The 144,179-nt window shown below is 45.2% G+C and overlaps 3 protein-coding genes across 3 annotated transcripts in view; 1 reads left to right on the top strand and 2 right to left on the bottom strand.

Annotated features, from left to right (window-relative positions):
- The first annotated feature begins 7,646 nt into the window (after positions 1-7,646).
- Positions 7,647-20,149, top strand: LOC137524262 (interferon-induced very large GTPase 1-like). The gene is made up of 2 exons (XM_068243931.1): positions 7,647-7,950; positions 13,521-20,149. The coding sequence occupies exons 1-2, from the start codon at positions 7,653-7,655 to the stop codon at positions 18,254-18,256; spliced, it is 5,034 nt and encodes a 1,677-aa protein (XP_068100032.1). The 5' UTR covers positions 7,647-7,652; the 3' UTR covers positions 18,257-20,149.
- A 24,277-nt stretch (positions 20,150-44,426) lies between these two features.
- LOC137525481 (up-regulator of cell proliferation-like) lies at positions 44,427-102,134 on the bottom strand. Its single transcript, XM_068246591.1, has 3 exons — positions 102,057-102,134; positions 72,508-72,821; positions 44,427-49,123 (listed from the first exon to the last, which is right to left on the bottom strand). The coding sequence occupies exons 2-3, from the start codon at positions 72,800-72,802 to the stop codon at positions 44,427-44,429; spliced, it is 4,992 nt and encodes a 1,663-aa protein (XP_068102692.1). The 5' UTR covers positions 72,803-72,821; positions 102,057-102,134.
- Positions 102,135-142,618: 40,484 nt separating this feature from the next.
- The window catches only part of LOC137525983 (uncharacterized), a 20,887-nt gene continuing 19,326 nt past the window's right edge, over positions 142,619-144,179 (bottom strand). Inside the window, exon 4 of the mRNA XM_068247193.1 lies at positions 142,619-143,199. Within this exon, the coding sequence (XP_068103294.1) occupies positions 142,619-143,199 (581 nt within the window). The remainder of the gene's footprint in view (positions 143,200-144,179) is intronic.

Below are 144,179 nucleotides of genomic sequence, written 5' to 3'. Positions count from 1 at the left end.
GTGACCCTAGGCTATGACCTCTTCGGCCTAGGGGCCCGAAACTCCCCAGTCATGTTCCCCCTAAGGGTCCCTACAATGCTAGAAAATTTGGTACTGCTGAGCCATTGCCCTTTGAAAAGATGTGAGATTTTGGAAAGTGAAATAGGGAGGCAATGAAATCCTATGGCGGATTTTACCAATTTTGGACCCCTGTAACTCTGGTTTGCAGAGATGTAGGGACCCCATCTTTGGAATCCAAGTCTAACAATATGTCTTCTACCTGCATGCAACATTTCGTGAGATTCAGACTTTGCTAACGGCCATTGCTGCGATTTATGTACGTCACCATCACTACCATTGAAATAGCCCAAATAAACAGGTTTTTGTGACCCTAGGCTATGACCTCTTTGGCCTAGGGGCCCGAAACTCACCAGTCATGTTCCCCCTAAGGGTCCCTACAATGCTAGAAAATTTGCCACTGCTGAGTAATTGCCCTTTGAAAAGATGTGAGATTTTGGAACTGTAAATAGGAGGCCCAATGAAAGCCTATAGGGGATTTTACCAAATTTGGAGCCCTGTAACTCTGGTTTGCAGAGATGTAGGGAACCCATCTTTGGAGCCCAAGTCTAACAATATGTCTTCTACCTGCATGAGACATTTCGTGAGATTCAGACGTTGCTAACGGCCATTGCTGCGATTTATGTACGTCAGACTCGCCACCATTGAAATTGCCCAAATAAACAGGTTTTGTGACCCTAGGCTATGACCTCTTCGGCCTAGGACTGCATTGAACGCGACCCACGCATTGTGCGCATTCTGGACAACACCAATTACTGCGTTTATACCCTTCTGGATCCACGGTACAAACACAATGTTCCAAAACTGCTTGAAGAAAGAGCCAGACAGGTCAAAATGGAAGAATACCAGCAGGCCCTTGTGGAGACTTTAGAGAGGAGATTGACATCCTCCCCCTCCTCTAGCCAGTTGTACGCCGACAGACTGACTTCCGCAAACCCAGGACGACCAGGAGGGCAGCAAACAACACAAGCCGCAGCTAGTGCCCAAAAGGGAATGGTATCGGCAGTGTCCTTGGAGTGGGAAAATTTTCTGACACCCATGCAGCAGCACACAGAACAGCAAGCGTGCAGATCCACCTCCAACACCGATCGCCTGGAGAAGATGGTCAAGGACTACATGTCAGATGGCGTAGCTGTGTTGAACAATCCATCTGCACCCTTCAACTATTGGGTATCGAAGCTAGACACCTGGCACAAACTGGCAATGTACGCAATAGAGGTGCTGGCTTGCCCGGCAGCCAGCGTTATGTCGGAACGCTGTTTCAGTGCTGCCGGAGGCATCGTCACAGATCGGCGGCGTATCCGCCTCTCCACAGAAAATGCAGACCGTCTGACTCAAATTAAAATTTATCAATCCTGGATTGGAAACGACTACGCAACACTCCCGGACCCCAACCAAGTAACATGAACAATGAACATCTGTGATGGGTTAGCGTTTTCGGTCCCTGTTTATTGAACCTCTCATCTGTATTACATTTATGACTGCATGGCGACAAAATGCAAATTGCTATCCGCAAGCTTCTTGTCCTCATGCAAGGCCTGGGTTGTTGTGTCTCAAAGCGTGGCCTTCTCCTCCTGCGCCACCCTCCTCCTGTTCCATCACGTGTGCTGCTGCTGGGTTAGCGTTACCGGTCCCTTTTCCTGGAACCTCTTATATGTATTACATTTATGACTGCATGCCGACAAAAAGCATGTTACCTGTGCAAAGAAAACAGACATTTCCCGCATTTAAAAGACAGTTTTCCCTTTGAAACTTTAAAATCGATTTTCTCAAAAACTATAAGCTCTTTTTGCTAATTTTTTTTCCTCTTGTACCCACTCCCAAGGTGCACATACCCTGTAAATTTGGGGTATGTAGCATGTAAGGAGGCTTTACAAAGCACAAAAGTTCGGGTCCCCATTGACTTCCATTATGTTCGGAGTTCGGGTCGAACACCCGAACATCGCGGCCATGTTCGGCCTGTTCGGCCCGAACCCGAACATCTAGATGTTCGCCCAACACTACGCCCATCCACCTACCAGTGGGTGCAAAGTTCACGCTTGTGATTTTGAAATATAAGGTGCAAATAGGAGATCCTAAAACGTTTTTGAGGGCACTTTGCAATATATCTTCATTTAGACCATCTTGCAGAAAGATATTTAAAAAATATTTGGTAAAAAATTAAAATAAAAAATAAAAAATATACACAATGATACTACTTTCAAATTCATTCAGATGCAACATACATCCACGTACGTGTATCTTAAAATTTATGTATATACCAATACGCAAGCCCACAATGCTGGGTCTTGGATGATCCATATTCCAGATAGTTTCTCCTCCCTGTATCCACAACATCCTGCCTATCCAATCACTACTCCACTTTAAAAGAATGCAAAAAGCTCCATTTCACTATTGGGATTAAAGTGTCCAATTGGAAGATCCACTTGGATTCATTCCTTGACATTTTGTGGATATAATTGCCCCCTCTCCAATCAGGCTCTACTATCTCCACACCAAAGAATATAGTCCCCCTCAGACTACCATTATGCTGTTCCTTATAATGTTTAGATAACGGGTGCCCCTCATTCTTCTTTTCAATGTTATTAAAATGTCCCCCCACCCGTCTCTGAAGCGATCTTTTGGTCCTCCCAATGTACCTCTTGTGACAGGGGCACTGGACACAATAAATCACCCCAGCAGTAGTGCATGTGATAAAATCTCTGATCTTATATTTCACTGTGTCCTGTGCCTCAATTTCTACTATTCTTCCCGGATTGGTTGTTCTTCTGCAATTCAGACATATACCACATCTCACAAAGCCCCCCCTGTCCCTGGTTGCACCCCCCTTTAAGGATGGTCCCTCATTAGCCGCTGTGGCTATAGATAGCCCTAAATTTGGCGCTTTTTTAAAAATCACCTTAGGTCTATCTGGTAATTTCTCACCCAATAGTTTATCTTCTTTTAGAACGTCCCAGTGTTTCTGGAATATATTCACAACCTTTTTGGATTGGGCAGTGTACTGTAGCACTACATTGAACTCATTTGAATCCCTACTTTTCCAATCTTGTACATTCCTTGGACCCAATAACTGGTTACGTTCCTTCTGTCTGATTTCTTCTTGTGACCTGTATACCTGTTCACTGGGATATCCCTTTTCAAGGAAGCAGTCCACAAGTTTCTCAGCTTCTGCGTCATAATCCTCCATGTTTGTGCACTTACGCCTGAGTCTCGTGAACTGTCCCTTGGGGACATTATTTAGCCAGATAGGGCTATCTATAGCCACAGCGGCTAATGAGGGACCATCCTTAAAGGGGGTTGCAACCAGGGACAGGGGGGGCTTTGTGAGATGTGGTATATGTCTGAATTGCAGAAGAACAAATAGTAGAAATTGAGGCACAGGACACAGTGAAATATAAGATCAGAGATTTTATCACATGCACTACTGCTGGGGTGATTTATTGTGTCCAGTGCCCCTGTCACAAGAGGTACATTGGGAGGACCAAAAGATCGCTTCAGAGACGGGTGGGGGAACATTTTAATAACATTGAAAAGAAGAATGAGGGGCACCCGTTATCTAAACATTATAAGGAACAGCATAATGGTAGTCTGAGGGAGACTATATTCTTTGGTGTGGAGATAATAGAGCCTGATTGGAGAGGGGGCAATTATATCCACAAAATGTCAAGGAATGAATCCAAGTGGATCTTCCAATTGGACACTTTAATCCCAAAGGGATTAAATAGTGAAATGGAGCTTTTTGCATTCTTTTAAAATGGAGTTGTGATTGGATAGGCAGGATGTTGTGGATACAGGGAGGAGAAACTATCTGGAATATGGATCATCCAAGACCCAGCATTGTGGGCTTGCGTATTGGTATATACATAAATTTTAAGATACACGTACGTGGATGTATGTTGCATCTGAATGAATTTGAAAGTAGTATCATTGTGTATATTTTTTTATTTTTTATTTTAATTTTTTACCAAATATTTTTTAAATATCTTTCTGCAAGATGGTCTAAATGAAGATATATTGCAAAGTGCCCTCAAAAACGTTTTAGGATCTCCTATTTGCACCTTATATTTCAAAATCACAAGCGTGAACTTTGCACCCACTGGTAGGTGGATGGGCGGACCCATGTAGGGTATATATAGAATGAACATGGCGGACTGCTCCATAAATTAAAACCCTCCTGATGAAGGCCATCGTTTAGTGGCTGAAACGCGTAGAGGTGGTGAGATATCGTTGAAATCTGTGGGCAACCCAGTTACAGGACTGGAACTGGGCTTGCAGTTAAAGCGCGCAGCTGCTGCCCGCATGCGAAGTTCCAAGATCTTGTGGTGACGTCACCGTATGTAGCTAAGCCCAGTGTAGCCCAGCCGGGCGGAAGTACTGAGAGCGGCCCGCTAAATCTTACTGGCGGAAGTGACGCTCCTTGTACGAGTCCGCTGGCGTGGAGCAGGAATCTGGAGTTGCCGTTATTATCATTACGACTCATGAGGAGTGCGGAGGAGTACTATCTTCACTGACAACCTATGTGGACGTATATGTACAGGAACACGTGAGTTCTATATATTCTGCTTAAGCACTAACAGCATTGAAAGCAGTGTGCTTACAACCAATATTTTTTCAAGGAACAGTCTGTGCATCTTTGCTATCGAGTTGGTGCATTTATTGTTCATACAGGTGCTGGATGGAAATCGGTCTTTTTGCAAGGAAACTGCTATTGACACCGTGAGCACGGCATAAGGGACATTTCTGCAATTGAGATAGGCCTTTTTTCTACACATTGTGTGCTGTTAAATTTTATGGCCAGGTTTTTTCATCTTTTATGGAAGGGCCCTTCTTAGTATGTGTGGTGTGAAGGAGTGATTGTTCCATGAGGGATTGCTGATGTTTCATGTTTATTGCTGATGACTGATGCTCAATGCGGACTGTTTTAGGTTGCTAAAAATAAACAAATTTGGGGATCATCTAGCGCGTGTTAATTGTGTTAAAGCGTTCAAATCCATCTCTGCTCACTTTTACTGTCTATTTTAACGTGCAGCATCAAAACAGCATATATAAATGGCAGTACATATTATCCATCTAGGATAAAAACTTATAATCACTTATAGAGTGAGGAACTACATTAAAGTGGTCTAACACCCAGCATTTCAACTTTGCTTTAAAAGATTGCTTACAGCTTAGAAACGATTATGCCAGATTTTTTTTTTAGCAGAAATTCACTGAATGGATTAAACATGACATTTTAGTGTTGCATTTAGCTAGAAATCCTCCTCCGTGCTTAGGTTTAGTTACAAATGTATCTATTTACAAAGTAATAAACAAACACTGCTCTGAGAGAACAAAGAGGGCTTCCTTGGCAGGCTTTTCAGAGGTCTAATTGCATTCCAAACAAAGATACATTTGTAACTAAAGATAAGAACCGATGCGGATTCCTAGTTAAATCCAACACTAAAATGTCATGTTTAACCCATTCAGTGAATTTCTGCTTAAAAAAAATCTGGCATAATAATTTCTAAGCTGTAAGCAATCTTTTAAAGCAAAGTTGTAATGCTGGGTGTTAAACCACTTTAAATGGGAAACATAAAAAAACCCCTCCAGAGTGACACTGCTCAGAGGGCCCATCCACAGCACACCAATCAAATTCGTATACCTGCAAGAAGCAAATAGAAGGGCCGTCCAAGCAGCGACACTCCCCCCAGTTAAAAAGACCCCACCAAGGGGCCATCTCATTAGCAACGTCAATACATTCAGATATGGAAATGCCTCATGAATTATTTAAAAAACAGTTAAGATCTATGTCAATGTTAAGGCCTGCGGGCTCAAGAGTGTCCATTTCATAAATATTTTTAGTTTCAAGTTTAGACAGTTCACGGATCTTGTTAGATCCTCACCATGAAGGCTGCAATTTTTCCAGACCAGCCATTCTCATGTTTCTGAGTTTACACAGGTGGTTGCCAACAAAGTGTCTGGACACACTGTGGTTAGTGTGCCCCTTTTCACTCTTGTAGTAATGTTCACCTAGCCTTTCTTTAAGCTCCCTACTCGTCCTCCCTATGTACTGCTTGCCACACTCACATGTCAGGCAGTACACTACAAACTTTGTGGTGCAGGTTATGAACCCCCTGACCTTAAAATCTTGACCATTTGCAGTAAATGTAATACTGGATACCTTTTTAGTTAATCCTGCCTGACATATCCTACATGTTCTACAAGGATAGAAACCATCCTGTTGCCATGGGTTCTTTTTCTTCTCAGGTGGATTCACACAGCTAGGTGCTAGGATAGATTTTAAATTGTTAGCTTTTCTATAAATGAATTGCGGACGATCTGGCAAGGCAGAACCCAGTTGGGCGTCGGCTTTAAGTATACTCCAGTGTCGTTTTATGATTCTTTCAAATTCACGGTATTGCTGGTTAAAGCCAGTCACAAATGGTACAGTCTCCATGTCTCTCTCTCGATTTTTTCTAGTAAAGGTTTGTGCCCTATCAGTCATAGCAACTTTATTCCTTTGCTCATCAATGAAGGCTGCACTGTATCCCTTTTGTAGAAAACGATCTTTCACCATTTCAGACTGCTGCAGAAAGTCATTGAAGTATGAGCAGTTCCTTCTTAATCTGAGGAACTGCCCTTTGGGTACAGCCTTCACCCAACTGGGATGGTGACACAAGTATGTAGAGCTCGGATAACGGGAAGATTACACACCTTGCATTCAAAAACAGGTACAGTAAAAGGAGGACATTAGCTTCAACATAAGTTGTGCACAAATTATCCCTAATATGCCTTATGCTGAAGCTAACGCCCTCCTTTTACTGTACCTGTTTTGAATGCAAGGTGTGTAATCTGCCCATTATCCGAGCTCTGCATACTTGTGCAGGTAGTCAAATCAGGTGCAGCGTCTGTTTGGAAGCGCTGCCATTTCCTTCTGCTGTACAAAATCTTAAGTATACTTTAGGCTAGCTGGCTCCATGGGCGACAGCTTGCATTCAAATTTTAGAATTTAGATTAGTGTTCAGCACATAATTTGCATTTGATTTGTATTCAAGGTGTGTACTTAGCCTTAGAGGGGCTGTGCACATCTCTGGAACTATCACTTCACTTGCAGCCTGTGAGCGCTGCCGATTGCTTGCTGGCTTCTGATGAGAAGCCATCGGTCTTTCTACCGGGGACTTAGATAAATGAATGGGAATTATGTTCACATTCATTGATCTCCGGGCTAACGGGGGGGGGGGGGGCAACACGGGAGCATGAGGGCACGTGCGTGATCGCGCACAGGAGCGCGCAGCAGTGCAACAGCAGCCGCCTGGACGTGACAATCACGTCCAGGTGGCTTAAATGGTTAATATTAGTTAAAAGATTAAAAAAACACTCACGAGCACTGGAGATCATTGAGCATTGTACAAGTGGTGATAGGTGGGTCCCAGGTTACCGCTCACACATGCAGCCTCGTATCCCCGCGTCCTGTGTTTAATTCCCTCAGCCGGTCATATGAGATGTAGCTCCTCCCTACGCGTTTCGTCAGATCATCAGGGGTACACAAAGTATTTATTGCTTTTTATAGATGTGTTCCTGTGCCTTTACTTTACAGATAGTAATATCCAGGCAACATGGCTTCAGTTGAAGAAGCATCACAGATCATAAGACGAGCGAGAAAGAAATTAGTGGAAATATTTGAACATGACGTGGAAGGTTTGTGTGATGAGCTGAACTCCCTCCATCTCCTGTCCTTTAATGACTACATTTATCTCCAGTATGATGAAGATCCCTTTGTAAGAGTGGAATACATGATAAACATAATACTGCAGAGTGGAGAGCCCGCATCTGAGAAGTTCCTAGATCATCTGGAGAACATGGTTCTTCGGTTTCCTGCATTGTCCACATTGCCTCCTTGCCTTGTCCTGGATGGTGAGTAAACTAAGTCTGTTTACGGAAAATATATTATAAAAGAGAGATATCCCAGGTAGTCAGAACACAAAAAAGGGTGTAAAGAGAAGAATGACTAGTCCTCAAAAACAATTGCTGAGTAGTGAAGTAGCAAATATCACATTTTCGGTTTGCGAACATGAACCTGAATTTTCTCCAAAAGTTTGCGAAGTGGCCTTTTGTGTCGGGCTCCATAGACTGTAATGGGCAGGCTTACATTAAAGAGAACCCGAGGTGTGTTTGAAGAATGTGATCTGAATACAGAGGCTGGATCTGCCTATACAGCCCAGCCTCTGTTGCTATCCCAAACCCCACTAAGGTCCCCCTGCACTCTTCAATCCCCCATAAATCACAGCCATGCTGTGAGGCTGTGTTTACATCTGTAGTGTCAGTCTCAGCTGCTCCCCCGCCTCCTGCATAGCTCTGGTCCCTGCCCCCGTCCCTTCCCTCCAATCAGCAGGGAGGGAAGGGATGCAGGCGGGGACTGGAGTTCTGCAGGAGGCGGGGAGAGCAGCAGACTGACACTATAGAGATAAACACAGCCAGCTCTGACAAGCTGTTTGTCAGCAGTGTGGCTGTGATTTATGAGGGATTGTAGAGTGCAGGGGGACCTTAGGGGGGTTTGGGATAGCAACAGAGGCTGGGCTGTATAGGCAGATCCAGCCTCTGTAGGCAGATAATATTCTTCAAACCCACCTCGGGTTCTCTTTAAAACTTTCAAGGCATTTCCGCAGCCACAATTTCTTTAAAAAAAAGGTGTAGAAAGTGTGCTTAAACCTGGACAGTGGCATGGAAAAAGAGGATCAACTGTGAAATAGTCACCAAAAAAATACGTATTTTGTGCAAACGCTTTTTTAATGGTTATTTTTAAAGTTTAATGGCTGCTAACTTTAGTAGTTAATAGCAAAGCCCCTGAACATGGTAGAAACACCAAATTTGCAGCGTATGTTAACGAGGACAGTGGGAACAAGAGGATTTTTTTTCAAACAGACGATGTTAAATTTAAAGGAAAAAAGTCGAAATTTAAACGCGGTAAAATGACAGATAATGTATTAATATGTATATAAATGTATTTTTTTTAATATGTTCAGAGTGTGGAAAATATAAAAAAAATGATGTGGGGTCCCCCTACCGAGGCTCTTTAACCCCTTGTCCCCCATGCAGGCTGAGGATAGCCAGAATCCTCCCCCAGCCACTTGGGGCTTCGCACCCTGAGCTATAACAGCCCACATGGTCCATGGTATTGGGGGGGCTCTGGGGGAGAGGGGCTGCCAAGCCTTCCCCTCCCCCTTGGAACCCTTGTCCAATCCATGGACGAGGGGCTCTTCCCCACCTCTGGTGCACTAGGAGGTGGTGGGGACCGACGACACTTGGGGGGGTGGGGTATGGATATATGGATATGGCTTAATTATAGTTACCAAGGTTTTCTTTTAAGGATATCAGCTAGAAGGGGTGAATATTATAACAACCTAAGAGCCATATCCATAAATATTGGGACATCAACACACTTCTAACATTTTTGGCTCTATACACAACCATAATGGATTTGAAATGAAGCAAACACAATGTGCTTTAACTGTAGACTGTCAGCATAATTTGAGGGTATTTACATCCAAATCGGGTGAACGGTGTAGGAATTACAACAGTTTGCAGCATTTTAATGAAGGGCCCATAAGCAATGAACTTTTTCTCCTGAGATTCTCCTTGACTTGACAATAAAATGCCTTATAAACCCCAGCAAGCAAGAAAATACTCAAAATAATTTTGATAGTACCTTTTCATCTACTTTTGGTACTTTTTCAAATGCATCATGCTGAAAAAATCTATTTAAATACAAAAAAAAAATTATCTTGAGGGAGAAAACTCAGTAGGAGAAGTGAATTGCATATGGCCCAAGGAGTTGAACTTCAGGTTTTGGCCCATGTGTCCATGTGTCCATTAAGTAGCTTGCTACATAACCATGACAATGCTCTCATTTCTAACTAAACTCAGAAGCTTGATCACTGTTAAAGGGACTCCGAGCAGTGCAGAAACTATGGAAAGATGTATCTTATTTTAAAGCTCTCTTTCTCCACTTTCCAATGATATATAAACCGCCGCCCTACGCCTTTTAGTTTTCGCTATTTTCACGATCAAATTTGCAGCGGCCACGACTTCGATCGCGAAAATAGAGAAAAGGTGTCGTCAGAAAGAGGAGAAAGAGATCTTTAAAATGATATCCATCTTTCCATAGTTACATTGTATTACACAGGGCGACTTTTTCCTAAAGTCTGCAGATGAATGGAGCTGCTGACTTTGAGAAAAAGTCTCCCTGTGTAATACAATATAACTATGGAAAGATGGATATCATTTTAAAGCTCTCTTTCTCCTCTTTCTGATGACACCTAAATCGTAACCCTATGCCTTTTAGTTTTCTCTATTTTCGCGATCGAATTCGCGGCCGCGGCAATTTCGATCGCGAAAATAGAGAAAACTAAAAGGCGTAGGGTGACGATTTAGGTGTCATCAGAAAGAGGAGAAAGAGAGCTTTAAAATGATATGCATCTTTCCATAGTTTCTGCACTTTAATTTGTGTGTGTTGGGGGAGAGAGGGTAAAGATTCCAGCACCTGTGATCAATTTAAAAATGTAAATCATGGGTGAGGAGCAACTAAACTATTATTTTTACATATGTTTTTTTTCCGGAATATAAGATGCTCTGGACTATAAGACATACCTAGGTTTAGAAGACAAAAACAGGAAATAAAATATATACTAAACCTGGTGTGTCTATAGTGCAGGGGCGTCTTGTAGACATTTTCCCCCCAAGCTGTCTCTGTCTAAGCTACACTGCCCAGTGCCCAGCTACACTAACCCCTGCTGCTTCCCTAGCTAGACTAAGTACCCTACACTAACATTGTGCTACATTACACTACATTACACTAACCCCTGATGCCCCCACCAGTATCTATACTACACAGTACACTAACCCTTGCTTTCCCCACCAGTAACACTACACTACATTAAACTAACCACCGCTTCCCCACCAGTATCACTACACTACACAGCATTAAACTAACCCCTGCTTCCCCCACCAGTATCACTACACTACACTGACAGCCCCTGTCTTGAATGTCCACAGAATCTGTTTATTGGCTTTTGTATAATGATAACATATATAGTACACAGAAAAAAAACAACAACAACTCAACACAGATCCTGTCCATAATGCATCCAATCATCCCCTCTTCCACCTGGTCCACTTTCACTCTCAAGACCCAACTCCATATCATGACTTACATCAATTGACTACTCAGGTAGAGGGAAGCATTATACCACTTTCTTCAAGATATGTAAACTAGGGGTTCCACAATTTATCAAAGTTCTTTTTTCAGTTCCAAATAAGCTTTCCAAATAAGCTTTGTACATTTGTAAGGTGTCATTAACAGACTTCATCTAGGTTGCTACAGTAGGTGGCTGTGAATCAATCCACTGTAAAATGAATGTTTTCCTTGCATAGAAACATAATATATATCCACAGAAGTATTTTATAAGTGGTAGAAAGAATGTCACCAACAGTTCTTAACAGATTGGTCTTAAGGTGGCCATTAAGAGTACAATCCCATGGCTGATTAATCATTTTTAGTAATCAATCAGAAATGATCTGCTATGCCCATTAACTGACAAATTCGAGCAACCGAGTTTAATCAGATTAATGGAATTGATCCATTTTTTGGATTGATCCCATCGATCTAATTGGATTGGTTAGCGGGAATTCAGCAATTAATGGGTACAACAGATTGGCCTCAATTCACTAAGCAGTTTAGACTAGTCTTCTGATGGTTTGGTCAGTTGCATCAAAGGGGAATTCACTATTACCAAATGTTTTAGACCTGATTTTAAACCTGGTCTAAACCATTTGGTAATTAGGTGGGTAAAGCAGGGGAAATATTCAAAAGATGCAATTCACAAATGAGTAGCTATGACTGACATCCTTCTCCTTTGAGGAGCTCTACTGTGGATACAATTAAACTCCTGCATAATTCATTCAAAGGTTCCATCCTCACGTCTAAAATACCTCACAGAATTCCTTTACCTACAGAAATCAGCTTGTCTAATCTCTGTCAGAAAAAGTGGGCGTGGTTACTCCTTGTTTGCCTTTGTGAATTGTGTAATTACTGAATGTTAGACCAGGTCTAAAAACAAGTCTAAAACATTACACCAAACCTTCAGTAGACTAAAAACAATCTGTAGACTAGTCTAAACTGCTTAGTGAATTGAGGCCAGTGTTTCCAATGGATTACTGATTGTTCAGATTGTACCATTAATTACCCCCTTTAAGGGATAAGTCAATTGATCAGTGAAATGCCTTGCTCAGAACCTCACCCAACTGAGTCCAATAACGGTTCCATTTGTGACATGTCCAAAAATGGAATATAGTTACCCACAATAGCTGGACAACTTACTCTAAGGGAGGTATAGCAGACCCTGAATATAAAGTTTAACAATAACAGCCTATCTTTAGCTGGAATCAGTATTTCTCTGGTATCTTACAATTTGGTAGAACATCCTTCCTCCTCCAAATTAGGGATATCAAACTTCCATGAGTTATAGGTTTTGTTGACTTGGTCAGTAAATACTGTATATCCATCAGAGTAGTATAAATCTGGGAAAGGATGCTACTCACTGACTCTTGTATGAGAAGGGCTTCTAGAGGGTTTTATTCATAATCATATTTGAGAGTTTCGCAATCACTTTAGAAATATGACACCATAATCTTCACTGCAAACTCCTCAAAATTGTTAAAACTCATAAGTTATTTCCAAATTCCTAATTTTAACTTGGAAAAGCTGCAATCTGAGTAGAAACTTAAAGGGACCCTGAAGCTACAAAAAGTGCCCCTAGCCCTAGGTGGTACTCACCTTGGGAGGGGGAAGACTCTGGATCCTAAAAAGGCTTCCCTCGTCCTCCTCAGCCCATTCCAGCACTGGGACTCCCAAAAGAGAGCTTGTTGATACAAGCACAGTACCATGGACCTGCTTTGGCTTTCTTAGGAAAAAAAAAGTCTTGTCTGCAACTGTGACGTAGAACCGACCCAATTGGGCTTGGCTATTTTCACTGGAACCCGAGCGGGACAGTGCTAGTGCGCATGGACAGTAAAGCCACTCTTCGAGGATGAGGGAAGCCTCTTTAAAGGGAACCTGAACTGATGTTAAAATTTCTGTACTTTCTGTATTTCTGAACTTACCTGGAGTTCGTGAGGTCCCTTGACATTCTCTGGGTCCTCTCCATTCTCCCGCTGGCAGCTCTGATACCTGTGCTGGAGTCATACATGACTGTGGATGCATGGCCCATCCACGTGCCCCTCCTTGATTGCGCTCCCATTGCCAGGAGGATTCTGTGCATGCGTGGTTCATTCATTTGAGAACCATGTATGCACAGTACTCGAGACAGGCGCATTGATGGGCCACGCATGCTCACACGTGCACAACATCTCATCTCTACTTTGTATTATATGCTTTGTGTATTAATAGTAATTTTATATATGAATATATCTTTATTTTCTGTTCATAGATAAAGAAAAGAATTTTCAAGAACTTTTAGAACAGATGGACATGAAAAATCATTTGGCTTCAAAAGTGACCTTGAGTGACCTCCTATGTATCGGGTCAGAAAACATGAAAGATGTGGAGCTTAACAATTTCAAAGATATTCCTTGGCACTTCTTGAGAAACTTAATGGCTTTGAACAGGACTGCACTAAATACTCAACTCACGAAACCTCCCATTACTCAAGAATCAAATGTTGATGATATTCTTGCAATGTTCAAACCTGAACAAGACACACCAACTGCCTTTCACCCCCTGGATGTCCTGTGTGTCCTCCTGCATTGTTCAGACAGTTTCCTACAGCAAGAGATTGTAACAAAAATGGCCATGTGTCAGTTTGCTATCCCTCTGCTGCTGCCTGCTGGAGACAGGTCAAAATGCACCTTCATGCTGTGGGCAATGAGGGACATTGTGAAGAAGTGGAGACCTCAGTCATTAGTGGACAGTAAAGGATTCAGAGAAGATAATGTGGTAAATATTCCCATGCCAATCTTCTCGTTTGTCAGATTAGGGAAAACTAAATTATCCAAATCTAAAATCCTGAACCAGATTCTTAATCCAGCTCAGCAATACCACAACTTCTTTATTCATCATGACATGGAGGGAGGAAACATCAGTAGGAAAATATCTGACGGACTTGTAGAAATTTCCTGGTATTTTCCCTCTGGTAGTTCTGATGTTTTCCCAGAACCCATCACAGTGGCCAACCTACGTGGAGACCTGGAGACCAACTGGGAGCAGTTCATGTTTCTGACTCGAGTATCATCAGCCGTGTTTATATTTCTTGACAGCATTTCTGAGAAGGAATTCACAATGCTATCAACTTGCAGTAACACTGATACCCAGTTTTATTTCATAGTTACTCTAGAACCAGGCAAAAACATTAACACAGAGACACAGACCTTTCTAAAGCAGCTAGTGGAAACACTGACAATTGATATAAAACACATCGTGATCAAAGGAACATTGAATGATGCTGAATTTGTGAAACGGTTACAGGACATCCTCAAATGTTTTATAAGCAAAAAATCTCAACAATCATCATTGCAAATGGCGAAAAATCAAACACATGGGCTCCCGATTGATGTAGATGAGAACTTCCCCGAATGCCAGAAAGCAAGAGCATGTGCTTGTAACATTACCGCCGCAATAACTGACGTGGAAGAATATAAGAAAGGAGTGATGAAACTGCAGGGGGACCTATGGAAGCAACTAGCTAAAGTAGAAAAAGAACTCTGTAGAATGACAAAACAAGGAGACAAAGATGCACAGCAATATCAGGATGAGTTGAAGCGACAGCGTATTTCATTACATAAGGCACAGCACGAACATGAATTGCCAGAGGCTATAATGTTGTTTATTAATGGTATCACTCATTTGTCACCAGTGGAGAAGCAATATTTTCTTAAATGGATGAAACTAGAACTTGATGTCACTGCTAGGAAGAATCTTTCTGATTTACAAATTAAATATAAAGAGAAATATAAAAGCAGTTCAAATAATCCTGGGGAACTCAAGGAGGTAGACCAAAAAATCTCTGACAGCTCTTTGGGAATTGAACATTTTCTACGAGAATTGGGACAGTTTTACGAGGCTGAATGTTCTATGGTTAAAGAAAACATTATCACATCAGAGAGAGCACAGTTTATAGAACTTCCAGGGATTGCTGCTGACCTTCTACTGGATGGGTTTCCTCTTGAGCTAATTGATGGAGATGCCTCCAACATTCCTCTCAAATGGATAACCGATGTTCTCACTCAGCTGAACATGAAGACTGGATGTGTTCTCACTCAGCTGAACATGAAGGCTGGATGTGGAGGTATAACAGGAAGCAAAATTAGAGTAATAACGGTGCTGGGAGTGCAGAGTACAGGGAAATCCACCCTTCTGAACACCATGTTTGGTTTACAGTTCCCAGTGGCCAGTGGAAGATGCACAAGAGGTGCTTTTATGACTCTTCTTAAAGTGAAACATAATTTACAAGAGGAGATGGGCTGTGAGTTCGTTCTGGTGATTGACACAGAGGGGTTGAAAGCTCCTGAGTTGGCTTCCTTGGAAGACAGTTATGAACATGACAATGAGTTGGCTACATTGGTGGTTGGGCTGAGTGACATCACCATAGTCAATATTTCAATGGAAAACACAACAGAAATGAAGGATATCCTACAGATTGTGGTCCATGCTTTTCTTCGGATGAAAGAAATAGGGAAGAGGCCAAACTGCCAGTTTGTACATCAGAATGTGAGCGATGTTTCTGCTCATGAAAAGAACATGAGAGACAGGAAGAAGCTTCTGGAACAGCTGGATGAAATGACCAAAGTGGCTGCAGAAATGGAGAAGAAAGGTGGAGTCATATCCTTTAATGACATTATGGATTATGATCTGGAGAAACACAGTTGGTACATTCCTGGCCTATGGCAGGGAGTCCCACCAATGGCACCAGTAAGCTCTGGTTACAGTGAAAGTGTCCATAAGCTAAAACAGTATTTATTTGAATTTCTGAAAACAAAGAGCAATCCAGGCACGATTGTTGACTTTATCAAATGGATAGAAAGCTTGTGGAGAGCCGTGAAACATGAAAAATTCATTTTTAGCTTTCGAAACAGTCTTGTAGCTGATGCTTACAATAAGCTATCAATGCAGTTTTCTTTGTGGGAATGGGAATTCTCCAAAAAAGTCTACAACTATGTTATTAGCACAGAAACTAACATCAAGAATCAGCCAGTAGAGAGTCTGGATACAGAAACTACTGAACAATACACCATAGGCGTTCAACGGCTGATGTCTGAGGAGGAAAAAAAAATGTTGGATTTGTTAGAAAAATATTATGACAGCAAGTCTGATAATGTTCATCTTGTAGAAAAATATAGAGAAGATTTCAGAAGGAGCATACACTTCTTAAGAAAAGAACTTGAGAGAAACGCACTATACAAATGTAGCAAAGCAATTTCCATCCAGAGAGGGAAGATGGAGATCAAAAGCATCCAGAATCAATATCAAGAGCTGATAGAGGGAAAGATTAGCGATCTTCTGAAAACAAGAAAGAAGAGATCTAAACTGAATGTCAAGAAATTACAGGAGGAATTTGAAGCCATGTGGGAGAAGACACTACAAAATTTTAAGATAAAGAAGCTTGATAGACGAGATATCAATCAAGCAATTTTACAACAACTGAGTAATGATCTGACCAGTAGGGGACCTAATGTACATGAAACATTTATGGATGTACGCAATCTAGGGAGCCATGCACAATTAGCTTTTAAGATGCATGAAAAGTATATTGATGGCAGTTGGTGGAAGCGTTTCTTCGGCAGTCTAGGAATGCGTAATGAAGCATTTCTATCAGTAGAAAGTCTTGCTGTTTCACTGATAAATGAATGTGATAAGTATATTAAAGAAAAAGTTGATTCTGGAGAGGATTATGATAATAACTTCTGCCAAGAACTTCTGTTTTCGATCAATAGGAGACTTGAAAGTGCCACCAAGCATCACATTTCAAGAGAATTTGAGCTTGATATTAAACTTATCATTCTTGGAAAGGCGACACAAATGTTCCAGAAAATGCATGATGCTTTCATCAAAAATAATGATCCAACAGCTTGTTTGGAAAGACTAAAACCTCAATATTTAGCAATATTTCTCAACATATTTCAAGAGAAAGATGAAAGTCGGAACAGAGCCAGACAATTCTGTCAACAATGTCTCACACCAGCAATTACCGATTATGTCTTCAAACATCTTGGGGAGAAGATTGTGGATGACATTTTAAATGGTTCTGAGAGTATCCTATTCAGTAGTCGCAGCTTTTTCCAGTGTCACATACTTGAACATTTACTGGAGAAAATGTCATTCCAAGACTATGTAAAATATATTGGTTCACATAGAACATTTTCAGAAACATGGATACTAGGCTACATCTCTAAAAAGTATGACGGTTCAGCATCTTTCGAAAAATTATGGAAGGATATTTTCTCCTCCATAAAAAAAGAAATTGAAGCTGTACTTAAAGATAAAACCTGTTTAAAAAGTCCTGATATATCATTATTTTTAGAAAAAATCTGTGAAATGTTGCAAACAAAATTAGTGATTTCCCAGAATGAAATGAAAGTGATCACTTTCCAAAACACGGCTGCAGTTGAGCAGTTTTCATCTGACATTCAGCACTCCCTTACACAGGTTGAACAACAAATACTAACAAATATGAGATCTTTAAAAATTGACTCCTTTCTTTCTAAAGTGACACTGAAGCCTCAGGATGAGCTGCTCAGGAAGGTTGTCGGATGTGGGAAGCAGTGTCCATTCTGCAAAGTTCCTTGTGAAGCTGGAGGTGGTGACCACAAAGAGCACTTTTCATCAATCCATAGATCCCAGGGATTGGGAAGATGTAGATGGGAAGGTGACGGAACTTTGACTGTGGATATATGTTCCACTCTTGTTGTTTCCAACAGCAGTTTCAAAAACTCACATACTAAAGGAAACTGGCACCCTCACAAAGACTATCGCACATATTATCCAGACTGGGCTATTCAGCCCGACCCCAGCATCGAGTCCTCCGACTACTGGAAATACATATTTGTACAGTTCAATCAACAGTTTGCACAAGAATATAATGCAAAACCAGCTAAACTTTCAGAAGAATGGAAAAAGATCACCAAAGATCAAGCTCGAGACAGCTTAAAGAAAGTGTTCAACATGAACTAGAACTGTTAGAAATTTTCTTTGTAAGATAAACCAGCATTTGATGAAAGTAGGGAAAAATCATCTTTATTTTCTCTATACTAAAGCTGGTCCTTCAAAATGATGTGATCTGTAGGCCCATCAGAATATATTCTAGATACTGTATATACTCATGTATAAGCTGACTCGTGTATAAGCCAACTGCACTAAACATTTACCTAGAAACCAGTAAAAAATAATTGACTCGCGTATCAGCTGATGGTAGGAAACGCAGACCTCTGTGTGTCCCCCCACCCATGTGCAGAGTACTGTTGGCAGATTTTGGTAGAAGATTTTGATGGATGTTGCATATTTTGATGGATGTGCCACCCCCACCAGTACAGAGAATGTGAATCTGTTGTACTGGTCAGTTGTTTGTAGGAGTCGATTTGACATAAAGTGGTGCAAATAGTCCTGAGGGAGGTCTATCCTTTAAGAAACTGTCTGGACAACAATAATAAGCTGAGGACACTGCTTAAGTGCTTCTGATTAGGGCCCGGTGAAACCCATTAATCTACAGCAGCATGGGATAGTGTAATTAAAAACATTATGCAATTGATTGAACATGTGTTTATGCAGACCTTTGTGTCCTTCCCCCACCCCGAGCAGAATGTAAAGGCAGACCTGTGTCCCCTTAGTGTCCCAGCATATTTACAGCACTGTGTGGGTCTTTTGATTCTGACCCCCGCCTCCATCCCCACCCCGAGCATTCCTCTGTAGCCAAGTCAGTCACAGTAGCATTGCAAAGACACCCTCTAGTGGTGTCATAGAAATGCGAAATTGACTGAATTGGCTACAGAATAATCCTTGTGGTGCGGATGGCGGCAGGGATTGGAATCAAAAGACCACACAGTGCTGTAAATATGATGGGATACTCGCAGGAAAAACTAGTTTAAATCACAGGCCAGACACAGACAGCTTGCTGTACATGGTGGGGAGGGGGGGCTTACAGTAAATCCAGCCCATTCCTGCACACGGCGGTGGTAGACAAAACCATCACCGCTCAGCTCCGTTAACCATATTGCGCTGGAGGGTGCACTTGGGGGCTTACTATTTCTTCATGACTCATGTTTAAGCCAAAACCTCCACTTTTGAACCACTGTTTTGGGCTAAAAAACTCAGCTTATACACAAATATATACAGTACTTTTTATGTTCAAAAAGTCTCTTTTATGATAATCCCCACTGCCAACAATTATTATTCATGATCAATAGACAACTTGAAAGTTCCACCTATCTTTACAGTTAAAGAGAATTTGAGCTTGATGTTAAACTAATCATTCTTGGAAAGGTGACTAACATGAACCAGAAGATGCATGATGCTTTCATCAAAAACAATGATCCAACAGCTTGTTTTTTACAGAGTACTTAGCAAGCTCACGGTGAACCAGAACTCCTAGGAGTGTGTAAGGGGCTACAATGGACCAAAAAGCTCTCTTACTACAATGCTATGGAAAACATATGTTTGCCTTCTTAAAACAGAAAGTATTTGTAATTATTCAGGTTGGAGTGGGCTCCGAGATGTCTCCCAGTGCATCACTGCTGAAACAGCTTGTTTGGAAATATTAAAACCTCAGTATTTAGCATTATTTCTTAATGTATTTACAAAGAAAGATAATCGTTGGAACAGAGTCAGACAATTCTGTGAACAATTTCTCACACCTGCAGTTACGGATTATATCTTCAGACAATCTTCTCTGACTGTAATACTGGGACTGGAATCTCTTCAGAATGATAGAAAGCAGGAATATACCTTCAAATATTTGTAAATAACTCATCAGCTGCAGCTCTGTATGTTCCTGCATGTCTCTCTCTTTGCCTCCCAGTCTAAAGTAAACAGTTTACACCCAGGAACAGCCCATTCTGAATGGGGGGGGGGGGGGGTAGTCGGGCATCCAAGAACAGGAAAAAGTACAGGTTCTTCTCTTCAGATCCTTTTCTGTAGCTAATGAATGCCTCAGCTGTTCTCACATGACCTGTGAAAAAGCAGTGTGTGGGCAGTGCTGAAACAAACAGTAAATCATTCCTCTGTGAATAGTGACAGAGAAGTGGAACCTATCTACATGGTACAGCTCTAGTCCTGATGCTGACACAAACTATTACAAACAAAGCATTTTTTTCACACAGGCTGTGATGAGAGACCTCTGAAAAGCTTTCTAGTATTGCTGGCTAAAAGCTCTACAGGTATGTTGGGTTTTCAGAAGGACAATTTCTTTGATAGTTCCTCTAGAATTAGAATTTAGAATTTATTCTAAATACTTTTTCATTGTTCAAAAAATATACCTACTACCAAGAACCTACTACCATGATCAATAAACAACTTGAAAGTGCCACCAAATTTTGCATTTCAAGAGAATTTGTGCTTAGTATTAAACTTCGTTCTTGGTAAGGCGGCTCAAATGGTCCAGAAGATGCATGGTGCTTTCATCAAACATAATGATCCAACAGCTTATTTGGAAAGACTATATAACATTAATATTTAGACATATTTCATAATAGATTTCAAAAGTGAGATAAAAAACACAAATCACAATTCTGGGAATAATTTCACACCAGTAATTATCTATTAGACTATTATCAATAAAATGGAAAAAGATCACCAAAGATCAAGCTCATGACAGCATATAGAAAATGTTCAGCACAAACTAGAATTGCTCTTTATATCATAAACCAAAGTTTGTAACATACAGCAGGGAAAAAGTAAACTAAAGAAAAATAAATCTGGCTCTTTAAAATGATGTAATTTTTCAGTCCTTTAGAGCCTACTCTATTGACTCGTTTAAAGTTCACACAGTCTCAAACAGCCAATGTGAGTCCCTACACCATTGTGCCTTAGCAGCTTATTTCATTCTCAGATGGTGGCTGCCATTTTCCAACTCAACTGAACTGTCAGATTCCTTGTTCTGAACACAATGAAACCCTGTCTTCTATATTCTTTTTAGTTAACTATAATGTTTAAATATGCTTTGCAAAAGATATGTATACATTTTAAGATTTTGTGTTAGTTAAATGCTAGGGAGTTATTCCTTGAACATGTGTAAATAGTTAAATATTTCGAATATATTTGAAATGAAAATTAGAAGGAGAAGCTGGAAAATCAATTATTTTATTAAAAGGTTGTGTTCTCGCCAGATATACTGTAGAAAATATTCTCACCAGATATTTTCCCCACCAGAGCTAGAGGTGTTTTGTTATGTCTTGTAAGATTAAGTCACACATCATTGACTGGCAGCATATTATGAGAAATCAGTACAGAGTTTAATAGAGGATAGTACAACTGCAACAAACACTTTGTATCCACCGCAGGAGATTTGGGCGCAGTTGGTGCCACCCTAGACTGTAATAGGAATTACAGCGATAGCGGCGCTCAGTGAGTAACTTCGGTGCCGTCAGAAGACGGAGCTGAAGTTACTTATAAAACACTGTAATATGGCCACCAGCAATAGCTGGAAGCCAAATTACATAATTCTCACCACCCACGTAAACCTTGAGGGGAAATAGTAATTAACGCAGATGGGACTTGTGCAGGACCAGGATAAGCCTTATATCAGCTGTATCCTGCACCCATGTCTCCTGGCAGTGATTTCATACGTACTCCAACTGCACCACCTGTCATTTTTAAATCACATGCTCTTATTTTGTTGGTAAAATATATGCAGTAAATTCTAATATAAAAACTATTAAATAATGCATTAGAAAATGGTTCTAAATTATTGAATTCATTTTCGGCATATTATACAGTATTTAGTTATATAGGCATAGCTATAATGCTTAAATAAGTATTAAATTGCTGTAAAGTTGAAGATTGTTGATACCGGTGACATATTAGAATGAGACAGGCATATCTTAAGCCAATTAAAAAAACAGTTAATATCATAAGCAAGTGAAGTGTGGTCCAGTGTTAGCTGAGGAGCAGAAATGCAGACATCAATCCAACAAACGTTGATTCCGGTGATGCCTTTAATGACTAAATGTACGTGGTTTATTGCAAGCTTTCCAAACGTTACGTTTCTTCTTCAGGCATTATACAGATTGTACCGTTCTGATTCCGTTCTGTATAATGCCTGAAGAAGAGAAGAAACTCAAGGTTTGGAAAGCTTACAATAAACCATGTACAGTTAGACCCAGTCCACACTAGCTCCGGAAACGTATCCGTGGCTGCGTTTTTCAAACCTGATGAAAAACGGAGTCCCGGATACTAATGTTCAAAATAGCAGCCAGCCTCACCCAAGTAAAAAACGGATCCGTCTGCGTTTGCGGGGATCCGTTTTCAAAACCTGAACGGAAGGTCCGGATCTGCTGCATTTTCACGCAACGGATCAGGACCACGGATACACGCAGGGGTAGTGAAAAGCAATGAGAAAACGCATCTCCAGCTCCACAGGCAAAAAACTGATGTGAAAACGGATAGCCTGAGCTTTATGATTGGCCCAAAAAAATCCTCCCACTCCTGGAGACGTTTTCTGTCAGGGAAAAACTGAACGGAAACTGATGCAAAACTGATGCACTTTCATCAGTTTGCAGTACGGTGGGTACTTCCCCTAATCTTCCCCTGATCCGGACTGCAGTGTCCGTCCTGCAACTGTGTCTAGTGTGGACCTAGCCTAAGTCATTAAAAGTATCACCAGAATCAACGTTTGTCGGTTTGATGTCTGCATTATTATCATAAACAACTCATTATGTAACTTAGATTGAGTGAAATGTTTTTATAATCGAGAAGTCATAATATCAGCATATGTTATTATATTACGTGTGACTTCCGATCGCCGCCGCTCGCCACCGATCCGCCGCTACCTGCCGTGCCGCGCAGCCCCCTGACCCCTTGCGCAGCCTGGCCAATCAGTGCCAGGCAGCGCTGAGGGGTGGATCGGGACTCCCGCTGACGAGAGGGAGTCCCCATGGCGACGGGGGAAGCCTAGCAGGAGATCCCGTTCAGAACGGGATCTCCTGCTTGCGCTAGTCGCCGGAGGCGATTGGAGGGGGTCGGGGGATGCCGCTGCACAGCGGCTATCATGTAGCTAGCGCTAGGCTAGCTGCATGATTAAAAAAATAAATAAATAAAAAATAAATTTTCTTGGGCGATGCAATTGTATCGCCCAGAGGGTTAAGATGTCAAGACACAATGGGCCATATGCAATTCACTTTTTCTCCTGAGTTTTCTCCTAGGAGCTATTTATTGAATTGTCAATAAAATGCCTTTTAAACCACCAGCAAGCAAACAAATAATCAAAATAATTTTGATAGTACTTTTTCACCTAGTTTTTGATACCTTTTCAATTGAAAAGTGCTGAATAGTAATTTTAGAATAGAAAAGTAGTTCAGAGAAAAAGTTAATTGCATATGGCCCAATGGCCCTTTTTAAATTCAGTTTTCTCCTAGGAGATCATTTTTCATCTTATGTTTAAAAACCACTTTTCAGTATTCTGCAACTGAAAACGTACAAAAAAGTAGGTCAAAAATTACTGTCAAAATGTTTTCTGTTTTCTTAATTACTGGGGCATTCAAATCATTTTATTGTTAAAACGTGAAAATATCATCTAGGAGAAAAAGTGAATTGCCGCACAGAAAATTCCAAGAAATAGAGAATAAGTGATTGGGAAACAAACCTTCAAATCGTCCGTTAAAAAAAAAATGGCATAAAAAGAGCAACTGCCTTGAGGTGAGACCTTCTACATAATTAAAGAGAGGTTTGCCTTTTTTATATTATACTCTGGTAATTTTTAGCATTCTTAGCATCAAGTATCTAGCTTTGCCTTTTAAGCATTGAACAATAGCATTTTTTATTAGCATTATTTTAGAAAATGTACTCTCAGCAACTGCTAGAAATAATCAGAAATATTTCCAGTTAACCAATTCTTGATCTACAATTTAACATCTGCAAGAAAAAGTTATTTCATGGAATTGTGAACTTTGAACATCTTGAAGATTCATATTTTTCTGCTGTAAATATATTGCTTATTAAAAATACACTTTTATTTAAAAATCCAAAATCGAGTGCTTTAAGATCATTTTATGGAGAAAGCATCTTCTATAATATTCAGTGGTGTAGTGGAAAGGGACTCCACTATACCCTATGTTTTGATCACACTTTAGAGGTCAGTCCTTCATTCACACTAAGCGTGTTTTTGCCCTTTTCCACGCTTGTGCAATGGAGCTTCTATGCAGTCGGCAAGGCAGTGCCTGTACCATTTTTGAGGTGATTCCGGAAGGTATAGGAAGAACGTTCACAAAATTGCTTTGTGGGGCGACTGCGTTCACGCTTTAAACAATAAATACATTGTATTTATTCTTTTCTGGGTCAAAGAGTTCACTTCCTGACTTGCGTCAGGGAGTGAATGAAAAAACCGCCCGCGAAAAGCACTTTAAAAAAAACGCAGCGCACAGTGGAGTGCTGGAAGGGAAGGAAATAGTGCACAAAAATGCAAACCGCTCGTGTTTTCATTTTTAGATGTGAATGAGGCCTCACTGAGTTAGTGATCCCACAAAGGTAGATACCACTATATTTTCTAACAGAGCCAGTTAAACTTACCAGTTAGAGATGTCACCACCTCCAAGGTTGTCTTTATTATTAATGACTAACTGATGACGCGGCATTGCCCGAGTATGTATTTGGCTGCTGTTGGATCTGCCCAGTTTTTATAACCCTAACACGCAAACACTCAATGATCAAGTTTTGTGAGCTTTGGGGTCCTTGGCGTCAATAATTTGTATTTTCTCATTGAAATGAAACAATTCAGATTGGCGGTTTGTGGCTCCACCCCATTTTGAACCACAGTCACCCAATGAACAACTGTACCAGGTTTGAGGCTTGTGCCATTAACAGTGCAAGAATGGCAGCAATTTAAATATTCCCCTTGAAAATCAACAGGTCAATTTTGATTGTGTAAAGAAGAAAGCAGAACCCAGCTGCAAGCCAAAGCACTCAATGAGTCATGTGGTAGGAAAATACAAAATCATTTATTAATACAAATGCTCCTAGTGTATCATAAAAACAAGATAATCAATACAGTAAAAATAGGCATGATGGTTAAGAATGGACGGTCTGTAAGCCTGCTCAGATTGTAGCTAATATCAGCCTGGATAATACACTGTTCCTTCAACAACTATGTGGGTAATCCCAATTCTGGATTCAGTATCCACTATAAAGAGAACATGACTCCATATCACAAATGGTTCCAGATAGGCATTAGTTCCAGGAATATGAAAAAGCTGCTTCCATATGAAAACATGTCACAATGGCTGACTCTGGTGCAGACCAGATACTTTCCGCTGCCAGTAGTAACCAGAGATCAAGGTAGGGGACTTCAAATGTCCAATCGCAACATCCAGATCCCAATATTATGAAATGCATGAGTAGAAAGCCATTTTGAACATGAAGCAGCAAGATCCAGCAAAGCGGATAAACCAGCAGTATAGCTACCAATTCTGTAGTGATGTAGATCTCCGTTTGTCCGCATAACCACGGAAAGAATCCATGCGGTGTAAGGAAAGCGGAATTGACCAAAGTGTAAGTTGAGAAGGAGCCAGGCTGTATAGCTTAACGGCTGTAGCAGGTTAAAGTCAACCGGTTTCGCCGGTAATCCGGCTCTTCAGGACTCCAGGCCGCATAGGTAATGCCTAGCATGGTTGCAGACGTGCACCACACCATAAATGGCGTTATTCCCGGAAGTGCGTCGGCCGCGCGTCATGAGAGGCGCGGCTTCTGCGTTCCAGGCAGCCCGGGCTGGTCAGAAATCCCCCGGAGCGCGCATGCCCAATGCACGCATCCGGGTATCTAACCGAGCGTGCGCAGACAACAAAGTGTAGGCAATCCACTGGGTGAGCGGCCTCGCCACCCAGTGGAGCCAAATTGTCTGCACACAGGTGACAGTATCCGCCCCAGGGCGGAACTCCACCGCGTCCACTCACCACTAACAATTAGATGGGGAAAAAAGGGAGAAGTAAAGATAAGATGATAAAAGAAGATAGTGACAAGGAGATGGGTTGAAAAAGAATAGGATGAGCAGGAGGAAAATAAGAGAAAGAATTAAAATATTAGTGTGTGATAGGCACATAGTGGCCCCACCTCAAGAGGAACAGCACCACCGGGCTAAAGGGGAACTCTGCAAAGATGAAAATTAATTATATTCATTAAATTCATGTGCAAGAAAAACCCAAATATAAGTAAATAGCAATACATTATTAAGTATCTCAAAGATAACTACATTTTGCAAAGCATTATCCATATATTTAAAGAAGAATTTTTTAAAAAAAATATATTGGTTCTTCCAACATGCACTAAGTGCATGTAAGGAAGAGGGGGGAGTCCCCGTAAGGGGAAGGGGTGTGTGTCTTCTGTCCCGGACGGGGGTAGTCAGCCACCCGCCCAACAATCCCCCAAGGGGGGAGGGGCGACAGCAAAGGCGCAGACGGGGTCAAACAACAGCCATATCCCAAGGGGAAACAGGTCAATAGGAGGATGCACCACAGTACCTCCTAATAAAAGACACATACACATGAAGGATATAGAAAAACCCCCACATGTGCATGTGTGACACAAAGAGGAAAAATGTGTCTATTATAGGAAAGGGGAGTATTTCAGTTCATCAATAAGATCCGGGGGAGTCGTGGCTTTCAGATCATATATCCAGCGACATTCGCGCTGTAATACTAGTTTCTCAAAATCTCCACCTCTCAAGGGTTGATGTACGCAATCGACTGCACTAAACATGATGCGATTAGATGGATTAGACTTACATGCAATTACATGTCTAGCCACAGGGGAACGTAAATTATGTCCCACAATATCCTGCGTGTGTTCGTAGATCCGTCGACGAAAGTTGCGTGTTGTCATGCCTATATAGAAGGCGTCACATGTGCATTTAAGCACATATATGACACCCTCCGTTGAGCAGTTTATAAAATGCTTAACATGTACAGTTCTCTTAACATGTGGGAAGATATTAGATCAACCCACTATTATAAAAGGGCATTGGTTGCATGATCCGCATCGAAACACTCCCCTTTCCCTGCACGGGTCAGCACGAGTGCCTCCCGTGTAGTGGCTCCTAACTAGTCTGTTAGCAATGGTGGGGGCTCTGCGAAAAATAACATTAGGTCTATCTGTCACACATTGTCTAATTTTGACATCATCTGTCAACAGGTGCCAATGTCTCGAGAGGATTCTCTGAAATTGTTCCTGTTGTTTGTTATAGGTTGTAATAATCAGTACAGTTTCCATGAAGGAATTTGTTCTCTTTCGGTATCCCAGAAGGGCACCACGATCTGAATTAAGGGCCCTACGATAGGCCTTGTCAATATTTGACCTAGAGTAACCTCTGGCCTCAAATCTATGTTTTAGTTCTACAGCTTCAGTCTTAAAAGTTTCAAGTGAGGAGCAGTTCCGTCTGGCCCTCAAAAATTGGCCAGTCGGGATGCTCCTGACCAAATGCTGAGGATGAAAGCTAGTAGCATGCAAGACGGTATTGGACGATGTAGGTTTTCTAAAGAGTCTAGTGCTCAGATCACCCCTCTCCCCTATCTCTATCCAGAGATCAAGGAAAGGGAGAGACCTGGCATTGTACTCGCATGTTAGCTTAAGATTAAGAGAATTTGAATTGAGTTTTTCAACAAACTCCAATAATAATGACTCACCTCCCGTCCACAGGAGTAAAATGTCGTCAATGTACCTGTGCCACGCCTCCACGTGGCACAGGTACTCGACCAAATCATCGTTAGAAAAAATCTCTGCCTCCCACGCCCCCAGGTACAGATTGGCATACGACGGGGCACAAGTTGTCCCCATCGCAGTGCCCTGCACCTGGAGGTAGTGGGAGGAACCGAATACAAAATGGTTATGTGTCAGAAGAAATTCCAACAGCTCCAATAGAAAAATTGAGTGATCGGTTTCCACACAGGGCAAAGTATCCAAATACTTAGCCACTGCTCGGATTCCTCCTTTATGTGGTATACTTGAGTATAAGGCCTCTACGTCCAGCGCCACCAAGAGGGTACCCGGGCGCACATGAAGGCCATCAAGGATGCGCAGCACATGCATGGTATCCTGTACAAAAGAAGGTAAAGATTGCACATGCTTCTTTAAGTGATAATCAATGTATTTACTAACATTTTCAGTTAGTGACCCACAGGCCGATATTATTGGCCTGCCTGGGGGATTAATCATGGATTTGTGAATTTTTGGTAATGCGTAAAATGTTGGTATCTGTGGGTGAGGTATCTTCAAATAAGATGACACCTCCTTTGATATGATACCATTGCTGGCTGCCCAATCGATGATGCCAAAAAGTACGCCCTGGTCCCTCAGGACGCCAGACGCAGAGGCCCTCTGATACCAGTCCTTGGTTTCTCAAAATACGGTAACACATATTCTCATATTGGTCATTGTCCATTATCACGATGTTGCCCCCCTTATCGGAGGGCTTCACCATGAGCATGGACATCTGTGCCAATTCGGAGAGAGCCCGTCTTTGTGCTCCTGAGAGATTGTCGGCAGTATGTCCCATATGCAAGGTATCAAGGTCCTTCAACACCATCTCCACAAAGACACTGACCCTTGGATTTGTAGACAGAGATGGAAAATAGCGAGACTTGTTTTTAAATTGTGCGTTATCAGTACTGGTGACCTCCTCAATAACTGTCAACTGTTCGTCTGGTATGTATCCCTCTTCCCATAGGGCAGTCAGGTCCCAAAGGGCCCTATAGTCCTTTTTAATAAAGTCTGACCAATCTTGTATGGCTTCTCCTAGCGGAGCCTCCTCCCTTCGTTTATGCTGAAGTTTAAGGATAACTTTTCGTGCAAAAAGGTTTAAGTCCTTAGCACAATTGAATTTGTCAATATTCTGTGCCAAGGAAAAGCCCAAAACTAAGGACAGGACTGAAATTTGGTCACGTGTTAGTGGAGTGTGACTGAGATTGACTACTGTCTTTTCATCAATATCTATTTTTTCGGATGCAGATATTGCTCCATGTTCATTTTGATTGCTTTTGTAGGATTCACTCACTTTTCTGAATATTTATCCCAGTCACCCATTGACCAACTGTGCAAAGTTTGAGAACCCTGCCATTAAAGGTGTAAGAATGGCTGCAGTTTACATTTTCCCAGTGAAATTTATATTTGGCCCCACCCACTTTTTGAAACCTGGACACATACTCACTCAATGACCCAGTTTGTGAGCTTGAATGGAAGCAGTTTATCCAGAAAAGAAATCTGATTGGCTGTTTGTGGCTTCACCCCTTTAGTGAATTTGAACCCCAGTTACTCAATGACCGATTGCAGCAGGTTTGAGGCCTCTGCCATTAACAGTGTAAGAATAGCAGCAGTTTAAATATTCCCCTTGTAAAGCAATAGGTGAATTTTGATTGGCTGTTGTAAGCTCCACACACTTTTCTGAATATTAATTCCAGTCCCCCAGTTACCAACTGTGTGAAGTTTGAGAACCCTGCCATTAGCAGTGTAACAATGGTTGCATGTTTATATTTTCCCATATAAATATAAAAAATGTAGTAGTTGGCTCCGACCACTTTTTCAAACCTTGACACACAGTCATTCAATAACCAAGTTTGTGAGCTTTATGGTCCTTGGCAACAATAATTAAAATTTTCCCACTGAAATAAAGCAAATCTGATTGGTGGTTTGTGGCTCCTCCCCCACTTTCCTGAATATTATATATAAATATATAAGTCACCTAGTGACCAACTGTGTGAAATTTGAGAACCCTGCCATAAACAGCGTAAGAATGGCTGCAGTTTATATCTTCCCATTTAAAAAAAGAAATCTTGGCTCCACCCACTTTTTCTGACCTTGCCATACAGTCACTCAATGACCAAATTTATGAGCTGTAAGGTCCTTGGTATCAATAATTTGTATATTTCCATAGAAATTAAACAAATCAGATTGGCTGATTTTCGTTAATATTTCCTGTGTTTTTACAATGGTATTTATTGTTAACCAAGTTATCAGATTTTGTTATCCACCGGCGCAGGCAGTTTAAGTCTTACTAGGAATACCTTTACATATTGTAACAAGTATGGGAGCTTTGGTATAATACATTTGAATTTTATATTTTCTTGATTAATCACTAATAAATGGAAAATTTATTTTGTGTGCTGACAGCTTTCACATTCTATTACTAATATACTATACAATAAAATTAATTTTAGTTTATTTAGTTTGTGTATGTGTTATGTACAAAATAAATAGTAAACATGTACACCAGGGGCGTAACTGGGTCCCACCGGGCCCCCCCCCGCAGCAATTCTGAGAGCGCCCCCCCCATGGGGCCTGCTCGGGGCCGTTTTGGGGGGCTGGAGGGGTATAAACAGGAAGTCACGTCAGACACTAGAGAGAGGAACATCCATGCTGGAGCGCATGGAAGGTATGTATCGGCCGCTGCCCGCCGCTGCACTCACAAACGTATTGATGCTGGAGAGGAGCGCAGAGAGGAGAGCCCGAGGTGAGGGAGGGGGGGAACGTCCCCCCTCCCCGTCAAAGTGCAGCATTGCTTTCCCCTCATGCTGTGACCCCTGCAGCCCCCCAAAACGGCCTGAACAGGCCCCAGGGGCTGCAGGCCCTATTGTTATGCCAGTGATGTACACTTAGGGCTGGGTGCTCGGGCATGTTGCATGTTCGCCTGTGCTAAACTCTTCTCTGCAACTGATCAGAGAAGCATTTGGCATTGGTTCTCACCACTCAATAAATGTCTTGCCACCCCCAAAGGGGAACACAGAAGAGCTGCGATTAGCCGATCCTGGATACTACTTGTAGCTTCCAGGGAAAAAAAAATGTACACAATGGGAAATGACGTGATTGAGCACGCCATTTGCATGAACGCCGCTGATCGATCATGTCGGCAGTTGTCCATTCACTTGATTGAACATTCATTAAATGACGAACGTCACAGCCAGCATTTACCACAGTGATAACGTCCATGTGAACAGGCCCTTACATAATGGGAGTATACATATATGCATGGAAGCAAATTCCATAATCAGTCGATAACAACACACAACAGACTTAGCAATTTTAAAGGGAGTCTGAAGCAGTTTTAAAAACAAAAAACAGATACTTACCTAAGGAGAGGGAAGGCTCTGGGTCCTATTGAGCCTTCCTGTTCTCATGGTTCCCACGTTCTCCTGCAGGCTCCCTTGTTAGCAGTCTATGACAAATTGGTCGTAGACTGCTCTCTTCCACTTTGACTGGGCTTCAGAAGACTTTGGAGCACTCAGGCTCCGTGCTATGCACGCACGAGCACCCTCTCTCGCCCACTTGCGCGTGCGCAGTACAGAGCTGCCTGTTTCCAGCAGGACTTGGGCTCCCAAAGACTTCCGTAGTCTCCTGCAGTGGGAGATTTTAATGGAGAAGCCGGTGGGGGAACGAGGGGACCGTGAGAGGAACGGGAAGGTTCTATAGGACCCAGAGCCTTCCCCCTACTTAGGTAGGTATCTGTTTTTTTTGTTTTTTTTTTAAACTGGAACATATTTACTTTAAGGTAATTTATTATGCATTTACAAAGTCAAGTCACATTATAGCTGCATGCAAATATCCAGAATAACCTCTGGAAGCATGAATGACAGCCAGATGTCATGGGAATTGTTCTAAAAGATGCTGCATGGATGTCAGAGGTATCTGGAGCTATGCAGACCAGTGTGTCTAACAGTTGCTGATGGGTGCATGCTGGTGGATCCAGTCATCTGACAGATTGATTGAGGTGGTCCCAAATGTGCTAGATTGGGTTGAGGTCTAAGAAATTAAGAATCCAGGACCTGAGAAGAAGAGAACTGTCTACCGGTAGTGACATGTTCAATGTCAGTAATCTGTTGCGAATTGCATTTTTTTCTGCTTTGGGGCACCATACAAAACGTGGATTACTTCAGTCATTTTTAACATCTGGAAGGACCTTGGTTTATTTGGATGGTAAATTGCTCCATGGAAGTGTGACACTGGCCTATATCAACCTGTGCAGCTGATATTGACCTGTTTCAGTGCTGGCTTGTGCCGCCCAACAGTTATCATGCTGGGTTGTTGAGAAGGTTTCATTCATTACCTCATGTTACACTTTACCACTGCAGCCAATGCACAGTTAACAAATACTGCCATTCTCATAATACTACTGCCCTTTGCCCAGTAGATGATGGTCTTACCTTTTTTAAGGTCTGTCTCTACTGATTCATTCTTCTTCCGTAAGACAGCCATATTTGAGAGGAAATGTTTCCCGGCATCTTCAATTACAAGGAGCAACCGGGAAACAAAAAGAAGACCAAGAGCCAACTGGTGCAACATGTCTGAGCAAGTGGACTTTAAAGAGACACTGAAGCGAAAAAAAAATTATGATATTATGATTTGTATGTGTAGTACAGCTAAGAAATTAAACATTAAGATCAGATACATCAGTCTAATTGTTTCCAGTACAGGAAGAGTTGAGAAACTCCAGTTGTTATCTCTATGCAAAAAAGCTATTAAGCTCTCCGACTAAGTTAGTCGTGGAGAGGGCTGTTATCTGACTTTTATTATCTCAACTGTAATTGAAATGTTTACTTTTCCTCTGCCAGAGGAGAGTTCATTATGTCACAGACTGCTCTGAAAGACTCATTTTGAATGCTGAGTGTTGTGTAATCTGCGCATATTATAGAATCATGCAATGTTAGAAAAAACACTATATACCTGAAAATAAAAGTATGAGAATATTTTCTTTGCTGCTAATCTTCTAGTAATTATTCATAGTACACAACCAATTCATTATATCATATTTATTTTTCCGCTTCAGTGTCTCTTTAAGCAATGGTTTGATTGGTATACACACAAAGGTGGGTTTCAAAAACTGCAACCACCAACAGAGCCTGTCCCCACTTGGGTTTATCAGGTACTGTGGTGCAGGAGCTGGATGGTTACACTCCTAATGGGTTCCTTAGGGCCAAAACTAAAAAAGCACTTCCCCCGACTGAGGTGAAGCACAATAAAGAAAAAATTATTTCAGGAGCGGCCAATGTAAGAAAACATTTTGGTGCTCAAGTTTATTGGTCCAAACTGATAGACACTGTTGTTATACAGACCTGATGAGGCGGGCAAAGTCCTGAGAAACACGTTGCCTATTATAATGCTTAATAATATATATAATACCAGTCTTACTGCGTACGAGAGGTATCGGTGCTGGGAGACTTGGGCGCAGGATACAGCTGGTACATGGCTGATCCTGCAGCTGCACAAGTTCCCGGCCATGTTAAATACTATTCCCCCTCTAGGCCACCATGGATGGTGGGGAATGAAATAATTCGGCTTCCAGCAATTTCTGGAAGCGGAATTATTGTGTTTTAAAAGTAACTTCAGCCGAAGTTATTCCCTGTGCGCCCAAGTCTCTTGCGCTGGATTCACTGTGTTCGGTCTTACTACCCATTTTCTTCAGGATAGGTAAGACCAACACAACCTCTCCTTTTAAGTGTTTTATTATATCAGTTGCCTCTGAAATATTTTTTTTTTTATTTACATGACAGTCATGGTTGCTATATTGGTATCTTGCTGACATCCCATCTTATCTACGCTTGAAGTCTCCTTGTGACACATGCATTCGATCATTGTTTTTGCATTCCTGAAATCAAAGGTAGGAGGTGACTTAGTTGTGTACAATTAACAGACATGTTTTCTACAGTGCTTGCTGCAGAATACTAAATAATGCATCATGTCGCTGACTATAGCTTAGATGAGCTCACAATCTAATGTTCCTACCACTCCTACCACCGTCACAGAATTATCTTCCTAAGGGTAATTTTAGGGGAAAGCCAATCAACCTACTTGCATATTTTTTGGTGATGTGTGAGGAAAATTGGGGTGCTTGCACCAAACCCAAATAAATCCCTTACCTTTTTTTGCTAGTGTTTTCTACAGTTTTTGTACAGTTTTTCTTTTTTAAAGCAACTTCCAGTGTTTTTTTTTTTTTTTTTTTATAGCTATTTTATTTGTCATTGGGATTTTTTTTGGGTGATTCAGTTAAATCCCTGCAAAACCTTTATGCAGTGATTTCAAAATGATTTTGCAGTGCCCTTATCTTATCTACACAATTGCCCCAAAAATGCTGCAGGACCCATGATTTTCCTAATCCCAATGGCTCCTGTGGGTTTGCCTCCATTTTCTTTCATTAGCATAGCGCTTTGGAATTGCCAGAGATTGTCAGGGATTCCAAAATGCTACTAAAATCACTCTAGTGGGCCATAGTCCATACAGGGACAACATAAAATTTCCCTGGAGATACTGTTCTGGTCAAGAGTCGGGTCTGGAGCCCCAGTGCTATAAGACAAAAATACAGGTGAACAATGAAAAATGCAAAAGTCCATTTATTTCAGTAATTCAACTTAATATATGAAATAAACACATACACTACATGCAAAGCCTTAATTTGTTATAATTTTGATGATTATGGCTTACAGCTTATATGGTGAGAACCCCAAAATCAAAATCTCAGTCTGTTAGAATATTGTGAAAAGATTCAATATTTTGGGCTCAACGTATGAGACTCCAATCAGCTAATTCATCCAAAACACCTGCAAAGGGTTCCTATTTCATATATTAGTTTCACCTTTCAAGTTGATTACTGAAATAAATGGGCTTTTGCACAATATTCTAATTTCTATCTAAAGTTTCACCTGTACTGTTTAAATACTGTTTTCTAACACCCAAAATCATAACTAATGAAAACTGGAAGAGACATAAGCTGCACTTCTCTGTGGGGGCTTGCAAATTCCCATTCAAAACTTTATATTAAGGATTTGTCTGATGTAGATGGTAGGACAGAAAAAACACTGAAATGATTCTAAAAAAGTAGTCAGTATCGAGGTGCTTCCATGGTTGAAACAGTCTACTTTTAAATCCTTCACCACATTCCATTTATGGCCTTTCAAGTTCCTGATCAAGGTCACATAGTGCTCATCCAAGGACCATAAGGTCCGTGAACACTCAAAAAATGGTGATCCAACAGCAAGATGGTGGCGTAAGATGAGATTTCTTTGTTTGGAAAGTGACTAAACATACTTTTAGGCTACTTACACACTAAGACGTTGTGTTAGGTGCTACGTTAAGTTCGCATAACGTGCACCTAATGCAACGCATGGTGGTGGTGGCAGAGGACGTTAGCAAAGAACTGCGTTAAGCGGCTCTTTGATGCGTCTGTGATGCGTACTATAGTACGCATGTGCTGGTGGAGACCACATGAGCAGAACACTCCGCATCACGTGGTCCCGCCAGTGACGTCAGCACAGTGCAGTGAATATTAATTAGCCATGTGGCTAATCACTGCGCCTGTGCAAGCAGGCTAACGCGGCAAAGCTGCTCTAACGCTATAGCATGCTGCACACTAAGATTGACGTGCAGCGTTACAATGTAACGCAACGTGGGCACTGTGAAAAGCCCATTGCAGTTACATTGCTGTGTGTTGGGGAGCGTTACAGGCTGCACTAACGTGCACCTGTAACGTCTTACTGTGAAAGCAGCCTTATAGAGAAAGAGATAAATAGGTGCGGTGCTGGGGGAGTTGGAGATATGGGAAATAACCTTCACAACTGTGGAGATTGGGGGAAGCAGGTTGACTCATACTGGAATGTGGGAGAATCCAGATTCTCCCCCCCCCCCCTCCCATCTCTGGGAAAGGAGTAAATCAGCAGTCCTCACTCATCCCTTCAAAAACAATATAAAAAAAACAAACAAAAATAAAACAAATTAAAGTACCATAAGCTTTTTTTTTGTCTCACATCAAAATCCACAAATCCAATTTGAGCTGGTCTCTATTCTATTATCTGCCCTGCACTCTGACTGGTGTGGGATAGAGTACAGACCGACTCTAATGAAGGAATATTGACGTTGGTGAGTTGGCTTAATGCAAAAAATACTGCACTTTTTTTGGTGTGAGAACACCTTTAGTTTTTGTCATCTCAAAGTGAAACTGAGATGGTTCACTATCACTAACTTATACTTAGCAGCACCCTCGCCATCCTCTTAGGGTCCCCCTTTCAGCGGCTACGACTCCCGGTAATCTAGACAGCTGCTGGCTTATGCGCATGCGCTGCTTGGCCGTGCACACACCCCTCATTGTGCTCCCATTCCCCAAGAGCATTTTGCACATGTGCACAAGCCCTCAACTGGTGGCGACTGACTGGTTTATCGTAGTGGTACCAGAGTGGTACCGCCAGAACGGAGGGGCTGAAGAGAATGGCGAGGGTCTCAGTGCTGCTAATGGGGCTGGAGGAAGCCCCGGGTAAGTATAAATTAGCAATAGCGTACCATGTCTGGTACACTTTAAAGGTTTTTATTGCTATCCGTTGTAAGGTTGCTGTTTGTATGACTTCTGACAAGGGATGAGCACTGGTTTGTATTCAGATCATTTGACTCAGAAAACAGATATTCTGTCTAACATTTTACTTCTGTCCATTGTTCATATTTTATCATTTTATATATATATATATATATATATATATATATATATATATATATATATATATATATAGCCACCTGAACTGGAATATGGAGGATCCCATATTTATTTCCTTTTAAACAATACTAGTTGCCTGGCTATCCTGCTGATCCTGTGTCTCTAATACTTTAAGCCGTAGACCCTGAAAAAGCATGCAGCAGATCAGGTTTTTTCTTGACTGGATTAGCCACATGCGTGTTTCAGGTGAGTGATTCAGATATGACTGCAGCCAAAGAGATCAGCAGGAATAATAATAATGATATCAATTTTTAAAGGCAAAGATATACATAAACTCCAAAAAAGGCACAAACGTTTTCTTTTCTATCCAAAATCTTTTTATTTGTCTTGGAAAATGGTTTAAGATGTTTCAATCTACAACGATTACGTTTTAAATCATTCAAAAGTTTTCTTTTCAATCATATTTTGTTTTTAAAGAATAGAAAGTTAGATCAACAAACATTGTAGGTACATACAATTCCTACAGTGCATAAGTATCGTATTTAAACAAAGGACAGTTCAGGTGCCCATACACATATTGATTTTCCCATTAGATTCCCTGCAGATTCGATCACTCAGAATCAGATGGACATTGATTCCTTTAAATGTTTGATAGATTGAATTTCAGGTATTGATCGGACAGGATGGAAAATCTAGCATGATCGCGGTTGGGGCAGGTGTAGTGGTAGACCGATAGCCCATAGAGTTGCTCTGCACCGAACAGTTCTGTGGGTGGATCGATTTTCAATGGATTACCTGCTGAAATCTATTCAAAATCAATCTGCTGTGTGTGGTAGGAATTGATTCCTTCTGAATCGATTCCTTTCATAAAGAAATCGATTGTTTTGGAACATTGGGTTGAAATCCACATGTGTAAGGCCAACTTTACACTTTGTTATATACAAATCTTCTCATAACCTCTGACAACAGATAACAGCAAAGATTTAATACCGTGGCTGACATAAGACCTTAGATAACGATGGGCCCGATCCACTTCAATTTTCCTCCAAGTTTTCTCTTAGGTGATAAGTTCACATCTCGTCAACAAAATGTCTTTTAAACTGAAATGACTACATTTTCCCACCGCCAGCTACTTCTGGTACTGTTGTAGCGTCGACTTGTAAGTTGACGGCAAGCCACGCAAATCTATTTTCGCTCGCAATAGTGTCCTGCACTATCAGCGCAAGACGCTATTGTGTAGAAAGATACGTGTTGCCCGGGGCATGCAGGGGCAGTTGCCGAGTTGACGGAACCAAAAGTAGCTGGCGGCGGGGGAACGGAGGATTGTGGAGGACTGGCATGAGACAGCAAGGCTGCAAGGAGCTGGCAGAAACCCCAGGTAAGTGAAAAGCTTTGTTATTTAGTCATTTCGGTTCCGCTTTAAAGTGTAACTGTCGGGCATAAAATCAAAAATCAATTCTTTATTTTTTTCTGGTAAACAAGTAATACGGATGCTAACCAGGCAATCCAAAAGTTAAAATCACTATTACTTTTCTTGTTTATAAATGATCATTCCCCAGTTTACCTGACTCTTATTTGGTACGTTGCCACACAAAGGAAGTTGCAGGGCATGCTGGGTTGTCCTTTTTTGCTTCTGTACACTAGTTTAGTCTGAGGGGAAATAAAGAAGCAAAAAAAGACAACCCACCATGCCCTGCAACTTCCTTTTTGCAGCAACGTACCAAATAAGAGTCAGGTAAACTGGGGAATAATCAACTGGGGAATAATCATTTATAAACAAGAAAAGTAACAGAGAGTTTAACTTTTGGATTGCCCGATTAGCATGCTTATTACTTGTTTACCAGATAAAAATAAAGAATTGATTTTTGATTTTATGCCAGACAGTTACACTTTAAGCTACCAGCAAGCAAGAAAATACTAATCATTTTGGTAGCACCTTTTCATCTGCTTTTTGGTACCTTTTCAATTGTAGAATGCTGAAAAGCTAGCTATTTTAAACAAAATGAAAAATATCTCATAGGAGAAAACTTAGGAGAAAAATGTAACTGGACCAAGCCTTTTTTCTTATACAGAATTTTCCCATGGCATAGGATCTCTTACTTATGATATAACTCTTAGGGCCTGTTTCCACTACACGCAGATAGGATGCAGAATGGATACAGAAAAACGGACTCCAATGAATGCCCATGGGAAAATCTGCATGAGAAAAATCACGTTTGTGGAAACAGGCCCATAGGCATTCATTGGAGTCAGTTTTTCTGCATCCATTCTGCATCCAATCTGCATGTAGTGGGAACAGGCCCTAAGGGCCTGAGCCCACTAACACAGTTGTGTCTGCTTCTGTCTGCTTTCCAGCATCTGTAACACTGATGTGTAACTGAAAAGTGGACACAACTGCGTTAGTGGGCTCAGGCCCTTAGTGATGACCGTAATCTGCTAATTACGATCATGATTTGTAATTATGCCCATAGGAATTTACGATTTGGACATTCAATTGATTTGGTGGTAATCTGTTTTTTAATTTTGCATAATTACATGAAATTTTGCGTAAATAAGCGCTGAGTTAAGCAGTTAAAGCGGACCCAAACCAAACATTTTTTTAATTAAAAATATTTAGTTGCACCACTCTGACACATACAAAGATAAATAAACACTCCTTCAAGCCTATGATCATTTCATTGCATGCTTTTCACCCTTCTCTTTTCATAGCTAGGGTTATACTGGGGGCAGCCATTAGCAATTTCTTCATTGCCGGACACCACCTACTCCACCAGTTTGCCGGAAAAATCCCGGCAATTTGAAAGGAAGGGAGGGGTTCCTCCAATAAATGTAAAATATTTTATATTTGTCATCATGCAGCTGAAAAAAGGCAGCTATTTATTATTATAATTTAGAAAATAGATTTTATTTCTGAAATCTTGTATTTTTAATTTGGGTCCACTTTAATAGCACAGCCACTATACATGCTATCGTCACCAACAATACCATGTACGTTTGTTAAGAAGTATGGTGGGAACAAGTAAAAAAACAACAACTTTTCAACAACACCTTGTAGTTTTTGAGAACATTGATTTTAAATATGTCAGCTTTTTTAAAAGTCAGAAAACTGACAGTTTACAAACCATTTTTCCTTTGCATTTTCAAAATCAAATATCCTGAAAACTACAAGGTCTTTTTGAACAATGTCTTTTTGTCTTATTCCCACTATTCCCCTTAAAGGGAACCTAAACGGAGAAGGATATGGCTTTTTCCTTTTAAAATAATACCAGTTGCCTGACTCTCCTGCTGATCCTGTGTCTCTAATACTTTTAGCCTCAGCCCCTCAACAAGCATGCAGATCAGGTGCTCTGACTGAAGTCAGACTGGATTAGCTGCATGCTTGTTTCAGGTCTGTGATTCAGCCACTACTGCAGCCAATGAGATCAGCAGGACTGCCAGGTAACTGGTATTGTTTATAGGGAAACATCCAGATCCCTCTCAGTTTAGGTCCCCTTTAACATAGGTAGCAGTTTTAGTGACTATAGCATGTATGGCGGCTTTGCTATTAACCGCTATAGTTGGAATGAAATTACATAAGAATTACTCAAAATTACTGTTCCTGATTACGTTTACATACAAAATACATATGATTGCAAATTGCGAAATTGTGATTATTCAAAATTTGTGGTCATCTCTAATAACTGTATAACCTTGAAATTACTACAAGCATTAACACAACTCAGTGAATAAACCGTATCCTATTAAAGACCACGTTTTCCTACATTTTCTCTTAGATGATATTTTTACACCTTATTAAAAATATTGGCACCAGCAAGTAAGAAAATACTTTTTTTAAACAAAAGAAGAAAAATTATCTCCTTGAGCCCTTTCACACTGGCGTGGTGCATTGCAGCAAATAGCCAAACTGCTATCACAGCCTAATGAAAGTCTATGAGGAAGTTCATACTTCCTACTTTGCGGTATGCTGCACCATAAGTGCCTGATTTAACGCTAGCGCATACCTACGTTACCGTGCGGTGACCTGCGTCGATCAGCGTCGGCTTGGAAGTTATGTTAGTCTATGGCAACGCAGGGTTTTTTAAGCACTTTCGAATTGCGATGTCACGGTACACATGTGCAGAAGCATATTTTTACAATACGCTTCCATGCACTTCTACATATGTGAAACAGGAAGTGACCGAAAGCATGCATCACTTCCTGTTTGCATGGATGCATGACAGGGAACACCGTGTACTAATGCGGTGTTCCCTGAAGGACTGTTTTTGGCGGTGCGATGCGGTGTGGTGAGCGCGTTGCACCGCAATGGTAATGCCAATTCGTAGTGTGACACCAGCCTGAGGAGAACAAGTGAATTGAATAAGGCTCTGTATCTCCATACCTTAAAGTGCTGTCTCCCTTCACACCAGGGCCAGGTACAGTATATCCAAAATAATGATTGGGGGGAGAACAAACAGGGAAGAAACATGCATCTATTAGCAAGTTGAAAGTCATAAGACCCGGTTTATAGGAGCATAGAAATTAAAATTAGGACAGAGAGAGTAAGTTAAAGCGGAACAAAGGCATGAGGGGAGAATGCTGAGGTCATATCTGTATTTAAAGGGACTCCGAGCTCAGAAAAAAAAGGAAAGTTGTACTCACCAGGGGCTTTTTTCAGCCCAGTGCTGGTCGGGAGGTCCCACGCCGGCGTCCTGGCTCCTCTTCTTCACCCCGCTCCGGAATGGCTGGCAGGCCGCAGCCCGGGCGACACTCTCCCGAGTGTCGGGCTGCTTCTTCCGCATATGACGCAGATTACGTCACACGCCGGCCGCCTCGCGTCATCACAGCGGCCGGCGTGAAAGTACTGTGCATGCGCGCTTTGTTGGCGCATGCGCAGTACTTTCACGCCGGCCGCCGTGATGACGCGAGGCGGCCGGCGTGTGACGTAATCCGCGTCATATGCGGAAGAAGCAGCCCGACACTCGGGAGAGTGTCGCCCGGGCTGCGGCCTGCCAGCCATTCCGGAGCGGGGTGAAGAAGAGGAGCCAGGACGCCGGCGTGGGACCTCCCGACCAGCACTGGGCTGGAAAAAGCCCCTGGTGAGTACAACTTTCCTTTTTTTTCTGAGCTCGGAGTCCCTTTAAAAAGGAATGTTTGGAAATGCCAAATTCCAAATCCGATGGAATTGAGAGTTCCACCTGTTAATTCCGCTTTCCAAGCAGTATTCCGCAGAATTTAGAGGGAAGTTTATTACATTAGAGTCAATACTGTTGTCTTCCACCGTTAATTGCAAAGCCCTGTAAATACAATCTAAACCAAATTTTCCAGGTATCTTTGGGAGACTAGTGGGACCAGTGCAAGAATATTTTCCAAAAACACCTTGTAGTTTGAGAAAATTGATTTTTAATACTTCAAAGAAAAATTAGGGCGTGGCTTGCTGGGAGATGTGCTGGCAGCCGTGTCAGGGCTTGCTATACTTAAGTCCCTCCAGGGCTCCCCATTGGTCCTTTAACAGACCAATAGGAATCCTCCCTGAGAAGTTAGATTCCTATTGGTTTGTTAAGGGACCAATAGGGAGTTTTGGAGGAACTTTCAATGCTCTGCTGGGGCTCACTATAGTTAGTATAGCAAGTGCCAGTACAATGATCGATGTGCATGGCTGCTCTTTGTCGTTCATCGAGTATTCGAGGATAATGCCGTGGGACATTTTTGAGGATTTTAGTATAGGATTATCCAAAGGCACATATTTATGGTTAATCAAGTATTTTACAATACTTTTTTCATTGTTACATTTTTATTTCATTTTAACTCTTTGTTGGAATAGACGGCGGACATCTGGAGCTCCCCTGTTAAAAGGGACCTCCAGATGCCACCATGAACCCTCCTGGGTGTTGATGCAGCCACCTCCTCCTGAAAATCCGGAGTGGGAAGTGCCTCTTGTCCATGGATTGAAGGGGTAGGCTTTGCCAGAGCCCCCCTCCCCCAATACCATGGGCCATGGGGTGTTGGTATAGCTCAGGCTGCAGAACCCCACACGGTCCGGGCTCCAAAATCTGGCTATCCCAGTCTGCATGGGTGACAAGGGGTTAAAGAGGCTGGAGAAGTGAAATGATGTCCATTTTCTTAAAATGTGTATACAGAGTTTGGAACTAATATATATTAAAGTATATGCAGCAAAATGTCATTTTATCCAGTTTGAAAATCATTTTTTCTTTGTAGTATTCATAATTATTTTTTTTTCTTAATTACTGGGTCTTTTGGAAAAGTTTTTATCACGTGTTCCCACTATTCTGCCAATGGTACCTGGGAAATTTGGTGACGATTGCATTTTTGGGGGGCTTTTACTCTAATGTAAATAGCTGAATTCCGCAGCAGAATGTCATTGTACTGACTTTAAAAAACATTTTTTTCTTTGAAGTTTCAAAAACAACTTTTTACTCACTTGTTCCCAACATTCTCCTAAAGATACCTGGGAAATTTGGTGAATATTGCATTTATGGGGGCTTTGCAAATAAACCGTGGAAGTCGGTGGCATTTACTATAATGTCATGTCAGAAATTCTTTTGGAAATCCACGGAATTTCACTCGGTATTCCAAATTCCGCAACGGAATGCTGATTTCTGCAGAATTCAGAAGATTATCCCTAGGTTTAAATGGTGCTCAAGCACAAGACATACTTAAAGGGAACCTAAACTGAGAGGGATATGGATGTTTCCTTTTAAACAATACCAGTTGCCTGGCAGTCCTGTTGATCTCTTTGGCTGCAGTAGTGGCTGAATCACACACCTGAAACAAGCATGCAGCTAATCCAGTCTGACTTCAGTCAGAGCACTTGATTTGCATGCTTGTTGAGGGGCTGTGGCTAAATATATTAGAAACACAGGATCAGAAGGAGAGTCAGGCAACTGGTATTATTTTAAAAGAAAAAATCCATATCCTTCTTAGTTTAGGTTCCCTTTAAAGGACAACTGTAGAGAGATGAATATGGAGGCTGCCATATTTAATTCCTTTTAAACAATACCAGTTGCCTGTCCTGCTGTTCTATTTGGCTGCAGATGTGTCTGAATAACACCAGAAACAAGCATGCAGCTAATCTTGTTAGATCTGACAGTAATGTCAGAAACACCTGATCAGCTGCATGCTTGTTCAGGGTCTATGGCTGAAAGTATTAGAGGCAGAATATCAGCAGGTTACCCAGGGAACTGGTATTGCTTAAATGGAAATAAATATGGCAGCCTCCATATCCCTTTCATTACAGTTGTTCTGTAAAAAAACATACCTGCCAAAGAAGAGGAAAGCCTCTGAATCCTATAGATACTGCCCACACCATCTTCCAGTCTTCCATTGGCCAGAACCCACAAAGAACTCTGACAAGTGCTTGTCAGATTGAAGATTGTTCCTCTTAAAGCAGTAGTGAGGCCATACTGAGCCTGTGTAAGTATGGCTGTGCCTTCGCAGTAAGCTGGACCCACTCAAGCACAAGAAGCTCCATGCTACTGTGCAGGTGGGGCGGTGCTTCCATGGCCACGCTGGTGTCTAAAGGTGTGCATGGCCCAGAACTTCCAGAGTTCTGCCGAGCAGCAGCAGCAACAAGGAGGACACAAGAAGTATCTACAGGATCAAGAAGCTTCCCTCTTCTTTAGCAAGTATGTGTCTTTTTAGGTATGTCTTTGGCTTGAGTTCACTTTAAGTAATAACTATAGTAAATTTTTAAAGCATATAATTTTACATTATGAGTCTATGATGGCATCTTACACAGCCATACTGTTATCATTTGGTATTGAATGACTCTTTCAAACTTTCAAGAGCATTCTCTTGTGTGATTGTCTTCCAATCTTTTGGAAGCTTGGCTGGTTCTGCTTTATAATCTTCTGCAAATTCATCATTGAAATGCACAAAAATGTATTTCCAGTAATCTGAGGACTTGAGGCTGGCATCAGGTTGTATGGCCCAATCTGGATAGTACTTCCGGTACTCCTTGTATGGGTGATATTTTCCATCTGTCTCTGAATTTCTAAATCTAGCGTTAGAAACCACAGAGGTGGAACAGATTTCTGTGACCAAAGTCTTATCCATTTCCCATCTGTATCTTCCCAATCCCTCAGGTCTATGTAGAGAAGCGCAGTGCTCCTGGTGGTCACCTCCGACATTTTCACAGGGGACTTTACAGAATGGACATTGCTTCCCACAACCAATCACCTTCTTGAATAATTCCTCCTGTGGTTTCAGTGTCACACTTTTAAGAACAGATGAAATGTCCTTTAATTTCTCATCTGATAGAATCTGATCCTTTATTGTCGGGAGATAGAAAAGGATATCCTCTGAGAATTGCCCAACATTTGCTGTATTACAGAAAGAGATCACTTGCATTTCATTCTGTGCAATGACTATTTCTGTATTCAGCAACTCACAGAACTGATCCAGGAATGTTGCAATGGTTTCTGTTTCCATACATCTCTCATTCCGCAAGACTTCCTGGACTTTCTCAATTAGAGACGATAAGAGTTTTTCTTCTAGGCATGTATGAGTTGGCGAGCTCTTGTATTTTTTAATAATATGCCTATATATCCAATTGTTCACAAATGTCTCATAATGATTTATATAACATAAATATTCTTTAAAGCTGTCTTTCTTTAGCAAATTTTTCAATACTGTCTGCTGGAAAGCACTTCTGCTGCTAAATATATCAGAACTTTTCATAATCTCATCAATGATCTCCTTGCCTAGATGCCTCAGAATATAATCAGTAAGGGCTGGCTTTAGGCACTGCTCACAGAATTTCTTGGCTCTGATTTGACACTCATCCTTCTCATGGAATATGCTCTCAAAAGTTGCCAGGTATTGAGGTTTTAGTTTCTCCAGACAAATTATTGGATCGTTTTCTTGTATGAAGTTATCGTGCATCTTCTGAAATTCCACAGTTGCTTTTCCAAAGATGTGCAGTTTAATATCTAGAATGAAATTTTTTGTAAAATGGATTTTTTTGCTAGCTTTTTCATCAAGCGTATTATTGATCATGTGGAGCAGCTCTTGGCAGTAGGTATCATTATAGTCCGCTGTGGTACCTGCCTTCTCTCTGATGTATTTATCACACATATCTATCAAACTAGTGGCAAGATCTTTTATTTTGTCTTCTTGTTTGCTTAATGGCCAGTGCTTCCAACAAGAGTCAATGTAACTGTTATCTACCACAAATTGCTTGTATCCATAACCTTCCAAGCACCTCACATTGTTTAGTTTTTGGTTAATTCCTGCTCCCTCTGTACCCATTTCCTTTTGCAGATGCTGAAAGACTGCTTGGCCAACGTTCCGCTTTGTTAGCATCTCCACCTGTAAACCAGAAAGTGTTTTCTTCCACATTTCTTCAAATTCTTTCTTTGGTTCCACATTTCCAAGGTCACAATTCCTCTTTCTGCAGCTTTCTAGGAGTTCAGTTATTTCTTTCTCAATAAGCTGTTGTGATGTTTTCTGGATATTCAGAATATGAAATTTTCCTTTCTGAATAGAAATTGTCTCATTGAGCTTATTAATTGAATTCCTTTCCAGTTCCTTTCTTAGGAATGTTGCACTCAAGAAGAAATCTTTTTTGTAGCGTTCGATTAAATGAACATTTTCACATTTGCTCTCAAAATATTTTCCTAGTAGATGTAAGATCGTGTTTTCTTCTTCTGACAGTAACTGTTGAAGTTTAGCTTTTAATTCTGCACAAATCTCTGTGTTCAGGTTGTCTGCAGATTCATTTCTGATATAGGTCTCTGTACTGATCATCCAGCTATGGACCTTTTTAGTGAATTCCCATTCCCAAAGGGAGGATTGCACAGACAGTTTGTTATAAGCCTCAGCCACCAGACTGTTTCTGAAACTGAAAATGAATTTCTCATGTTTCACTGCACTCCACAAACTTTTTACCCATGTAATAAAATCTGGGATTTTGCAATTAACGTTTTCAGACTTTTGTGATCTCAAAAAATCCAGCAAATAAATTTTCAGCTCATGAACATTTTCACTATAACCAAAGTTTACTGGAGCCATTGGAGGGATTCCCTGCCAGAGCCCAGGAATGTACCAGTTGTGTTTCTCTAGATCATAGTCCATTACATGACTGAACATTGTGATTCCACTTTTCTTTTCCATGTTTGCTGCCACTTTGGTCATTTCATCCAATTGTTCCAGAAGTTTTTGCCTGTCTCTCGTGTTCTTCTGATGAGCAGATACATCACTCACATTCTGGTGTACAAACTGACAGTTGGGTTTCTTTCCAACTTCTTTCATTCTTAGGAATGCATGAACCACAATCTGTAGAATATCTTTCATTTCTGCTGTGTTTTCCATGGCCATGTTGACGATCGTGATATCACTTAATCCAACTACCAGTGTAGCCAACTCATTGTCATGTTCATAACTGCCTTCCAAAGAGGCCAACTCTGGAGCTTTCAGACCCTCAGTGTCTATCACCAGGATGAACTCACATCCCAGCTCCATCTGAAAGTCCTCTTTGACACTGAGAAGAGTCATAAAGGCTCCCCGTGTGCATCTTCCACTGGCCACCGGGAACTGCAGACCAAACATGGTGTTCAAAAGAGTGGATTTCCCCGTACTTTGTACTCCCAGCACAGTTATTACTCTCATCCTGCATTGTCCTCCAGTATTTGTGTCCAGTTCATTCAAGACATCAGTTATCCACTGCAAGGGTATGTTGGATGCATCTCCATCCATAAGCTCCAATGGGAACCCTTCTATTAAGAGCTTAGCAGCAATTCCCGGAAGTCTACTGAATTGACGTATAGTTTTATTATTCACTTTTTTGCCCCCAGTAGAATATTCAGCTTCATAAAATTGCCCCAACTCCCTTAAGAAGTGCTCGATTCCTAGAGAACTGTCAGAGATTTTCTGATCCAGCTGTTTGAGTTCTAAAGTATCTGATTTACTATTGCATTTCTCTTTGTATTCTGACTGCAGCAAATAAATATTATTCCTGGCAATAGAATCCAACTCAAATTTCATCCATTTTAAGAAATAATGTTTTTCAGTGTCTGATTTGTCAGTTATTGCATCAATAAAATCCACTATGCCTACAGGAATTTCATGCTCGTATTGTTTTTGGTGCAGTGATTTACTCTGCTCTATAAGCTCGGACCGATATTCTTCTGCGCTCTTTTCCCCTTGTTTTGTCATTCTGCACAGTTCCTTCTCTATTTCTGATAACTTTTTCCACATCTCTCCCTGTAGTTTCAGAGTTTCCTTCTTATATGCTTCCACATCTTTTATTACAGAGGTAATTTTACTTGCACACTGTTTTGCTTTCTGGCATTTAGGGGAATTCTCATCAACAGAGATATGAAGCGCTTGGATTTTATTTTTGATGAGATACAGCTTTTTATCATGTTCCTGATAATTTTTTAAGAAACCCTCAATAGAATTTTGAATTTTCTTCACTAGAGCTGCATCATTGGCTGTGCTGGTTTTTGCAAGAACATCGTTTGCTATATTCATGTTTAAAATTGGCATTAGTTCTTTTATGTGTTTTGTGGTTTCGGTGGTAATTTTTTTACCTCTGTCTGGAGTAACTATGAAATAATATTTGGCCTCACTATTAATGTAGCCTGATAGCAGCCTGAATTGACTCACAGAAATGTTCTCAATGAATATAAACATAGCCGATGAGATTCGAGTCAAGAATGTAAACTGTTCTAAGTTGGACTCCAGTTCTCCTCGTAGGTTGGTCACTGCGATTGGTTCTGGGAACACATCAGATTTACCACAAGGAAAATACCAGGAAATCTCCACAAGTCCATCAGATATTTCTCTTTCAACGTTTCCTCCTTCCATATCCTCATGTATGAAGAAGTTATGATGCTGCTGGGCTGGGTTAAGAACCTGGTTCAGGATTTTAGATTTGGATAGTTTGCTTTTTCCTAGTCTGACAAAAGAAAAAATTGGCATAGAAATATTTACCATGTTTTCTTCTCTGAACCCTTTACTATCAGCTAATGACTGAGGTCTCCATCTTTTCACAATTTCCCTCATTGCCCACAACATGAGGGTGCAGTGCGACCCCTCACCAGCAGGGAGCAGCAGAGGGACAGCAAACTGACACATGGCCATTTTGGTTACAATCTCTTGCTGTAGAAAACAGTCTGAACAATGGAGAAGGACACACAGGACATCTAGAGGGTTTACAGAATCAGTTGAGCTGCTTTCACCTTCATTTATTAGTGAATCCAAAACACTAATTTCAGTTAGTTCCTCTTCTGGTATATCTTTTTCATACTGAGTGTTAAGAGCAGTTCTGTTTAAGGCCATGAGCTTTCTCATGAAGTGTCCTGGGATTTCTTGAATGTTTTGTGGACAAGCATCTTTTAATGTCTCTGGTCCAATATCCAGAATATGCTTTAATGTCAATTTTGTATCAATTAAATCCTTCATATGTAGATTGTCCAGAAGTTTATGGTACACCTTGCATTTATCTGTGAAAAGAAAAGAATAGAGAGCAACTTAGAAAAATAGTCAAAAGAAATACAGTAGAGTAGAAAAAAAAAAACAATGTCAACCTTACATCTGTAGTGGTTACTTATCTTATCATAATCAGCACCACCACCACCACCATCATCATCATATCTTTAACTATCTAGAACAGGGGTGCCTATTGGGTACATCGCAAATTATCTATTATTAAATCGCAAGGGACTTTTGGGTAGAGATGGCCCGAACGGTTTGCCGGCGAATGGTTCCAGGCGAACATGGGGTGGTTCGCCTTCGCCGGGGAAGGCGAACTTTCCCGGAAGTTCGATTCGCCCCATAATGCTCTATTAGGGTCAGCTTTGACCCTCTACATCACAGTCAGCAGGCACATTGTAGCCAATCAGGCTACACTCAGTCCTGGAGCCACTCCCCCCTTATATAAAGCAGGCTCCGCCGGCCATTACACTCACTCGTGTGCATGCAATAGTGAGAGTAGGGCGAGCTGCTTCAGACTGTTTCTCCTAGGGAAAGATTAGTTAGGCTCTTGGCTTATTAGCTTGCTCCTGGCTGATTCTTATTGCTATAATAGCACCCAGCAACAGCTCTTTTCAGAGCTAATCCTGTTCTTGTGATTTTTTTTTCTGTGTGTGTGTCACTGACTGACACTTGTGTTGTATAGACAGCTTTTGTAATTCATACTGTGTGCCAGTGCCAGTGCCAGCCCAGGCCAATCACAATCACACACCTGTGTCAGCTGCACATTGTGCAATACCCAATATTACTGCAGTTGTGTTGTATAGACAGCTTTTGAAATAAGTATATACAGTATATACCTACATAGCTGTTGTGTTCAGTGAAACCACCTCATCACAGCATATACCTGACTGTTGTGTTCTGTGTAACCACCATCAAAGCATATACCTAGCTGTTGTGTTCAGTGAAACCACCTCATCACAGCATATACCTAGCTGTTGTGTTCAGTGAAACCACCTCATCACAGCATATACCTGACTGTTGTGTTCAGTGAAACCACCTCATCACAGCATATACCTAGCTGTTGTGTTCAGTGAAACCACCTCATCACAGCATATACCTGACTGTTGTGTTCAGTAGAGATGTCGCGAACCTCCGATTCGCGGAAGGTTCGGTTCGCGCAAACTTTCACGAACCGCAATAGACTTGAATGGGGAGGCGAACTTAAAATTTTAGAAAAATTTTTACCGGCTGGAAAAATGATAGAAAACATGTTTCAAGGGTTCTAATACCTCGAGGAAGACATGACTGAGTGAAATACACATCAAAAGTCCCAGGCAAAAATCTAAATTTCACATAAACCCCTATTTTAAGGTCATAAATCTCATTCAATGTTCAATTACAGGCCTACACTGCTTTACAACATCAGGCAGTGTATCCCTCTCTCGCTCCTCCCGGAGGGAGGAGGGTCTCATCTTCCAGGGAATTGTAGAATTTCAAGAGCCAGCTTATATACCTTGGCCAGGAATTGAACCCAGGTCTGAGTGCTTGGTAGATAGCTCTCTTAACCGCTATACCACCACCAACACTACATGCTGAAGGCAGCCTAGCATGTGCCATTATGATATATCTAAAAGAAAAATGAGCTTGGGTAAAGATTTGTAGGCTTTCAAAAGCCAGCTTACATACCTTGGTCGGGAATTGAACCCAGGTCTGAGTGCATGGTAGATAGCTCTCTTAACCGCTATACCACCACCAACACTACATTCTGAAACCAGCCTAGCATGTACCATTATGATATATCCTAGAGAAAAATGAGCTTGCTTAAAGATTTGTAGGCTTTCAAAAGCCAGGTCTGAGTGCATGGTAGATAGCTCTCTTAACCGTTATACCACCACCAACACTACATGCTGAAGCCAGCCTAGCATGTACCATTGTGATATACCCAAGAGAAAAATGAGCTTGCTCTCTCTCTCTCTAGGACTTGATGGTTTTAAGCTGAAAATTCACTTCAATGGCATCAACGGATGCCAGCAGAATTTCACAGGCAATTTCAGAATTCTACCGGATTGAAAAAGCAATTCCGTTCCGACCAAACGGAATGGAATGACCAATTTCTGCCCAATATTGTGGAAAATACAATTCCGCGGAAAGCGGTGACCATCCCTACTAGAGAGAGAGAGAGAGAGAGAGAGAGAGAGAGAGAGAGAGAGAGAGAGAGAGAGAGAGAGATGAATCTACATGGCTATCTGGGGTTCTCTTCGGACAACTGTTGAACACAAAAGGCAAGGCCATGCCTGGGTGGGGTTGAACCACCAACCTTTTAGTTAACACTCAAACACGCTAACCAATTGTGCCACAGAGACTGTGTACCACAAAGACTGTGCACGCAGTTGCTGTTGAATGATTTTATGGGGATGTATGTGTGTCTTTTGGAGGGAGGAAGTAAGTCTGCTCCAAGAAGTTTCAGCATGTAGTGTTGGTGGTATAATGCTTAGGATAGCAGCCTACAGAGCGGTACGCCTGGGTTCTATTCCTGGCCAATGTGAGTTGGCTTTTGACATACATCCTTAAGCAAGCTAATTTTTCTCTTGGATATATCCTAATGGTACATGCTAGGCTGGTTTCAGAATGTAGTGTTGGTGGTGGTATAGCGGTTAAGAGAGCTATCTACCACGCACTCAGACCTGGGTTCAATTCCCTGCCAAGACCTGGGGTCAATTCCCGGCCAAGGTATATAAGCTGGCTTTTGAAATTCTACAATTCCCTGGAAGATGAGACTCTCCTCCCTCCAGGAGGAGGGAGGAGGGAGGGAGGAAGTAATATAAGGAACAACAATTAGCTAGGAACAAGCCTATATGAGCCTAACTAAACTCTCCCTAGCAGAGTCTGTCAGCAGCTGTCCCTTAACTAATTAGTGAAGGCAGACTAGTGAGTAAAATGGCAGGAGAACCTTGCCTTTTATAAGGGGGTGTGGGGCTCTAGGAGTGAGTGAAGTATGATTGGCAACAATGTGCCTGCTGACTGTGATGTAGAGGGTCAAAGTTCTGCTCAATAGAGCATTATGGGGCAAATCGAACTTCCGGGAAAGTTCGCCTTCGCAGGCGAACGCGAACCACCCGAAGTTCGCCTGGAACCGTTCGCCGGCGAACCGTTTGGGACATCTCTAGTGTTCAGTGAAACCACCTCATCACGGCATATACCTAGCTGTTGTGTTCAGTGAAACCACCCCATCACAGCATATACCTGACTGTTGTGTTCAGTGAAACCACCTCATCACAGCATATACCTGACTGTTGTGATCGATGAAACCACCATCACAGCATATACCTAGCTGTTGTGTTCAGTGAAACCACCTCATAACAGCATATACTTGACTGTTGTGTTCAGTGAAACCACCTCATCACAGCATATACCTGACTGTTGTGTTCAGTGAAACCACCTCATCACAGCATATACCTAGCTGTTGTGTTCAGTGAACCCACCTACCTACGTAAGTGCACGCAGTGTGATATACCACTCTGTGCATACCTGTTAACTGCTGCACCTGTGTGACTGCACATTGTATTAGTCAAATCAGTGCATACCTTTCACTTCATTCACTTCATCCCCCGCCCCCCCCCCCCCCTGATATGGACAAAACAGGTAGTGGAAGAGGTAGAGCCAGACCCAGAGGAAGGCCACCTGGCAGGTGTGTGCAAGGTCGTGTTGATGTGATTTCCTGCAGCCCTGGCCCAAAGTACAGTGTTCAGAAGAAGGCACATCCCATCACTTCCCAAGATTGTCAGGACGTGGTTGACTAATTAACAAAGAACACCACATCTTCCGCAGCCACCAGCGCAACTACAAGCACCACATTTGCTGCATTTGACACTTCGCAGGAGTTATTTGGTGTGGAAATCACTGATTCACAGCCAATACTGCTACAACAAGATGAAGGCGCTATGCAAATTACACCACCTCATACGTCTGAGTTAGATGGCGATACTATGGACGTAACGTGTGAGGAGGGGGATGATGAAGTACCTGGTGTTGGTGCAGTTTTGGAGGTGTCTGAGGAAAGCGAAGCTGGGCAGAATGATTATGATGACGATTATACGGATGCCACATATGTTCCCAATAGAGGAGATGACCAGGGGACAGTTCAGAGGGGGAGTCAGAGAGGAGTAGGAGGAGACGAGTCCCTGAAAGAAGCAGAGGGAGCTCGTCCTCAGAAACAGCTGGTGGCAGTATCCGGCGCCATGTATTGCCAGCTATGGACAGCCAGCCGACATGCCCTTCAACGTCAGCTGCTGATGCCACCATAGTGCCATAACCCCAGGGGGGCTCAGCGGTTTGGAAATGTTTTAATGTGTGTGCCTCAGATCAGAGCAATGCCATCTGTTGTCTCTGCCTCCAAAAATTGAGCCGTGGAAAGGCCAACACTCACGTAGGGACAAGTGCCTTACGAAATCACCTGGAGAAAAGGCACAAACAGCAATGGGAAGAACACCTGAGGAAAAGCAGCACACAAAAGACAAGCCACCCTCCGCCTCCTCTTTCTCCTTCAGGTGCAGCATCTTCAGCCGCTTTCTCCCTTGCCCCTTCACAGCCACCCTCCTCCACTCTGCCTCTGCCCTTGAGCGGTTCCTGCTCCTCTGCCCACAGCAGCCAGGTGTCCGTGAAGGAAGTCTTTGAGCGGAGGAAGCCAATTTCTGCCAGTCACCCTCTTGCCCGGGGTCTAACAGCTGGCGTGGTGGAACTATTAGCTTGCCAGCTATTACCATAAAAGCTGTGGACACTGAGGCTTTCCGTAAATTTGTGGCCATTGGGACACCGCAGTGGAAGATACCAGGCCGCAATTATTTTTCTAAAAAGGCCATACCCAAACTGTACAGTGAAGTTGAGAGGCAAGTGGTGTCATCTCTGGCGACCCTGCTCATAGTGTTGCTCAAATACCCCTTTTCAAAATTCGAGTTAGGTCGAATTCGAATAGTAAATTATTCGAGATCAGTCGAATATTCGAGTCGAATAATTTTTACTATTCGATTCGACCTCGGAATTCGAGCTCACTATTCGAGTCGGTATTCGAGCTCATTATTCGAGCTGACTATTCGAAATGGCCTTAAATAGCTTCCAACACTTGTTTTGAGGGTGAATGATGCAAGAAACCTCTTTTTTTCCAAGTAACAACAGCAAGTGATTATGTGGGGATGTTCCTTTAAAAAAAAAAAGTTGAAAAGAGAAGTTGTGTCCAGAAATTTGTTCAGTACTGTATATACTTCTTCTTCTTCTTCTTTATCTTCTATATCTTCTTCTTCTTCTTCTTCTATATCTTCTTCTTCTATATCTTCTTCTTCTATATATTCTTCTATATCTTCTTCTTCTTTTATATTGTCTTCTTCTTCTTCTTCTTCATCTTCTTCATCATCATCTTCTTCTTCTTCATCTTCTTTTTCTTCATCTTCTTCATCTTCTTCTTCATCTTCTTCTTCATCTTCTTCATCTTCTTTTTCATCTTCTTCATCTTCTTCATCTTCTTCTTCTTCTTCTTCTTCTTCATCTTCTTCATCTTCAACTTCTTCATCTTCTTCTTCTTCTTCATCTTCTTCATCTTCTTCTTCTTCTTCTTCTTCATCTTCTTCATCTTCAACTTCTTCATCATCTTCTTCTTCTTCATCTTCTTCATCTTCTTCATCTTCTTCTTCATCTTCTTCTTCTTCTTCTTCATCATCTTCTTCTTCTTCATCTTCTTCATCTTCATCTTCTTCATCTTCTTCATCTTCTTCTTCTTCTTCTTCATCTTCTTCTTCTTCTTCATCATCTTCTTCTTCTTCATCTTCTTCATCTTCTTCATCTTCATCTTCTTCATCTTCTTCTTCTTCATCATCTTCATCTTCTTCTTCATCTTCTTCTTCTTCATCATCTTCATCTTCTTCTTCTTCATCTTCTTCTTCTTCATCTTCATCTTCTTCATCTTCTTCATCTTCATCTTCTTCATCTTCTTCATCTTCTTCTTCTTCATCTTCTTCTCCTTCTTCTTCTTCTTCATCTTCTTCTTCTTCTTCTTCATCTTCTTCTTCTTCATCTTCTTCATCTTCTTCTATATCGTCTTCTTCTTCACTTATTTCTCTTTTCAATTTTTTTTTTTTAAAGAAATGCAGCTATTTTTGAGCGTAACAAATAGCTGGTGGCGCACGCATGTTGGAAGCGCCATTGTATGTGCTCCCTGGCAGTGGAAACACACAGACAGCAGGAGGTAAATTCAGCAGCAGGAGGAGGAGGATGAGTGTGTGGCAGCAGGCAGTCAATGAGGCAGGCAGCGTGACATAATAGCCCTGGTACCTAGCGGTGATACCAGGGCTGTAAATAAACACAGCAGGCAGGAGGTCCCAGACAGCGGTCGTGTAGCCCACATTGTGTCCAATACACAACTGGGACAACACAGTTTTCAACCCGGGCACCTCAGAAAAATTAAACCTTTTTTTTTTTTTTATGGTTTTGTAGTTTTGTTTTTACAACAAATTACACAGACAGATATAGCTATTTTTTGACGTAATAGCTGGTGGCAGAGTGGCAGCAGAAGGTAAATCTGTGTACCCTGGCGTTGGGAAACACAGACAGACAGACAGCAGCAGCAGCAGCAGGAGGAATGGAGGAGTAATGTGAGCAGCTATTGTTTGACGTAATAGCTGGTGGCAGAGTGGCAGCAGAAGGTAAATCTGTGTACCCTGGCGTTGGGAAACACAGACAGACAGCAGCATCAGCAGGAGGAATGGAGGAGTAGTGTGAGTGTGGCAGCAGGCAGGCAGCGTGACATAATAGCCCTGGTACCTAGCGGTGATACCAGGGCTGTAAATAAACACAGCAGGCAGGAGGTCCCAGACAGCGGTCGTGTAGCCCACATTGTGTCCAATACACAACTGGGACAACACAGTTTTCAACCCGGGCACCTCAGAAAAATTAAACCTTTTTTTTTTTTTTATGGTTTTGTAGTTTTGGTTTTACAACCAATTACACAGATATAGCTATTTTTTGACGTAATAGCTGGTGGCAGAGTGGCAGCAGAAGGTAAATCTGTGTACCCTGGCGTTGGGAAACACAGACAGACAGACAGCAGCAGCAGGAGGAATGGAGGAGTAATGTGAGCAGCTATTGTTTGACGTAATAGCTGGTGGCAGAGTGGCAGCAGAAGGTAAATCTGTGTACCCTGGCGTTGGGAAACACAGACAGACAGCAGCATCAGCAGGAGGAATGGAGGAGTAGTGTGAGTGTGGCAGCAGGCAGGCAGCGTGACATAATAGCCCTGGTATCTAGCGGTGATACCAGGCCGTAAATGAACACAACAGGAGGTCCCAGACAGCGGTCGTGCAGCCCACATCGTGTCCAATACACAACTGGGACAACACAGTTTTCAACCCGGGCACCTCAGAAAAATTAAACCTTTTTTTTTTTTTTATGGTTTTTTGGTTTTGTTTGTAAAACAAATTACACAGATATATAGCTATTGTTTGACGTAATAGCTGGTGGCAGAGTGGCAGCAGAAGGTAAATCTGTGTACCCTGGCAGTGGGAAACACAGACAGACAGCAGAAGGGCAGTACACAGCAGCCCACTGTAGGTGTAAAATGTGTGGCTGCAGGCGATGTAATAGTCAAAGTGAACCAGGCTGGCTTAGTGAGCAGGAGCCAGGAGGTGGTAAAGGGTGGTAAGGCACATTAACGATGGTTCTTAGCCAGTTCATGTCCCCCTCTCGCCGACAACAGGGGCCAGGAACTCGCCTTCCACCCACGCCTGGTTCATCTTGAGAAACGTCAGTCTGTCCACAGACTTGTGAGACAGACGTGAGCGTTTCTCGGTGACCACACCACCAGCTGCACTGAAGCAGCGCTCGGACAGCACGCTGGAAGGGGGGCAGGACAGCACTTCCAGGGCGTACTGCGCCAGCTCGCTCCAGATCTCCAGGCGCTTGACCCAATACTCCATGGGATCAACAGGGGCATCGCTGTCAAGCCCGCTGTAGGACCCCATGTAGTCAGCCACCATGCGGGTCAGGCGCTGGCTGTGACCGGTGGAGGATGCTGCTGCATGCACCTCCTCTCTAGTCACTGCTGCCGGAGCCTCTACAGTCCTGTAGAGCTCGTGGCTGAGAGACAGCAGGTCTGTGGGGCGCTTGCTGCTGGATGCAGGCACCTGCTGCTGCCTCTGTGCTGGCTGCTGGACAGTGGGGGTGGAAGGCTGGGGGAAGGCTTCCTCCAAGCGCTCAACAAGGGCCTGCTGCAAGCTCCTTATTTGTTGCGCTGGGTCTCCTCCTGCAGGCGGCAGGAACTGGCTCAACTTCCCCTTGAGGCGTGGGTCCAACATCATGCTGATCCAGATGTCCTCCCTCTGCTTCATCTGGATCACCCTGGGGTCCTTGCGCAGGCACGCCAGCATGTGCGCTGCCATTGGGAAGAGGCGGGCCACGTGTGCTGGCACATCGACGGCAGTGCTGTCCTCCTCATCCTCCTCCTCTGCCGCCTCATCCTCTCTCCACCCCCGCACCAACTCAGCTGCACTGTGCTGCTCCCCCTCATCAGCAGCAAGGTCAGGGACCTCCACCAAGTCCTCCTCCTCCTCCCCCTCAGAGGTGGACTGTGCAGCTGCTTGCCGCTCCTGCTGGTCCAAGGCTGCCGCTCCCTGTTCCAGCAAAGCATCGAGGGCCCTGTTCAGCAGACAAACCAGGGGCACCCACTCGCAGACCATAGCATGGTCCCTGCTCACCATGTTAGTGGCCTGCAGAAAGGGAGCCAGCACTAAGCACACCTGCTGCATGTGCCTCCAGTCATCATCGGGGACGATGGACGGGATGTTGCTGGTCTTGTCCCTTCTCTGAGCGGCGGAAACAGTGGCCAGGGCAAGGTACTGGTTGACAGCGTGCTTCTGTTCAACCAGACGCTCCAACATCGCCAGGGTGGAGTTCCAGCGAGTCGGAACGTCAAGGATCAGCCGATGGCGTGGCAGATCCAGCTCCTTTTGCACGTCTTACAGGCTCGCACAGGCTGCAGCTGAGCGCCGGAAGTGACGCACAACGTTCCTTGCCGTTTCCAGCAGTTCGCCCATCCCCTGGTAGGTGCGCAAGAACTTCTGCACTACCAGGTTCAGCACGTGGGCAAGACAGGGGATGTGGGTCAGGTTTCCCCTGTCTATTGCGGCAACCAGATTGGCCCCATTGTCGGCCACCACCTCTCCGACTCTGAGGCCTCTGGGGGTCAGCCAAATCCTCTCCTGCTCCTGGAGTTTGGCCAACACATGGGTTGCCGTCAGCTTGGTCTTCCCAAGGCTGACCAAGTGCAGCAGCGCTTGGCAGTGGCGGGCCTTCATGCTGCTGCTGAGGCGGGGGGTTTGGCCAGGTGTGCCGGAGGATGGCAGAGGATCGGAGGAACCTGCTGCAGTTCCCCTGACCCTGCGGGGTGGCACCACCCACTGTGTTGCTGCTGCTGCTGTGCCCGCTGCTGCTCTCCCATCCTCACCCCCTTCCACCAAGCTGACCCAGTGGACAGTGAAGGACAGGTAGCGGCCTGTCCCGAAGCGGCTGCTCCAGGAGTCCATGGTGACGTGGACCCTTTCACCAACCGCGTGCTCCAGCCCTCGCTCCACATTGGCCATCACAAAGCGGTGCAGTGCAGGAATGGCCTTGCGGGAGAAAAAGTGTCTGCTGGGGAGCTGCCAGTCTGGGGCTGCGCAAGCAAGCAGCGCACGAATGTCGCTCCCCTCCTGCACGAGCGTGTACGGCAGGAGTTGGGAGCACATGGCCCGTGCCAGCAAGCCGTTCAGCTGCCGCACGCGACGGCTGCTGGGAGGCAGAGCCCTAACCACCCCCTGGAAGGACTCGCTCAAAAGGCTCTGGCGTGGCCTTTTGCTGGCACGGGAATCAGCAGACACAGCGGAGGAGGCCACTGAGGACTGGCTGCCAGAACAGGCCTCAGTGTCGGCGGCAGGAGTTGCAGAGGGGGGAGGAGCAGTGCGTTTCCGCACTCCTGCTGGTGCTGCTGGAGGAGCAGGAGGGCGGGTGGCTGCTGTTGCTGCTGCTGCTGAAGGCTGTGCAGTGATGGGTGTGGTGCCACTGCCAGCACCAGATGCCTTCAGCCTCTGGAACTCCTGATGCTGGTGGAAATGTTTCGCAGCAAGGTGGTTGATGAGCGAGCTGGTGCAGAACTTTAAGGGGTCTGCACCTCTGCTCAACTTCCGCTGACAGTGGTTGCAAGTGGCGTACTTGCTGTACACTGTGGGCATGGTGAAAAAGCGCCAGATTGGTGACAGAAACATCCCCCTACGGCATGGAAGCGCTGCTGCCTGTCTCCCTGTGGTGGTTGGGGGGGGGGCTTGGGGGGCTTGGGTGCGGCTGGTGGTGGTACTGGCAGATGCTGCTGCTACTGCTGCTGAGCCTGAGACACCAGCAGGCTGTGGGACCTGCCTACTGCTGCTGCCAATGCTTGCAATGATGCGCCTCCTTGCAAGGCCCACAAGAGCATTCTCCTCCTCCTCCTCAGAGCTGCTGAGGACGACATCCCCTGGAGGTGGTGGCACCCAGTCTCTGTCTGTCACCGGGTCATCAACATCCTCCCCCTCCTGAAACATGTCCTGCTGGGATGAGGACCCCCCAAACTCCTCTCCTGATGCATGGATGGGCTGCTTGACTGTCGCCACAGTCTTGCTGTCCAATCCCTCATCCCCCAAAGTGCCCATCAGCATCTCCTCCTCAAGATCGCCAACAACAGCAGACAATTTACTCATGATGCCTGGGGTCAAAAGACTGCTGAATGACAGGTCGGCGAGTGACGGTGAACTGGCCTCCTCCCCAGACCCTGCTGGGCGGCTGCTGCGAACAGGGGTGGTGGTGGTGGTGGTGAGGGTGGAGGCCTCAGATGCAGAGCTGATGGCGGGCTGCTCATCCTCCGTCATGAGTTGCACCACAGTGTCTGCATGCTTTTCCTCAATGGGACGTTTCCGACCCGGCTGGAGGAAAATCGGAGCAGGTGCTACACGCTGCTGCTGCTGTGTCTCTGCAGCGTGAGTTGCAGATGCTCCTGCTGGGCGGCGCCCAAGGCGTCCACGGCCAGTGGCTATGGGAGGAATGTTAGCCACTGACGCTGCTGCTGCTGCTGCGGAACTGTGCATGGTGGCGCGCCCGCGGCTTGCCACAATGCTGCTCCCTCTCCTCCTGATTCCCTTGCTGCCCTTCCCCTTGCCCAAACCGCGCTGGCTGCCACTTCCAGACATCTTCGATGTTTTGGGCGTATAGACAAAAGTTTTTTAAAAGGGCGGGTGAAAAGTGGGGAACTTTAATGGAGTGGGTTGGTGGGTGAGGTGACTGAGTGAGTGTCCCTAGTACAGTAAGTAAGTAGTAACAGTCAGGAAGTACAACTAGCAGTTACAATAATCAGTAGTAATCACAAGTAAATTTAGTGTGTGTACACTACAGACAGTGAGTGCACGCACGCGCAAACACGCGCAGGAGCTAGCCTATGAACAGTGACTGAGTGAGTGTCCCTAGTACAGTAAGTAAGTAAGTAGTAACAGTCAGTAAGCACAACTAACTAATTACAATAATCAATCAGTTATCAGAAGGAAATAGAGTGTGTGTAGTGTGTACACAGACAGTGAGTGCACACACGCAGGAGCTAGTAGCCTATGAACAGTGACTGAGTGTCCTAGACTCCTAGTACAGTAAGAGTAAGTAGTAACAGTAAGTACAACTAACTAATTACAATAATCAATCAGTTATCAGAAGGAAATAGAGTGTGTGTAGTGTGTGTACACAGACAGTGAGTGCACACACGCAGGAGCTAGTAGCCTATGAACAGTGACTGAGTGTCCTAGACTCCTAGTACAGTAAGAGTAAGTAGTAACAGTAAGTACAACTAACTAATTACAATAAGCAATCAGTTATCAGAAGGAAATAGAGTGTGTGTAGTGTGTGTACACAGACAGTGAGTGCACACACGCAGGAGCTAGTAGCCTATGAACAGTGACTGAGTGTCCTAGACTCCTAGTACAGTAAGTAGTAACAGTAAGTACAACTAACTAATTACAATAATCAATCAGTTATCAGAAGGAAATAGAGTGTGTGTAGTGTGTACACAGACAGTGAGTGCACACACGCAGGAGCTAGTAGCCTATGAACAGTGACTGAGTGTCCTAGACTCCTAGTACAGTAAGTAGTAACAGTAAGTACAACTAACTAATTACAATAATCAATCAGTTATCAGAAGGAAATAGAGTGTGTGTAGTGTGTACACAGACAGTGAGTGCACACACGCAGGAGCTAGTAGCCTATGAACAGTGACTGAGTGTCCTAGACTCCTAGTACAGTAAGTAGTAACAGTGAGTACAACTAACTAATTACAATATTCAATTACAATAATCAATCAGTTATCAGAACTTGGAAATAGAGTGTGTGTAGTGTGTACACAGACAGTGAGTGCACACACGCAGGAGCAGCTAGTAGCCTATGAACAGTGACAGTGAGTGTCCTAGTACAGTTACAGTATATAACTACAATACTAATACAATCAGTAGTAAAGGACAGCAGAAATACTGGTATAGAATAGAGAGAAATAAACAGAGGACAGGAGGACAGCTGCCCAGTGCCCACACAGGCAGGCCCTGAGGCCTAAAGCTGTAAGCCTGCAGCAGCTGGCCTGTCTCTATGTAACACAAAAGCTACTAACTAAAATACAATGTCTAACTAACTAACAACAATATAGGTGTGTATAGGAGGTGTATGTGAGCAAAAACGCTAGGTAAATGACCACAATAAAGCTCTTGCTAAGCCAAAGCACAAAGGAGCAACTCTCTCTCTATGCAAGTCTCAGGCAAGGACGGAGAAACGTAACATGGCGGCCGCTATTTATAGGGTAGGGGCTGGCCAGGGTCCCCCTCTGTGATTGGCTGCCGTCAGAGGGCCTGGGAGCCCTCTGATTGGCTCTAAGGACATCAATCTGGGCTATGACGCTATTCGAGCTCGGTACCGAGCTCGAATAGCGCCGTTTGCTCGAATAGCTCGAATAGTGAATGGGCTATTCGAGTGTACGCGAATAGCCCATTCGAATAGCTACAGCTATTCGGAGCTCGAATACCGAGCTCGAATAGCTGGAAAAGAGCTCGAATATTCGAGCTACTCGAATATTCGAGCTCTGCTGAGCACCACTGCCTGCTCATGTTCTCTTGCCTGCTAGAACAGGAGAAAGCCGTCACCCAGTACCTGTACAATTACAGTAGAAGGACGCAATCTGGGGAGATGGGGATGTTGTGGCCCAACAACTGGACACTGATTCGAAATGCATGCAGGCTCATGCGGCCGTTTGAGGAGGTGACCAACCTGGTGAGTCGCAGTGAAGGCACCATCAGTGACTTGATCCCCTACGCTTACTTCCTGGAGCGTGCCGTGCGTAGAGTGGTGGATCAAGCTGTGGAGGAGCGTGAAGAGGAACAGTTATGGCAGGAAGATTCATGGGAGCAATTTTCATCGGACCCATATGTTTCCTCAACACCTGCGGCAGCACAGAGGGGGGAAGAGGAGGAGGAAGAAGAGTCGTGTAGGGAAGAAGAGGAGTCAGATTCGGAGGATGACGAGAAGGGTGTTTATGTGGAGGAGGAAGAGACGGCGGCAGAATAACAACCGCAGCAGCCGTTGCAGGGGGCTTGTGCTGCTCCACGTTCCCGTGGTATTGTTCGTGGCTGGGGGAGGAAGAGGACTTACGTGACATCACTGAGGAAGAGCAAGAGGAGATGGATAGTACGTCTGCATCCGAATTTGTACAGATGGCCTCTTTCATGCTGTCCAGCCTGTTGAGGGACCCCCGTATAAAAAAACTCAAGGGGAATGACCTGTACTGGGTGGCCATGCTACTAGACCCTCGGTACAGGCACAAAGTGGCGTACCTGTTACCAACTCACCTGAAGGCGGAAAGGATGCAGCACATGCAGAACAAGCTGGCAATTATGCTTTACAATGCGTTTAAGGGTGATGTGACAGCACAACGCAATAAAGGTACCACTGGCAGTAATCCTCCTCCCATGTCCACACAGGCAAGGACAGGACGCTCCAGTGATCTCATAGTGATGTCGGATATGCGGACATTCTTTAGTCCAACGCCTCGCCATAGCCCTTCGGGATCCACCCTCCATCAACGCCTGGACCGGCAGGTAGCCGACTACATAGGGCATAAGTGTGGATGTAGACACTGTGAGCAGCGACGATGAACCCTTGGACTACTGGGTGCGCAAGCTTGACCTGTGGCCAGAGCTGTCCCAATTTGCCATCCAACTTCTCTCTTGCCCTGCCGCAAGCGTCCTGTCAGAAAGGACCTTCAGTGCAGCTGGAGGCATTGCCACTGAGAAGAGAAGTCACCTAAGTCACAAAAGTGTTCAGTATCTCACCTTTATCAAAATGAATGAGGCATGGATCCCGGATGTCTACTGCCCGCCCAAAGACTAAGTCAGTCCCCACACACAGCATCTCTGCCTGCACGCCGTGTGACTGCTGGCTGCCTGCCTGCCCCAAGACTAAGTCGCTCCCCACACAGCACCTCTGCCCGCCAGCCGCTTGACTGCCTTCTCCGCCACCACCAACAGGGTCCAGGAATCCAGGTGGATTCCTGATTTTTTTAGGCCGCTGCTAGCAGCAGCCGCTATAATATTTTTTCTGGGGTGTGTACATGCTTGCCTAATTTTTCTGGCTGCACTGTGGGTGGCTGCAACAACAAAACAAAAGGCATGTACATGTGCCCATCCCCCTTCGTGATCATTACCTTGCCGCGGTGAAGGGGCTTGCGTATCACAATGAAGCAATGACCGCCGGCTTTATGAGTGTCTCGGGGGTTGGCACACCAAATATAATAAGGTCGTTGCTTCATTGTGGTCAGACCAAATTTGATCAGCTGGACAGTCACTGTTCTGTCATTAAGCTACATCAGCCGGGAGACCATATGGGCTGTAAAGCCACCATCACCTGCACTCTCGTCATGGTGCGCACCAGTCCAGCATGGCTGTCACTATACAAACGGCTGTTTGCAGTCACTGCATACCTTTCACTGCATCTGTGACTGCACATTGTATTATACCTGGCAGTCAGTGCATACCTTTCACTTGAATGGACGGCAGACTTGCCCTCCAGAACAGATTCTCCTGAAAGGCAAGTGGTGTTGTCATTGTCCGCCATAACAGATTGTCGTTACAGGATTTAAAATTGATTCATTTAATATACAGTAGGGCCTCGAAAGTCCTCCTCCTGTATTGTTATTTTTAGCCCAAACAAGTCTCTTCTGCTTGTTGCCTGTCCTTAGCAGTGGTTTCCTAGCAGATATTCTACCATGAAGGCCTGATTCACAGTCTCCTCTTAACGGAATTGAACCCTCATTCCCCGGCCATTACCCGTGGTCACTCACAAATGGCAGACTTGCCCTCCAGAGGATTCTTGTAGAAGAATCATGGTGCAAAAATTGGCCGCCATAGGTTAAAGGATTTAAAGTTGATTCATTACATCAGGGCCTCGAAAGTCCTCCTGTATTGTTATTTTTGGTCACTACCTCGGGGCGGGCATGCCATGCCTGCTGCCCTCCTTGCCTGGATGTGTGGTGGTAGCTGTTTCTTAGGCTACAACTCCAGACCGGAATCAGACCAGGAAGGATTCCCTGGCCATTACCCATGGTCAGTGGTCACAATGGCAGACTTGACCTCCATAACAGATTCTCGCCGGAGACCAACCTGGTGAATCGCAGTGAAGGCACCATCAGACTTGCCTTCCATAACAGATTCTCGTTAAAGGATTTAAAGTTGATTCATTACATCAGAGCCTCGAAAGTCCTCCTGTATTGTTATTTTTGGTCACTACCTCGGGGCGGGCATGCCATGCCTGCTGCCCTCCTTGCCTGGATGTGTGGTGGTAGCTGTTTCTTAGGCTACAACTCCAGACCGGAATCAGACCAGGAAGGATTCCCTGGCCATTACCCATGGTCAGTGGTCACAATGGCAGACTTGACCTCCATAACAGATTCTCACCGGAGACCAACCTGGTGAATCGCAGTGAAGGCACCATCAGACTTGCCTTCCATAACAGATTCTCGTTAAAGGATTTAAAGTTGATTCATTACATCAGAGCCTCGAAAGTCCTCCTGTATTGTTATTTTTGGTCACTACCTCGGGGCGGGCATGCCATGCCTGCTGTCCTCCTTGCATGGATGTGTGGTGGTAGCCGTTTCTTAGGCTACAACTCCAGACCGGAATCAGACCAGGAAGGATTCCCCGGCCATTACCCATGGTCAGTGGTCACAATGGCAGACTTGACCTCCATAACAGATTCTCGTTAAAGGATTTAAAGTTGATTCATTACAGCAGAGCCTTGAAAAAGTCGGTTCTTTCTTTTTCTTTTACAGTCAGGACCAGTGTATCCCCTGCCGTGCCTGCTGCCTTCCTTGTGGTAGCCGTTTCTTAGGTTCCAACTCCGGAATCGAATCGAAGCAGGATTCCCCGGCCTGTTTGTTACCCGCCGTGGACACCATGGTACTGAGAAAGTACCAAAGAAAGTTTCACACAGTTGAATGAATGGCAGACTTGCCCTCCATAACGCATTCTTGGCAAATGCTTTCGACTTGGTTTGTCTTACGCTGGGTCAAGGGTCCATCTGACCACAGATGCCTGGTCTGCATTACGCTGGGTCAAGGGTCCATCTGACCACAGATGCCTGGTCTGCAAAGCGTGGTCAGGGCAGGTACAGGACTTATACAGCATGGGTCTCAGGCTCCCACTTCGGACCGGAATCGAACCCTGATTCCCCAACCATTACCCTTGGTCACAACGGCAGACTTGCCCTCCATAGGATTCTCATTGAAGGTACTGAACCGCAAGCAGAAAATGTAATTTAAAAAAAAAATTTGATGTAAGCTTTAACAATGGTAGAGAAAGAACCATGGAAAGTTGATAAGGCAGTCAGACATTACCTAACCTGACATCATTGAGTGAGGAAGAGCAATCTCGCCATGGTGCACAGTAGTCCAGCACGGCCGTCACTACACAAACAGCTGTTTGCGGTGCGTTACACAGTGAGTTTGGTCTGTCAGTGTGAAGCAGTACACTAATTACACTCTAATTACACTCACTGATTGATGTATACACATGCAAAAAGTTTTAAAGCACTTTAGGCCTGTAATTTAGCATTCAATGTGATTTCTGCCCTAAAAAAGGCTGCTTTGCGTCAAATCCAGATTTTTCCCCGGGACTTTTGGCATGTATCCCACTCCGCCATGCCCCCCTCCAGGTGTTAGATCCTTTGAAACATCTTTTCCATCACTTTTCTGGCCAGCATAAGTGTTTCTACTTTTCCAAGTTCGCCTCCCCATTTAAGTCTATTGCGGTTCGTGAAGGTTTGTGCGAACCGAACCTTCCGCGGAAGTTCACGAACGGGGTTAGCAAACCGAAAATCGGAGGTTTGGGCCATCTCTACTTTTGGGTAGATCCCACATGCCTAAAGCCTGGTACACCTTAATTTATGATTGGCCAATCACAGACCAATTTTACCCCCACTATGTAGTATGAGAGTTAACCTACACAATCTGTTCATAGTATTTAAAATCTGTCGACCATCATACTACATGGCAGTGGTAAAATTGGCCAATTGAAAGTGTGTGCCAGGCTTAAGTAATGGATGCGCCACACACCGTCTGCCTAGCTAGGACGAGCTTAGTGCTTATGATATTGCAAGGTGGGGAGCAATAGAAGCATTACGTGTTATTGCTGATTAAAGTTTTTCAGGACACTGAGCATGATATTATAAGCATGATATTATGAATCTGTTTGGTTAAGCACTATTCTATTTGGTTTACTGAGGAGTACCAAGTAAGCTTTTATAGGTATAAGGGAAAACACCTTAAAAAACAAACACAGAGACATTGGGAACCTGGACGGTGTAGTGAGTTCAAAATAAAAAGGAGTATCAATCAGTAGACTGGAGTACTCACACAATTGGTTTGCAGGGAGTGAAACTTACCAACGTAGCTTTTGGAGACTAACCGTGTTCTCACGGGTATAGTGCTTTCACTGTACGTGGGTCACTTTCTCTGGTGCAAATCAAATATAAATAGTGTAAGGCCGCTTTCACACTACATGTGATTCCAATTTTTTTATACGATCCAATTTTTATATTGCATGCTGCTATGTTTTTTAATCTGAACTGGATCATATGAAAAATCGTAATCGCATGGAGTGTCCAAGAGGTCTCAAGAGGAGTTATGGCTAAAGCAGCGCTTTCAGACAGTAATTTGGGCGCCGTAAAAAGACAGAGCCCAAATTACCATAAAAACAGTGTATTTCGGCTGCCAGCAATAGCTGAAAGCCAAATTATGTATTTCCCCACTGTCCACGGTAACCTGGAGGGGGAATAGTAATTAATGCCGCTGGTACTTTTGCAGGTGCAGGATGAGCTATTTTCCGGCATTACTCTGTGCCCAAATTTGCCGCCGGCTTAAAGCAAATGGGAACCAAATGCTAAAAAGAAAACCCAGATACTTACCTAAGGAGAGAGAAGGCTCTGGGTCCTATTGAGCCTACCCTCTCCACTCCCAGTGCACTCCGTGCAGCGCTTCCTTCGCCATTTGAATCCCCCACCGCGGTGGACTTCGGAAGTTTTCGGGAGCCTAGTCCTCAGAAACACAGGTGGCTCCATACTGCGCACATGCGATTACGTGATAGAGGGTGCTCGCAGGAGCATAACTAGTGTGGATCACCCTTCCTGGCCTGCTTAGGGCCATTTTTTGGGGGGGCAGGAGGGGTCGCAGCATGAGGGGAAAGCTGGCCACACATTGGTGGGGAGGGGGGCAGTCGCCCCCTCCCTCACCTTTGGCTCTCCCCTCTGCGCTCCCCTCATGCATTAATAATCAGTGGCTGGCATCGGGCAGTGGCAGATACACATACCTCCATCCACCGCGGAGGTCCATCTCTAAGTGCCTCATGCTACTTCCTGTTTAAACAGCAAGTAGTTCCAGACACTTAGACATCGGAACCTCCAGCGCGTGGATGGAGGTATGTGTATCTGCCGCTGCCCACTGCCAGCCGCTGATTATTGATGCAGGAGGGGAGCGCAGAGCCCAAGGTGAGGGAGGGAGGGACTGCCCCCCTCCCCGCCGATGTGTGGCCAGCTTTCCCCTCATGCTGTGACCCCTCCTGGCCCCCTATTGTTACACCCCTGGGTGCTTGCACGTGCGCAGTATGGAGCGGCTCGTCTTTGGGAGCACTCGGGCTCCTGAAGAGTTCCTGAAGTCTCTCTTCGGTGGCAGAGAAAATTGCATTTGGCCGAATTAGTCAAATGCTGCTATGGTGGATTCTGAGCTGGAACGGACACCAGGAGAGGAGAGGAAAGGCCCTATAGGACCCAGAGCCTTCCCTCTCCTTATGTAAGTATCTGCCTTTTTTTTTTTAAGCGATGGTTCCCATTTACTTTAATTATATGTACGCCTCTAGCAAGTACCTCCAATGAAGGCTAGGAACACAACACTGGATAAGAGGCCCCCAGTAATGATTCAAAAAAAAAACAAAAAAACCCAAAAAACTTTAAAACCAAAAAAGAATTCGAGGTGGCTTACCTCAGTGATTACACAATACAGGTGAAACTCAAAAAATTAGAATACTGTATGTCCATTGAACAAGCAAGAAAAATAAGATTAAAAAAAAAGAGAAAGAAAGAAAAAATGTTTACCTGTTACATTATTGGCATAACCCAATTAAGAGCAATGTCTAAGACAAGGATAACTTATTAGTTTCACCTTTTAAGATGAATTACTGATATGAATGGACTTTTGCACGATAATCTAATTTTTCGAGTTTTACCTGTATTAGAAAAAGGAAGACATTATTTTGCACTAGGCAACGCGTTTCGTGAATTCCTATGTGTCACATTATCAGACCATGGGCCATATGCAATTCACTTTTTCACCTGTGTTTTCTCCTAGGTGATATTTTTAAACTTGTCAATAAAATGCCTTTTAACCACCCTGGCGTTCTGATTAAATCGCCAGGGTGGCTGCGGGAGGGTTTTTTTTAAATAAAAAAAAAACTATTTCATGCAGCCAACTGAAAGTTGGCTGCATGAAAGCCCACTAGAGGGCGCTCCGGAGGCGATCTTCCGATCGCCTCCGGCGCCCAGAATAAACAAGGAAGGCCGCAATGAGCGGCCTTCCTTGTTTTGCTTATATCGTCGCCATAGCGACGAGCGGAGTGACGTCATCGACGTCAGCCGACGTCCTGACGTCAGCCGCCTCCGATCCAGCCCTTAGCGCTGGCCGGAACTTTTTGTTCCGGCTACGCTGGGCTCAGGCGGCTGGGGGACCCTCTTTCGCCGCTGCTCGCGGCGAATCGCCGCAGAGCGGCGGCGATCAGGCAGCACACGCGGCTGGCAAAGTGCCGGCTGCGTGTGCTGCTTTTTATTTCATTAAAATCGGCCCAGCAGGGCCTGAGCGGCAGCCGCTGGCGGTGTTGGACGAGCTGAGCTCGTCCAGACCGCTCAGCTGGTTAAGCCCCCAGAAGGCAAGAAAATGATTAAAATAATTTTGATAGTACTTTTTCACCAACTTTTTGGTACTTTTTTAGTTGAAAAGTACTGAAAAGTTATTTAAAATCAAAGATGAAAAATTATCTCCTAGGTGAAAACTCAGGTGAAAAAGAGAATTGCATATGGCCCTGTGTCTCAGTGTATACAAATCAATGCAGAGCATACTCAATAATAGACACACAAACAAACGCTCAATATGAAAATGCATAAAACTTTGCTTTAAAACACACATACCGGGTTGTGCAAAATACTATAGCATATATATAAATATAAATCATTAATACAATATAAACAACTAGTTATTATCATACAGCCATAGTCACACATGATATGATCTAGGATAGAAAAGAACAGTTCGATAAAACATCAACGTGTATTTATATATACACCTATGTATACACACGTTGATGTTTAATCGAAATGTTCTTTTATATATGCACCTGGGTAGGGCAGACCTACCAAAAGAGGATTGGATCTCGTATACCGTATGTCTTTACAATTTGGACCAAATTATAATTAAGGGGATTATTCTATGAGTAGCTGTTAAGAATAGAAAGTGCACATTGCTTAGAAGTCAGCACTAAAAGTTATATGATAAAGTGCACTACAGAATAATGTGCTTGTACCAGGCCCTATGCTGTGCACATTTATCTGTGAAAGGGCCAGTGGGAGCAATAATGACTACTGCAAGTTCTATTTGCTCTGTCAATGGGCTGGAAGACAGAAAGCAGTGGCCGGTATAGAAAGAAGAGGGAGAGTCCTCTATAGTACATTGTGGGTAACAGTACAAACCAGGTATGTGTAAGTAGCCAAAGCATTGAGCGCCTTTGACGCTCACCCGTAGTCTACATAGATTCATCCCTGTGGCTTGGACTTCTGGGTGTGCAGGATAGCATGAGTCACCTGTGATGTCATTACGTTTGTGTGGCAACGGGCTAGCAGGCTACAGATTGGGAGTCCGTCCACCATATTAGATGTGGCTGAAATGGGCTAGAAGTCTTCCCTGTAGTAAATGCCATGGCTCAAAGATAGGGAGGGGAGAATGGAATGTACAAGGGGGAAACAGAAGCGCTCCAATAGTGCATTTAAAGATTTTTATTTATTTAAAAAAAGCAACAAATATTGCACTTACATGGTGGTTTCTTTAAAAATTGTGTGTATGTGGCCTGCCACCGATCAATCCTCCAAGCTGCGGTCTGGCCAGGATAAGGGCCGCTCTGTACAACTCTGCAATGTTCCTGCTGGGAGCGAGAGGAGAAGGGGGCGTGGCCGCACCATGTATGTGCCGCTACGTCACTACCGGTTTCGGCGTTTGCCACGCCTTCATCAGCCTTCATGACCTGATGAAGGCCTGGCAAACGCAGAAACCAGTAGTGACACATACGTGGAGCAGTCACGCCCCCTTCTCTTGCTTCCAGTAGGAACATGGCGGAGTTGTACAGAGCGGCCCCAGGTCCTGGCCAGACTGCAGCTTTGAGGATTGATCGGTGGCAGGCCACATACACACAATTTTTAAAGAAACCACCATGTAAGTGCAATATTTATTGCTTTTTTAAATAAAAAAATCTTTTAATGCACTATTGGAGCGCTTCTGTTTCCCCCTTTCACTTTCTTCAGTTTCTGGAACCACCCAGCGAAGAGCAGCTCTGCAGTGTATTAACAAAGGGACACCCCCTTTAATATTGTCAACAAAATAAGCCCTTTTTTTAGATAGACAGCACAGGATAAAAATGTTTTATCTTCTGAGAATGGAATGTGCAGCTGTGATAGTTTACTTCATCCTAGATAAAGTATGCACTGTCTAATAAATTATGTCTGTATATGTCCAGCTATACTGGAATTACGACAGGCTCTTATTTACAGAAAATAACTTAAGTTAACTAATAAGCTAACCTACCTAAGTATTTATGTATTCAGAAATGTATTAAATGTATTACTGCATAACCCAATAGTTAATTATTTAAAAAAAGAGTTCTGCAAAAGCCCTGATTAGTGGCTATATTGATAATTTTGGTGCATTGATAAAATAGCCACTTATAGCTGCTGTTTGGCAGTTAATAGCCACCAATCACAGCTTTTAACATTTCCATCTACAGCGATGAAAATATCGGGGGGGGGGTTAGGGCTAGGAGGCAGGGGTCTTTAACATTAGGAGTGTGTGGGTGGTCCTTAGGGGTTAAGATTAGGCAACACGGGAGGTGTGAAGTTAAGGTTGGGCATGGGGGGGGGGTGGGGGTGGGGGGCATTGTGTGTGTGTGTGTGTGTGTGTGTGTGTGTGTGTGTGTGTGTGTGTGTTAAGGTTAGTAACCGAGGGGCACCATTTTTTACTAGTTGACTTTTTTACATGTACATTAGACATAGAGCTGTAATTCAGTGTATGCCTCCTGAGTAGATAGCATTTAAAAACAGTGGTCAGTTAAATTTGGTTGTGATCTACATAGAAGTGATCGTGTTAGCAAGATAGGAGTTTGGAAGAGGAAAAGCAGTAAAGAGAGAAAAACACTGAGCCTTGGGAAACACTGAAAAAGAGGGGTGTAGAAGAGGACAAGATACCTGCGAAAAGGTTTTGAAATGAGCAGTCAGATAAATAAGAAGCTAGAGATAATGCTGATAATGTGCGCAGTCTGGAGTAGGAAAGGAAATATCAACAGTGCAAAGACAGAGGAAAGTACCATGAAAGGGAAAAGAGAAAGGTTGCCTTGTGACTTGGCTCTGAGGAGCTCATCGCCATCCTCCATAAGAACCATTTCAGTTATGTGTGGGTGTCAAAAACCAGACTGAAGAGGTAGTGAAGAAGTGAAATGTACAAAACCATCCCTGAAATATTCTTAAGTTACAATGAGAAGTTACCCACTTTCTGGAAAGAGCTTGGACACATCAATCAGATCTGGAAATCTGGTGACCATGTTCTCGAGATGGCAGAGGAATTTATGGCAGGGTTCTTCTCCATTCTGCAATAGGATATTTATCATCTTTTCAGATCTCACCACTGGATTTTCTTCTTTTTGGAGCTCAATAATATCAAGCAGATTTATAAGACCTGTTGACCCCACCTCATCAAGCAAACCATCCACGTCCTTCTCAAACACGTCCAATAATTTCCATTGAAGACGTTTTATAACCTCTGGTGCTTTCTCACCAGAAGCCATGATTGCTTTATTTCATGACCTGTAAATACATTTATAACACAGTTACTTTGCCAATCTGCAATAAGTGTTCTTTAATAATTCTGTTGAGGGGCTACACATGATAAGGATAGAAAACTTATGAGCTAATCAGATAAAGGGATGCATTAACTGAACGTCGGTAAAATGTATGTGCACAGAGAATGGTTGTTACGCAAAACCAGTGCTGGGCCGAAATTACCCATGAGCGTAATTACGCATCGTAATTCAATGCAAAATTACGTGTAACTTACGGTCTTACGCGTAATTATTTAGCCATAAAGCGGTATCGTAATTACACCGTCTACCGTAATTGCTAGGTATGCGTAATTTTACGATGACTTACGCGTAATTTTACGCATAATTACTAACGTACAACTCCCCTTTTCTAAGAGTAGCCAATCAGTCAACATCCTAAGCAACCAATAGTATCTTCTCCCGCCCTTCAGTATATAAGTGTACGTTTTGACGCATACGAATAATGTGTACGCAATAGCTGTCACATTGACGGCTATTGCGTACACATCGTCCGTATGCGTCAAAAAGTACGCATTAATGGGTATTACGGCACTATACGTAACATCGTAGCGTAAGTGCCTACATTACGGTATCCTTACGCGTAACTGCGTAAGTTAACGCGTAATTACAGTGATGAACCGTAGATAATTTCCTACGCCGTAACCGTAATTGCGTAATGCGTACTATCGTAAAATTATGCGTAATGATCAGTAAGCGTACATTTTTCCATTACGACCAGCACTACGCAAAACACAGAACATAAATTATGCAGTTTGTGTTACCTGTGTTATACACACAACGCATATGTTACCTGAATAACACACACTATGCAAATAGTATAATGAACCTTAACCCATTCGCGTTCCGTCGTTTTCACTTGAGCAATGTTCACCTCCCATTGATTAGCCTATAACTTTATCACTACTCATCACAATGAACTGATCTATATCTTGTTTTTTCGCCACCAATTAGGCTTTCTTTGGAGGGTACATTTTGCTAAGAGCCACTTTACTGTAAATGCATTTTAACAGGAAGAATAAGAAAAAGTTTTCAGCCATTATAGTTTTAAAATAATACATGCCTCCATAATTAAAACTCACGTATTGTATTTGCCCATATGTCCCGGTTATTACACCGTTAAAATTATGTCCCTATCACAATGTATGGCGACAATATTTTATTTGGAAATAAAGGTGCATTTTTTCCGTTTTGCATCTATCCCGATTTACAAGTTTAAAATAAAAAAAATATAGAAATATTTCATCTTTACATTGATATTTAAAAAGTTTAGACCCTTAGGTAAATATTTACATTTTTTTTTTTTTTATTGTAATGTTTTTTTTTTTTATATTAAACATTTTATTTGGGTATTTTTGGGAGGGTGGGATGTAAACCATAGATTTATAATGTAATTGTGTGTTCATTTTAATTTTTTTTACTTTTAGTTGTAGTTTTACTTTTTGGCCACAAGATGGCGGCCATGAGTTTGTTTGCATGACGTCACTCTAAGCGTAACACACGCTTAGAGTGGCGCATGGGGGAGGCAACAGCCAGAAAAGGCGCAGCTTCTGAGAGAAGCTGTCGCTTTTTCAGCTGGGAAGAGGAATCAGTGATCGGGCACCATAGCCCGATTCACTGATTGCCTGGCTAACGAACCGCGGGCCGGGAGCGCGCGTGCACGCGCGCGAACGGCCGCGGGAGCGCGCATGGTTCCTGGACGTAGTTTCTACGTCCAGGAACCAAAATAGGTTAAACAAGCAGTGCATACGTTGTGTGTACAACATAAGTTATGTGAATTGTGTACCTTATGCTGCAGCTTGGTGTTTGGAACGTGGTTGTTGTGATACAACCAAAACTATATTTGCATGAAGTCATATGCTTGACCCTATTGAACGACTATGAAGCGATAACCCGCCAACCCACCAAATCTTTGTGGGCTGTATTTATCATAGCTCTTTTAAGGCTTTTTTTTTTTTACAAAGTTAATTGAGAAAATTTTTAACCTACAACGAGTGAGCGCTGGTCCATTCAGTACAGTGGAGATACCATGGACTCAAATCACAGCAATACTCTAAAGGTGGCCACTAACGGTCCAATTTCTAGCGAAAAATCGTTTGAGCGATCAGAAATTCTGATCGGATTGGTTGTAAATAATCTCCATAGATGGGCACAGTCAATTACAAACGATTATAAAAATAGTCGTCCAATTGGATTTTCGGCAAATCAAAATTTGGATTTTCTTGTTGGTTGTGATAGATAGGAAGCAAAGATTGGTTCTTTGATGGTGTAGTGATCAGAATTTTTTGATCGCTCAAACGATTTTTTACTAGAAATTGAATCGTTAGTGGCCACCTTTAGGTTGAAACTTGACACAAGAGAGACAAGTCTAGCAGAGTCTAATAAAACAGTTACACATTTACCATTCACAGCACATTTGTTTTACAATAGGCATAAATGGACATGCAAATGTAGCAAACAGTGATTGATGTCTGTCCCTTTAAAGCGGACCTGAACTCAGAACTTGATCGCAGCTCTAAAAGATAAGCAACAGCATAATAACTAGTGTTGGGCGAACAGTGTTCGCCACTGTTCGGGTTCTGCAGAACATCACCCTGTTCGGGTGATGTTCGAGTTCGGCCGAACACCTGACGGTGCTCGGCCAAACCGTTCGGCCACATGGCCGAACTAAGAGCGCATGGCCGAACGTTCCCCGAACGTTCGGCTAGCGCTGTGATTGGCCGAACGGGTCACGTGGTTCGGGCCCGAACGCGCTCTGATTGGCCGAACGGTCACGTGGTTCGGGTAAATAAATACCCGAACCACGTCATATCTCTGCCATTTGTCTGTGGGTTTAGCTTTGGGTAGGCAGGTAGGGTAGTTCGCTCTCCAGCCACGCTAGCCAGGGTCCCCCCCAGTCATTGTGTGTCGCTGCTGGGAACAGTAGTACACCGCTCGCTCAGCCACACTATATATAGCATTGTTTACTGCCACTGTGTACCTCGCTCAGCCACGCTATATATATAGCATTGTGTTTTCTGACACTCTGTGTACACGGCTTAGCCTGACTAATATAGCATTGTGTGTACTGCCACTGTGCACCTCGCTCAGCCACGCTATATATAGCATTGTGTGTACTGCCACTGTGCACCTCGCTCAGCCACGCTATATATAGCATTGTGTGTACTGCCACTGTGCACCTCGCTTAGCCACGCTATATATATAGCATTGTGTTTTCTGACACTCTGTGTACACGGCTTAGCCTGACTAATATAGCATTGTGTGTACTGCCACTGTGCACCTCGCTCAGCCACGCTATATATAGCATTGTGTGTACTGCCACTGTGCACCTCGCTCAGCCACGCTATATATAGCATTGTGTGTACTGCCACTGTGCACCTCGCTCAGCCACGCTATATATAGCATTGTGTGTACTGCCACTGTGCACCTCGCTCAGCCACGCTATATATATAGCATTGTGTTTTCTGACACTCTGTGTACACGGCTTAGCCTGACTAATATAGCATTGTGTGTACTGCCACTGTGCACCTCGCTCAGCCACGCTATATATAGCATTGTGTGTACTGCCACTGTGCACCTCGCTCAGCCACGCTATATATAGCATTGTGTGTACTGCCACTGTGCACCTCGCTCAGCCACGCTATATATAGCATTGTGTGTACTGCCACTGTGCACCTCGCTCAGCCACGCTATATATAGCATTGTGTGTACTGCCACTGTGCACCTCGCTCAGCCACGCTATATATATAGCATTGTGTTTTCTGACACTCTGTGTACACGGCTTAGCCTGACTAATATAGCATTGTGTGTACTGCCACTGTGCACCTCGCTCAGCCACGCTATATATAGCATTGTGTGTACTGCCACTGTGCACCTCGCTCAGCCACGCTATATATAGCATTGTGTGTACTGCCACTGTGCACCTCGCTCAGCCACGCTATATATAGCATTGTGTGTACTGCCACTGTGCACCTCGCTCAGCCACGCTATATATATAGCATTGTGTTTTCTGACACTCTGTGTACACGGCTTAGCCTGACTAATATAGCATTGTGTGTACTGCCACTGTGCACCTCGCTCAGCCACGCTATATATAGCATTGTGTGTACTGCCACTGTGCACCTCGCTCAGCCACGCTATATATAGCATTGTGTGTACTGCCACTGTGCACCTCGCTCAGCCACGCTATATATATAGCATTGTGTGTACTGCCACTGTGCACCTCGCTCAGCCACGCTATATATATAGCATTGTGTTTTCTGACACTCTGTGTACACGGCTTAGCCTGACTAATATAGCATTGTGTGTACTGCCACTGTGCACCTCGCTCAGCCACGCTATATATAGCATTGTGTGTACTGCCACTGTGCACCTCGCTCAGCCACGCTGTATATAGCATTGTGTGTACTGCCACTGTGCACCTCGCTCAGCCACGCTATATATAGCATTGTGTTTTCTGACACTCTGTGTACACGGCTTAGCCAGACTATATAGCATTGTGTGTACTGCCACTCTGTGTACACCGCTCAGCCAGACTATATAGCATTGTGTTTACTTCCACTCTGTGTCTGCTGGGCCTGGGAACAGTAGTACACCGCTCACCCGCCACTGTATAGCATTGTGCTCTGTGTCGCTGCTGGGAATAGTGGTACTGTATAGCATTTCTGTACTGCCACTGTACTGCTGCCAGTCAGTGTGTACTGTAAGGATAAGTGAAATGAGGAAGAAATCCGGTGAAAGAGGAAGGGGCAAGGTAAGAGGTGTTTCCCCTGACGGTTCACGTACAGGCCACAGGGGAGCACCCAAGAAAACCCACTCAATACCGCCCATGTTGTCCAGGACAACAACCCTCACAAATCCAAAAGAACAGGACCAGATAATTACTTGGATGACCTCTCAAGCGTCCAGCAGTGGGTTAAGCAGCACCAGCACATCACGCACGAGGTCCGAGTCCTCAGCCAGTTACAAGGAGCCAGTGGGCACAAAGCTGACACAACCGGCAGCGACACCACGCACACAACTGCCAGATAACCAGTCCTATGAATTACCTCAGGACACAATGGGGTATTCGCAGGAGCTATTCCCAGCCCAACAAACTTCCACCTATGAAAGGTCAATGGAGGAACAGCCAGAAATGTTGTGCCCGGATTCACAACCATTAACTGTGGGAAATGCACCGCGCACTGAAATACAAGGCGAGTCCGAGGAGGACTCGGAAACCCAAATCCCAGAGCAAGTTGGGCAGGAGGGGTTGCAATTGCAGGAGGTCGGCCGACAAGATCTGGAAGACGACGTTGGAGTGAGCTGCGCAGAGGTTGTTCTGGGGAGCTCTACTCCACGGCGGCGGCCCCCCACAATGACATATGACGAGTTTGAGGAGATGGAAGAGGAGGGTATGGACAATGTGGACAGAGACCCAGATTTTATTTGTGAACGAGAACATCGCCGTCGTAGCAGCAGCACAGATGAGTCTGTTGAAGAACCCACTGCTGCACGAGTTCGCCTTGTGCCACAAGGTAGGCGGCGCGCAATTTCAGGCACCACAAGCGTGGAAGTTAGAGTGAGAGGCAAAAGAGGAGGAAACAGAAATCGCCAGCAAGGAGGCAGGTGCTCCAAAGTCTGGGCTTTCTTTGAAGACTGCACTGAGGATGTTACCATGGCGATTTGCAAGGTGTGCAAGACTCGCCTGAGCAGGGGGAAAAGTATTAACAACCTCTCCACCACCAGCATGAGCCGCCACATGCTATCCAAACATCCCACTCTGTGGGCAAACGCGGCAGGACAGGGTACCAGCAACACTGCCTCCCTTGGGTTCACCAGACTCACCACCAGACCCGCCTCAGCAGCAGCAGTAGCCCAGCCATTGCGTGGTTCACAACATTCACAAACATCAGACGACGCTGACACTGTCACTTTCCGGAGTAGTGCTCTTGAGGTCTCCCAGTGTTCATCAAACACAACAACCAACAGCCCTTCCGTGTGCAGTGCTACGGTTCAGTTGTCTGTGTCAGAGATGTTTGAGCGCAAGAGGAAATTGCCAGCAAATGACCCCCGGGCTGTGGCAGTAACAGCCAGCATAGCCAAGCTTCTGGCCTGCGAAATGCTGCCATATCGAGTGGTGGAGACAAACAGCTTCAAGGGCATGATGTCAGTGGCCATCCCACGTTACGTGGTTCCCAGCCGCTACCACTTTGCGCGCTCTGCAGTGCCTGAGTTGCATGAGCACGTGGTCAGCAAAATAACCCGAAGCTTGAAGAATGCCGTTGCCTGCAAGGTTCACCTCACCACTGACACTTGGACGAGTGCGTTCGGCCAGGGTCGATACATCTCCCTTACCGCGCACTGGGTGAACCTTGTGGAGCCTGGCAGCGATTCCTCACCTGCTACGGCGCGGGTGTTGCCCACGCCGCAAACAGCTGCACCGCCGTCCCTCCCACTGGATAACAACAGCAGCACCTACCTCTCTGACTCCTTCTCCTCCAACGCATCTCAAAGCTGTACCTCATCCGGAAACGCTAACCCAGCAGCAGTAGGATCGTGGAAGCAGTGCAGCACAGCTGTTGGCATGCGTCAGCAAGCGTTGCTGAAGCTGATCTGCCTTGGGGATAAGCAGCACACAGGGGAGGAAATTTGGAAGGGAATAAAGGAACAGACGGATTTGTGGCTGGCACCGCTGGACTTGAAACCGGGCATGGTTGTGTGTGATAATGGGAGTAATCTCATTCGCGCTTTAAGGTTGGCTAAGCTGACACACATCCCTTGCCTGGCGCACGTGATGAACCTAGTAGTTCAGCGGTTCCTGAGGACATACCCAGGCGTGGCCGATCTTCTGTTGAAGGTGCGTCGAGTGGCTAAACATTGTAGAAATTCCAGTACTGCTTCGGGGGCACTCGCCAAGATGCAGGAGCGCTTCAATCTCCCCCACCATCGCTTGCTGTGTGATGTCCCTACGCGCTGGAATTCTACGCTGCACATGCTAGCCCGCTTTTGCGAGCAGAAGAGTGCAGTGGTCCAGTACATGACGGCGCAGTACCGAGGCGCATCCGGACAGCTGCCAAGCTTCTGTGGATCCGATTGGGCCAACATGTTGGACCTCTGCCAAGTCCTCCAAAATTTTGAGCAATCCACGTTGCTTGTGAGCAGTGACAACTCTTCAGTCAGCATTACCATACCACTGCTGTGTTTACTGAAGAGGTCGATGTTAAAAATCAAGGAAACAGCTGTCATGATGCAACTGGGGGAATCTGAAGGAGAAAACGATCAGCGTGATGGTACCAACATCAGGCCATCCGCCTCAGGGAACGCTGGCCCCAGCAGCTATGACGAAGAAGAGGAGGAGGAACAGCTGGAGTTGGAGCAGGAATTTCATGCCACCACTGACGAGGGCCAGAGCGGTGCACGTTGGACTTCCACAATTCAACGCGAATGGTCAGCAGAAGCAGACCAGGAGGAAGGTGGCGACTATGATGCATCACAACAACTATCAAAACGCTCACAAGAGGATGATGAGGATTCTGCTAGGACTCTGGCACACATGGCTCAATTCATGCTAGACTGCATTGAACGTGACCCACGCATTGTGCGCATTCTGGACAACACCAATTACTGGGTTTATACCCTTCTGGATCCACGGTACAAACACAATGTTCCAAAACTGCTTGAAGAAAGAGTCAGACAGGTCAAAATGGAAGAATACCAGCAGGCCCTTGTGGAGACTTTAGAGAGGAGATTGACATCCTCCCCCTCCTCTAGCCAGTTGTACGCAGACAGACTGACTTCCGCAAACCCAGGACGACCAGGAGGGCAGCAAACAATGCAAGCCGCAGCTAGTACCCAAAAGGGAACGGTATCGGCAGTGTCCTTGGAGTGGGAAAATTTTCTGACACCCATGCAGCAGCAGCCCACTGAACAGCAAGCGTGCAGATCCACCTCCAACACCGATCGCCTGGAGAAGATGGTCAAGGACTACATGTCAGATGACGTAGCTGTGTCGAACAATCCATCTGCACCCTTCAACTATTGGGTATCGAAGCTAGACACCTGGCACGAACTGGCAATGTACGCAATAGAGGTGCTGGCTTGCCCGGCAGCCAGCGTTATGTCGGAACGCTGTTTCAGTGCTGCCGGAGGCATCGTCACAGATCGGCGGATCCGCCTCTCTACAGAAAATGCAGACCGTCTGACTCAAATTAAAATGAATCAATCCTGGATTGGAAATGACTACGCAACACTCCAGGACCCCAACCAAGTAACATGACCAATGAACATCTGGGATGGTGTAGCGTTTCCGGTCCCTGTTTATTGAACCTCTCATCTGTATTACATTTATGACTGCATGGCGGCAAAAAGCATTGCTGCTATATCCGCACGCTTTTTGTCCTCATGCAAGGCCTGGGTTGTTGTGTCTCAAAAACCGTGGCCTTCTCCTCCTGCGCCTGCTCCTGTTCCATCACGTCTGCTGCTGCTGGGTTAGCGTTGCCGCGTGGTCCCTGTTTATTGAACCACTTATCTTTATTACATTTATGACTGCATGGCGGTAAAAAGCATGCTATCCGCACGCTTTTTGTCCTCATGCAAGGCCTGGGTTGTTGTGTCTCACAAAGCGTGGCCTTCTCCTCCTGCGCCTCCTCCTGTTCCATCACGTGTGCTGCTGCTGCTGGGTTAGCGTTGCCGGTCCTTGTTTATGGAACCTCTTATCTTTATTACATTTATGACTGCATGGCGGTACAAAGCATGCTATCCGCACGCTTCTTGCCCTCATGCAAGGCCTGGGTTGTTGTGTCTCACAAAGCGTGGCCTTCTCCTCCTGCGCCTCCTCCTGTTCCATCACGTCTGCTGCTGCTGGGTTAGCGTTGCCGCGTGGTCCCTGTTTATTGAACCACTTATCTTTATTACATTTATGACTGCATGGCGGTACAAAGCATGCTATCCGCACGCTTCTTGCCCTCATGCAAGGCCTGGGTTGTTGTGTCTCACAAAGCGTGGCCTTCTCCTCCTGCGCCTCCTCCTGTTCCATCACGTCTGCTGCTGCTGGGTTAGCGTTGCCGCGTGGTCCCTGTTTATTGAACCACTTATCTTTATTACATTTATGACTGCATGGCGGTACAAAGCATGCTATCCGCACGCTTCTTGCCCTCATGCAAGGCCTGGGTTGTTGTGTCTCACAAAGCGTGGCCTTCTCCTCCTGCGCCTCCTCCTGTTCCATCACGTCTGCTGCTGCTGGGTTAGCGTTGCCGCGTGGTCCCTGTTTATTGAACCACTTATCTTTATTACATTTATGACTGCATGGCGGTACAAAGCATGCTATCCGCACGCTTCTTGCCCTCATGCAAGGCCTGGGTTGTTGTGTCTCACAAAGCGTGGCCTTCTCCTCCTGCGCCTCCTCCTGTTCCATCACGTCTGCTGCTGCTGGGTTAGCGTTGCCGCGTGGTCCCTGTTTATTGAACCACTTATCTTTATTACATTTATGACTGCATGGCGGTAAAAAGCATGCTATCCGCACGCTTTTTGTCCTCATGCAAGGCCTGGGTTGTTGTGTCTCACAAAGCGTGGCCTTCTCCTCCTGCGCCTCCTCCTGTTCCATCACGTGTGCTGCTGCTGCTGCTGCTGGGTTAGCGTTGCCGGTCCTTGTTTATGGAACCTCTTATCTTTATTACATTTATGACTGCATGGCGGTACAAAGCATGCTATCCGCACGCTTCTTGCCCTCATGCAAGGCCGGGGTTGTTGTGTCTCACAAAGCGTGGCCTTCTCCTCCTGCGCCTCCTCCTGTTCCATCACGTGTGCTGCTGCTGGGTTAGCGTTACCGGTCCCTTTTCCTGGAACCTCTTATATGTATTACATTTATGACTGCATGCCGACAAAAAACATGTTACCTGTGCAAAGAAAACAGACATTTCCCGCATTTAAAAGACAGTTTTCCCTTTGAAACTTTAAAATCGATTTTCTCAAAAACTATAAGCTCTTTTTGCTAATTTTTTTTCCTCTTGTACCCACTCCCAAGGTGCACATACCCTGTAAATTTGGGGTATGTAGCATGTAAGGAGGCTTTACAAACCACAAAAGTTCGGGTCCACATTGACTTCCATTATGTTCGGAGTTCGGGTCGAACACCCGAACATCGCGGCCATGTTCGGCCTGTTCGGCCCGAACCCGAACATCTAGATGTTCGCCCAACACTAATAATAACCTTTAAATAAAAGAAACATTTCTTTGTTACAGCTGATTCAAATCCTGCAATAAATCTGCAGTGTCTACTTCCTGCTTTCATAGAAGCATACATATTGTTAACATCCTGTATTTACAAATGAGCTCTCTGCCGTGGCAGTCAGCTGACACAGCTGAGGCATCAAATTACAACCTGTGATTAGACACAGATGAGGGTAAATTAGACAGGCTAAACTCTCTAAATACATACAGGGTGCATTTCTCTATGTTTTCCTTCTGTCCTGTGCAAGAGTTCAGGTCCACTTTAAGAGATGGACTCACTAATAAGTGGACAACTTAAAGCCATATGGCCCATTTTAAAGCAGCAAAAACATTTATTAATTTCAAGTTTGACTCTGCTGCATGGAGCAAATCTTCCTGGCCAGGACCACCAATTTCCAGGTCTTGCCACTATCAGATGCACCCTTACAGCTTTTTATTAAATGTAGGCCGTACAATGGGTTCTCTTTTCTGTATCTTCATCAACACCGCTTGTATTTTCCTAGTCTAAACTGCTTTTCAGTTTAAATAGTTTTTAAAGTGAGTTTATGCCACCAGGAGTATAATTCATTAACTAGTGATGGGTGCAATTCTTGCGGTGAGGTTCACCAGGTGAACCTGATGGTCAAAAGTAAAGGCTTGCTCTCCATTACATTGCACAGTGCTTCCACTGCTCCTGTCTGTGTCTGTCCTACCATTAAATTTTTACAATGATGCCAGTAGCCTTAAATTGCACTTATTTCCATGCACAGTGGCTTCAATTCATAAAGCATTACCGCATTTGGTTATGCTGAAAACAGCTGACTTTACCGAGCACTTAGGAAAATGTCAATTCATCAAAGCTGTTACCACTTAAAAAGCTCAAATTACCGAGCAGTGAGTTAAATTACCGACTTGTGCGGTAATTTCCTCAACATGTCAGTAAATGTCAGTTCACCAAGGTTACAGCAGGTGGTAAAACACAGAATCATGTGTGGTGATTACCACCGCTCACTGCTCAGCTTTGTGTGCATATCCCAATGATTGACAGGAGCAGGCAGCCAATAGAAAGATCCCCTGTCTCCTGCAAGTGCTAGTGATAGGTTGTGTAGGCTTCTTGGGGGGGGGGGGGGGGGGGGGGGGAGGGTGTGTGTAAGTGAGCTTTTAGACCCCCCAGGCAGCGAGCACAGAGAAAAGAACAAAAGATGCCCTTCGGACTCCCTTCCGTAGTGTAACCCTTTGAGTTCCTGTTTGAATATGCAGAGATGCTGGTGTAGAAATCACCAAGCATGGCATGTCTAATGTCTCCAGGAAGTTCATCTAAGCTGTGGCAATTAAATAAAATGTTAAGAAGCACTAATGGACAGATTCAGAGCAGCAGAGGCAGTATAACAAACAGTATATATAGCAAGTGTGTACATCTTAAGGGATGTCGGTATGCCTCTATTGTAATTGCCTCACTGCAGCTTCTAAGGACACAGAGACACTCCAAGCTGCTCCAAGCTGCTCTGTTGTTATTGAACAGCCTTTGATGAACTGAAACCATAGTAGTTCAGTAAGTTATCAAACATCTACCGCACATGTGAAAATATTGATAAATTAGCACACACAAATCTGAAATTATGAATGCAGTATTTTAATGACTTTCTTTTTTTTTAATGGAACAGCCTTTGATGAATTGAAGCCAGTGTCTCCATCAGCGCAAGGGTGTAAAAATTGTGCCCCCCCCCAGTAGACTCGAGCACATTGCCCCCTCCCCTCCTACATTATATAAGTAGCCAGAGTGCTCTCTTCCCTAGTACACCAGATTCTCTGATATTCGGCACGGACGGGGATCTCCTGATGCCGGATACATGTGCTTGCCAACTGGCCAAAAAAGCACACATTTTCCCCTTGTGTAGGCAGAATACTCACTGAGCCTCCACCGATCGTCCAGAGATGTCCTGCATCATCTTTTTTTTTTGTAACTCAATTTTTATTGAAAAGTTTTTTCAAAATGTCAACAACACAATAACAGCAGATGAGATTTGTAAACATAATAGTGGTTATCATAATGGTTCGTCAACACTGCATAATAGTAACCGTAAATAGTTTAGTAAACAGGACATCTAATATATCTAATGACAATGATTTTAATAAAGAAGTTGAATCATCCCATCTAACTTTTTTAGGCCCTTATTATCTTAGGTCATTGTATGTAGCTTTTGGCCATGCAATAATATGAAAATAAAAGAAAATTATATAACACAAATGGACAATGTCTACCAAATACTCAAATAATTACGCAGAGTATCACCACCCCTCATTCTCCCACTCCCTCCCCCCCCTGGTCCCCGGACCCGCCATTCTGTCGTCAATAAGAAGGTCTCCAAGTATAGAGCATCAGAATCTATTTCTATATTCTGTTAATGGCAGTTCAAAGTTGATATCCCAAAAATCCCAGACTGTAGAGAATAAGTCGTTTTTTTCATGGGATAGATAAGTAAGATATTCCATGGTTCGGGTATGTCTCACTCTCTGAATTACTTCCTGTATAGTAGGATGTTCTCTATTTTTCCAATTTGAAGCTACGGCTATTCTTGCCGCAGTCAGTATGTGGTTCAACATTTTAATTGTGTGTCTACGGCAGCCTTGAGGTGGTTTTCCAAGTACATAAGACCATGGGTCCAGTGTTATGTCTTTTTTTAGGACTTGCTTTAATAGTTCCCTAATTTTTACCCAGAAGGCCTGAATTTTTGGGCAGAACCAATATATGTGAGAGAGGGTTCCCACCTCTCCACATTCCCTCCAGCATAGGTCTGAGAATTGTGGATATATTTTATGTATCTTGTAGGGGGTATAATACCATTTAAATAATATTTTATATATGTTTTCTTTCGTCTTAGAGCAAAGTGAAGTTTTTCTTGCATTAGCCCATATTCCTTCCCAGTCTGTGATTTCTAGTTCATTTTGGAATTCCGTTTCCCAATAGGTCATGTAGGAGTGCTTGGTAAAGTTCTCCTCGGATGGGACATTTAAGATTGAGTATAATCTAGATATTAAATGGGGTATTCTCTCGGTTTCAAGGGTCAATGTTTCAAAGTTTGTTAAGGGGGAAAAAGGATTTTGGCCTAGCAGGGCCTGTATCTGTGATCGAATTTGAAAATATAATAGAAAGTGACCTCTAGTTAAGGAAAATTTGTTACAGAATTCGGGAAAAGGAAGTAATTTTCCAGTAGATGGGTCGCATACATCTCTCATTGAGAGTAGAGATTTATCCCTGATACAAGAAAAGTCAGTCGCCATGTCTTTGCTTTGTATTCTAGTCAGCATAGATCTGGTTGCTTGTAAGCGGAGTGAGAATCGTATCTTTCTCCAGAGTGATAGGGTGAAGTCTACCGAGCTCAAGGTATACTTTCCGGAACCTCCTCCGCCCTCTAGAGACCATAGAACTGAGTCTAAGGTTCTAGGAGAGATGAAAGCCTCTTCTATATCTATCCATCTTGGTCTAGGGTCCGAGGAGGACCATTGAACAATTTGGCGGAGATGAGCAGCGTAATAATATTTTTGTAAACTAGGTACTGATAGCCCCCCTCTTGTTCTATCTGATTCCATGACAGATCGTGGTACTCTGGGGTGTTTATTTGCCCAGATAAATCTATGCATAATTTTTTGGAAGTTTTTTAATTGGGATTGAGGGATTCTGACTGGGAGAGTGTCACATAGGTAAAGAAGCCTTGGGATTGCATTCATCTTAAGGGCATATATCCGGCCATACCAGGATAGATTATATTTGTTCCACTCGGATATTTCTTTAGTTAATTGTTTAAACATGGGAGAGAAATTATGGTCATATAGTTTCTTGGAAGTATTGGTGAGGTTTATACCCAAATATCTGATGGAATTTAATTTCCAGTTGAATGAGAAGCTGGTTTTCAGAGATTCCAGCATGTCTGGGGGAATATGGAGAGGGAGGGCCTCGGTTTTGTCCTGCATCATCTCGCGGGTTTCCTAGCAGCTTTCCGGCTTCCCCCGTGCACGGAAGCCGGAGTGTGAGCTTACCCACATCGGGTCATGTGACACGCCGACTTACGTGCACAGATGCCGGAAGCCACTAGAAGCCCAGGAGGTGAAACAGGACATCGCTGGAGGATCAGTGAGAATTTTGTGGCCGGGTAAACCCCCCAGAACACCCCACAAAAAGATTCCGGTTATCCATCTGGCACGCCGGTTAGTTGAGGCTTCCAATTGCCTGAATTCCTGATAACGGGGACTCTGCTGTACAAAGCAGCGCCATTAAACTCTATGCGACGTTTCGCGTGCACCAGACTTTGCTAGCGCAAAACTTTTGATCAGCTGTGCACTGCAGTGCTAACCCAGTTGGTGCTATAGTTATCATGCCTAATCTTATCACTCCTAAACTTATCACGCCTAAACTTATCATGCCTAAACTTATCATGCCTAAACTGAGTTTAGGCGTGATAAGTGGCTTTTCACCAGCGTGCTAACAGTTTGCACCGCTTTGTGAATCAAGCCCATTATGTTTTCCTGGGCCCCTCTGTGCCATTTCTGCCACTCCCTGGCCCTGCTGCAATCCTGGCTTGTAATTGCCAGTTTTAGGCAGTGTTTACAAACAAAAGACAAAAGCATGTGATAGGCTGTGTGAGTCACAGACTTGGGGCAAATGCAGTGCAGATACATCTCCAGTCTTAAAGGATACCCGAACTGAAATGTGGCATAATGAGATAGACATGTGTATGTACAGTGCCTAGCACACAAATAACTATGCCGTGTTCCTTTTTTTTCCTTTCTCTGTCTGAAAGAGTTCAATATCAGGTATGTAAGTGGCTGACTCAGTCCTGACTCAGACAGGAAGTGACTACAGTGTGACCCTCACTGATAAGAAATTCCAACTATAAAACACTTTCTTAGCAGAAAATGGCTTCTGAGAGCAAGAAATAGGTAAAAAATGGGAATTTCTTATCAGTGAGGGTCACACTGTAGTCACTTCCTGTCTGAGTCAGCCAATTGCATACCTGATATTTAACTCTTGCAGGCACAGAAAGAAAAAAAGGAACACAGCATAGGTATTTGTGTGCTAGGCACTGTACATACATATGTCTATCTCATCATGTCACATTTCAGTTTGGGTATCCTTTAAGGCTAGTGATGAATTCTGCTGCTATGGAGAGTGGGGGAAGGATGGCTTGCAGTGTATTATGGAGTGGCACAGAGTAGAAGGGGTAAGGAGGAGAATAATGGAGTTAGCTAGGGCTTGGATGAGATACTCCAGCAGTCCCGATCTTTTGCAGATGCATCACAGAGTGGAAAGGGGGTTGTCTGGGGTTGCTGTGTGCATTTTGTGCCGAGATGGCCCCAAATAGCTGCCTCGGCCAAGAACCACCAAAGGTGTTTATGAGGCTTTAGTTATGGCCATCTTCAGAACTCTAGTAATACTGAAAGGAAAGTTAAAGTGTACCTGCAGGCAACCTTTATTTTGTAAAGTTAGCTACTTATCTCTGTTTGTGGAGTGGCCCCTGCAGGGCATAGCATTATAGAAAGTTTAGACCCTGGGTCTAGACCCATGACGCCTAGTGACACATTTGTGTCAGGTGCCATGGGCCCTAGGGCGGCCTTTTGCAGTATTTATCTATACTGGGGCAACTATACTAGCTATACTGGGGCAACTATACTATCTAGGGGCAACTATACTACCTACACTGGGGGTAACTATACTATCTAATCTGAGGACATCTATACTAGCTATACTGGGGGCATCTATACTATCTATACTGGGGGCATCTCTACTATCTACACTAGGGGCAACTATACTAGCTATACTGGGGGCATCTATACTATCTACACTAGGGGCAACTATATTATCTATACTGGGGGCAACTATACTAGCTAACTATACAGGGGCAACATTACTAGTTATACTGGAGGCAACTATACTACCTATAATATGGCAATTACTACCTATACTGCGGCAACTATACTATCTATACTGGGGGCACCAGGGGCGGACATACGGCCGTGCCGGCCGTGCCGCCGCACGAGGGCCCCTGAAGTTCCGTTTTCTTCAGGGGCCCATGGCATTAAGTACTTTTTTTTTTTTTTTAATATTTTTTTTTTTTATTATTATTTTATTCCCGGGGGCCCCCCGACTCCTATCCTCCCTCCCTCCCTCACCTCGGGGGCCCCCTCCCGATATGCGCGGCGGGAGAGCGAGCGAGCGGCAAATGCAGGAAGGGCTCTCCAGGCATCCGCTAGAGGCCCAGCCGCTTGGTCTCCAATATGTCTCCAGTTGGAGACATATTGGAGACTCAGCGGCTGGGCCTCTAGCGGATGCCTGGAGAGCCCTGAAGACTTCCTGCATTTGCCGCTCACTCTCCCGCCGCGCATATCGGGAGGGGGCCCCCCGAGGTGAGGAAGGAAGGGAGGGAGGGAGGATAGGAGTCGGGCCCCCCACCCGGATAGCTACCCACCCGGCTACCTACCCACCCGGCTACCTACCTACCCACCCGACTACCTAACCACCCACCAGGCTTCCTACCTACCTACCCACCCGGCTACCTACCCACCCACCAGGCTTCCTACCTAACCACCCACCCAACTACCTAACCACCCACCCGGCTACCTACCCACCCGGCTACCTACCCACCCACCAGGCTTCCTACCTAACCACCCACTCAACTACCTAACCACCCACCCGGCTACCTACCCACCCGGCTACCTACCCACCCGGCTACCTACCTACCTACCCGGCTACCTACCTAACCACCCACCCGGCTACCTACCTAACCACCCACCCGGCTACCTACCGGGCTAGTTACCAACCCACCCACCAGGCTACCTACCCACCCACCCGGCTACCCGGCTACCTACCTAACCACCCACCTGGCTACCTACCTAACCACCCACCCGGCTACCTACCGGGCTAGTTACCAACCCACCCACCAGGTTACCTACCCACCCACCAGGCTACCTACCTACCCACCCACCAGGCTACCTACCCACCCACCAGGCTTCCTACCTACCCACCCGGCTACCTACCTACCCACCAGGCTACCTACCCACCCACCAGGCTACCTACCTACCCACCCACCAGGCTACCTACCCACCCACCAGGCTTCCTACCTACCCACCCGGCTACCTACCTACCCACCCGGCTACCTACCCACCCACCAGGCTTCCTACCTACCCACCCGGCTACCTACCTAACCACCCACCCGGCTACCTACCTACCCACCCACCCGGCTACCCACCCACCAGGCTTCCTACCTAACCACCCACCCGGCTACCTACCTAACCACCCACCCGGCTACCTACCGGGCTAGTTACCAGCCCACCCACCAGGCTACCTACCCACCCACCCGGCTACCCACGCACCCACCAGGCTACCTACCTACCCACCCACCGGGCTACCTACCTACCTACCGGGCTAGTTACCCACCCACCCACCAGGCTACCTACCCACCCGGCTACCTACCCACCCACCCACCAGGCTACCTACCCACCCACCCACCAGGCTACCAACCCACCCACTCAACCAGGCTACCAACCCACCCACCCACTCACCCACCCACTAGGCTACCTATCCACCCAACCACCCATGGGAGCTGCGCGCCGGATGGAGGCTGGGACAGGAGGTCTGCTGCTGCAGGTGAGTAAATGTTTTTGTTTTATTTATATTAGCAGGTGTATGTTCTGGGCAGGTCTGCCACATGATTGCATGTATTTTCTTCGCAAATCTGCCGACATGATTGCATGTATTTTCTGGGCATATCTGCCGACATGATTGCACGTATTTTCTGGGCATATCTGCCGACTTGTTTGCACGTATTTTCTGGGCATATCTGCCGACTTGATTGCATGTATTTTCTGGGCATATCTGCCGACTTGTTTGCACGTATTTTCTGGGCATATCTGCCGACTTGTTTGCACGTATTTTCTGGGCATATCTGCCGACTTGATTGCACGTATTTTCTGGGCATATCTGCCGACTTGATTGCACGTATTTTCTGGGCATATCTGCCGACTTGATTGCACATATTTTCTGGGCATATCTGCCGACATGATTGCACGTATTTTCTGGGCATATCTGCCGACATGATTGCACGTATTTTCTGGGCATATATGTGTATTTTCTTGAGAAAACCTGCACAATTATGTGAATTTTCTGGGGAAAGGGTCACCAAAACTTGGGCCCACTGTCTTTGCGTTGCACTTTTCAAGGGAACCTGAGGTGAGAATAATATTGAGGCTGCCATATTTCTCTCCTTTTAAGCAATACCAGTTGCCTGGCTGCCGTGCTGGTCCTCTGCCTCTTATTCTTTCAACCATAGACCCTGAACAAGCATGCAGCAGGTCAGGGGTTTCTGACAATATTGTCAGAACTGAGAAGATTAGCTGCATGCTTGTTGCTGGTGTAATTCAGTTTATTACTGCAGCCAAATAGATCAGCAGGGCCGCCAGGCAACTAGTATTGTTTAAAAGGAAATAAACCCTCACCCCGGGTTCGCTTTAAGTTACAGTTAGCTCCGCCCTCATCCGGTCATTGCCACGCCCATTTTTTTGCCGCGGCGCTACGCGCCGCAGGTTCTGTCCACTAATTTTTGCAGGTTGTAGCCACGCCCATATTTTGCCGCGGCGCGCTACGCGCGCCGCAGGTCATAGGGGGCCCACAATTACAATTTTGCACAGGGGCCCACTGCTGGCTGTGTCCGCCACTGGGGGGCACCTATACTAGGGGCAACTATACTGCGGCAACTATACTCCGGCAGTCGCCAGAGAGATATGTAGAGGGCGCTCTTCTCTTGCGCAGACTGGCCACGACTGGCCAAAGTTACGGGACTCAGTACCGGCGATACAGAAGACTGAGGACGGCTGATGCCTATGAGAGCTGATCGCTGTCATTGGCTGTTGGGGGGAAAAATTAAATAAAAAAATAGGGGATTTCCACACAAAAAAAAAAAGATAAATTATTAAAAAAATAAATAAGCGATCAGAGCCCACCAACAGAAAGCTCTGTTGGTGGGCAGAAAGGTGTGGGGATTCATTTGTGTGCTCAGTAATATGGCTTTATAGTGAGCTTTTAAAGCTGCAGAGCACTAAATTGTAAAAAATAGCCCGGTCACTAGAGGGGTGTAAGCCTGTGCTCCTCAAGTGGTTAAGCAAGCAACCCTTGCCACATCCAGGACTGGTCACATAGACTGAAAACATGCATTGCCCACACAACTGAACACATGGTGTAATGCTGCACTGTTAAGAAGAAACACTACAGATGGCGCCTGGATAGGAAGCCACGGCCACAGGGCTCCGGCAATTACCTCTTTTTTTTTTCTCCTCTCCCTGGATCCCCGCCTGGCCATGGCTCACCACAGAGGCTCCTTCCAGCACCTTCAGCGGTGCGGTGCAGTGCGGTCGCTCTCCGGGCTCCGGCTTCCCAGCGCTCGCTCTGAGGACCAGCTGGCTGACCCCACCTGTTGATGCGGATGCTGCCCCCTTGGCGGATTTTGCCAGCGGGCTGCAGCTGGTCGGGCCCCGCTCCGCTGTACTGCCTCCTTCAGCTGACCCACTCGCCGCTGCTTCCTGCCCGGCCACCCACGTGGAGGAGCTACTCGCTGCGAGAGCGGCTCTCCGGCCACTCAAGAGGCAGTCTCCACCGCTGCTTTCAGCCCGCTAGGCCCGCTGGCCATGACTGTTCCGGCCACCGTGAGGGAGGGAGGCAGAACAACCCACACAGCCTCTCTGCCGCTCCCAGCTGCTGTAGCCACGAGGACGGCACATGGAGGGAGGCGACAGCTGCTGCAGGAGCCGCCGATCAGGAGCCGCTGGCAGCAGGGCAACACAGGACCACACAGCCTCTCTGCCGCTCCCAGCTGCTGTAGCCACGAGGACGGCACATGGAGGGAGGCGACAGCTGCTGCAGGAGCCGCCGATCAGGAGCCGCTGGCAGCAGGGCAACACAGGACCACACAGCTTCTCTGCCGCTCCCAGCTGCTGTAGCCACATGGAGCCTCCCACAGTGCACTCAGCCGTCCGGGGCCACGTGGAGCCTCAGCCATGGAGTCCCAGTGAGAGGCCAGAGCTAGTGCCAAGCTGTTGCTCCCAGCCCTCCAATGCACATGGGAGCTGGTCCACTGCTCCGGGCAAGGCAGCTCCTGGATCTGTTTGAGGGCCGCATCAGCCATCGGGTTACTGGCCATGCTGCCCCCTTTGGCCACCAGATACTGACACCAGCAACACACTGCCCCAGCAGCCATTGGACCCATGCTCTCTTCGACCTCTGCCAGAGCCTCCCCACCACAGGGTCGACAGGGTACCCGATGTCCTGCACTCCACCACCACTGTGCCTGCAGCTCCATTGCTGTACATCAGCTGCACCAACAGCCATTGGGACATTTTGACCAGGCCACTAGCCGGCTGCGGCAATGCCCAGGGACTATCTCCTCTCTCTCTGCTCTCTCCTTACCTTCCTTCCTTCCTTCCTTCCTTTTCTCTTGCATCTTCTCTCGCATCTCTCTCTCTTCACCAGGGTTGGACTGGGGGGGCATCTGATTCAAGTATCGCTGCAGAAGCGTTTGAGTGCCATATACGGCAGCGGATTACCCCCTCCAGTCCTTCTCCTGGGTCCACCTGTAAGTTCTATTCTCTATATCTCTCTCTACGCTTCTTTCCTGGAATTCTGGGGGGCATCCAAATAGCTGCAGAGCTGTTGAGCGCTGCAGAGAAGGTAGCGCTCCACTCAAATAGCACCGGATGTCTCCTCGGGACCTTCCACTACGTAACTATGTAACTAAGTATTATGTTCCATGCACTGTGTACTCACTACTAAATGTAATGTACATTGCTGCTTGCGTTTTTGCTGTACCATCACCGACCCTGTATGTGCCAAAAATAATTCCGGGTACAACCCCCGTTGTACTTGGCGAAATAAATGATTCTGATTCTGATTCTGATTCTGATACATATCTGCCACCCACTATACATACACACGACAAAACCCCCACACAACAAGATAGCTACCATTACTTACACAGCAAAACCATGCAAACATATGGATATGAACTATGAAACATAGTGGATAATTATTATTATTTATTGTATTTATAAAGCACCAACAGAATACAGAAACTTTATTTCGCCAAGTGCGACCGAGGTCGTACCCGGAATTGGTTGTGGTCCACATGGCAGTGGCAATAGAACAAAGACAGAGGTTGGCAATAAGACCATAACAATAGTACAATAGTAACAATAGTACAAACAAAACAGGCAGTAGCTCGCAGTTTTGGCAGTTGACGCTATACAGAACCCAGATACCTCGTAGCAATGTCAGGGATTGAATTTGTGCTGCTCAGGGATTTGTACATCATTCTGCCCTTGAGTTGAGTTCTACCAACAAGTGCACCGGGGAGACAGCTGAGTTATTTGCTGGCCCGGGCACCAATGTGCCTCGGCCAGGCTAATTGAACTGAATGTGACTAGAGTGCCACCGAGGGGCTGGAGTTCAACAGGACTTGGGGAAAAAAGGTGTCTCTACGCCTGTTGGTTCTAGAGCGGATGGTCCTATAGCGTCGGCCCGATGGAAGGACCTTAAAGAAGCAGCAGCCCGGGTGGGACAGGTCCTGGGAGATCCTGTTTGCCCTCGTTGTCATTCTAGTGCTGTATAGGAGGTCCAGAGGTGGCAGAGGAGAGCCAATGGTCCTTTCCGCTGTACTAATAACTCTTTGAAGCTTATACTTATCCCTGGCGGTTGCTCTTGCATACCACACGATAATGGCAGAGCACAGGGTAGCTTCAATAGTGGCAGTGTAGAAGCTGGACAGCAACTCCTGAGGCATACCGAATTTTTTCAGTTGGCACAGGAGGAATAGTCTCTGCTGAGCCTTCTTCTGGATTTTGGAGGTGTTCTGCCCTCACCTAAGGTCGCTAGTTAGGGTTGTTCCCAGGAACCTAACGCTAGAAACCCTGGAGACTTTAATCTCGTTGATAAAGATTGATTGATGTGTGGGTTGGTGTCTCCTGAAGTCCAAGATCAGTTCCACTGTTTTGGTTGCGCTAAGGACAAGCTTGTTGTCCTCGCTCCAACTGCAGATACTCTCGATCTCGCTGCGATAATCGTGTTCCCCCACCGCCGATGAGCCCAATGATGGTGGTATCATCCGCAAATTTGATGACCTTTACGGAGTCGGCGGAGGAAGTGCAGTTGTTGGTGTACGGTGAGAACAGGAGAGGGGACAGAACGCACCCCTGCTGAGCACCTGTGTTAGTAATGCTCATACTGGAGAAGCAGTTGCCCAGCCTCACCTGTTGCATCCTGTTTGGGAGGAAGTCCTTTACCCATGCGCAGAGTGTGGAGTCGACTCCGAAGCGTGCCAGGTTGTCGATCAGTATGTTTGGACAGATTGTATTGAATGCAGAGTTAAAGTCAAGAAACAGGATCCTAACGTAGTAGTTTGGTCTTTCGAGGTGTTCCGTGATGTACGCCAGACTGATGTTGATGGCGTCATCCACGGACCTGTTGGCCCTGTATGCAAACTCATGTGGATCGAGGAGGGGGTTGGTGAGACGCTTCAGGTTGGCAAGAACCAGTCGTTCAAAGATCTTCATGACTATGGGGGTGAGGGCTACAGGTCTGAAGTTATTGTGTTCTGTGTTGCCCGGCTTTTTTGGGACTGGTATGATTATGGACCTTTTGAGACAGGAGGGGACTCTTCCTTCTGTCAGGGACCTGTTAAATAGGGAGGTGAGCGTGGTGGTCAGCTGGTCTGTGCAAGTTCCCAGGCAAGTTGGTGACACGCCGTCCGGGCCGGCTGCTTTCCTGGCATTGAGTCTGTGGAGATGACAGAGAATGTCTGCTTCCTGGACCACCACTGGTGCTAGGTCATAGTGGGCATTCGGGGGGGGGGGCTTTGTCGAGGGCGCTAGGTCCGTAAGCTGCTTGGGGTGGTGCTCGAACCTACAGTAGAACTTGTTTAGTTCCTCGGCCAGTGAGGTGCTGGGGGTTGCATGCTGAGGGGATGGTTTGAAGTTTGTAGCTGCTCTGAGGCCTTTTCACACCTCGCATGGGTTGTTTGACTGGAGGAAGTGTCCCAGCTTGTCAGAGTAGGCCCTCTTTGCAGCACGCAATTCATGATTAAGGGCGTTCTTTGCATCCCTGGACTCGTCTGGGGTGCCTTGCTTGTGCGCCACCTCCTTGAGTTTCCGGAGGCGGCCCAGCTTGCTATTGAACCACGGCTTGTTATTTGGGAAGATCTTGAAGGACCTTGATGGGACACACATCTCCTCGCAGAAGTTGAAGTAGGAGGTGATGTTCTCTGCCCATTCTTCCAGGGAGGGTGCCTCTAGAGCCGACTAGTCGGGGCATTCGAAGCAGGTCTGTAGCTCCATCTTAGCCTCGGCTGTCCACCTTTTTTGCTCTGCCTTTCTTTATGATCTTTACGGCAGGCTTTGTAGTTTCAAGGTGCCTTCTGTAGGTGGGGATCAGATGGATTAGGCTGTGGTCGGAGTTCCCCAGTGCAGCACCTTGAGTGGCCTTGTACGCATTTGTGAGGGTCGTGTAACAATGGTCTTGGGTGTTGCGGTTCCTAGTGGGGCAGGAGATGGGTTGCTTGTAGCGGGGCATCTCCTGGCACAGGTTTGCGCTGTTGAAGTCACCCAGGATAATGAAGATGGTGTCCGGGTAGGCAGATTCCCAGTTGGAGATGCTGTCGCTGAGTGCACTCAGGGCATTCTTAGTATTTGCATCAGGGGGGATGTAGACCCCATGGAGAACGATGGAGGTGAACTCCTTGGGGGAATACTGTGGCCTACAGTTTATGGCTATGAGCTCGACATCAGGGGAACAGATTTTACTGAGAGTGGTGGTACTGGAGCACCAGGTGGAGTTAACATAGAAGCATATGCCACCGCCTGTTTTCTTCCCAGACAGTGCTTGATCGGTCTGCGTGGAGGAAGTCATAGCCTGGCACTGCAATGGAGTTGTCAGAAATGCTGTCATTCAGCCAGGTCTCAGTAAAGCAGAGAACCGGGGTGCTGCCGCCGATCGCGGGCTTACTGCCAAGTAGTAGGAGCAATTCATCGACTTTATTAGGTAGTGAGCAGACATTTCCTAGCAGGATGGGAGAGCGTAGGCCTTTCCTCTTGAGTCTCACCCGGACTCCTGCCCTTCTCCCTCTGTGGTGGCGTTTACTTAGAGAGTATTCGGTGTCACTAAGCAGGTGGATGATTTGAGTGCTGACTGCCTTCCACAGTGAGGAGCCATTGGGGTGGGGGATCCCTGGTGAGGTAGGGATTCTTGGCGGGGGGTGAGTCCCATTGTAGGAGCACCTCTCTAGACAGGGTGTCTGTATGCGGCATTTTCCAGGGAGGTGCCAGCCTAGCCTGAGAACGATGGCAGGTAGAACATGTCCCCAACAATACAGCGCAGGGATGCGGTACGGCAATACAGTAGTACAGCACCAATACAGCACACGGTGGGCTCGGATTAGTGTAGCGCGGGGATGCACAGGTCAGATCAGCATGGTGCAGTGCGTTACAGTTCAGTACAATTACAGCAGTTCTGCGTGGAATACGGCAGTTCAGTGCAATTTACTGCAGTTCTGCGTGGGACTGCATGGGATACGGAAGTTCAGCCCAGTGCCGGGGGAAGCCCTGATTTGTACAGGGATGCAGGGACACAGTACAGAGTGGCAGCTTAGCACAGAACGGAAACAGCAGTCCAGACCAGTACAGAGTGGCAGGTCAGCACAGGGGTGCCCAGAACAGAACAGCAGACCAACAGCACAGGAGTGCGTAAAGCAGTGCAGCACAGGGACAGTTTGGTAAGCAGATCAGTGCAGCACAGGTATGCACTATAGAACAGCAGATCAGCAGTAGTTAGTTCTCACCCTGTGTCACAGCGTCCTTTGGTCAGGGGTCCGCAGTAGATGGTGAAGGCTGGATCCTCGATGCAGAGGAGAGGCATGCGATGTTGAAGGCCGTGGATCGTACGGCAGTGACAGCGAGGCCCAGGGACCCTGGGATAGAAGGCCCACTAGGAGCGGTGGCGCAGCCAGTGAAGGGGCCAGGAGGAGCGTGGTGGAGGCCCGGAGGATTGGCAGCGAGTCCAGCAGATACGTGAAGTGAGGTAGCAGAAAGCAGGCTCCCAGCGTGCAGCGTCTGGAGGAACCACGTGGCGGTCACACGGCAGCAGAGATGGTGGTGGGGGCCCCGCAGCAGAAATGAGACAGTCCGGTGGCATAGAGCTGCAGGGGCAAATCTGTGTATTGCTGGCGTGGAGGCAGCGGGCCACTCGTGCTGGTGGAGTAGGAGATCAATAAAGTCGGCGGCGCTGGGAGCGCTTGGAGCCACGCGGATGCCAGTGAGGTTGGAGCCTTGGACTGTGTTGCAGGACGCCTTGAGGATGAGGTGCTGGGAGGCTGAGACTGCCTTCTTCGGCCGGAGCTGAAGGGAAGCCGGTGGCCTTCACTGGGTCGATGAGTCTGAGCTTCTGGAGGCTGGAAACGGAGCAGCTAGAGGTAACTGCTCAGGTGGCTGTGTGCTGCTTCCCTGCAACGGCAACGCACTGCAGCTAAGCTAACCTTAAAACTAAAAACTACACTAAGACTAAGACTCTAAAACTATACACAACAAAAACTCAGCGGACTAATCTAACAACTCACAAGACTGGAGATGAGACGGATAACAGACAAATAGCAGACAATTGCTCTAGCCGATGTGACCGAGGCGTCAAGCTACGGCGCCATCTTGTACAGCAGCGCTGGACAATACTTACGCGTACAATGAAAAATGGCACCAGCAAAATAATGGCACGTGGTTGCGCCGCTAAAGTCTTTAAAAACAATATTTAGCGTCTTATATCAAAACGATATTTATCGTTTTATGTAAATGGAGAGGCATCGCTGGGAGAAGCGGAGTAGGGATGGTCGGAATGCCAATTTCTGATTCCGCGGTAAATCCGCATTCCGCCATTGCCAATTACCGATTCCGCTTTCCGCTACCAATTTCCGCATTCTAATGCGGAATTTCCGCCGGAAATCGCGGAAATTCCGCCCGAATTTAACATCGATTTTCTCAAAAACTGTAAGGTCTTTTTGAAAACTTTTTTTTGCATCTTGTTCAGAAGATTCGGTTTAATAAACCCTGAAAATTTGGTGTTTCCAGGACTTACGGGGGATTTGCTATTAACCGCTAAATTCGGCAGATTTTTACTGTAATGTAAATGCAGAAAATAGGCAGATGCAGATTTTCTGCATTTTACATTACAGTAAAAATCCGCAGACTTTAGCGGTTAATAGCAAAGCCCCCTTAAGTCCTAGAAACACCAACAAATTTTCAGAGTTCATTAACCTGAATCTTGTGAACAAGATGCAAAAAAAAGTTTTCAAAAAGACCTTATAGTTTTTGAGAAAATCGATGTTAAATTCGGGTGGAATTTCCGCGATTTCCGGCGGAAATTTCTGCGATTTCCGGCGGAAATCCGCCTACGGCACTTGCATTACCGATTTCCGCATTCCGATGCAAAAATGCAATTTCCGATCGGAATTTCGGAAATTGCATTTCCGCGGAATCAGAATGAGCATCCCTAAAGCGGAGTCATGGCAGTTTTGGCACAGACTTCGCCCAGTGCTGTCAGTGTGCGCGGTGCCTGGTCACTGGCCCTGCTGCAGGGGAGGGCGGGTCATTCCATGCATTGACTTTCCCATAGGGGTCTAATCCTCCCTCTCCTCCAGCTGGATACAGGAGATCCAGCGCTGCCTGCTGCTTCCCTGTCATCCCAGCACAGCTCTCCTCCCTCCACTGCTGCAGGTAGGAGCGCCTCACATGACCTGCAGGCTGCTGGACCTCACTATCTATAGACTGACTGGCCCAGTGCTGTCAGTGTGCGCGGTGCCTGGTCACTGGCCCTGCTGCAGGGGAGGACGGGTCTTTCCATGCATTGACTTTCCCATAGGGGTCTAATCCTCCCTCTCCTCCAGCTGGATACAGGAGATCCAGCGCTGCCTGCTGCTTCCCTGTCATCCCAGCACAGCTCTCCTCCCTCCACTGCTGCAGGTAGGAGCGCCTCACATGACCTGCAGGCTGCAGGCCACAGGCCACATGCAATTCACTTTTTCTCTTGAGTTTTTTCTTAGGTGATATTTTCAGAACCTATCAATAAATAAACTCATTATGTTACCAGCAAGCCCCAAAAATACCCAGAATCATTTTGACGCGTGCATCAAAAAAGGGCGCCTGGAAAAAGGGGTGCGGGATATAGCCGAAATTATAAGTTGTAATGTAAAACAATATTTTTCGTTCATAGCTTATAAACGAAAATCTAGTGCTAAATAGGTTGAATAAACGGAAATAAAATGGCAAAATACCGTCTATAACAACAATTGATATCGGAAATGAAACGTCAAATAGCGTCTATAACAAAAAAACAATATTTACACTTGTATTAAGCATAGTAATACAATGGCAGATTTACCAGCTATTTTACTGCAATTGTATCTAACTGTAGGCTCACACAGATCTCTCCCTATCCCTAACCCCTAGACCCCCTCTTTGTGTAAATATACATATTTTAATAAATTGTATATATTACAAATACTGTACTGTAACTATACCTGACCCTAGGCTCACACAGAACCCTCGCTGTACCTATCCCTAACCCCTAGACCCCCTGGTGGTGTATATTGTACTGTAACTATACCTATCTCTACTCTCACACAGAACCCTCCCTGTACCTATCCCAAACCCCTAACCATTCCCCTGGTGGTGCCTAACCCTAAACCCGCCCTGGTGGTGCCTAACCCTAACCACCATCTGGTGGCGCCTAACCCTAAGACCCCCCCTGGTGGTGCCTAACCCTAACCACCCCCTTGGTGGTGCCTATCCCTAACCACCCCCCTGGTGGTGCCTAACCCTAAGACCCCCCTGGTGGTGCCTAACCCTAACCACCCCCTTGGTGGTGCCTATCCCTAACCACCCCCCTGGTGGTGCCTAACCCTAAGACCCCCCTGGTGGTGCCTAGCCCTAAGACCCCCCTGGTGGTGGCTAACCCTAAGACCCCCTGGTGGTGCCTAACCCTAAGACCCCCCTGGTGGTGCCTAGCCCTAAGACCTCCCTGGTGGTGCCTAGCCCTAAATCTCCCCTGGTGATGCCTAACCCTAACCATCTCTACTGCACAAACACCCTTACACACATATAAACAACAATATATTTAATCCTTAAAATATTTCACTATAAATAACATGAATAGAATAATTTATATATTTGTAATAGAATAAATAGCCTTAAAATCACATACACAATAATAATATTATGAATAGAAAAAGGTATATGTATATATATATATATACTGTATATATATATATATATATATATATATATATATATATATATATAAATATAATAAATAATATAAATATAAATAAATAAATATAAATAATAAATATAATAAATAGCCTTACAATCACGATACGCATTAAAAATCTTAATATAAGGGTAATATTAAAAGCGATATATTAGTAAGTTAATAAATCTGAAAACTATAATCTACGCATTATAAGTATAAAAAACAAAGTTAATACCAAAAGCAATGTATTTCTAATAGGGTTGAATAAGGTTGAAACCGATATTTAAGCATTATACGTATGAAAACGAATTTTAAAATGATAAAATAAGTGTAAACGAAAATTTACTTCTTACAGTCCTGAAAGCGAAAAGGTAGAAAAAACAAAGTTTTGTAAAAAATACTACTTTTTAATAGCTAACTGAAAGAGTTAAATTACGCAAGCTAGACTAGATCCCAGAAAGCTTGCACAATTTAACTCTATCAGTTAGTCATTAAAAGGAATTATTTTTTACAAAACGTTTTTTTCTACCTATATAGCACACTAATAAAAACACAGGATAATTCCAGCTTCAAAACAAACAGACTGACCTAAAAAAAATACTGCATTTCTTAATTTAAAAGTGTGTTTAGCTTGTTGGTGCTGAAGTGGCGCTGCACTAGATATAAAAAGGAATAAGAAGAAATAATTACCTGAATTCTTTGAATGGGAAGAGTTAATTTCTCTTGTGTATTTGGTCCTCTGAAGAGTCAGATCCTCTCCGCTATGTTATCAGCAGTAAAGAGAAAACTATTTGGGTGAGGCCGGATGAAGTAGAAGTAAACTAAAAAAGACCTTTCAGTTTCATTTTTGTTCATCCTGTGTTTTTCTTTGTCTGACAGAAAACACACCCACAGTCTAAATCTCCCCACTTCCAACCCTCCTCCAACCCAATGCTGGGAATACACGGCTCGATTCTGAGCCATTTAGATGATAGATAGATAATTTTCGACACGTCCAATCTCCGACCCGTTTCCGTGCTTGATTCCACATTGAACACAATGGAAAAAGATAAGAAAAATGAGCGGAAGATAGGAGAATTGCCTGCGGAATCGAGCCGGGAATCGATCGGGTGGGAGAATCGAGCGGCAAAATCGAGCCGTGTATGCCCAGCCTAATCTGCTGAACTCAAACCACTAAAAAAGTCACCTGGAAAGTATCAACTTTGGAGCTTTTAAACTTTAATTAGTAATATAAGAGTCCTAAAAAACGGTTCAGAAGGTATTTTATAAATAACTAGTGACCTTAGCCATTTAAAAACGGGTAGGTCTGTCTCTGCGCGCCTGCTGCTCGCAAAGCGCACACCCGCCGTGCATGCACCTGCCACACACCCGACCGCCCGCTCACACGCTCGCTTGGCTCCCTGGCCCCATCCCTGTCCTCCTGTCTTTGTGAGGCTGGGTCCATGCTGCGCACATGCGCAGTAACAAAAAGCACGGACACAGCTACACAGAGACAACTGTCCCTGCTGGGACAGTTGCCTATTATTATATATTATATGGCTGGATGGTGTAATGGTTAAGGGCTCTGACACAGGAGACCAGGGTTCGAATCTTGGCTCTGCCTGTTCAGTAAGCCAGCACTTATTCAGTAGGAGACCTTAGGCAAGTCTCCCTAACACTGCTACTGCCTATAGAGTGTGCCCTAGTGGCTGCAGCTCTGGCGCTTTGAGTCCGCCAGGAGAAAAGTGTGATATAAATGTTATTTGTCTTGTCTATATAGGATTTACCAACCATTTCTCCTTTCTCTTTGTAAGGCTGGGTACACACATAGCAGAAATGCTAGCGTAACGTAAAACACTGTGTTATATGCAGCAATGTTAAGTCTATGGGATGCCCAAAAAGATGCGTATCACTGGGATTAACAGTATGCGTTTCGCAAATGCTGGTTATGTGCTGCATAATATGCAGGCTGGCTGCTAAAACGGACATAATGAAAGTCTATGGTGACGCATATGCATAGCGTTCTGCTGCGTTTTACATGCTTTTTTTTTGTTTTTCAATGTTGATGGTGTATTTCCGCTTTCTCTTTATTTCCTGGTGTCACGGACGGTTGCGGGGCCGCAGGCGCGTCCTGGAACCGCCCGTGAAGAAAAAGCAATCGCACTCGATTCCCTGCATCGATTGCGCTTCAAATCGGTACAATCTGGGTTGAGTGTGTAGGGACAGCTGAAGTCCTTTTCTTAGCAAAGAGAGCACCATCCTAAAGGCTGGATGGCTCTTTTGATATGCTAATGAGCCTGAGCCTAATCTGCCCCAGAGAGTCCCTGGCTTCAAGCTGTGCTGATGGCCCATCCATCAGGTATAAGGTGACAAGCACCATGGCAGAAGCAATCTAGTTGGGCTAAAAGCCAGACCCACTGGCTCATTCCCAGCAGGGGAGGCGACACCTCGCTGGCTGCTCCAAACTTCAAAGAGCCTTTGCCTGGGAATAACCTGAGTCTCATAGCAAATCCATAACTTCCCAGATCTGTCATATTTCTGGGGTTCCTGAGATGGCAGCTTCGCCAAACGTGGGGGAAGTGTAGCATGAGCCCCGGTGCTGGTTCTGAGGAAGTTTCAGAACATTCTGAGGTAAGGACTGCCAGTTAGGCAGTTTGAAAATGCCCTGATGATACCACAGGGGTCCCATCCCTCATGTCTGGTATCAGGGCGCTGGGTAAATCGAGACAGACCTGAAAATGTTAATAAATCTGCCCTGACCTGTACGGTTCTGTGAGATAGAGCCCATATATGGGTAGATATGATTTCTAGCCCCCAGGATAAGGGGAGGGCTCATCTTATCTTCTAAGGGGGTGTATGGCTCCCCGCCCTCACTCCCTCCTACTGAAGCAGGGACATAAGAATGGCTGAGGACCCAAACTCAGTGTCCTCCACACTGAAACATCTTGAATTCATCAGATGCCAGCTTGAGGATATGCTGGCATCCACCTGGTCTGAACTCTGAACTCAAATTGAAACCCAGAACTCTGTTTTCCCACAAAAAGGACATCTTTCCAGGAACTAAGTATTTTTCTCCCTTCTTTTATTTTTTATACTGGCTATTACTGTTTTAATAATTGTTGATTTTAATAATTGTCTGTATATATTAATTATTTATATTGCGTGAATAAACGACTTTCTCCAAGTCATTCACTGTCCGCTACCCTGCTTATCAACACACACACAGAACTGATCCCGGGTCTCTGAAGATACGCTACTGTTTGTTGTTGTTGGCTAGACAGAATACCGTGTGTTTAACCATTTTATTCGCAGGACTAGTCAGTCAGTTAGTGGGCTCCACGGTCCCATGGTAACCGCGGTGGTGGCAGTTTACTCTGAACCAGTAGGTGACGTTGTAATTACCCGTGTCTCACAGGCTCCCTTCTGAGTTGTCTGCGGCTAATTCTTAACGGTTCCTGCGCATTGACTGCGACCAGAGTTCGCACGATCTGTGCGCTGGCACCGTTTAGAAGGCTAAGTGCGGTCAGCCACGAGGGCTCCTTGTGACAGTGTTAGGCAGCGGTTGGGACCTGTGTTGTGCTGAAAGTATCTGCGATAGCGCTAGCGCTATCGAGAAACGAACTAATTTGTTGGTGTAGCTGGAAGGCAATATATTTTTTATATATACAGAGAGACTGTGTAGCCAGTACCCCTCCCCAAAAGTTTTATTTTATTTGGCGTGGAAATGTCCGGGAACTACAAGAAAATGTGCCTGGCGGACCTGCAAAATCTTTGCCAAGAGAGAGGCATTGATGTCGGCCGCAAGAAACAAGGGGACCTGGTAACGGAATTGTTTCAATGGGATACCCAGCAACTGCAGGAGCTGGATGTGTCTGCTGAGGTAGACGTTGACCCATCTGACTCAAGGCAAGGGGAACCAGAGACTGAGACTCCTGACCGTACAGAGGTTGTGCATCCTGAGGGCCCTGCATCAACAGTTACGCAGGAGAATGTCAGTGTGGACCCCAATCCCAGAGTTTCTGAAAGTACTCGCCTGGAACCGGCCAGTACTGGACTGTCCGTTTGTACTGATCCGCTAATGCAGCAGGCATTACAAAAGCTGATGGACACTGACCTGGACAAGTACCTGCAGTACATGCGTGAAGAGCGCCAAATGCGGGAGGAACGGGAGCGGCAAGCTGCTGCTGAACGCCATGCAGAGAGGGATGCCGCTGAGCGAGAACGGGAGCGCCAATTTGCAGAGGCGCGGGAGAGACGACAGCATGAGCTCAACATGGCAAAGGTTCAACAGGCCAGCCGGAGTTCACCGCCCAGCCTCCCTGCTGAAGGAGCTGCACCCCCCGTAAGTGCAAAATTTAAATTTGCTAATATTGAAAAAGACACAGACATTGACTTGTTTTTGCGGTCTTTTGAAAAAGCATGCCGTCAGTATCGTCTGTCCCAAGACCAGTGGGCCAGACATCTGACACCTTTGCTGCGCTACAAAGCGCTTGATGCCTTCGCAGAATTGCCTGCGGAGAAGGATAATGATTATGCTGCTATAAAAGACGCTATCATTACTAAGTACCAGCTGACGCCAGAAGCCTATCGGAAAAAGTTCAGGGCCTGGCAGAAAAAGCCTTCTGATTCGTACCGAGATGTGGCCAGCAGCTTGCTCACCACACTCCGCCAGTGGACACTAGGCCTCACCAAAGGTTCTTATGATGTCCTGGAGGACTTGATAGTCCTGGAACAATTTCTGAACATTTGCCCTGCTGATGTACGCCAGTTTGTGCTAGAACGCAGGCCGGCTTCAACAACTGTCGCTGCAGACCTTGCTGAGACTTTTGCAACTACCCGGGTGGCTGATACCCGCAGAACTGTCCCATCCAGCTGGAGAGGAGGTCAGCCCAATACCTCGGCAGATCCTCCTGCCCCTGTGAGCCGTCCGCCACAGAGGCCACCCAGCGCAGCTGCTGCACCCAGGCCTGCAGCCTCTGGAGAGGTCACCTGTCACTACTGCCACAAGACGGGACACATGAAGTTCACCTGTCCGGAGCGGAGGCAGACCACCCCAGCACCTGGACCACCCGCACCTCGCCCGCGGCAGACACCCCCCGCCAGTGTACCCCAACCAGGAGCCGCATCCAACCTGATGTTTGCCAAGGGGGCAGGGAACTCCCCCATCACAAGCAATCACCAGCTGGTTACGGTGAATGACCAGCTTGTCACTGGTTTCCGTGACACCGGAGCAGATGTCACTCTGGTACGTGCACACCTTGTCCCCGCAGAGGCCATCATTCCTGACCAGTACCTCACCCTCACTGGAGTGGGGGGCACTCTTTCTCACATTCCCCAAGCCCGGGTGTCCATCGACTGGGGGGTGGGGGTCCACGAGAAGGTTGTTGGGATCCTGGACCAACTGCCGGTCCCTGTTTTGCTGGGGACCGACTTGGGCACGCTGGTGTCGTACTATGAACCTGCACCACGCCCTGTGGAATGCCAGGACGGAGACGGACTCTCTGCCCACACCCAGGGGCAAGAACAGGGGGGAGGTGGGTTGAACGTGCCCAGTTCACGGGTACCTGTGGTTGATGTACAAACTGTCTGTGATGAAAATGTTCCTGTTACTGTTATTAATGCTTGTGACAATGATGTAGGTAATGCCAATATATGCCACTCTGAAGGGATACCTGTGCTAGCGGTAACACGCAGCCATACTGCTCAGACCCTGAGCTCAGAACAGGTAGAGGAGGTCCCGGCCTCCTCCCCCTCCTCTGACCACAGGGATGGTACCCTTCAGCCACTAGCCTCATACGCCACGGGCCAGCTGGCTGAGAGTGAGAGTGCTGCATTTGTGCAAGCACTCCAGACTGACCCTAACCTCGAGGCCCTCAGAAAAAAGGCTTCTGAGCCCCTCACAGACGAGGCTACGTTCAAGGTATACTGGGAAGGTGGGAAGTTGTACAGTGAGCCTGTACACCCCACCGAAGGTGAAATGGGGATGGGTACCAAGTTGCTTGTGGTACCTAGTGCCTTCCGGGGGCATGTGCTGAAGTCCGCACATGACATTCCCCTGGCCGGGCACTTGGGGATCCACAGGACCCTTGATCGTATCCGGGGACATTTCTACTGGCCTCAAATGCGGATAGATGTGACGAACTACTGCCGCTCATGTACCATTTGCCAAAAGGTAAAAAGGACTGGGAATCCCCGCAAAGCTCCCTTGTGTCCACTGCCAATCATAGGGGAGCCCTTTCACAGAGCGGCAGTCGACATAATTGGACCATTGCCCACTCCCAGCAGCAGTGGCAAAAGGTACATCCTGACGGTGGTGGATTACGCCACCCGCTATCCTGAGGCCATGGCACTTTCCTCCCTGAGAGCGGACAAGGTAGCCGACGCGCTACTTAACATTTTCTCCCGAGTCGGGTTCCCTGCGGAGATGCTCTCCGATCAGGGAACCCAGTTTATGTCCGGACTCATGGAGGCCCTGTGCAAAAAGATACAGATGACGCACATTGTCTCCAGTCCCTACCACCCGCAGACCAATGGACTGTGTGAAAGGTTCAACGGGTCGCTGAAGCAAATGCTGACCACGTTTGTTGAGTCGCAAGGTGGGGACTGGGAACGATACCTGCCTCATCTGTTGTTTGCATACCGGGAGGTGCCGCAGGAATCTACCGGGTTCTCCCCGTTCGAGCTCCTGTATGGTAGGAATGTCCGAGGACCCCTACAATTGATGCGGGAGACGTGGGAGGGCAAGGGGGACCCCACAGATGTCTCTGTAGTTGATTATGTCCTCAAGTTCAGGGACAAGATGGAGTCCCTCACAGAAATGGTAACGGAAAACATGGCCCAGGCTCAGGCCAAACAAAAACTCTGGTATGACCGCACTGCTGGAGAGAGGTCATTTGAAGTAGGTGACAAAGTGTATGCCCTTCTTCCAGTGAGGCAGAACAAGCTGCAAGCGGCCTGGGAGGGACCCTACACTATAGTGCAACGGTTAAACCCTCTGACATACCTGGTGAACATGGGAGGCAAGAAACAGAAAAGCTTTCATGTCAACATGCTGAAGGCCCACCATGACAGGACCAAGTATGTGCTGCCAGTGTGCAGTCGGTTAGAGCAAGGACAGGCAGACCCCCTGTTAGACCTGCTGGCTGACATACGAGATGTGGACAGCGACCTAAGCGTCAATCCACAACTCTCCTCGTCCCAGCAAGAGCAGTTGCAGAAGGTGCTGGGTCCGTACCAGCACACCTTCTCCTGTGCCCCGGGGCGGACCAGTCTGGCAGTGCATAGGGTAGATACGGGCACCCATCCCCCCATCAGGCAATCCGCTTACCGCGTCTCCCCAGAGGTGCAAGCGGACATGCAGAAAGAGGTGAGGGAGATGCTGGAGCTAGGGGTGGTTCAAAAGTCCTGTAGTGCCTGGGCAGCCCCTGTGGTCCTGGTCCCCAAGAAGGACCAGACAACTCGGTTCTGCATGGACTACAGGAAGTTAAACGCCATCACCACTACAGACGCCTACCCCATGCCTCGCATCGATGAGTTTTTGGATACGCTGGCGTCCGCCAGGTACCTATCAATCATGGATCTGAGCCGGGGGTACTGGCAGATACCACTTGCACCTGACGCAAGGCAGAAGTCGGCCTTCATCACCCCTTTTGGCCTCTTCGAGTTCACGATGATGCCCTTTGGGATGAAGAACGCTCCTGCCACGTTTCAGCGGGCCGTAAACGACCTGCTGGAGGGGCTGCAAGGGTTCGCTGTAGCGTACTTGGATGACATTGCGGTGTTCAGCCCCACCTGGGAGGAACACCTCAAACACCTGTCCCAGGTACTAGAGAGGCTGGCCGCAGCCAATCTGACAGTTAAGCCGAGTAAGTGTCAGATTGGCATGACCGAGGTGCAGTACTTAGGTCACCGGGTGGGGGGTAACACCCTGAAACCTGACACGGGAAAGGTTGACGCCATCCTGGCATGGCCTCGGCCTATCACGAAAAAGCAGGTCCAGGCGTTCCTGGGGACCGCCGGCTACTATAGGAAATTTGTTCCAGCCTATAGTACCTTAGCGAAACCCCTGACCGATGCCACTAGCAAGAAACACCCCAAGGTTGTTAGCTGGACCCCCGCTTGCGAGAACGCCTTCCAAGCCTTGAAGCAGGCACTCGCAAGCACCCCGGTGCTTCAAGCCCCAGACTTCAGTCGTCGGTTTGTTGTACAAACCGATGCCTCTGACTACGGTCTCGGCGCAGTCCTCAGCCAGGTGGATGGAAAAGGAGATGAACACCCTATCCTCTACCTGAGCCGGAAGCTCCTGCCCCGAGAGGTAGCCTACTCCACAACTGAAAAGGAGTGCCTAGCGATCGTGTGGGCCCTACAGAAACTACAATCGTATCTGTACGGCCGCTCCTTCACGATCATTACCGACCATAATCCCCTGAGTTGGCTGAACCGCACTGCTGGGACCAATGGCAAGCTCTTACGTTGGAGCCTGTCATTACAGCAGTATGACTTCACGATTCAACACAAGGCAGGCAGCCGACACCAGAACGCCGACGGGCTATCCCGTTGCAACGGGGAACTAGATCAGATCTCGCAGGTTAGCGGCAACGACACACATCTTGCTGATTAATGTCTATCTGCCTTCTCCCCAGGGAGGGCTGTCACGGACGGTTGCGGGGCCGCAGGCGCGTCCTGGAACCGCCCGTGAAGAAAAAGCAATCGCACTCGATTCCCTGCATCGATTGCGCTTCAAATCGGTACAATCTGGGTTGAGTGTGTAGGGACAGCTGAAGTCCTTTTCTTAGCAAAGAGAGCACCATCCTAAAGGCTGGATGGCTCTTTTGATATGCTAATGAGCCTGAGCCTAATCTGCCCCAGAGAGTCCCTGGCTTCAAGCTGTGCTGATGGCCCATCCATCAGGTATAAGGTGACAAGCACCATGGCAGAAGCAATCTAGTTGGGCTAAAAGCCAGACCCACTGGCTCATTCCCAGCAGGGGAGGCGACACCTCGCTGGCTGCTCCAAACTTCAAAGAGCCTTTGCCTGGGAATAACCTGAGTCTCATAGCAAATCCATAACTTCCCAGATCTGTCATATTTCTGGGGTTCCTGAGATGGCAGCTTCGCCAAACGTGGGGGAAGTGTAGCATGAGCCCCGGTGCTGGTTCTGAGGAAGTTTCAGAACATTCTGAGGTAAGGACTTCCAGTTAGGCAGTTTGAAAATGCCCTGATGATACCACAGGGGTCCCACCCCTCATGTCTGGTATCAGGGCGCTGGGTAAATCGAGACAGACCTGAAAATGTTAATAAATCTGCCCTGACCTGTACGGTTCTGTGAGATAGAGCCCATATATGGGTAGATATGATTTCTAGCCCCCAGGATAAGGGGAGGGCTCATCTCATCTTCTAAGGGGGTGTATGGCTCCCCGCCCTCACTCCCTCCTACTGAAGCAGGGACATAAGAATGGCTGAGGACCCAAACTCAGTGTCCTCCACACTGAAACATCTTGAATTCATCAGATGCCAGCTTGAGGATATGCTGGCATCCACCTGGTCTGAACTCTGAACTCAAATTGAAACCCAGAACTCTGTTTTCCCACAAAAAGGACATCTTTCCAGGAACTAAGTATTTTTCTCCCTTCTTTTATTTTTTATACTGGCTATTACTGTTTTAATAATTGTTGATTTTAATAATTGTCTGTATATATTAATTATTTATATTGCGTGAATAAACGACTTTCTCCAAGTCATTCACTGTCCGCTACCCTGCTTATCAGCACACACACAGAACTGATCCCGGGTCTCTGAAGATACGCTACTGTTTGTTGTTGTTGGCTAGACAGAATACCGTGTGTTTAACCGTTTTATTCGCAGGACTAGTCAGTCAGTTAGTGGGCTCCACGGTCCCATGGTAACCGCGGTGGTGGCAGTTTACTCTGAACCAGTAGGTGACGTTGTAATTACCCGTGTCTCACAGGCTCCCTTCTGAGTTGTCTGCGGCTAATTCTTAACGGTTCCTGCGCATTGACTGCGACCAGAGTTCGCACGATCTGTGCGCTGGCACCGTTTAGAAGGCTAAGTGCGGTCAGCCACGAGGGCTCCTTGTGACACCTGGTTATTTTCCATAAAAAGCAGGAAAAAAAAATGTATTCAATACGCATACAAAACACAAATGTGTTTTCAATAAGTGGACCAGAAACGCACCAAAACCGCAAACAAACGCATTTAAAATGCGTTCGCATTTGTGAAATGCAAAACACACATAGAGCTTGATTCACTAAACTGCGATAACTCATATCAGGGCCGCACTATCGTTTTCGTGTGCAAGCGCGAATTGTCACGCGCAATCGCAAATTTTTGCCCACAATTGCCCGCGAAAATTTGCGGTTGCGCGCGAAAATGCTAGCGCGGCCGAGATAGGAGTTATCACGGTTTAGTGAATCAAGCCCATGAAACCGCATTACACAAACGCACCTGAGGAAAACGTCCCTTTTTCACACTATGTCATATGTGAGCCCAGCCTGAACCATCCAGCGATTTTTTTGTGTGACACACATTTTACAAGCAAAGATGTAACCAAAAAGGCAAATTGGGGGGGCGCCAGGCAGAAGGATGTGATCATGTGACGTCACTGCTGGCTCCTGGCTGCTCCTAGGAGCCGGTGCAGCGAGAGGCAGGAGGAGCTGTGCCGCTGTGCGCACCAGCGCGAATCAATCACCGGCTTCCTAGCTAGCTTACTAGCTAGATCCTTCTGGGCGGCCAGCGCTCCTGCGTTCTGACGTCACGTGACAGGAGCGGCCGCGCTATTCCTGTCACGGACGTTTCCTGTGTGGCGGAAGTGGAGTCTTTTTGGCCACTCGGGCTCCTCGCTGCCACTGCTGCGCCTGCTAGTAGTGTGTGTGCCCAGCCCAGCCAGCCAGCCTTGCCCTTGCTGCCGGTGTTCCGACGCTGCCCGCTAGCACCTCCAGACCCCCACCGATCATCCAGTCAGACTCCAGAGTTGGACAACATGGTAAGTAGGCAGGCAGTCTATGTACTGCACTGCCAGGCTCTCTCTTTCTGACGAGGGGGAGGGGGGGGGAAGGGAGGGGGGCGCTCTTTTTGCCCTGGGCTAAAAAGTCAGATGGTCGACTCTGACAGACTGCTGGCTACACAATATGGGCACATATACACCTGGCTAGATAAGTCTGGGCACATATACACCTGGCTACATATACTTGGCACATATACCCCTGGCTACATATACTTGGCACATATACACCTGGCTACATATACTTGGCACATATACACCTCGCTACATATACTTGGCACATATACACCTGGCTACATATACTTGGCACATATACACCTGGCTACATATACTTGGCACATATACACCTGGCTACATATACTTGGCACATATACACCTGGCTACATGTACTTGGTACATATACTTGGCACATATACCCCTGGCTACATATACTTGGCACATATACCCCTGGCTACATATACTTGGCACATATACCCCTGGCTACATATACTGGGAACATATACCCCTGGCTACATATACTTGGCACATATACCCCTGGCTACATATACTGGCACATATACCCCTGGCTACATATACTGGGAACATATACCCCTGGCTACATATACTTGGCACATATACACCTGGCTACATATACTTGGCACATATACACCTGGCTACAATATACTGGGCACATATACCCCTGGCTACATATACTGGCACATATACCCCTGGCTACATATACTGGCACATATACCCCCTGGCTCCATATACTGGGCACATATACCCCCTGGCTCCATATACTGGGCATATATACCCCCTGGCTCCATATACTGGGCACATATACCCTCTGGCTCCATATACTGGGCACATATACCCTCTGGCTCCATATACTGGGCACATATACCCCCTGGCTCCATATACTGGGCACATATACCCCCTGGCTCCATATACTGGGCACATATACCTCTGGCTACATATACTGGGCACATATATCCCTGGCTACATATACTGGGGACACTGGCTGTTTGTCATTATGTGCATTTACTGGTGAAAAGCGGTCTCTTGTTAAGTGCATTTACTGGTGAAAAGCGGTCTCTTGTTAAGTGCATTTACTGGGGAAAAGCGGTCTCTTGTTAAGTGCATTTACTGGGGAAAAGCGGTCTCTTGTTAAGTGCATTTACTGGGGAAAAGCGGTCTCTTGTTAAGTGCATTTACTGGGGAAAAGCGGTCTCTTGTTAAGTGCATTTACTGGGGAAAAGCGGTCTCTTGTTATGTGCATTTACTGGGGAAAAGCGGTCTCTTGTTATGTGCATTTACTGGTGAAAAGCGGTCTCTTGTTATGTGCATTTACTGGTGAAAAGCGGTCTCTTGTTATGTGCATTTACTGGTGAAAAGCTGTCTCTTATGTGCATTTACTGGTGAAAAGCGGTCTCTTATGTGCATTTACTGGTGAAAAAAACTGTCTCTTATGTGTATTTACTGGTGAAACGCTGTCTCTTATGTGCATTTAGTGGAGACATTTTGTCAGTAAAAATCTTTTGTCAGTAATTTTTTAGGTATTTGTCAGTAAAAAATAACGTGAAAGGTTGGCAACACTGGCAGGCTGCGCGGCGCAACGGGAAAGATACAGGCAGCCCACCTCACGCTTGGGCTGGGCTGGGGGAGGAGCCGACGACAGCGAGCAAGAGTAGGGTGGCCGCATGCAGCCATAAATACGCAGTGTGTGACTGCGTCGCACTCGCAGAGCCTCTCAGCCTGAGTCAGTCCAGAGACTAGCAGACTCGCAGGCAGCCAAAGCCAGCCAGGAGCAAGCCCATGGAAGAGGGGTAGTGAAAAAAAATAAAAAAATAAATAAAAATGGTGAGTTGGTTTCAAGAAGCCTTTTGACATGATTTCACTTAGCAGCTTTGATTTTGGGGAAGGGGGGGGGGGGGGGGGGCGTTTTTTTTGACTCTCGAACTGGGTGAAATTTAGCCTAGAAACTGCCCTGGATGTAACTAGAATCCCCACCCCGGCCTAGGCCTAGCTACCGGTAGGAAGCCTTTGTTTCTCCTCTAGATAATAGAATTTGGCAGTTTTGATTTCTCAGTATTCAGGACTATAATCTACGCACAGCATATTGAGAGGAAGTCAAAGACAACTGCTGTTCACATACACTTACAATTATTATTTGGTATTTTTATAGCACATGCACCGACATCAGGGCCGGGCTGAGGCATAGGCTGGAGAGGCTCCAGCCTCAGGGCGCAGTGTAGGAGGGGGCGCACAATTCATTCAGCTGTCATTCCTAATTGTGTTTGAAGCAGAGATAAATAAGAAAAAGGGATACATGGCAGTGACTGCAAGCCAGATAACTAGATATTAAGGTGTTGGGGAGGTTGTGGGCCCTGTGGCGCCTCTTAGTCTAATAGCAATCCGTGTGTGACGGCTGGGGTGGGGGGGATGGGGGGGCGCACTTTGGTGTCTCAGCCTTGGGTGCTGGAGGACCTTGTTCCGGCGCTGACCGACATCTTGCGCTGCACTTTACAGAATATATAGTCTTGTCACTAACTGTCCCTCTGAGGGGTTTACAATCTAATCCACCATAGTCATATGTCTATTGTAGTCTAGGGCCAATTTTAGGGGGAAGCCAATTAACTTATCTGTATGTTTTTGTACAATCAAATTGTTTCCAACCACCAATCTAGTGATACAACCTAAAAATAACAAAAAACATTTGTAAAACAAAAAGAGAGATTTAGAGCCCACAGAAGTGTAGTTCTAAAGATAATAATATTCGCTGCCAGTTCTAGACTTTTTGCCGCCAGAGGCAAATTTGTTAGGAGGCCGCCCCCCCCCTCCTCTCCCCCCATCCGATAGGTAGATAGGTAGATCTGGAGGTGGTAGCAGCCAGGAAGAGGGAGCAGTGAGCACAGCGGGGGGAGGGGGGTCAGACTCTCATCTCTCACCTGGGGCTCCCCGTCCAGCGAGTGGGGAAGCAATTACTCACTTACTTCCTTGCATTCCACTGCTCGCTGCATCACTTCCTGCAATGCAGCCCACTGTACTTCAGTGGGCGGCATTGCAGGAAGTGATGCAGTGAGCAGTGCAACCCAAGGAAGTAAGTGAGTAATTGCTTCCCTGCTCGTTGCCAGCTCTAAATTTAGCGATCAAAGCTGGAGGGAGAGTGCGGACAGGGGAACCCCAGGTGACGAGGGGGGGGGGGGGTCTGACCTCCTTCCCCACCACTGTGCCTGCTGCTCCCGTTCTAGGTGAAATGCCCTGATCTGTTTAGGCCAGCATTTCGAAACAAGTAATCTGTTCCTTGCAAGCAGGTAAGTTTCCTGCCTGTCTCAAGTAATCATCAGGCCACTACTGAAGAAACCATCCCTAGATCTGGATATTCTGAGCATCTTCAGACCTGTATACCTCTTATACTAAAAAGGCGACCTGACCACCACAGTCCAGACTCTGCAAAAAACTGGGAAAGCTTTAGATCTCAAAATTAGTTCAATATCTCCGAAAGGGAGAACCCAGGATATGACTCTGCAGGTATTGATATATAGTTCATACAGATTTGTCCACAAAAGTGCCTCAGATCCCATCAAGGGAAGCTGATGTAGAATAGGACCCACTCGCAGCCCTAAAAAAGCCAACCACAGCACTGTATGGATCATAAACAGGTAGGATAGTCTGTGTCATTCACTCCAGGCTGGAGGTGTTAGTTGCAGACTTAAGCAGTGCTGATTAGTAGTAGCATATAAGCCGATTTAGTTGTGTAGCAACATCTTTTTGACATTTCTGTCATAAACACAATTGAGGCATTCACAACCAGTCTGTTGTTAGTATGCACATAGCATTGCACAGAGCTCAAAGCAAAGTGATCTTGGCACACAGTAAGAGATAGAAAGCTTCAGCAGATAATTGCATACACTCCGTAAGGGTTCTCTTAACCAGATTTTATACACTTGAGGATAACAGGCATAGTTACCACATCCTCCAGGATGGATGGCTTAGTTGATGTCTCATGTGCAACTTGTGACCAGTTTTAGCAGGGTCTGGTAGAGTCTAGCAGCGTGGCCAGTGATTGCCTGATGCCTATCTGACATGTTTCACCGTAATCACAAACGGCCTCTTCAGAGATTGGCATGATAGCGACATACTGTCCGCTCGTCAGCAAGTGCAGAAGGGTATGAGACGCAGGACGTCAGAGCACGTCCTCCAATAGGAGGTACACGTACGCGTCATGAGCTCCAGAGCGTAGCGCAAACAGGAAGTCCTCACTCCACTGTCTGCAACTCATCACGGGGGCGGAGAGAGGGCGGCAAGCGCCCACATAAACAGTCTTAAATAAACAGACAACATTATTGCATCCCACATTATCAAAACACTATTATAAATTCCCAGAATTGTTATAAGATATTATATATACATACACGTATATCCAGGGTACCCCCAAACGGCCACAAAGAAGGTGGAAGGGAGAGGGGAGGAAGAGGACAAGGGGGAAGGGAGGGATGGGAAGGTAAAAGGGGGGAGGGAGAGGGGGGAGGGAAGGAAGGAAAAAAGGAGCAGGAAGGGGGAAACAAAGGGAAAGGAAAACAAGGACTGGAAACTTTTGTTAGCAAAGAAGGGGACCTGGGTCCACCTGTGTAAACACCTCATAACCTACTTTACTCTATGTGGAAAAGAGAGAAAACTCCACCACAAAAATACAACAGTATATAGACTGCATTAATGTTTTTTAGGAATTACAAAAAATCTTAAACTCGCAAAAATCCAAAAAATGCAAAAAGGTACTGAAAAATCCAAAATATAAAAAAAAATACATACAAATAAATGCAAGAAAAATGCAAAAAAAATGCAAAAATTACAAAAATTGCAAAAATTGCAAAAATTACAAAATTACAAAAATTACAGATATTACAAAAATTCATTGTAGACATAAAGACAATGGGAGACCTCATGTGAAAAGGCAGTTCGAGGAGGAGAGGTCATGGAGGCAGAGAGAGGAGACTAATAGGGCAAAAAGGCCCCATATTGGACCGCATCGTTGAGGCCGTCCCCTTTTGTCGCATCCAGTGTAAAGATCCATCTTAGCTCCAATTGTAGGAGCTGTTTGTCAATATCCCCGCCCCTTATGTGTACATGGATCCTATCCAGTCCTACAAATTTGACATAACTGAGATCTCCCCTATGCACTAAATTCACATGTCTCGAAATAGGGAATCTGAAGTTGCACCCCCCAATATCGCCGACATGTTCCTTTCTTTAAAGGCTCGACTCGTTTGGCCAACATAAAAACATCCACATCTGCATGTCATAAGATAAATAACACCAGGAGTACTGCAGTTTACAAAGTGACGACATCTGACCATTAGGGAGCGCAACCTCAGACCTTCTCATCAAATACCTACAGTACCACAGCAACTGTAGGTTCCTGTTGTAGAGCAGTGCCTAGATTTAGGTTCCCTACTAAAGTGACTACACGTCATGGAATCCTTCAAAGTTCTAGCTCATCTAAACACAATCTGAGGGCTACTTGGTAAGAACTCTTGGACCAGAGGATCACTGCGCAACACATTCCAGTGGCTATTTAGGATCTTGTACAGCTGATTCTCCTGATTGCAATATCGAGTTATAAAATATACTTCTTTAGTATTTTTACTGTTACTTTCAGATACAGTTGACCATGAAATCTTGCTTAACAAGGTGCAAGAGTACTGTGGCATTGATGGTTTAGTCCTCCATTGGTTCTCCTCCTCCCTCGCTGGTGGAACAATAAGGATAGCCTTGGGGCCTTTCCAGTTCAACCCTGTACCGCTAAAATATGGTGTACCTCAGGGCCTGATACTATCCCCTTGTTGTTTACCATATGTGACAGACGGATTCACCGGCAGAAATGCGCTACCCACGCAATCATATGAAAATGAGCACACAAAGCCTGAGTAGGAGTGCTCCTTTCACTTTGCTTAAAAGAAAAGCAGTGTTCATTTCAGCCCAGACTTCTGCTACACAGGAAAGATTGTTTATCTATCTCTCCCTGGAGAGGGTGCCATAAAACAACAGATTCACTTTACAGTCATCTTTCCTAGAGGGAGCCCCATAAACCCCAAACCAGAGCCATATCATACCTTTAATATCTACTACAAAGGTTTTGTTAAGAAGAAGGACACTATAGCTGCATTAGAACATCACCGTGTCCTAAATTCCTTTGAACCAGAGTTACAGAAATGACTTTTAATTCACCTTGGGATGAAAGAATAAGTCATTTAGACATTTTACTAAATTTTACTAAATTAATCAGTTTTCCGTCGATGCAAGCCACGCCAACACTAGCAGATAGTTATGAAATATGATTTGTTTGTGGCTGAGCCACCCAGCGCTTGCCTAGCATCTACCTATCACAAGTTACAGCATGCTCAGAAGTGGAATATCTCAATACACATGTTGTTGGTGTCTGTGTGACACAGAGAATGCCAGGAGTGTACCTGTGTCATTCTCTGTGGGTTCTGATCAGCTGTCGCCGAGATATGACCGTTTCAGATATTGCATATTCTTTTCTGCCTGTCATGACAAAGGGGTGGAGAGTGGTCCTGTTGCAGACACAGCCCATCTCCTTTTACAAACTACACCCTACAGCAGAGGAAGGGTTAAAATACTGCTGGACACAGGCTATGGGGGATACAGAACCCAGCCATCCATATAACATCGAGGGTTGGCTATTTTGTCCATGGACTTCTATCCACTGAACTTTCTATAATTGAACTTTATACTCCAAAGGACATACGGTAATTTGACTCAAAGACTGCTCATGACATTATCTTCAGTTATTTTCACTTTTAATCCTTATTATTTTAAGTGTATCAATTTGTTTCAATCTCTATATTTTGCTGATGCATAATTTTTTAAATAAACAATTAAAAATCGTTTGTCTGAGTGCTGTTCTGAAAAATTTGTTGGTAACGTTCTCTCACATTTCCTGAGAGAACGTTACCATAACCGTTTTGATATTAATATTGTTAATTTTGCTATCTCTAGAAAGGTTGTGAATTAACCCCTTTTCCTTTTAGCTAGAGTTAGATTTTAGCAACCTGGTCTCTATATGAGACCTCAGATTGTATTGATTGTACATAAAATTGAAATTAGACTGTGTGTGGACTCACCAACCAATCCAAAAGGTAACTTTTCCTGCAGTGCAGTGCAGTGCCTTCAGGATTCCCTCAGGGTCTGAGGCTGAATGTAAACTGTGGCAAAGGGAACAGGAATTGGAGGGTGACTGCACATACGTCACATTGTCGGCAGCGGTGCGACCAATCTTTGGCGTCAGTCTGCTCACCAGTGGTGCTCGGATACCCCTTTTTATTATTCGAGTTTGGTCGAATTCGAATAGTAAATTATTCGCGTTCGGTCGAATATTCGAGTCAAATATTTTTTACTATTCGATTCGACCTCGGACTTCAAGCTCACTATTCGAGTCGGTATTCGAGCTCATTATTCGAGCTGACTATTCGAATTGGCCTTAAATAGCTTCCAACACTTGTTTTGAGGGTGAATGATGCAAGAAACATCTTTTTTTCCAAGTAACAACAGCAAGTGATTATGTGGGGATGTTCCTTTAAAAAAAAAAAAGGTGGAAAGAGAAGTTGTGTCCAAAATTTTGTTCAGTACTGTATATACTTCTTCTTCTTCTTCTTCTTTATCTTCTATATCTTCTTCTTCTATATTTTCTTCTTCTATATCTTCTTCTTCTATATCTTCTTCTATATCTTCTTCTTCTTCTTCTTGTATATCGTCTTCTTCTTCTTCTTCTTCTTCATCTTCTTCTTCTTCTTCATCATCTTCTTCTTCATCTTCTTCTTCTTCTTCTTCATATTCTTCTTCATCTTCTTCTTCATCTTCTTCATCTTCATCTTCTTCATCTTCTTCTTCATCTTCTTCATCTTCTTCTTCTTCATCTTCTTCTTCTATATCTTCTTTTTCTATATCTTCTTCTTCTATATCTTCTTCTATATCTTCTTCTTCTTCTTCTTGTATATCGTCTTCTTCTTATTCTTCTTCTTCTTCTTCTTCATCTTCTTCTTCTTCTTCATCATCTTCTTCTTCATCTTCTTCTTCATATTCTTCTTCATCTTCTTCTTCATCTTCTTCTTCATCTTCTTCTTCTTCATCTTCTTCATCTTCTTCTTCATATTCTTCTTCATCTTCTTCTTCTTCATCTTCTTCATCTTCATCTTCTTCATCTTCTTCTTCATCTTCTTCATCTTCTTCTTCTTCATCTTCTTCTTCTATATCTTCTTTTTCTATATCTTCTTTTTCTATATCTTCTTATTATTATTATTTTTCTATTTCATCTTCTTCTTTTTCTATATCTTCTTCTTCTTCTTCTTCTCCTTCTTCTTCGTCTCCTTCTTCTTCGTCGTCTTCTTCTCCTTCTTCTTCTTTTTCTATATCGTCTTCTTCTTCTTCACTTATTTCTCTTTTATATATATATTTTTTAAAGAAATGCAGCTATTTTTGAGCGTAATAAATAGCTGGTGGCGCACGCATGTTGGAAGCGCCATTGTATGTGCTCCCTGGCAGTGGAAACACACAGACAGCAGGAGGTAAATTCAGCAGGAGGAGGATGATTGTGTGGCAGCAGGCAGTCAATGAGGCAGGCAGCGAGACATAATAGGCTGTGTGGTACCTAGTGGTGGTACCAGGCCGTAAATACACAGCATGAGGTTCCAGACAGCGGTCGTGAAGCCCACATCATGCCCAATACACAACTGGGACAACACAGTTTTCAACCCGGACACCTCTAAAAATAATATCACACAGTATTAATAAAAAGTATATATATTTTTTTTGTTTTTTTAAAGAAATGCAGCTATTTTTGAGCGTAACAAATAGCTGGTGGCGCACGCATGTTGGAAGCGCCATTGTATGTGCTCCCTGGCAGTGGAAACACACAGACAGTAGGAGGTAAATTCAGCAGCAGGAGGAGGAGGATGAGTGTGTGGCAGCAGGCAGTCAATGAGGCAGGCAGCGTGACATAATAGCCCTGGTACCTAGCGGTGATACCAGGGCTGTAAATAAACACAGCAGGCAGGGGTCCCAGACAGCAGTTGTGCAGCCCACATCGTGTCCAATACACAACTGGGACAACACAGTTTTCAACCCGGGCACTTCAGAAAAATTAAACCTTTTTTTTTTTAATGGTTTTTTTGTTTTGTTTTTACAACAAATTACACAGATATAGCTATTGTTTGACGTAATAGCTGGTGGCAGAGTGGCAGCAGAAGGTAATTCTGTGTACCCTGGCAGTGGGAAACACAGACAGACAGCAGTAGCAGCAGGAGGAATGGAGGAGTAATGTGAGCAGCTATTGTTTGATGTATAAGCTGGTGGCAGAGTGGCAGCAGAAGGTAATTTTGTGTACCCTGGCAGTGGGAAACACAGACAGACAGCAGCAGCAGCAGGAGGAATGGAGGAGTAGTGTGAGTGTGGCAGCAGGCAGGCAGCGTGACATAATAGCCCTGGTACCAAGCGGTGATACCAGGGCTGTAAATAAACACAACAGGAGGTCCCAGACAGCGGTCGTGCAGCCCACATCGTGTCCAATACACAACTGGGACAACACAGTTTTCAACCCGGACACCTCTAAAAATAATATCACACAGTATTAATAAAAAGTATATATATATTTTTTTGTTTTTTTAAAGAAATGCAGCTATTTTTGAGCGTAACAAATAGCTGGTGGCGCACGCATGTTGGAAGCGCCATTGTATGTGCTCCCTGGCAGTGGAAACACACAGACAGCAGGAGGTAAATTTAGCAGCAGGAGGAGGAGGATGAGTGTGTGGCAGCAGGCAGTCAATGAGGCAGGCAGCGTGACATAATAGCCCTGGTACCTAGCGGTGATACCAGGGCTGTAAATAAACACAGCAGGCAGGAGGTCCCAGACAGCGGTCGTGCAGCCCACATCGTGTCCAATACACAACTGTGACAACACAGTTTTCAACCCGGGCACCTCAGAAAAATAAACCTTTTTTTTTTAATGGTTTTTTTTGTTTTGTTTTTACAACAAATTACACAGATATAGCTATTGTTTGACGTAATAGCTGGTGGCAGAGTGGCAGCAGAAGGTAATTCTGTGTACCGTGGCAGTGGGAAACACAGACAGACAGCAGCAGCAGGAGGAATGGAGGAGTGATGTGAGCAGCTATTGTTTGACGTAATAGCTGGTGGCAGAGTGGCAGCAGAAGGTAAATCTGTGTACCCTGGCAGTGGGAAACACAGACAGACAGCAGCAGCAGCAGCAGGAGGAGGAGGATGAGTGTGTGGCAGCAGGCAGTCAATGAGGCAGGCAGCGTGACATAATAGCCCTGGTACCTAGCGGTGATACCAGGGCTGTAAATAAACACAGCAGGAGGTCCCAGACAGCGGTCGTGAAGCCCACATCGTGTCCAATACACAACTGGGACAACACAGTTTTCAACCCGGGCACCTCAGAAAAATTAAACCTTTTTTTATTTAATGGTTTATTTTTTTTTTTTTTTTTACAGCAAATTACACAGACAGATATAGCTATTGTTTGACGTAATAGCTGGTGGCAGAGTGGCAGCAGAAGGTAAATCTGTGTACCCTGGCAGTGGGAAACACAGACAGACAGCAGAAGGGCAGTACACAGCAGCCCACTGTAGGTGTAAAATGTGTGGCTGCAGGCGACGTAATAGTCAAAGTGAACCAGGCTGGCTTAGTGAGCAGGAGCCAGGAGGTGGTAAAGGGTGGTAAGGCACATTAACGATGGTTCTTCCGGTAGCCAGTTCATGTCCCCCTCTCGCCGACAACAGGGGCCAGGAACTCGCCTTCCACCCACGCCTGGTTCATCTTGAGAAACGTCAGTCTGTCCACAGACTTGTGAGACAGACGTGAGCGTTTCTCGGTGACCACGCCACCAGCTGCACTGAAGCAGCGCTCGGACAGCACGCTGGAAGGGAGACAGGACAGCACTTCCAGGGCGTACTGCGCCAGCTCGCTCCAGATCTCCAGGCGCTTGACCCAATACTCCATGGGATCAACAGGGGCATCGCTGTCAAGCCCGCTGTAGGACCCCATGTAGTCAGCCACCATGCGGGTCAGGCGCTGGCTGTGACCGGAGGAGGATGCTGCTGCATGCACCTCCTCTCTAGTCACTGCTGCCAGAGCCTCTACAGTCCTGTAGAGCTCGTTGCTGAGAGACAGCAGGTCTGTGGGGCGCTTGCTGCTGGATGCAGGCACCTGCTGCTGCCTCTGTGCTGGCTGGACAGTGGGGGTGGAAGGCTGGGGGAAGGCTTCCTCCAAGCGCTGAACAAGGGCCTGCTGCAAGCTCCTTATTTGTTGCGCTGGGTCTCCTCCTGCAGGCGGCAGGAACTGGCTCAACTTCCCCTTGAGGCGTGGGTCCAACATCATGCTGATCCAGATTTCCTCCCTCTGCTTCATCTGGATCACCCTGGGGTCCCTGCGCAGGCACGTCAGCATGTGCGCTGCCATTGGGAAGAGGCGGGCCACGTGTGCTGGCACATCGACGGCAGTGCTGTCCTCATCCTCCTCCTCTTCCTCCTCAGCCTCATCCTCTCTCCACCCCCGCACCAACTCAGCTGCGCTGTGCTGATCCCCCTCATCAGCAGCAAGGTCAGGGACCTCCACCAAGTCCTCCTCCTCCTCCCCCTCAGAGGTGGACTGTGCAGCTGCATGCCGCTCCTGCTGGTCCAAGGCTGCCGCTCCCTGTTCCAGCAAAGCATCGAGGGCCCTGTTCAGCAGACAAACCAGGGGCACCCACTCGCAGACCATAGCATGGTCCCTGCTCACCATGTTAGTGGCCTGCAAAAAGGGAGCCAGCACTAAGCACACCTGCTGCATGTGCCTCCAGTCATCATCGGGGACGATGGACGGGATGTTGCTGGTCTTGTCCCTTCTCTGAGCGGCGGACACAGTGGCCAGGGCAAGGTACTGGTTGACAGCGTGCTTCTGTTCAACCAGACGCTCCAACATCGCCAGGGTGGAGTTCCAGCGAGTTGGAACGTCAAGGATCAGCCGATGGCGTGGCAGCTCCAGCTCCTTTTGCACGTCTTCCAGGCTCGCACAGGCTGCAGCCGAGCGCCGGAAGTGACGCCCACAACGTTCCTTGCCGTTTCCAGCAGTTCGCCCATCCCCTGGTAGGTGCGCAAGAACTTCTGCACCACCAGGTTCAGCACGTGGGCCAGACAGGGGATGTGGGTCAGGTTTCCCCTGTCAATTGCGGCAACCAGATTGGCCCCATTGTCGTCCACCACTTCTCCGACTCTGAGGCCTCTGGGGGTCAGCCAAATCCTCTCCTGCTCCGGGAGTTTGGCCAACACATGGGTTGCCGTCAGTTTGGTCTTCCCAAGGCTGACCAACTGCAGCAGCGCTTGGCAGTGGCGGGCCTTCACGCTGCTGCTGAGGCGAGGGGTTTGGCCAGGTGTGCCGGAGGATAGCAGAGGATCGGAGGAACCTGCTGCAGTTCCCCTGACCCTGCGGGGTGGCACCACCCACTGTGTTGCTGCTGCTGCTGTGCCCGCTGCTGCTCTCCCATCCTCACCCCCTTCCACCAAGCTGACCCAGTGGACAGTGAAGGACAGGTAGCGGCCTGTCCCAAAGCGGCTGCTCCCGGAGTCCATGGTGACGTGGACCCTTTCACCAACCGCGTGCTCCAGCCCTCGCTCCACATTGGCCATCACAAAGCGGTGCAGTGCAGGAATGGCCTTGTGGGCAAAGTAGTGTCTGCTGGGGAGCTGCACAAGCAAGCAGCGCACGCATGTCGCTCCCCTCCTGCACGAGCGTGTACGGCAGGAGTTGGGAGCACATGGCCCGTGCCAGCAAGCCGTTCAGCTGCCGCACGCGACGGCTGCTGGGAGGCAGAGCCCTAACCACCCCCTGGAAGGACTCGCTCAAAAGGCTCTGGCGTGGCCTTTTGCTAGCACGGGAATCAGCGGACACAGCAGAGGAGGCCACTGAGGACTGGCTGCCAGAACAGGCCTCAATGTCGGCGGCAGGAGTTGCAGAGGGGGGAGGAGCAGTGCGTTTCCGCACTCCTGCTGGTGGTGCTGGAGGAGCAGGAGGGCGGGTGGCTGCTGTTGCTGCTGCTGCTGCTGCTGAAGGCTGTGCAGTGATGGGTGTGGTGCCACTGCCAGCACCAGATGCCTTCAGCCTCTGGAACTCCTCATGCTGGTGGAAATGTTTAGCAGCAAGGTGGTTGATGAGCGAGCTGGTGCTGAACTTTAAGGGGTCTGCACCTCTGCTCAACTTCCGCTGACAGTGGTTGCAAGTGGCGTACTTGCTGTACACTGTGAGCATGGTGAAAAATCGCCAGATTGGTGACAAAAACAACCCCCTACGGCCTGGAGCCGCTGCTGCCTGTCTCCCTGTGGTGGTTTGGGGGGGGGGGGGGGGCTTGGGTGCGGCTGGTGGTGGTACTGGCAGATGCTGCTGCTGCTGCTGCTGAGCCTGAGACACCAGCAGGCTGTGGGACCTGCCTACTGCTGCCAATGCTTGCAATGATGCGCCTCCTTGCAAGGCCCACAAGTGCATCCTCCTCCTCCTCCTCAGAGCTGCTGATGACGACATCCCATGGAGCTGGTGGCACCCAGTCTTTGTCTGTCACCCTGTCATCATCCTCCTCCCCCTCCTGAAACATGTCCTGCTGGGATGATGACCCCCCAAACTCCTCTCCTGATGCATGGATGGGCTGCTTGACTGTCGCCACAGTCTTGCTGTCCAATCCCTCCTCCCCCAAAGTGCCCCTCAGCATCTCCTCCTCAAAATCGCCAACAACAGCAGACAATACCCTGATGGTGCCTGGGGACAAAAGACTGCTGAGTGACAGGTCGGCGACTGACGGTGAACTGGTCTCCTCCCCAGGCCCTGCTGGGCGGCTGCTGCGAACAGGGGTGGTGGAGAGCTGATGGCGGGCTGCTCAACCTCCGTCATCAGTTGCACCACAGTGGCTGCATCCTTTTCCTCAATGGGACGTTTCCGACCCGGCTGGAGGAAAATAGGAGCAGGTGCTACACGCTGCTGCTGCTGCTGTGTCTCTGCAGCGTGAGTTGCAGATGCTCCTGCTGGGCGCCCAAGGCGTCCACGGCCAGTGGCTATAGGAGGAATATTAGCCACTGACGCTGCTGCTGCTGCTGCGGAACTGTGCATGGTGGCGCGGCTTGCCACAATGCTGCTCCCTCTCCTCCTGATTCCCTTGCTGCCCTTCCCCTTGCCCAAACCACGCTGGCTGCCACTTCCAGACATCTTAGATGTTTTGGGCGTAAACACAAAAGTTTTTTAAAAGGGCGGGTGAAAAAGTGGGGTACTTTAATGGAGTGGGTTGGTGGGTGAGGTGACACTAATCACTAAGTGATTAGATCGCTAAGTGATTAGTACAGTACAAATACAAAATACAATAATCGGTATTGGTAATCAGTAAGTGTGAACAGTGAACACAGTGAGTGTTTCCAATAGTACACTAACTAGAAAATACAATAATCAGTAGTAATCAGATTCAGTAGAAGGAAATAGAGTGTGTGTACACTACAGACAGTGAGTGCACGCACACACACACGCAGGAGCTAGCCTATGAACAGTGACTGAGTGTCCCTAGTACAGTAAGTAGTAACAGTCAGTAAGTACAACTAGAAATTACAATAATCAGTAGTAATCACAAGGAAATAGAGTGTGTGTACTGTACAGACAGTGCACGCACACACACACGCAGGAGGTAGCCTATGGACAGTGACTGAGTGTCCCTAGTACAGTAAGTAGTAACAGTAAGTAGTAACAGTAAGTACAACTAGAAATTACAATAATCAGTAGTAATCAGAAGGAAATAGAGTGTGTGTACACTACAGACAGTGCACGCACACGCACACGCAGGAGCTATGAACAAACAGTGACAGTGAGTGTCCTAGTACAGTTACAGTATAACTACAAAATACAATCACTCAGTAGTAAAGGACAGCAGAAATACTGGTATAGATGAGAAATAAACAGAGGACAGGAGAGAACAGCTGCCCACACAGGCAGGCCCTGAGGCCTAAAGCTGTAAGCTTGCCTGCAGCAGCTGGCTGTCTCTATGTAACACACAAGCTACTAACTAAAATACAATGTCTATCTCACTAACAACAATATAGGTGTATATAGGAGGTGTATGTGAGCAAAAACGCTAGGTGATTGACCACAATAAAGCACTTGATAAGCCAAAGCACAAAGGAGTAGATCTCTCTCTGTACAAAGTCAGGCAAGGACGGAAAAACCTAAAATGGCGGCCGCTATTTATAGGGTAGGGGCTGGCCAGGGTCAAGGGTGTGATTGGCTGCCGTCAGAGGGCCTGGGAGCCCTCTGATTGGCTCTAAGGACATCAATCTGGGCTATGACGCTATTCGAGCTCGGTATTCGAGCTCGAATAGCGCTGTTTGCTCGAATAGCGCGAATAGTGAATGGGCTATTCGAGTTTACTGGAATAGCCCATTCGAATAGCTGCAGCTATTCGGAGCTCGAATACCGAGCTCGAATAGCTAAAAAAGAGCTTGAATATTCGAGCTACTCGAATATTCGAGCTCTGTTGAGCACCACTGCTGCTCACTGTATTTCAAGCCATTGAATGCGACTATTCCCCCGAATGGTAGCGGTACCAGATTAGACAGGATTGGCGCCCCTTGCCACATTATTATCTGATGATCCAGCAACCGTGGTCTTTTAACGTCAGATCACTCACAGTCTTACAAGCCATCGGCGGTGATTATTACCGGATGGTACTGGAGTAAGTTAGACAGGATCGCGAGGTTGGACGTCACACCATATACATGCTATCACTTGGAAAAAATCATCCAAAATATAGCTATAGCTATATTTGTCATTCAAACCCAACATGATAGACCCCATTCCAAAAATAAACACATTTTTAGCTGAGCTTCAGGAGTGGATGAATGAAAACTGGCTGAAACGAAATGCTGACAAAACTGAGGTTCTTGTCATCGGAGGTCAGCGCTCAACAGCAAAGCAGCTCTAGACACAGTCACCACCACTGAGGGTAGGGAACTCAGACCTTACTAGCTCCAACACTGCGCACAGCTTGAGTTTACAGATTGATTGGGAATTGAACTTCAGGAATCAAATTTCAGCTATTGTGAAACATTCCTTCTTTCACCTAAACAATATTTCAAAAATGGAGCACCTCATTCCTTCAGAGGATCTTCCAACCCTAATTCATGCCTTCATCACATCATGGCTGGACCATTGCAATGCGTTCTATGCAGGCCTTTCAAATAAAGACCTACACCACCTGCAGCTAGTACAGAATGCTGCCACAAGACTGTTAACAAGCCAACCCCGCCATTGCCAAATAACAACAATCCTTTGCTCACTACACTGGTTACCCTAAGCCCTGGATACCTGAAGGATTTCTTGCAACTGCGTCACACCTCCCACAACCTCAGATCAAAAGGATCCAATAACTTGACGACCCCCAGAGTTTAGCTAAAAACCTTTGGAGCCAGAGCTTTGTGTCATGCTGCTCCTACCCTGTGGAATGCCTTGCCAAACTCAATCAAGACTGCTCCAACCCTGGACACATTTAAATCAAAACTGAAAAGCCACCTGTTTGGTCTGGCATTTATGATCACATAACGTTTCCCCTGTACACATCACCATGCACCGATCTGAGACAAGCTTATGTGCTTAGGGTCCTCACTGAGAAAAGCACTTTACAAATGTTTCATTGTTGTTGTTGTAATTTTATTAGAAAGTCAATAAGTGGATTACATTTGTCTGATGGCTGGTGGGTTATCAATAGAGATGGCCTGAACCGTACACCGGGCGAATCTCTCTGGGCCCTGTACTACTTCCGGGTCGCTATGACCCAGAGTAGTACGCCTGCGCTGGCCTGGCGGTGCGCGTCCTATATCGCGTGCCTGTCGCCGGGCACTCTCTGCGCATGAGCGTGACGTCAGTCATGGCGTCACGCACATGCGCAGAAAGTGCCCGGCAACAGGACCGCGATCTAGGAGGCGCACTGCCGGGCCAGCACAGGCGTACTACTCCGGGTCATAGCGACCCAGAAGTAGTACAGGGCCCAGAGATGCTGAGATGTTTGCCGGCAAACGGTTTGGGAACCGTTCGTGACATCTCTAGTTATCAATCCTTCTCAGAAAGACTGTACATATTTCTCCATTATTCATAATGTCTATTCTAGGATCGATATGCTATTTTTTGATCAGTGTTTTCTAAACAGACTTACAGTGAATCCAAGGTGTGAGTTATATGGAGGCTGTCATATTTATTTCCTTTTAAGCAATACCAGTTCCCTGGCTGTCCTGTTGATCTAATAGTTGCCTCTAATAATTTAAGCCATAGACCCTGAACAAGCATGCAGCAGATCAGGGGTTTCTGACATAGTTGTCAGATCTGACAAGATTAGCTGCATGCTTGCTTCTGGTGTGATTCAGACACTACTGCAGCCAACGAGATCAGCAGGGCTGCGAGGCAACTGGTATTGTTTAAAAAGAAACAAATAGCCGCAGCCTCCATATGACTCTCACCTTCACGTTAAGGCATCTCAGATTAGGAATGTAACATTTTCTGATCATGCACTAATCTGGTTAGATTTACAATTGGGTAAAAAAATCTAATTTAATCTGATTTTTAATTTATCAAAGGAAATGTGCTCATTGGTAGGAATAGGCTTTCATCATTAACAGATGCCAGAATAAGACAAAAGAATATGATTTTTTTCCGTTTGAGCAGGTCAATAAGTGTGGGACATGGTTAGCTAGAGCATTACAACCACAGTGTAGAAATACATATATAGCTAAAATTAATACTTCCAGAGGAGTTGTAGAGTCACAGGCGCAAAAAGTAGCAAATGCATCTAGAGAATATTATTCTACACTTTAAACCTTCCCGAAAGTAGGCCCCCGAGATACGGTTGCAAATATGTGGATGTACTTGGAGGAATCTAGAATGCCAAGACTTACTCGAGAGAAAAGAGAGGAGATGGAAAAAGATATTTCTGAAGAAAATACTCACAAAAGCAACACCATTGGGTAAGGCACCAGGCCCAGATGGGCACACTAAAAAATATTACTCTACTTTTAGTAAAATGCTGGTTCCTCCTATATGCAGTTTTTTTTTAATTCTAGTTTTTATTTTTATTCTCTCAAAAATGGAAAGGTATTAGCTAAAGATACATTATACATAAAGAAAAGAAGGATCCTGCCTTGTGTAAAAGTTATAGGCCCATTTACCTTTTAAATTTAGATATCTAGTTATTTGCAAAGTACTAGATGAGAGAATTTGAGATTGGGACTATAGTACATCCTATTCCTGACCAGGTCCGCTTTGTTCCTGGATGTGCGCAGGACAATTAATCCAGAGCACTTGGCCTTATTACATTGTCTTCTTTAAAAAATTGTCCTATGATGATGCTATCAACAGATGCATAGAAGGCGTTTCAACAGTGTAAATTGGAAGTTCATTATGGCAAGTTTGGAATATGTGGGTCTAGGTTCTAATATGCTGAGGTGGATCTGTGCTTTTTACTCTAATCCTACTGCTCGAGTTAGGGCAAATGTATCCCTGTCTGATGCTTTCTCCTTGTCTAATGGCACAAGGCCGGGGTTCCCTTTATCCCCATTAAAGTGGACCCAAACTAAAAATACAGGATTTCAGAAATAAAATCTATTTTCTAAATTATAATAATAACTAGCAGCCTTTTTTTCAGCTGCATGATGACAAATATAAAATATTTTACATTTATTGGAGAAACCCCTCCCTTCCTTTCATATTGCCGGCAAATAATCCGGCAAACTGGTGGAGTAGATGGTGTCCAGCATAGGAGGAATTGCTAATGGCTGCCACCTGTATAACCCGAGTTATGCAAAGAGGAGGGTGAAAAGCATGCACTGAAATGCTCATAGGCTTAAAGGAGTGTTTATTTATATTTGTATGTCAGAGTGGTGCAACTAAATATTTAGAATTAAAAACATGTTTGGTTTGAGTCCGCTTTAAAATGTATTTTAACCTTAGAAACATTTTTGTGTTCAATTAGGAAACATAAATTGTTTTATACTCTCCTGTCTCTGCCAGGGCTCATTAAGGCATTTGAGAGATTTGGGTCATATTCAAATAAAAAAAAAAATATGTAAAAATCAAAGGCTCTCATTGGCCTCAATTCACCTGTCTTTAATAACTCTTCTGAGCTGTTTTACAGTTATCACCATGGTGATATAATTGTGATAACTGTAAAACAGCTCAGAAGAGTTATTAAAGACAGGAGTTAAGCTTAGTGAATTGAGGCCAATATCTCAATGGGTAAGTAATAGGGATGGTCGGAAATGCCAATTTCCACTTCTGCCGAAATCCCGCTTACTGCCAATGCCGATAACCGATACTGCTTTCCTCGTTCTGCCTACCGTGTATTTTCATGTTCCGATGCGAAAAAATGTTCGCGTTCTGACCCAAACATTTCTGCATTCTTTGATTGGCTTATTCAGTCTTCTGATTAGCTTAAAATTACTTAATATTGGTAAGCATAGTTTCAAGAAAAGATGCATTATCTAATTGGCTAATTCCGACTTCCTGAGTCTTCTGATTAGCTCAAAATTACTGCATAGCGGTACAAGGATTTTCCGCGTAAATGTTTGGGTGTCAGTGAAAATCCGTGTTCCGTATGCAAATTTCTGCTTTCTACATTCGATGTGGAAATCGGATTTCTGAATGGAAATTGCATTTTCGCAGAATTCAGATGAGCATCCCTAGTAGGTAATTGGCTAATCAGATACAACTTAATTATTTCTTCCCCCGTAGGGAACTGCAATAAGATATCTAAGGATTATGTTGCCTACAGATTTATCAAAAAAATGTTCTCTTAATTTTCCACCTTTGATCAGTTCTACAAAGAGAGACTTAAAGAGATGGTCAAAGATTGATTTTTTTGTGGTTTGGTAGGGTGGACATACTTACTTAAAGGGAACCAGAGATGAACGTTTCACACAAAATAAACATATCAGTCGATAGCTTGTAAAGAATAAATGCTCTACCTGTTAATTTCGCCGCTCTGGTGTGCCTTTTTTAGAGTTTTTTATCCATTATTGCTCCAGGAAAAATCAAATATGGCCGCCGGCTCATATCCCTTCTGCTTCCGGGTTATGAGTTGTTCTGGATGTGCTGTCTAGGCTATATGAGACTAGGCTGCTATTTAGGCTATATGAGAAAGGCTGCTGCAGCCTTTCATCTGTGTGCTTTCATTTTGGTATGATGTGCAGCTGCCTGTAGGAAGTGTCTCTCATAGGAATGAAACTGTAGTCATCATCAGTATCTATGCAGACAGAGTGCACCCAGAGCACACAGATCATATTGCAGGCAGCCACACTTGTCTGTTTCAGAGATTCTCTCTCAGCAGCAGCAGCCCCTCCCATGTCATCACAGCTCTCGGTATGCAAAGCAGGAAATCTGAGCCAGGAGGTGGCAGGCTTGGGCTTGAAAAGACTCCACAGAAGAGTGACTCAGCTATAATGATTCCAGGTCAAACCTAGACTGAGCCAGTCAGGGATTCTTATCACAGCTGATAATAGACTAATTAAGCAGATAAGAATGAAACTAAAAGCAGGGTAGGTGTTTACTGTCATGTTTCCACTGATAAATGTAATAAAATACATGAGGGTGCTTCGTCTCTGGTTCTCTTTAAGATCACCGTGCTACTCAGTATGTTGTTTTGTATGTCCATGTTGCAAATCCACTTACCCGCAACATTCTTTAGGTCTCTTAAAACAATGCTCATAAATTTTATCTGGCATAACAAGAATTCTAGATTAGCATATAAGACCTTAATTAACCTAAAGGAGAAAGGGGGTTTGGGGCTTCCTGATCCAATATTATATAATCAAGCTTGTACATTAGTTAGGATCTACAACTGGACTTTTGGGGAAAAACAATAAGATGGGTGAAAAAAAATATTGTCAGGTAGCAGGTGCTTTCTGACTTCCTGGGATTTTTAGGGGTTTGTCTTTGCTGACCCTTAATTGGATAAAAACATGTTTAAAATCTGGGATGTGGTTTATTAGAAAAATAATTGGGCGAAGGACATATATCCTTTGGCTCCTCTTTCAGGATTTCTTTTTTTTTCAACAGGGATGCAGTATACATTTTTGGGGCCTGGGAGGGGAAAGAAAATTGGTATTTAAGACATGTCCTGGTTGCTGGTAGTTTGAAATCTTTATCTGTTTCGAGAGGAGTTTGGTCATTTTCCATCTGATTTTTGGAGGCATAGACAATTGGAGCATTTTATGTTGAAAAAAATAAACTATTATACTGTGATTTAGGCCTGTCCGAATTTGATTTTTTTCTGCTAGAGGTTCTTCCCTCTCATTTGATTTTGTTGCTATATAATAAGTACTGATAAATAATACTAATGGCTTTCCTAGAACTTTTTCAAAATGGGAAAGGGACTTCGGTGTCTTAATTATGGATCAACAAAAAGTTAAAATGAGTATTTTGGCATATGCAACTTCTATAAGCTCTAAGATAAAGGAGACACATTTTAAATTATTATATGGGTGGTATAGAACACCGAATAGATTGGCCTGCATATACCCAGGAGTTAGTGATAGATGTTGGAGAGGGTGTGGTAGTAAGGGTACTTTTCTACATTTGAGTGTCCTAGTATATATTCATATTGGGAACAAGCATTGTTGTATATAAATAGGATAATTGAATTTCCCATTCGTTTAGATTCTTTTGCAGTGCTTTTACATATACGCCTATCTGTCTATTAAAATATATAAAAGATAAGTTGCACCACAATTTTTAATAGCTGCCAAGTGCTTGATGCAAATGAAGTGGAGATGCCCAGGTCCCCTGATCCTGAAAGAATGGATGAAAAAGGTGATCACTGTGGGGATCCCAAGGCCACCTGTATGACAAGGAGAGACCAGGAGCCAAATGGTGCAGTATTCTGGGGTATTAGATGTTAGATTGTAGTATAAGAGCATTTATACTCACAAAGGTGGGTTGCAGACCCTGCAACCACTGTATATTGCCAACGGGGAAATAATCATCCCCGCTCAGTATTCCAGGTCCTACTGGAACTAAATGATTGCACTCCTGCTTGGCCCTTCTTGGTTGAAGATAACATCACACCCAGATGGTGAACACCTCCAAATGATATGTAATGTATAATACTGGAGGTGCCCAAAAATAGGTAACTGTAACGATTGGGTGCTGCAACTCAGACGTCTGATTATTTGTGATCTGCAGAATCACCAATAATACAGACGCTATACCTGATTATGTGGTGATCTGCAGTATCACCAATAATACTAGTATAGCTAGCTGAGAGTAAGGTGTGGTGTTTGGTGCAACAGTAGAATAATTGGATAGATCTCACCAGAGGAGCTGGTGAGTACTATCTGCAACAACAGTGCTAGACCTCACCAGAGGAGCTGGTGGGTACTAGCTGCAACAACAGTGCTAGACCTCACCAGAGGAGCTGGTGGGTACTAGCTATAACAGTACATACTTCTCCAGAGGGGCTGGAGGGTCTACCAACACAAATAACAATACCTTTACCAGAGGACCTGGCAAAGTACTAATAAAGAGAGAATTAAAGAAATTTGGCTAAACCTTACCAGAGGAGCTGGTAAGGTACTGACAGTACAAATGACTGAATAGTTTAGCAAGACCTTGCCAGAGGAGCTGGCAAGGTATTAACAGCACAAGTGACTGGATAGTTTAGCAAGACCTTGCCAGAGGAGCTGGCAAGGGACTATCAGTCACTGGAGCTATACAAGTGAGCCTGAACCTCACCAGAGGGGCTGGTAGGTTCTAATAGCTAGAGCCCCTCACCAGTGGCTAGGGCCCACTGGTGAGTAGAGTAGTCAGACAGGCAAGGTTCGATAACAGGCAGGTAGGGATAGTACAAATTCGGCAAGCGAGAGAGTAGTTAATACCAGGCAGAGGTTCAGCAACTAAAATCAGAAAGGCAGAGGTACAGAAACGTTTAGCAATAGCAAGGTCAGAGAGTAGCCAGAATCATACACAGGTTATCAGAATACAATGTAATAATAACTAACTATAGATAGATGTATATTGCAAACACTGCATATACATCTATCATCAACAAGAACCTCACTAGGTCTGAGCGATAACACGAGTGTATTCGCAACAGCAGACAAGTTGCCAATGATCTGTGAAGACTTAAGAAGCTGAGGAGAGCCCAGCGCCACGCCCCCTAGCAATCAGCCAATCCGAGCGGCGCGAGCCACTCCTGAAGTCAGCCGACCGGCAGGTCCGCTGACGCGCCTTTTTCCAGCATAAAGGTCCTGTCTCTGCGCGCGCCCGCGCGATACAGAGACCCTATGAGCAAGAGACAATGCCGTTCATGCTGGACGCCGCCGGGACGGATAAGGCCTGTGAACAGGGAACAAAGGCGGCTGCAGGTCTATCCTGCGTATCCGCAGCCGCCATAGTTTCAGATGTTACAGTAATGTAGTGAAACAAAAAATGTCTTTACCACTCCAGATGGAAGAACCCAAACCACAGGGTAAATGTAAAATTTTTAAAAATGATTTATTCAGCATGATTAAAAGGACAATACATTTCACAGGTCTCAGCACATTCACTTTTAGCTGTCTCATACTTAAAGCTGCATATATTGCATATATTATCTTTTTCCTATGGTACACTGTGCATACCACATGCTGAATACTCTTTCTCTAAGGCTATAATCTCTTTTACTCATGTGGGTGTAGAGAGAATGCTGGAGGGGGCCATCCAAACTGATTCTGCTCAAGGACCCACTGGTGCTTATGTTCACTATATTGTATGGTGTGGTTACTTTTTGCATAAGAAAAGAAAAACACTGATGCAACAAAAAACTTCTTGGGATCCTTCTGGCTGAGCTGACACCAGCACAGCCACACCACCAAAAAATGATGATCCCATTCCTACCTGTTTTTAAGTTTATTCCTGTGGTTGGGGATGGAATCTTGGACAGTACTGAAGTGAATGCTAGGTTAAATTTAGGATAGTGTTTGGTAGCTCTGTTGACCAATACTCTGAAATGATGGTGTCTGGAAAAAGTGTGTATCCTGGGGAATGAAGGGTTGATGGAGTTTTGATATACTCTATGTTTTTGCATAAGTTCTATAGTGAAATGTGTCGAAGTAAAATGCAGCAGGAGAAACAGGAATGGTAATTGAGACTAAAAGAAGGAATTGTTATGAAACTGGACACATTTCCATGGAGTCCCCACAGTTTACAGCAAACACTGAGGCTGGGACTTGGAGCACACTTTTGCAGAATTGCACGTGTTTTTCAGTAGCCCACTCCTGAAAAATTCTGCAAAGTGCACGACTAGCCTCAGACTGAGACAAGAGACAATGTAGTAATGTTTATTGCAAAGAACCTCAACAAACCTATCTAACTATATACATAAATACTATATATATATATATATATATATATATATATATATATATATATATATATACACACTACAGACAAAAGTTTGGACACACCTTCTTATTCAAAGAGTTTTCTTTATTCTCCTGACTATGAACATTGTAGATTCACACTGAAGGCATCCAAACTATGAATTAACACATGTGGAAGTATAGTACATAACCAAAAAGTGAGAAACAACTGAAAATATGTCATATTCTAGGTTCTTCAAAGTAGCCACCTTTTGCTTTGATTACTGCTTTGCACACTCTTGGCATTCTCTTGATGAGCTTCAAGAGGTAGTCACCTAAAATGTTTTTCACTTCACAGGTGTGCCCTGTCAGGTTTAATAAGTGGGATTTTTTGCCTTATAAATAGGGTTGGGACCATCAGTTGCGTTGTGGAGAAGTCAGGTGGATACACAGCTGATAGTCCTACTGAATAGACTGATAGAATTTGTATTATGGCAAGAAAAAAGCAGCTAAGTAAAGAAAAACGAGTGGTCATCATTACTTTAAGAAATGAAGGTCAGTCGGTCCGAAAAATTGGGAAAACTTTGAAAGTGTCCCCAAGTGCAGTCTCAAAAACTATCAAACGCTACAAAGAAACTGGCTCACATGCAGACCGCCCCAGGAAAGGAATACCAAGAGTCACCTCTGCTGCGGAGGATAAGTTCATCCGAGTCACCAGCCTCAGAAATCGCAGGTTAACAGCAGCTCAGATTAGAGACCAGGTCAATGCCACACAGAGTTCTAGCAGCAGACACATCTCTAGAACAACTGTTAAGAGGAGACTGTGTGAATCAGGTCTTCATGGTAGAATATCTGCTAGGAAACCACTGCTAAGTACAGAAAACAAGCAGAAGAGACTTGTTTGGGCTAAAGATTAAAGGGACTCCGAGCAGTGCAGAATCTATGGAAAGATGCATATCATTTTAAAGCTCTCTTTCTCCTCTTTCCAATGATATATAAACCGTCGCCCTACACCTTTTAGTTTTCGCTATTTTCATGATCGAATTTGCCGCGGCCGCGATTTCGATTGCGAAAATAGAGAAAACTAAAATGCTTGGGGCGACGATTTAGGGGTTGTCAGAAAGAGGAGAAAGAGAGCTTTAAAATGATATCCATCTTTCCATAGTTACATTGTATTACACAGGGCGACTTTTTCCTAAAGTCAGCAGCTCCATTCTGCTGAATGGAGCTGCTGACTTTGAGAAAATAGCGAAAACTAAAAGGCGTAGGGCGACAGTTTATATATCATTTAAAGGGGAGAAAGAGAGCTTTAAAATGATATGCATCTTTCCATAGTGTCTGCACTGCTCGGAGTCCCTTTAAGAACACAAGAAATTGACATTAGACCAGTGGAAATCTGTGCTTTGGTCTGACGAGTCCAAATTTGAGATTTTTGGTTCCAACCACTGTCTTTGAGCGACGTAGAAAAGGTGAACGGTTGGTTTCTACATGCCTGGTTCCCACCGTGAAGCATGGAGGAGGTGTGATGGTGTGGGGGTGCTTTGCTGGTGACACTGTTGTGGATTTATTCAAAATTGAAGGCATACTGAACCAGAATGGCTACCACAGCATCTTGCAGCGGCATGCTATTCCATCCGGTTTGCGTTTAGTTGGACCATCATTAATTTTTAACAGGACAATGGCCTCGATTCATCAACACTTAGCAAATTTGTTAACAACAGTTTGGTAAAATACCGAATTTGTTAACTTCATTTCAGGATTCATCAAAGTTATCTACAGCTGTTAGCGAACATTCGTTAACGATTCGGTAACGATTCGCTAAAACGGAAGAAAGTGCAATTAATGAAAAAGAAAGTGGGCGTGGTTTAGCGTTACATTTAGGATTAGTTATCTCCTTCACTGCTCTGTCGTTATTCCTGTCAGATCATTGCTGACAGAGAAGATGGAGCCATTTGAAGTGGTTATGTATCAGCTGAGAGTGATTCAAAGGCGCAGAAGGGCAAGAATAAGGTCTGCAACCATATAAATTTGTAAGAGAATAGATTTATTTGCTATAACACGACATCTGCATTTCTCTTGAATCATCTTGTAAGAGAACATAGGCAGTGCCAGGGTTAACTAATTTTGCTAGCTGCACTATAATTTTTTAGAAAAGGCTCCTATCAAATTGTGGGATTGTCCCAACCACTTCCAGAATCCTGGTCCAGGTGTAAAGCCCTATTCAGAATGTTGCTACGTAGTGCTCAAAGGACTGCCTTTTACCCACAATTCCATGGGAATCTTATGGCCTTGTGTTAAATTACTGCTGTAAAATGGAAATATCGACACGTTACCGAATGTTTACCGAATTGTTATCGAATTCACACCGAATGCTGAAAAACCTTGATGAATACAGCTAGAAATCGCTAAACTTCGAATTCGGTAATTTAACAAACTGGAAAAAGTTATCTCAAAGACAATGATGAATCGAGGCCAATGACCCCAAACACACCTCCAGGCTGTGTAAGGGCTATTTGACCAGGAAGGAGAATGATGGGGTGCTGGGAAGCAGGAGATTTGGGCGCATGAGACAAGTGGACAAAAAGGGCGCCCCATTCACTCCCATTATAAATATTGTTTAATGGGCGCCGAACAGGGAAAAAAGGGCACCGGAGATTATTAACGTTTTACAAACGGCGCCCAGAGATTTTTAATGTTTTATAACTGTGCTTGTGATGATTTAACTTTACAAAATGAGCCCGTGACGAATAGCGTTTATAAAAATACTAAACATATTTATCCTGTTTAGTTAAAACATTATTTAACATTTTAACCCTTACTGTTTGTAAAACATTATTATTCACAAAATAAAGCGATCAGTACGTAATGTAAATTGCAATATATTTTTTACACTTACTATTTGTAAAACATTTCTAAAACATTATTATCCACCCAAAAACATTATTTAAATTTTTTTATTTAATTTTTTTATTTATTAATGTTTGTAAAACATTATTATCCATAGGGGGTCTTAGGTTTAGGCACCACCAGGGGGGTCTTAGGTTTAGGCACCACCAGGGGGTCTAGGGTTAGGGATAGGTACAGGGAGGGCTTTGGGGTGGTTAGTTTTAGGCACCACCAGGGGAGTCTTAGGTTTAGGCACCACCAGGGGGGTCTTAGGTTTAGGCACCACCAGGGGGGTCTTAGGTTTAGGCACCACCAGGGGAGTCTTAGGTTTAGGCACCACCAGGGGAGTCTTAGGTTTAGGCACCATCAGGAGGGTCTTAGGTTTAGGCACCCCCAGGGGAGTCCTAGGTTTAGGCACCACCAGGGGGGTCTTAGGTTTAGGCACCACCAGGGGGGTCCTAGGTTTAGGCCCCCCCAGGGGAGTCTTAGGTTTAGGCACCACCAGGGGGGGTCTTAGGTTTAGGCACCACCAGGGGGTCTAGGGGTTAGGGATAGGTACAGGGAGGGTTCTGTGTGAGAGTAGGGTTAGGTATAGTTTTAGTACAATTTTAATAATACTAATCAACAGTTATTATGAATTTACTTATATTAATATAATTGTTATAAACAATATTTTCACATTTTATTATAATAATAAACAATAAATCAAGATGATTCATAACAATATATAATTATAATGTTTAAACAAATATTACTGTATTTTTAACAAACATAATTATAAGTTTCACTTTAGAAACAGGGAAGATTAACGTTTTAAGAATTGCCGATTTCATACACATTATTTAATGATTTATAAATTCTTAAAACACTATTTGTAAACAAAATTCTACACAATATTTTTATAAACGATAATATTGCTTATCGTTTACACCACGCGCCCCTTTTTCCCGATGCCCTTTTTTGATGTACGCGGGGTGCTGCGCCAGATGACCTGGCCTCCACAGTCAACAGACCTGAACTCAATCGAGATGGTTTGGGGTTAGCTGAACCGCAGAGTAGAGGCAAAAGGGCCAACAAGTGCTAAGCATCCCTGGGAACACCTTCAAGATGGTTGGAAGACCATTTCAGGTGACTACCTCTTGAAGCTCATCAAGAGAATGCCAAGAGTGTGCAAAGCAATAATCAAAGCAAAAGGTGTCTACTTTGAAGAACCTAGAATATGACATATTTTCCGTTGTTTCACACTTTTTGGTTATGTACTATACTTCCACATGTGTTAATTCATAGTTTGGATGCCTTCATGCCTTCAGTGTGAATCTACAATGTTCATGGTCATGGAAGTAAAGAAAACTCTTAGAATGAGAAGGTGTGTCCAAACTTCTGGTCTGTAGTGTGTGTGTGTGTGTGTGTGTGTGTGTGTGTATATATATATACACATACACACATATATACGCACACTGTTAACCTCCTTGCCGGTTATCCCGAGCTCAGCTCGGGGTAACCTGCGCAGGAGGATTTCTCAGGCCCCGCTGGGCCGATTTGCATCATTTTTTTTTGTTACAAGCAGGTAGCACTTTGCTAGCTGCTTGATACATCCGATCGCCGCCGCTCGCCGCCGATCCGCCGCTATCCGCAACGTCGCGCTGACCCCCCCCCGTCCAGACCCCTTGCGCAGCCTGGCCAATCAGGGCCATGCAGCGCTGAGGGGTGGCCCGGGATTCCCTATGACGTCCCGACGTCGATGACGTCGGTGACGTCATCCCGCCCCGTCGCCATGGTGACCGGGGAAGCCCCGCAGGAAATCAAGTTCTGAACGGGATTTCCTGCTTACTCCGATCGCCGGTAGCGATCGGAGTGGCTGAAGAGCTGCCGCTGCTCAGCGGCTATCATGTAGCGAGCCCTGGGCTCGCTACATGATTTAAAAAATTTTTTTTAAAAAAAGTGCTGCGCTGCCTCCTTGCCGGGGGAATTAGACCGGCAAGGAGGTTAATATATACAAATATACACATATAGAACCATGCACGGTACAGACGGTAGAATGCAAGATGCAGGTCAGGACAGAATGCAAGTTCAACAACAGATCAGCAGGGGGCCCAGAGGCTTTGGAGGGCCCTCCTCTTTTCTTTCCCCAACCGCCAGTGCAGCTAATTAGCAAAAAAACCTCCCTGTTTGTTTACAAATACCGTGTGCAGGAGCATGTGTTATTTTCTCCTGCTTACAAATGCTGCTTAACAGCGGAACACTCTGCTGCCATTTGCTGGCTCCCAATCATGACCTGCATGGGGTTTGGGGACCAAGGGGCCCCGTGCTACCATTTTTGCAGGGGGACCCTGTTAAGTTTAGTTACACCCCTGTCAGCAGGTACAGGGAAAGATCAGGAACAGGACCAGGGATGTCCAGAGACTCAGGCCAAGCAGTGCAATGTTCTAGCACTGCTGCTGAGTAGGGATTGCCCTGCCTAGGAGAACTCATGGAGAAGCATGTGCTCAGTTTGATCAGCTGATAGATTTGTAAGGTTATGATTTGTTGTGATGACTGGTTTGACACATGATCATCATGACCAGCAAATCAAGGGCTTACAAATCTATCAGCTGATCAAACTGATCACATACTTCTTTGTGAGTTTTCCTAGGCAGAGCCATCCATACTGCTGAATTCTTGAAGCTAAAAATGCCACACTTGCTACATGATGAGGCCAGAGAGCCAGCTCAATACACAGCCCACAGATAGGCCAGAGCAACAAAAGGGCTTTCTCCAGACAGGATTTGGACACCTGCTGGGGGCTTTGGAAGTCCAAGGTAGCCAGAGGCAATACTTCCACCAGCATGCAGAAGCTGTCAGGGTATGCTTCATAATAGGAACATATTAAACAAGGGAGACAGTGTAGAGAAAAAGCAAAAAAAAGTCCAAATTCTTTTTCACTGGATTAAAAAATAAATAAAAACATGTTAAAAAAACAAACACGAAAATTCAAAACATAAGAGGCCATTCAGATTTGGGTGGATTGTCCCGAAGGAGCTGATTGATTGTTTTTTTAATATCTCTTTTTGCCTCTGGGGACAAGAGCCCAAATTTTTTTCTGACTTGTTTCATAATAGCGGTACGCAAGTTCGCAGGAATGGCTCTTTTACCTCCAGAGCCGTCAAAGTTTGTGCATCTTGCCCATATTTTAAATTCTTCAAATGGCACAAAGTACATGAATAAAAGTTTGGCGTATATATGAGCTTTGCCTTTGTGATCCTCCGTCATACTTATAACAGCTTGCTTAGTCAGGGTCTTCAATGTGATATCAGGCAGAGATTCCCCTCTCACTCTTCTGATAGTCAGTTGATTATTAGATATTATGTTACATCCTAAGCCCATATTTAGAGCTTTTCTTGCACATATGGGCTGATAATTGGTTGATTGAGTTAGAGTCAACTCTGTTGCTGAACCTTGTGGTGATGTCCTCTGAGGAGAATAACAGGTATTTTCTTTTCCATGGCATAGTCTCTGGAAGTGATGGTTGGAAGGAGTAGGAAATCCATTTGTGTGGCTTCTCAATGATCTGGCTTTAATGGCAAAGGAAAGAAAATATTTATTCTCATTAGCTGGTAGTTCAAATGACAACATAGCTATCATATTTGTTTTGATTGTCAAGGATAGTCCTGGGTTTCAAACGATTATTGCTGGATTTTAACGAAGTGACTACTGTAGTTTTGCACATAAGTACTTTTCACCCCACCCCCCCAAAGTGAATAAAATAAATAATTAAGACTCTAGATGCATAGATCTGCCCCAGTGTGGCCAAGTTCCGACCTAAAGAAATGGTGAGGTAGATGGGAGTTGGAGATGCTACTAGTCAGGAAGGAGTAGCCAGAATAAGGGCCAGAGACTGCTGTTGCCTCATCACCACCTCCTGGCTACCTACCTACAAGCTTCTTTAGGTAGACACTAGTGTAATGGCTAAAGGGGACCTAAACTCGAAATATGTCACTGCCTCTATAAAAATGAAATACATTTCTCTAACAACTGTAACTAGTACCTAACGTACTCAAAAGTCACTTGTCTTTGTCTGAGGCCACTTCCAGCTTAAGCCACGCCCCCTTTAAAGTGTGCCTCAGTGATTTTATCCTATAGTGCGGAGAGAGCTCTGCCATTCACCTTCTATAATGCCGTGTGCTGCCTATGTGAGTCCCGAGCCAGTCTCTCAACACAAAAGAAGCCAAAAAGCATGTATCTCACAAAGACTGATACCATATGGTTGGAGAAGGCAATGTGATCAGCTGTGTGCAGAGCACTGCAGTTCTGGCAGCTGGGACAGCTCACATCGGGAGTGGTGTACACGCTAGATTCTTGGCAGGGGTAGTCATTGGCTGAATTGCATCCAGCGTGTGTACACGTTTTCCTGACATTAAGGGCCCTACATGTGTGCAGGAGCATAACAATAAATCAGGGCATCCAATGAATTTATGTCTTCCCTTCTCTTGATGTTCACCCTCCCTTCCTATTTTCTCTGTGGTGACTCCCACAACTTGGTGACACATTTGCT

Source organism: Hyperolius riggenbachi, chromosome 7 (genome assembly GCF_040937935.1).
Source record: "Hyperolius riggenbachi isolate aHypRig1 chromosome 7, aHypRig1.pri, whole genome shotgun sequence".
Lineage (NCBI taxonomy): Eukaryota > Metazoa > Chordata > Amphibia > Anura > Hyperoliidae > Hyperolius > Hyperolius riggenbachi.
This window is presented reverse-complemented; position numbering and strand designations above follow the sequence as displayed.

Coding starts and splice junctions, on each gene's coding strand:
- LOC137524262 (XM_068243931.1), top strand. CDS start 7,653: ATGGCTTCAGTTGAAGAAGCATCACAGATCATAAGACGAGCGAGAAAG. Junction 7,951..13,520: donor TCCTTGCCTTGTCCTGGATG/GTGAGTAAACTA, acceptor TTCTGTTCATAG/ATAAAGAAAAGAATTTTCAA.
- LOC137525481 (XM_068246591.1), bottom strand. CDS start 72,802: ATGGCTTCTGGTGAGAAAGCACCAGAGGTTATAAAACGTCTTCAATGG. Junction 49,124..72,507: donor GTCCAAGCTCTTTCCAGAAA/GTGGGTAACTTC, acceptor TTCTTTTCACAG/ATAAATGCAAGGTGTACCAT.